The sequence below is a fragment of the Stegodyphus dumicola genome, chromosome 1 (assembly GCF_044657685.1).
Source record: "Stegodyphus dumicola isolate Sdum_Otavi_A_Nest chromosome 1, ASM4465768v1".
NCBI classification, from domain to species: Eukaryota; Metazoa; Arthropoda; class Arachnida; order Araneae; family Eresidae; genus Stegodyphus; species Stegodyphus dumicola.
Window position 1 is genome coordinate 174,267,739 of NC_140768.1, and position 144,179 is coordinate 174,411,917.

Below are 144,179 nucleotides of genomic sequence, written 5' to 3' on the forward strand. Positions count from 1 at the left end.
TTGAATTTGTTAATCAAGAACTCGTTAAAGTTTTACAAAATATGAAATTTGATAATAAAACAAGTTCCAAATTTTAAATTTGAGCTTCCAGATACCCATATTCGCAGTAGGATTACGTCATTCAAAATTGGATGGCTCTAGGTTACCGTTGTTTTATCACAATGCAAGAAACATGTATACATTTATGCAGATTCTTCGTTATTTAATTTCTTTGAATATAATACAGTGCGATAATATTAGGTGGCAACAATTTAAAAAGTGATACAGCCTTTTAAAGCTTTCAACGCAAAATGCCAAAACACAAATAATAATCCTTCAGGGCAAATTGCTCCTTTGGAATAAAAAAAAAGAAAAAAAAATTCAATAAAAATATATTATATATAAAGCATATTACAATGAAAAAAATCTGAAATGTTTCAGATTTTAAATTAAGTCCAAAGGGGCATTTTTTTAACGTTTTGTGTGTTAACTTTATTCATGAAATGTCATGTTTTTCGCTCTTAAATCATAAAATTCCGTTCAAGAGCAATATCGCAAAATGATTTTAAAATGCGCCAATCTTTAGAATTTCCAATACACAGTCTCACGCGCTGAAGACAAAAAAGTTTTTTCTGTACAACGTTGCCATTGCTTGCTTAGAAATCCTTGAGTTAATGAAAAATTTGATCAATTTTACAAAATATGAAATCGATAATAAAACAAATTCCATATTCCAAATTTAGGCTTCCAGCTGCCCATATTCGCAGTGGAATGACGTTATTCAAAATTTCATGGCTTTATGTTACAATTGTTTTATTACAATGCAAGAAACAGAAATACATTCATGCAGATTCTTCGTTATTTAATTTAATTAAATGTGATACAGTAGTGAATCAACGCGAAATGCCAAAAGGAAATTGATAGTCCTTCTGGGCAAATTGCTTCTTTGGACTAATAAGCAATATCCCTTAATGCAAATATTAATTATCGTAATAAATAAATTAACCAACTTTTGCAAGATCTTACGAATTCAAATGGTATAGGAACTAAGAAAAACAAATTAAGAACTTTGTTTTCTAAAACAAAAATCCTCCACAACTTTTCAATATCTTAAAAACAATGCAATAAGCAATAATTAACATGAAAGAAAACCAAAAATGCAAATAGTTCTAAAAAGGAAAATATAATTAGTAACATTTTTTCTCATATTTTCAAGAGAAAACAGTCAGCAGCACAGTATACAAAGTATAGCGAGAACGTCTGGGTGTTTGTTCGGTAATAACTTAATCATTGCTACAGCTATCGTCATCGAACTTTTTATAATTTCTAGTTCACTTCCCCCTCAAAAAACAAATTAGCAAAAATCAAAGATATTTAAAAAAATCTTAGTCGAATGTTGAAAAAAAGTCGTTTTTAGGTGCACTGGCTCATGTCTAGATGCAACACCAAATTTCACAGCCCTAGGTCTATTAGCTTACGCGCAGCACGTACGAAAGACACACAGACTCTTCGTTTTATTATTTATATGTAGAGAATAGTAGCTACGCGGCCAGCCTTCGTCCGGCTTTTAAATGTAACTGAAAAATGCCTGAAGGGAACACCAAACATTAAATTAAAAAACTGCCTAGAATTTTTCTCTGCAGAACAACTTCATAAAAAAAACTATCACATATAATAAAATTACTTTGAAATAAGCAATATTCCTCAATACAAATATTAATTATCCTAATAAATAAATCCTGTTGCCTTCCGTCAACAAACTTCCAGTATCCAAGAGAAACATTAAATTTAAAAACTGCACAGAATGATCGTCCTCATTTTTCCAAGAGGCAACAGTGCTGATTTTCAACAATCAGCAGTCCAGTATATAATTGAATGATGAATTGTTGCCCAAACCACATTTCTAAAAGAATGAAACTATTCAAAAATGATGCGATAAAATCGAAAAGATAAAATTAAAAAAAAAGAATCTGATTCGAATTTTGAAAACATAGCTTCGAGGTGCACTAGCTCCTGTCTAGATGCACCTATGTACCAAATTTCGTAGCGCTGGCTCTATTAGCTTACGCGCAGCACGAACGAAAGACATACAGATTCTTTCTCTTATTATATGTGGAGATAGAGATTTACTCTTTTTAATAATATTACTGTGTGTTTCGTTCCTTTATTTTATTCCAGCACTGTAACCGTTTATTTTTTATATTATGTTTTTTGTTTATAATGTTATATATTATTATTTCGATGTTCTTGTAATTAATAATTGATTATAATATTTGTTCCTTTATTTAATGCTTGTAGGTAACAAAATGATTTATGTTTTTGTAGTTTATACATTCCTTGTATAAAAAAAAAAACATTTATGTACTTGTTGTTTTGAAACATTCTGGTATAACGCTTAAAAATGTACGGAATACCGGTAATATATTTTTGCTCCGGTATTTCATCAGTCGCTAATCATTGTTAGATATTGCGAACTTTTCATAGATGTAAAATTAATGGATGCCTGTAAAACAAAATTAATTATTATTCTTTATCACATATTCTCGTATGATAGCAATTTTCATTCTTTACTTAACCTTTCTTTCGGAAAGATCTCTATTTTCTGATTCTTGTACAAATTTACTGTCAGATCGAGAATTGTTTTAGTTCACGTTTAATTTCAGGTGCTACTTACACGTTGATGACTTTTATTTCCATTCTGTCAACAAAGCTGCAGCCAGACAGTCAGAAAACAGACTCAGTCGATATTGAATAGAAAACAGGCACATTTATAAATAAAAATTAAATAAAAAATAAAAGAACTTCTACAAAACTGAACATCGCCCAACATCCTTTCAACCAACTCTAAGCTTCCAGTAACTATTTAATCCCACCTGTCGTAGTTCCACTGACAATGGCAAGTAGGATTTGATTGAAAAGATGTCAGATGAAGTTTGGTTCTGTTGCGCAAGTCCATCCTAGTTAAAGCTATTAAGCGAGAGTGAAAAACTCCGTTAAATAACCTTTTCATTTATCATCAAAGTCCGCGTTCCTATCCAAGTAGAAGATGGGTCTATAATTTAGAAGCGGAGGTCGTTTATTTATCTGGGTACAACTGATGCGAAACTGGCCTCTATCACAAGTAAGAATGAATGACGGTTTGTGGCAAGAGTGGTTCGGTTCTGATAAATTGAACGAGATTTGTGCCTATTCGTGAATTCCATTCTCTCCCTCCCCTATATACAAGATGATTGTCAGCTTTTAAAAACATTCATAAAAAAGATAATTTGATTGCTCGTTCAGATTATCTTTTTTCAAAATAAAGTGATTATACATCTAAATTGGATAATCGTCTTTGAATGTTAAAAAATCTGTATCAAGATTTACATGAAATGAAAGTTAATAAAATTTATAAATTTAGTTAATAAAACAACATTTCTCTTTCAATACTAGAAATATGCCGAAAAGTTTAAATAAGTGCATTTGATAAAAAGCAAGCTTTTTATAAACATTACGAAAATACACCACCGGGTAGGCTTTCGTACTTAGACTTCAGAGAGAATTTATGATAACAGTGTAGAGACATTGGGTTATTTTTAAAGCAGAAGTGAGGAAAAATGACCAACGCATTCGGCAGGAATCGAACCACGGACCTCTGGAATACGCGTCCAGCGTGCAGATCACCCCACCACGAAGACACGCTAACAAGACGGGAGAAACACCTCATATACTCCCCCTTTTAAAGGGCGACTGGGGTTTTTAGGGGACCCAATCGCGAAATCCTCGGTGTGGAGATTCATCATCCACCACCCTTTTAGTACGGGGCCACTATAGAGACATTAGGTTATTTCGAAGCAGGAGAGAGGAAAAAGGAATTGAACCGCGGACCAGGTCATTCTCCAGGAATTGAACCGCGAAAGTCTGGAATACGCCCCCAGCGTGCAGATCACTACACCACGAAGGCGGGAGAAATACCTTAAAACAGAACTTCTTTGGAGTAGCAATACATAAAATCCATCGATCCGAAATACTTGAAGAGTTTGAGACAAGTAAAGACTTGTATGAGAGTCTCAAATTAAATCCTGTGGGGCTACTTTCAGTCAAAAAGCGAAAGGAACGTATGCACGCAATTGTGTATGTTTGGATCTCTTATAATAATCCAATACACTATTTGAAATTATAAAATGTTTATATGCATGAATGTATGGTAGAGACCTCAAACTAAATTAGTTTTTAAAAGTCACTGTTCGAATCATTTCTGTTATATTCCCATCCCCAATGCGTTCTAATAAAATATTTCGTTTTGATATTGATGAAAATGTCATAACTATTAATTTCTCTCAGCGCACGTTTTTTCTTTTTCTTTCCATTTCCTTATATAATATTTCCATTTTGTGAATGGAAAATGTATTTTTATTTACAAACACATATATTTTATTTAAGAATGTTGGCATTAACTTTAATTTCATTGAATGAAAATTTCAAGATTAAAAGCATTAACAAGCAAGTTTAATTTGATTTTCCGCTTTCATTGCCGATGAATTTAGCAACGAATTTATATTTGTATTACAGTAACAATTACTGTACATTTTATTATCTACATAAGTTGAAAAGATGTCAGTAAAAGACAAAAATATGAATGCGTCTTGCGAATGAAAGTGTCAGATTCCTTATTCCAAAAGCAATTATGTGAAATCATCAGTTACGAAATTTTTTATTTTTTTAGATCTTCATGTGACATATATTATTTTCATGGTAATTTTTTTTTTTTTTTTTTGTTACTGCGAAAAATTATTATATGAGAAAGTCCAGTTCATAATCTGTATAAAGCTTGGCAAACGTTGGAGGCAAGAGACATCTTAATAAAACCACAGCAAAATTCCGTTAATTAAAAAGAGAAAAATAATGCTTTAATGAATTTGATTAACAAGCTCAATTCTTGAATTTGTTCAGTTTTAGTTAAAAAATATTTTTAACTCTAAAATTTCTTCAGTGTGCATATTTATAGCTTTTTAGAAAGCGCATTTATATCATGAATAGTAAAAGCGTAGACTAATTGATTTCGCTATTTTGGTGCTAATTATTCGTGATATAAAACTGTAATGAATTTTGTAAAGAAAATTATTTAATCCCATTAAACTATGTGATAAATTATTTTTCTCCTTTTAGTTCATTAATGGTTTTATGCGTTTTAAATGAATACTTACTTTATAAAAATGTTTTATACTTCTTTAGTCTCAATGAAACGTTATCGATCATATTATTGAAATAAAAAAATATTTTTCAACAATGAATAAGCATTCTTTTACTTCTATTAATTCTGCTACGTAAAATGGGCAAGAACTCCAGCGATTTGGATAAACAAAAATCAGAAATTAAGTGAAAATCTCATACAAACTTCAGATAAGAGATCTTTTTTTCTGATAAATCCAATGGTGCGAAAAGTAAAATTCTGAGAGTTTTAATTTTTTAATTAAACGAATACATGTTCAAACATTATTTCATCATTAAATTAAAAAAAACTGATGTGTACACCAGATGACTTCCTTGTACGGAATATTAAATTATACGCATTTTCCTTGCATTTCATTTAAACTTATTGAATTGAAATAAATCTACTTCGTCCATAGCGCATAGACCGCAATAGAATAAATGCACTCTTTAAAATTCGCTATATTTGTTTACCACTTAACAGCGTTCTGTTTCGATCATATTACAACACAGAATGCACAAAATTTATATAATTTGAAGAATTATCAAATCGTTGCCACATGTTCTATTCAAATACTATAATAAATCTAGAACGATGTATAAAAGAAATTAAGCAAACAAAACAAAAAAAAAAAAAAAAAAAAAAAAAGAGCAGGTTTTCAATACGATTAAGTATTTCTCATTCAATTAATTCGGTTCTCACTTCGCGACAAGGCAAAAGTACATAAAAACTCAAAATATTTATATTAAAAATTGCGAAGTAAATCTTAAACACTTATTTCCTCGAATAAATTCCAGAAAGGATTAAGCATGATTTAATTCGCAATAATAACAGAAGACGTTATCTTTGTTCTTGCGTAGCTTAGTCTCTCTAGATTGGCAACAAATCTACTATTCTGCTGTTTCAAATGTAAACAAATATGTCCGCTATGTTATTTAAAAATTAGGCTTAACCCCACTTAAACAGCTTATACATTGTTGATAATTGTACAAATATTGCTTGCAAATTTATTAAAGGCAAAAAAATCTTAACTAGAAGATAAAAACAATGCAATTCAATCATTTTTAAAGCGAAAAATGCACAATTTACAAACATATAAGAGTAAAGAAACTGAGATCACTGAGCCGGGTAAGAGAGTGGATATATATATATATGTAAATATATTTATATACGTTTGGTGTGGCCAATTGCAACCAAAATACGAGGTGCACATGCTATAGCAGTCCTATATACAAAATTTCAACGTTCTGAGTTTACACTCTTTTTTGAGTTACGCGAGATACGTACATACGTACATAGGTACAGATGCTACGAAAAATTCTGTTCGGAATTCATTTTAAAGCAGTTTTATAATTTTTTTGGGGGGGGGGGAGGAAAAGATTCATTTATTCTGTCTTTACGTACAGATGTCACGCAAAAACATCGTTAAATTGGATTCGATAGTGGTCAAAATGGATATTTTCGTTGAAATATGCTGCCCGAAACTTTTCGCGATTACAATACTTCCTTTTTACTTCGTACAAGGAAGTAAAAAAATCTAAATCGAATTCGCTTCGTCACATTGTATAGTGACCCACAAACATTTTCTGTACACATTTTTAACACGAAACATCTTTAACATCTTATAATAAAGCATATCAGGAAAGAGTTTAATACTCGATGACAAGTTTTTGACCATAACGACAATCATCATGATTGTGCTAAAATAAAAAAAGATTGTTCTTTTTTACATTACATTTATATAGGAAATATAAAACTGTTTATAATGAGAACAAGAAGTTTGTGCTTTACTGATGAGAAAATTCAAATAAAACTCAAATATTCCTCAAAATAGGTCCTTGTTTATATTACATTTTGTAAATTCTAGAGATAACCTTTCTTTTTAACTCTTAAATGAAATCTTACATTTTTTTTTTTGGAAGACCGTAGCAGTATTTCACGTTAAGAGGTATACTATATATAATGGCTGTTTTTGTTAACATAACTAAAAAAAAAAAAAAAAAAAAAAAAAAAAAAAAAAAAAAAAAAAGTAGTTGAAAGAATACATTAAACGACGTTTTCACGTGATTCGAATATTATTTGCATTTTTTCTTTCCTAAGTACTATAAATTTGGACATTTGTATCTGAAGCACTTAAAGAAAAATCTTCTGTTCCACTTTTGCATACAACTATTCTACTTATGCATAAGAATTTTTTTTCGACTGTACGCTTTCCATTCTTATGGATCTCAGGATTAACACACAATGGAACAGCATCTTTAAAGAAAGGCTCTAAAACAGCGAAAAAAGGGGTGAAAACGCAGTTTTGATGAAGCGGAGTGGAGATGTCTTCACAAAGCAGTTTCAGATAATATTTCTCAAGGAATATGTATAATTTTCTTCATTCAGGCAACTTTATTACCTCAAAAATTTATATAGTTTTCACGTTTTTAATATCATGCATACAAAATATACTCAGAATCGTTTTGTTCAAAAAATAAATTAGACCCCTTTTATTAAATAAAGTATTTGGTACTATTAATATGAAATATTATTAAACAAATCAAAGTATTTGTATTTTTATTAAAAAGGTAACAATATTGTTACGTTATTTACCTCCTTCACGTTCGTACGGGGTTCGTGTGGATTAGGAGTGAATTACGACTATTCTTGATGAAATATTGAAACACACTTTATTTACTAGTATTAATCAGGACAGCTCCAAAACACTTTTAAAGTCGTCGAAGATCTACTATAAACACGCTGGAACAATCAGCGACACAGCCTTCCCACTGTCAGGCAATAACGGTGGAGACAGCTTCATTGCAAGGTACCAGACTGCAGTTATCGACTCTGGTGCATTGCAATGAAAGATGCTTGGTCGTTCTCGGAACTCCCCGTACTTTCGAGACTGTCCACGCTACAACCCGCGATGCACTCGACGACATACAGAGCACAGCTCCCAACTCTTCAGTTCAGTCGTTCCCGGAGCTTAACACACTCTCTCGACGATGCACTAACCGCGATACACTAAGAGACTCTTCGATGCACTCGACGACGCACTAGGCACTCGCTAGCCGGCTGTCATCTCGTTCCTCTCCGCACGGACTAACTAGATGAGACACACTAACTCGCACTGCGGACCAGCAGGTATTATATAACTTTCGGCTTATGTTCGAGAATATTCTGAGTTAAACCGATAAGAATTCGTTCCAGAAGGTTCTCCATCCGTCCATGGCATCTTAAATTTTGTCGCCAAATATGGCAACTTTGCCTTCCCTTTCCATTTTATGGCAACACTAAAACTTGTTTTGCGGGGAAGCCATCTTACCGTGCCTCTACATTTCGTAACAATATTAATATTTAAAAAACACCCCTTTTTGCACTATGCATAATGCACATTTTTATTACTGCTGTAAAATTTATAAGCATTTGGCTGTAAAAAATAGTAAAACTTAAAAAAAAAATAGAATTGTGTTAAAAACCAGTTGAGATTTAAAGCAATTTATCTTCAGCTTAACGAAAATATTAATAGCAGATTTATTTCGGACGCGAAGAAGTCAGGCCTGAAGAAAACACATAAGATATGTATGACAAACGAAATACTTTTTACATAAAATACTTAAATTTTCATATTGCAAATTTTAGTTTGTCTCTGTGTCAAACTTATGGTACAGTTCTTTAGAATATTATTTGCAAATATTTTTTAATTGCGAGTTAACCATTATTTTGACCTATGTTCTTTTTAATTCGTGATTACTTCAAGGAAATTATAGTTTTTATATTCAATTCGTAAATATCATTTTCTATTAAAATAAAAAATATTGTCATTTAAGGTAAATTTCTTTTGCAAGTCTTGTGCGCAAGCGATGCAATGAAACAAATGCGTCTAGCTACTTTTGAATACTTTTTTTGTATTTTTTAAATTAATAAATAAATTTCTGCTTGACGGGTCTGTCCTATAGACGCTATGTACCACTGACCACCACTTTTTGGACTTTTTTTATGTATTCCAAGCGAGCAATCTGCTGCGCAGAGTTTTGGCAGTCTTGATAAGACACTCTGTATAATTACATAATAAAACAAAAAATAAACTTTGGAAAATACTCAAGCTGCTTCAAAAACGTTATTAGAAGGAATTCCAAATACGCCTGAGGTACGGATGCTATCATCAGATTCACTACACATATTAATGTGATAATCATTACTTTGTTCATGGATTAAGAAAAGAACTTAAACACTACCTAAATTTCTTTCGAAAGTCTTCATCTCAGACAGAGTTTTATAAATGGATTCATAAATTTTTTATAATCAGTCTCAGCTACCAATTTTCTAATTTAACCTTTCGTTCGATATAAAAGTGTAATGTGAAAGAAACTCTAATGACAATATCAACCGTGTCGCTATTAGAAACAGTAGTACTTGTAGGGTATGGGCTTCATGCATTACTATAAAGTAATCCTACGTGGAATCGTAGTTTTTGTCAAGTAATTGCACAAGACAGAACTATACAAAAGAAGGTTTTCAGTCATCCGCGATCCAACATGAAACTCCTTAGTTTTGAAGGAAAAAATATCTATTGTCAAGGTTTAGAAAGTTGTTAATTAAGGAAGATCATCACTTTTCTTTGGTGGTCGGCGACTTCACTGCCAGAAACTTTATTTGAATTGTGTTACGATTACTGTTGATATGCTATCCTGAACACTATTAATTATCATTCTGTACTTTGTGAAGGTCTGTTTTCTCCTAACGTTTGCTATCTAAGTCTGTTTATACTATTTCAGTAGCGTCAGTTATCATCGTGAGCGATAAGATAGTTTTCTTACTAAATCATTGGAAGCAGTCGAAGAATTCACATCGAAGGAGCATGAATATTGCATATCCATCAATATGCGAGTGCCGCCTAACGAAACACGAACTTGTGCACCATGTAATATTTTATGTAACGTAAGAGTGCGTAACCTGTAATGTTTGAAGTTGCTTCAGTGAATGCATGTCTACTGATCGCTCTTTTTTTAGCGCAGCGGACGATTTTTCCATAAGGGAGATTCATTTCATTTTGGCATTTTACTTCGTCTACTTTCAATTTTCAAATTGTTACTGCCAAATATTATATTTAAAGAAGTTAAATAATAAAGAATCTGCATGAATGTATGTATGTTTCTCTCATTGTAAGAAAACAACGGTAACTAGAGACATCAAATTCTGAATAACGTAGTCCTCCACTCGAATATGGGCATCAGGAAGGCCAAATTTGGAATTTGTTTTATGACCGGTTTGTATTTTGTAAAACGTTAATGGGTTTTCGCAACGAATTCAAAACGAGCTATGGCGACACTGTAAAGAATTTTTTTTTTATCTCTAGGACGCTGAGTATCGGAAATTCTAAAGGTATGCTCATTTGAAATCTTTTGAGATATAGCTCTTGAATTGGATTTTTTAGTTTAAGTGCTAAGAACTTGATATCTATTAAATAAAGGTAAAACATGAAACGTTAAACGTCCCTTTAGGCATAATAGAAATAGCTGTACAAGACAGAACAAGTAGATGCTCACAATGACAGCCTAGGATGCTGAACATTTTACGTCATTATTCATTAAACTATTTTTGAATTTCCTTTAAGCTTAAAAATCATTGCTTTATTGCGTGTAATTCAATTAGGAATTAGTTTGCAACAATAAATTTGGGGCAATTTGAGTTCCAAGTAATACATTTGTTAAACAAGTATCTGAATTTCTTAAAACTGCATGCATAAAATGTAGATTGTAATTGTTAAGTTAAGTAATATTTTAATTCTTCAGAATTTTCTTACAAGTAATTGTATTGCACATTGTAAAATGCTTCACTTGGTTATAGTATAACAAAATAACTGTATTTTATTTTAAATCTTAATCGTCACCTACGCTGGAAGTTCCGCTGTTCTCTAACAATAACTTATGAGTGGTTAAACAAAGAGAAAAAACACAATACGGATTTCAAAACTAAGAGCTGCCATACGTAAAACTAGAGTATTTGCGTTTCAAGCATAAAAATGGGAAAAAATGCTCGAATAAATAAACAAGAACACGAGAAAACATACAAAACTTTACGAAATTCATGTTTGGTTTCGAAAACTAACAGAAATGACACGTTTCGGAAGCATGAAACTGCATATAAGTCTTCTTTTTCACGGAAAATTTGCTTGCAGAAAAAATTTTGGGAGAAGAAAACTCATAATTTAGAAATGCGGAGAATTTACGGGTGGAAGCGAAATTTACGGCAAGTAAAATGCGTTTAGAAAACAATGGGAAGGTATACCAGAGGCCATTTAACAGTGGTAAAAAGGAACCAAAGGAACCTTAAAGTCAAAAGACCGAGGGATCAGATACAAATAAAATTATTATAAATGAAGCTCTTATCACTTTCCATTTACCTGTTATTGAAGTTCTACACAGTATTTTCTTTTCTTTTCTTTTTTTTTCTTCCCCCCTTTTTTTTTACTTACTCATAATTAAATTTTATATTACAGCAAAATTTTTATCAGCATTAAATGTATTAAAGAATGAAAATGAACTGCATATTATAATTTTGAAACTATCTTTGATGAGGAAAACTTAGTAATAAACAGTTATTAAATTTATTCATAATTAAATTGCATTTAAATTTTGCTTTGAAGTCTTCATTACTATCAACGCATAAAGTCCTTCGAAATGAAGCTCGAAATGTTTCATAAAAACATAACGCTCTCTTTCTCTTCCTTTTTTTCTCTCTCCATATGCTTCTTCTTCGTTTTTTTTAGGAAGAAAACATTATTAACATTAAACATTCTAAACATTAAACATTCCATAAATAGCATATGAATACTTGTAATTTTTCCAGCATCCTGTTTTCCAATTGTTTGGGATAATTTCACAAATGTATTAAACGTTTCATCTGGATTATGCTAAGTTATCTTGGTTGAATCCTTTTCCTTATTACTATCCATTGCATTTCTATAGCATTTATTTTGCTTCCCTGGATTCAACACACCTTACACTATGAAGACGTCACTTAACGTTATTGGAGAATTGCTGAAATCGCATGTTTCTCTTTTATTTCCTTAGTAACATCTGCACCAAGTTTTGAGAATATCGAAATAAAGAAAGTAAAGTATGCATATATCTGAATTTTATACAAAAACCTTGTCGAAAAGAGCACAAACATGCCATGCAACCGCCGAGCCTTTCCGAATATTGCCGACGAATAGAATGTCGGTGAAAGGGACGCTGAACCGAATAACTGGATGCCTGAACTTTGGATTTTTTAGAGAACAAACTATGATGGGTTCGAAGAGCTTGGGAAACTGTGTAAATAGTTGATAAGAAGTGTACCTCTGATTGTCAAAAACTCGCTTTTAGAATTATTGAGTTGCATTTCTGTCTGCGTATCTTTCTTTAACTCTACTATGCAGTTTGGCATCATATTGGTAAAAATCATTAATTTATAACCATAATCTTGTTATCACAAATTTAAAATGAATAAAATGACAATAAATAGACTGAAAAGCATTTTGCGATTCCCTGAGATTTTGTTCAAAATGGGGCGGGACGGGGAAGAAAGGTACAGTACAGAAATCAAATAGGCAGTTTTTCTGCCTATTTGCAAATTTCTGCAGAACTAATTATAAATATTTCTTAAAAAATTCAAAAAAGTTATTTAATACAACTTTATGCAATGAATTTCGTAATTCAAATCCAAATTCATCAAATGCAATGTTGAATTTTATTTGTGTTTCTCCAACTTGCATTGACTTGCATAATTTGGGCATTTATTTGAAATTGATTCGTAGATATATATTCTGAATATATTTCACTCCAGAAATTTATTAATGATAGCCCTAACTATAATATATATTTTCAAAAATTAGAAGTAAGTGAAAGTAAAACTTTTTTTGACTATAAAATATTATTATTTAAATATCTATTTTATCGTAAAAGGATAATTTTTAATTATATTTCTTTCAAAATATAATGAGCTTTATTTGAGAATGATTATATATTACTAAGACTAGAGGTCAGTAGTTAGGAAACAATTTCGTTTTCAGTTCGTTCATGTAAAACAGCCATAAATAATTTAAAGTTCTTTGTTGACAACAGTAATTAGCTTAATGCATGACTAATTTTTTTAAAAAAAATTCCATGGGTTATTACAGTTGAATTAATTAACATTACATTAAAAATAACTATTTCATAGTAGCTTCAGTTAACCCTTTCCGGTACGCTACCTTTCAAAGTCGGAGTTTTGATAAAAAAAAAAAAAAAGGTAGGCAGTCTAATTAAGGCTAGAGGAGTACACAAGTAAAATCCTGAAATGAGCCATTGTTTTCAATGAACTGACTGATGAGATTCGGAGAAGCAAAGAATACAGACTCTCAGTTGTCCTAGATTATCGGTGAGCCTGGTCTGGGCACACCTAGGGTTCGCCGTTTGATTTTAGGCAAGATTTTAAGATAAAAATTTAAAACTAATATAGAATAAGGAGATTAGCATACAGCCAAAAACATATCATAGAAATTTCTTTTCAAACAATTTCTTTTATACCCTAAAAAAATCTGGAATATTTCTTTGAAAAATGAGGGTCTTAAAAAACAAAACATGGCTAAAATTTATGGACTGGTTTGTGTTAAGCTGCCATTCGAGCAACTTATTTTAAATACGAGATGTTATCTTTAACAGCTTTAAATTTTGTGGGAATAATTCTTCAAATTGTAAGCATACAGTAAAAATCCGGCTTTAAAGTGTTTCAGATGTTTAAACTGTAATCTACTGTAACATACAGAGGTCAGATTACAATTTCCTTTTAGTCTCCTAAATTTATATTTTTATATTCTTTTAAACATTATAATTATTTAATGCTAAACTCTTTTAAGTTTTAGACTGTAATCTAAAAGTTTCAGATTTAAATTTTTTCTGCTATTTTTACTCACATATCGAAAGGCAATGATGGCTGGAACATGATGTTGTCAGATCCCAGAAAGTATTCCTATACAAATTATTAAATGCAAATACGGTATTTGCCGGCGTCTCCGTCCTATAAGACGCACCCCTTTTTTATACACATTTTGAACGATAAAACGTTATTGCTGATCATTATAATGAATTTATAGTATTTTAAATGTAATGCAAATACAAAGTAATGCTTTCTGCGAATACTCAATCTATCTGGAAAAGAACATTTTTTAATCTTCTTCGTCAAAATCCAGACAGTCATCTCCAGAGCTAACTAAAAAGTGAGTCACTTGAAATCTCTTATAAATCAGCATCTGATTCAACTGTCCTCTGTACTATTCAGTGTTTCCATGTTCTTTAGCATAGGCAATCACACTTAGCTTGTATGCTGTGTTATAGCAATGCCGACGTTGTTTTTGAGCCATAACATGCCAAAAAATTTAAGAAAATTGAACAGTAGAAATTTCACGCATTTAAAAGTCGTTCACAAAAACTGGAAAGTTTAAACAAACCCAGCTGTGATCATCGATTACAGTGCATGCGCATTCACTGAACTCCGAATAGAGGAAATTTCCGAATAGAGAAGTGAAATGGTTGAACTTAGAAGCGGTGTAATACCAGGATGCCTGGGTCAAGGATCCTACCCCTTGTCGAACATCTAGGTTATTTCGAATGCTGTCATGATAGCTAACATAAGATAGAATATTTTTTTAACAAATTATGATCATAGTTTTGAGTAAAGTGTGCGTCGAGTTCCAATAAAGACCTGAAAATGCCATCATCTGGAAGAGCTGAGAAAAGGGAAAAGAGCTGGCTTTACCTGAGTCCTAGAGATACATATAATACATACAATACAGATAGTGTGAGTCAACTAGTGCACTTAAATCATAGCATAAGTCATAAAGTACAGTATAGGTAAAGTAAGTCAAATTAAACAATATGAGTACTGAGCATGGCCATAGGCCGTTTACAATTATTTGTGTCATTTACATCATAATCGTAGACCCTTATAACAGGGATGTTGATACTTGCGAGGTTAGCATAAAAATTTCGAGCAAGCCGGCAATAAAAATATTTCGGTTCTTCAATGCCTGATTCATCATGAAGTTTTTGATTTCGAACGTACCAGGGTGAGTTGCTGATCTGTCTTAGGACAACATTTTGTGCCTGCTGTAACTTTTTCCTATATGATTTGCATGAATATGCCCGAATCGGGCAGGCATAACATAGTATGGACGCAATACGGTTTTATAAATAAGCCACTTGTTATCTATTGAAAGTACACTGTTTCGAGAAATAAAGGGGGGAAGTGTAGCTTTACTAACTCGAAACGTTTTAAGGATATATGTTATGTGTGGGTACCATGAGGGAGTTTTACTGAGAATCACCCCAAGATAAAGGACTTGCTTGGCCAATGGGATATCTTCTCCGTGAATTTGCACGTTTTTATTGAATTTGTTCTTCTTGGTAAGACGCAGTATCGACGTATAAGACGCACCCCTTTTTTCAAACCGATTTTCAAAGAAAAAAGTGCGTCTTGTTGTTTGAATTGTTCATTCAATGATAATATATTCCTTGTTATACTTACAAGTATTTTGATTTTACCTTCAAAAGTCTATCTGATATATAATACTGCCTGATGTATGAAAATTTGAACTTGCTTGTTCGTCATGTAGCTTACAGGTTCGTTACAAATAGCTGTAGCGGTTTTCACATTTAGCAGGCTTTATAGAATATACGCTTCATAATTTATGTATAGATGACGAACATCATCATTTTCATTACCTAAAATGATACAGCGTCGGTTTTACGAAAGTTTCACGCATTTTTATAGGTTTTGTGCTTATTATAAAAGGGGTGACAGCACTATCTTTTAATTCTTTACTTGTTTGGTATCCTAGAAGTGATAAATGCTGTCTAATACTGTCACTTAGAGCATTTTTACACGATGCTCAGGTCGAAACTTAGAACATACTTTTCAACCAGTGCTAACAGATATGCCTATTCACCTATCGGGAGAATTCTTTGGCATTGATAACATCCTGAATGAACGGTCCATCTCTTGACACCAGCAGTTGGATAGAATAATTCAGTCTTTGGGGTTTTGGAATAAACCATTCTCGGAAGACAGTAAGACGTTGATTGACTGCACCACAAAGGAATAAAAAACAAATGAAATAAGGTCTTCCCGTAAAGAGAATCTTCAGAAATACAAATAATGGCTCTGAAATGAAATGAAGAGAACAAATCAGCATCTGTGTAAAGAGCATGGATGAGGTAACAAGACTTTCGAATCACCCTTCATACAACAGAAAGTTGCGTTTATTGTTGAAAATATTTGACCACATTCCTGTTATTCACAACTTTCATCATGCTCTAAATTTTCAAAATTTGGCCAAACATTCAGCAGCCTATGCTAGATTAGCTTACATTCACGGTTACATTATTTTATCTAATAACATTTACAGCCGCAATACTTACATTTTCTTGTCAAACATATTTAAGTGTCATACAGTAGTAAAAACTCTAAACTAAATCTGCCATACAGTAGTAAAAGATCGTTTTCTATCATTCCGGCTTAATATTTTTCCTCTATATACTAAAAATCGTCGCACAATACTTAAAGGACAACTACTTAGATCGCATATCTTTTGCTGATGATTTTCTAAAGAGATTGAATAACACCATACATCGGATAATTTAACAAAATTTCACACAGCCAGTTTGCCTCACCGAGAGTCAAGCTAAAAGCACTTTAAAAGGTCTATTAAATGGCTTTAACCACTTGATATCACTATTGTAGGTAGTTATTAGCACAGCTTGACAAAAAAACATAATTTGTGGCTTAGATTACAGGCCTGTGCCTATATTATTTAGGAGCCCTGATTCAAAAAATTCCATTGGAGGCATGAATTGCATCAGCTGTATGTTCTGATATACAATTTAATTTATAAAATTTTAGTGCGCTCTTTAAAAGATCTCTTCTACAAAATCGGGATGTTATGAAAGTTGTTCTTATTTCAATACGAAATTTAACCTTTTAAATTCCCCAAATGTTTTTGGGTATAATATCTTTTGTCTGTATGTTTGTTTTCTTTTTGTAAAACAGATTTTCATAAAAAGAATAAACTTCATATGACAAAACAGCATTGTTTTCTGTAATATGACATAATTATACGATCATTTCTGATGGCAAGTAATGATTTTCATAATCGATATAAATATAAATTGCAAGGTTTCCGAATATGCACTCCTAATTATCTATTTAAAACTTTTGCTTATAAATTAAAATTTAATTTGTTTATAGATTGTAGATTTAAATTGTAACATGTTATCCAATTTGCTGTTTTTTTATCTGACTTTTGTTCTGGCATATACAACATAGAGGTATTTATGTATTTTAAACCATAGTTTTACGTAAAAAATAGTGCGTTCTAATTAGGTTGGTAGCTTAATAATAGTTGTGATCGGTTAAAAGGTGTGTGTGTGTGTAATCGGCTGGAGGACAAGATGTAATCAATGGGCTTTTGGTAGTAAGAGATATTGCATAGGAAGTCAGACATGATGTCGCTGAATGTAAAGCTACGCCTGAATAAATGGTTTACAAGACGGTGAAAGAAGTCGAATACGTTCTGCATAAGTAACGTGGGTAGGTATTTTCGATGGTGCGCAGACACTGCTCCGATGATGCGCATACATTCTTAGATGCCAGATATTTATAAATTGTTATTACTGTATAAGGTATTTACCCGTTTTCTTAACATGCCTTTGTGGTGTAGTTGTCAGCACGCTTGACGCGTATTCGAGAGGTCCATGGTTCGAGTTCCGGTGAGGGCATTGCTCATTTTTCATCTCTCCTGCTTCAAAAAATCCTAATCCTATCCTGTGGCGCCCGAACTAAAAGGGTGGTGTATCTCCACCACCATGATTTGGCGATTGGGTCCCCTAATCCCCAGTCGCCCTTTAAAAGGGAGAGTATATAAGATATTTCTTCCGGTGTATATGGTATCTTCATCTTAGCATGCCTTCGTAGTGTTGTGGTCAGCACGTTCGAAGCGTATTTAAGAGGTCCGTTGTTAGAGTAAAGGCAAAGGCGTTGCTCATTTTTCATCTCTCCTGCTTCAAAAAAATCCAAATGTCTCTACAACCGAATGAAATTAAATTATCTGTATAATCTTCATTTGTTCTTATAAAAGTTTTTCTAGACAACCAAAATGCAAATATTATCCATAATACAGGATATGCTCTTTCATTTCAACAGGATTGACTGTAACAGGACTTTATATTCACTAGCTGCATAATCAGATGCTTTCAAGATAACTTTTATGACTTAAACGAAGAGCCAGATGGATGTTTCATAGAAACACAAAAAACATTAATATCAGATGCCAAGGAATTTGGGATGGACACATGATAGCGGATTATTTTTGGAATTTATCAGGGTTTGCCCTCACAGATTCCCTTATAAGGGTGTAGAGACATTAGGTACTTTTTTGAAGCAGGCAAGATGAAAAATGAGCAATCGACTTCGCTGGGAATCGAACCCCGAATCTCTGGAATACCTGCCCAACGTGCAGAACCACTACACCACGAAGACACGCTAAGAAGGCGGGAGAAATGCCTTATAAGGGGTTCTACAAATGTAACTTCTTATGGAAGGTTTGTATTATAAAACAGTAGTTTTGGTATAAAATAAATAGATTTCATATAGCATACTTATTATTTAATTCATAGTATATTTCGCTCATGTTTAAAAGATCTCAAAAACAATGCATGTCAAAAATCGACTCACCCTCGCCAGGACTCGAACCACGAAGCTTGCAATTGCTAGTTGAACACTCTATTTACACCACTGCATTACGCATGGGGAATTTAATACTAAACACTAAAATTTGCGTTGCTAAGTGTAATGAACTAAATTTATTGAAAAAAAAATTAGTTCATTACACTTAGCAACGCAAATAGGAATTATATGCAAAATAGGAACACTCATGTCCATAAATTAAGGATAATGCAAAATCAGGCAAAGGAAGAGTTAGAAGCAAAACAAATTTAACTTATTTGTAAAGCCTATTTATTAAATATAAGGTAAAGAGCAAAAAAAAAGATGCTATATGTTTGATATTATTAAAAAAATTAGCGATTTTTTCTCCCTGGAGCAAATTACAAAAAACACCTGTTTAGAAAAAAACAATATTACATGGTTGGTATGATTGTTAATACATTTTATGTCTCCCAGACGATGCAATACAGTCCGTACAACGCCTAGGCATGCTGAGTATCAAATTATCGATCTGATCTTGGAAAATATTACACCACTCAAAAAGCTATGCTTTCCGAAGTTCCGGTAGACATGTAGGAGGAGGTTGACGGGCTGCAACTCGTCGGCCAAGCATGTCCCACACGTGCTCTACTGGATTCAAGTCCGGTGAGAATGCTGGTCAGTCCATACGGGTGATATCCTCTGATTGAAGGCATTCGCTTACGATGTTTGCACGGTGAGGACGGGCGTTGTCATCCATAAACACAAATTGTGCGCCCATGGCGCCCCGAAACAAACGTACATGTTGTTACAGAATGACGTCCCGATAGATTTGGCTTGTCATGGTTCCAACTTGAACATGCAGGTCAGTTCTGGAACCCAGAATAATTTCACCCCAAACGAGCACTCCTGCACCACCGTAACGGTGTCGTTCAATGATGTTTTCTTGGTGGTAACGGGTACTTGGAGCTCTCCATATGAAAGTCCGGCGAGAATCAGACGGCAAGCTAAACCTGGACTCGTCGGAAAACATCACACAAGTCCACTGTTGCGGTGTCCACAATGCATGCTCTCTACTCCAGGCTAACCGCAGGCGACAGTGAGTTGCAGTAAGTGGAACGCATCTGACAGGTCTACGAGCATATAGACCAATCTGCCCTAAGCGTCTGTACACGGTCTGCCTTGAAATTGTCGTACCAGTGGCTGAAGAGAGCTGACGAGACAGGTCTGAGGCTGTGCTCCGCCTGATTCTTTTGGCAGTAACTGCCAAATACCGGTCCTCATTCGGCGTTGTAACTCTGGGGCGACCTGTGCTGTAACGTCTACTCACATTACCATCATCTTGAAATCGTTGCCAAAGCCTGAAGATGACACTCTGGGCAATTCCAAGTTCGTCTGATACTTCCAGTTGTGTACGCCCACATTCCAGACGGCCGATAATTCTACCACATAAAAAATCATCCAAATGCGTCCTTTGTGTCATAACTATTCGGTTATTGCACTGAAATGCTTATAAAGCGCCTGAGAACAATTTTACTTCTTTGCCTGTATTCCTTATATATCACTCTCTTACACTCTCGTCATTGTGACGTACCATCGGTGTCATCTGGTTACTTCCTGAAATTTGCATATGATTCTTGAAGATGTGTGTAGTGATTTTACAGATGATATATTTATTTTAGAGTTCGATTTTCGCGTGACTCCCAATTATCCTTAATTTATGGACATGAGTGTATATGCAAAAAAGAGGATGAGAAATTCTTTAAAGAATTTTCGTCCGAATTTATACTGTCTGACAGTTTTCCGTATTTTTTAATTTAAAATTGTAATTTTATCACAATTTAATGCAGTTTTACTCTAACTACACTGCACTGTTAAAGACCATTTGAAATTTAATTTTCTTCGACTCAACAATGCATAACTCATTTCTGATGTTATGGATTATATAGATACATATATTTCCATTTATATTTATTATTTCCATTATATATATATAGATATTTATATTATATATATATATATATATTATTCCATTCCAATTATATAGATATATTTTATTTTTGAATGTACTCCTTTTATATTGCTACTGTTATTGAGGACGAATTAGTTAGTACCTTCATAGAGAAGAAATTATAATCTATCATATTGTATCGACTTTTCCTTTTAATTTTCTTAATTAGAAATATATATAATTTAATACATGTATATAACATATATATATATATACATACATTGCTATGAATTTAAACTTCAATATCAATTTAGTTACATTAATATACAAATTTAACAGTTAGTGGTATTAACCATGTTGCATCCATTTTTCATTTTGAGTGAAAGCATTCCAATTTCATCAAAATTTGAGCGAATTTCTGGGTATAAAGACATATTTTTAAATGTGCCTTCTTTAGTGAATTAAAAATTTCTTTTCACATTAGTTGAATCGTGAGTAATTTCATGAAAGATTTTTTTTTTTTTTTTGCATAAAAATTGACTCCAGTACCATTGAAAAAAACTTTAAATATCATTAAGGAATTCTTTGGTCGCAAGCGATATATTAGTAAATTACATAGATCAGTAATAATGATCTTTCCTACTGTTCACAAATAGGAAAAGAGGAAAGAAGGACATTTTATTGCAAAATCTGTACGCCATCCGAGGGGATTCAAAATTCGGGAGAGAAATTTTGTGTAATTAAAGCTCACTAGTCAAACACACTAAAATTTTATATTTGAATGAATGACTCATTTTATAGCTATTTTAATTTAATTCAGAGGTTTAATTTTTTTTTTTTTTTTTTTTTTTTTTGTCCATAGCAGTTTTAAAGGGAAATATTAAAAGCTCGGTCACGTAGAGGGCCCTGTTAAATCGTCATGAAGAAAAGAAAAGAAGGAAAATGCAAGTTCCTAAAAGAAATAAAGAAAATTATAGCTCCCTCAAAGAAGGGCGGTTTTGATGTAATCAGGCATCAAGTGGCCATGAAGTCTTCCAAAACTGTGATGACCATAATGAATTCCCGTACCACGCAGTGCATCTCAAGAAGCAACTTTTATTCGACCCCTCCTTTCGAACGAACCTACACGGAAGGTAAAATTGTTCAACCTTGAGCTGATGGCCTTATTGGTTAAACTCAAAGAACACTTCTAGAGACATCTCGAGTTTTCTCAACTGCAGTGTCCCTCTTTTCATCCAACAGCAACCAAAAAAAAAAAAAAAAAAAAAAAAAATCTACCAAACGTCCTTCGTGATTTTTATCGTACCCGCTCAAACCACACCCCTGGCACAATTCAAAAAGAAATCAAGAAAAACAAAACTCAAGAAAACAATTGTCTCGAAAGTAAGAATTTTTCAACAGGGAGGGGTTTGGGAGCCATCCTATATTTGGGAAATACCTCTCACCTACGACGTTTCATGTGGGCATCTTAACGGATATGTGACCATGGATTTCGGGTATATAAACTCCGTCGGCTGTTGCAGTAGACATACTTTCAGTCTAGCTTCAGACAAGCAAACGTACAACAATTCGAAATGGCAAAGCTCGTAAGTATGAATATTGCATTCTTCACTTATCTGGAAAAAGTCCGCTTTGATGAGCTAAATTCTTCATTACTTATATAATTCAATAATCGCATTCAATAATTACTGCTAATGTTTATTTTGAATCCTAAGTGAGAATAATAGCTTTAACAAGGTCTTATATTGAATAAAATGAAAATTAATTGGAAAGATAAAATGTTACTTATTTTTAATATACCTTAGTTAAAATTATAAAAAAATATTTTATAATTTTGAGTTTTCTAAGATATTAAAGTGATTATGTTCTTTTTTCTCAGTCTTATGGAATAGCAAATTTATAATTTTATTTCTAGTATTTCTAATTTATTTATTTTTAACATGAAAAGAGATTGACCAGCGGATGAAAGTCGGTTAACAGTTCGAATCACGACGGACTGGTTGCATGGGCGTTTTCGTTGTTTCCCCCCTTGCGTAACATGTATAAGGGCCAGCTTGCCTTAGAAAGTTCTCCACGAAGACATCCCTCCCCTTTTGACAGATAGCTCTCGAGTGCTTTATCATAATTAAATATACCATCCAGTATCGCAAGAGGTACTTATTATAATAATCGTCATTTTTAGATTTCTGGAAGTTACGATTGTAATACAAAATAGAAAATTTTTAAATTTCAGTAGTGCATGTTTCTTCTTAAAAAATAAATTTAATATTTAATGACATCATTTCTTAAGCTAGAGAAAAGGAGCATAAAAAATCTACTTATTTTTTACTTCGATATTTTGAATTAATTTTAGCATGTTAATTTGTTCTACGTTTCTAAATTCTTCTGATGACTACTGGAACTACTAAAACGACTGAGCACTGGTAGTTCTTTCCTGATTTGGTTTTCTAATGTGGATATTCATGACATTTTTAACTTAATTGTAAAGGCAATATGAGACAGTACTCTTAGAATGGTAGTCTAAAAAGTACTTAGAATAGTATTATTTAAATTCACTTTATTCTTAAAAATACCTTAGAATCGAATACTTATAACATTCTCAAGACAAAGCTTACGCAGAGCACTTAGATATGTAGCATTCTTATTAGTGCTTAGTACTCTTAGAAAGTATTCCATAAGGTGTCCTTCCTGAGGGCAGAATTCTTTACTTTTTTTTTTTTTTTTTTTTTTTTGCTGTATAATTAACTTCCTATTTTCATTAACCATACCTTAAATCAATAAAACTATGTTTGAATTAAATTATATGTAATTTAATATTAAAAATGACAATGACTACTTAAATTATGTGCACGTTAAAAATTTTTAATTAACTTTTTAATCAATTAATCATGATATAACTGCTACTTTAAATAGAGGAATTACAGTGATATTAATTTATTCATTTCAATATATAATTTGAATAAAAAACCTTAAAAAACCTGCTGGTTCGATATTAAAATCTGAATTATTTTCGAATTTATTTTTTTTTCCTTTTGCATTGTTTTATTTGTGTAATGTTTTCATACATAAAATTACCATAATTTTCTTCAATTCTTTGTGTAGTGTAATTACCTGATTGATAAATGGAAAGGTTTTTCATTATTTCAGAACTGAAAAATATAATTTGTTTGATATAAATTTAACAGAATTTCGCATGAAAATATGTTTAGGACTCCAGGGAAAGATAAGTTTATTTTAAAATGTTAATTAAAAAATGCAGATTTTATTTTCACAAAAACATGCAATCGTAAATAAATGTTAAAATAATGTTGAAAAGTTTCCTTTAAAAAATGGAGCGGTAAGCTTGTCAATAATTTTAACGATATCTCTGCAAATGAGTCTATAAGGTTCTAAAATATTTCCACAAGATAATTGAAATTGCCAATGAAAAATAAAAAAAAACTGAAAGATAATAACAGTCAAATTCCAAATATTTCAGAAATTTGAAATTCTGATTGTCCGAATAGAGTAGTGTTTTTCGCATTTCCCTAGGCTAGGCGAACTTTATTGTTAATTTGCTTGAATATTTTTAACATTTTGATTGACTTGATTAGTAAAAAAATAATACTGTAAAGTATACATTTTCCTTTAGCCTTTAATATAATGTAAATGTTTCACACAAATACAAAGTAATGTCATTTCTTTATTTTAGGATAACACAAATAAAAACTCTATTATGTTTAGTTTTAGGTGCAATATAAATAAACATTTCATTACTTTACATTAGTCTATGTAAAAAAAGAAATTGACTTTGTAGGTAAATAAAAGAATACTTCCTTTTGTTAATTAAAAGCAGATTTTCGTTTTACAAAAGAAAACTACCGATAAACGAAACAAAACTTCCTCAGTTTCTTTTCACATTACATATGTGTTTGGAGAGCAGAAAAACATCAACATTGTTTTCGATTTTTCATACATTCATATTTTCTGTAGTTGCCTTTCATGTAAAAAACGTGATTTTACATGAAAGGACACATGCATTTTCCCCATTATGTCTAATAGCAAATATTGTATAGAAATAAAAGACGTTAATTCCAAAGCAAAAAATGACAAATAGTATACGGTAAAATACACATTTATTATACATTCTTTAAATTATTCTCCATTGCAACGTTGCATATGTTAAGAATAGAGTGCTGAATGGAGTAATGGCAGATTTTATCTCATGTGCGTAAAAGGTATCTATATCAGCTTGTTTTCCCCTTTCCTGAAAAAACAAAAATTGAATGTTATAAATATATAAAATTAATTAACGTCAAACACAGTTATTTGCAAAACATAATTAGTAAAATTTAGTTTTCATAAAATCCAATGCAAATTTAATTCATTTGAGTGCTGCTACGAGAAAAGTTGGCAACAAATAAATTTAATAAGTATAGCTTTTGAAGATTATTCATCAGCTTCGCACAAGAGTAGATGCATGAAACATGGACAGGTTTGATACATCGCATTGTTTTTGTGTTTATAATTTCATTAGAAAACTTGGCGAATTCATAAAGTGTAATGTTTTCATTTTTTTCATTCTAGGTAATGATCGCTGTCTTGGTTGCCTTCGTGGCCGTTGCCTCAGCCGCCAGTTTCGGTGGTTTGAAAGACCTAGCTGGAAACTACTATGACTTCTCCACTGGTCAATACTCCAGCGCTCTGACTGGCAAAGTTTACAATACTGCACCTATCGCCTACGTTCCTCCTGTTGCTCCAGTTGCCCCAGTTGTGGCACCAGCTTCTCCTTACTACTATGCGGCCGCTCCTTACCCTTACAGCGCTGCCTACGTTGCCCCAGTCTGGAAATAGGTAAATATATTGTACACGTTTTCTAAAGTGATTATCTCTCTAATCGAATAAAAAGTAATATATTCTATTAGAAATCTACTTAGTCACTGCAAACGCTACCCGAGTCATTCGATCTTTGCGTTATACGTTATTAACCATTAATTTATGCTAGCTATATTCCAGTATTTTAAATCTTTTTTTATAGAATTTTTTTAAAAAATAAGAATTATATTATCTCAAAACCAATGCATGTTTTGATTTAAATTAAATGAATACTTTTAATAGTTGCCTTTAACTGGTAATTTTGCTGCAAAATTTCTCTTTAAAACAGAGTGCCAATTAGGGAAAATTAAAGAACGATAATGCAAAACTTGTAATTCTTATTTATGACTCAAAATCCTTGCATTGCTCTTCTCTGCAAAAAGGTCTTGCCTTTCCTGTAGATAAAGGATCTTTTGAAGTGAAACTCCGTGCATAATATTAAACAAGGCAATACGTATAAAATGGGTTGATTAATTTATATTCCTTCACAGTTTAGTTGTAGTTTCTATATTTCAGTAAAAGAGTCTTTGTAAACTGAAAAATTTCAGCTGATGCTGAACAATATTTTTCATTTAAGGATTTAATGTCAAACTCAACGAATTCTCTTCAGTATAGAATACTTTTAAGAGAACAAGTTTGTTACAAGAAATATTTCATTAGGTACATCTTTTGAATAACTCTTTCCTCAGCAAAATATATCGTTTCTAATTTAACTCAATAGTTGCAGTAAATAATTTCTATTCCAGAATTTTTTAATTTTTTATTTGGGAAAATACTTATACTATTCTGATATAGCATAGAAAGACTTGTTTCATTTAGACTAGTTTCAAATTAAATATGATTTCTAGTTTAAGATGCAAATAGCATTATATAACTTCTTCGATTGATGAAAATTCTTCGTTACTTAACTACTGATTGTAAACAAAATAAATTGCCTTCGTTTATTTATTGTGAAAGCTAATTTTGCAGTATTATGTTCAACTTTGATTAAATTTAAACAAATACCAAAAGTATGATAGTAAAGCAATTACGTTTATGAATACTATATGAGAAAATACATAATTCGTTTTTTAATCACAATTTATTTCGAATAATAGAGTTGGTAGGATGAAAAAAAAAAAACATCAATGCTCTTAGTTTTTGAGATATTCAGTTAGTATTACTCCATAACATAAATTTCTATAAATCAAAGGCCGCAACAGCGGCCGAATGGTAGAGCCACTGAACACTGGTAGTTCGATCCGAGGTTCGAATCCTGCGATTTGGGCTGGCTGCATGGGCGTTTCCGTGTTTTTCCCCATGTGTAACGTGTATACCAGCCAGTTTCGGCCAGGACATCCCTTCCCTTAGGCAGATAGCCCTAGTGTGCTTTGCCGTAATTAAGTAAATCAAACCAGATCTATAATTCTAAATTTAAAAGTTTGAAAATTTAAAAGCAATAATTCAAAAAGGTAATTTAAATAATTAATGGTTTAAGTTTTAATTTCTGAAGTATCCAATCAGCGTCACTCTATAATATAAATTTCTGTAAATCTAAATATTATGACCCAAGTAGTTTAAAGCAGTAATTTAAAAAACACAATTAAGCAATGTTCAAGTTTTTCTTAAATCAAAAAATAACATTCTTAGTAATTTCAATGATTTTCCAAATTTAAATTAGTACATTCATCAGAATCATTTTAAATCTAAGATAATCATGTAGAATTCACTTACTTAATTAACTTAATGACAATTATACGTAAGCCTTTCAATAATTTTTTTTTTCTTCTTGTTTCTAGGTACTTGGTAAAAGGTACTACCGTTTTTCCGGGGATGACTCATCTGGTTGTAGACGTTATTTAATTTCATCCGAGCCAAACTTTTTTACCTAATTTAATTTCTCAAGACAAAATACCAAAATATATTGGTTGCCATAATTGTGTATATTTTGTATACGCAGAAAAATAAACTGAATATTTTGGTTCCAAGTGTAATGTTTATTTTTTAAATATATTTGTTTCAACAAACATAGAAGGGTGTAGTAAATGCAAATTAAAATTGTTGTAAAAAACATAACCTGCAATTAAAATCATAGTAGTAAAAATGTAATTGAAACAGTTTTTAGAAAGTAGAGAGAAAAAATAAGTAGAGATAGAAAAGTCTTATTTTTAATTAAGAGGAAAGTTAAGTATGTAATGTTTTACAAAAGTGATTTTCTATGTTACTTCTGTTTAGTAAAACAAATAGAATTCATTTACATGCCATTCACATTCATTTACAATCATCTATTAATCACAACAACGTTGGAAATTCCTTCGAAATTCCTATCTATTATGCATAAAAATAATGACTTAAATATTCAATTCTTCAAAGACAAAAGACTGCATTTATATAAGAAAAGTTCCTACTTAATTGCTCATTTTGCATGTAAGAAGTATTATCATAAGTACAAGGGTGTGGTGTGTTGTGTGGTGGTGTATTTAATTATGGCAAAGCACACGAGGGCTATCTGCCTAAAGGGAGGGATGCCTTTCGTGGAGGACTTTCTAAGGGAAACTGGCTCGTATACACGTTACACATGGGGAAAACCACGAAAACGCCCATGCAGCCAGCCCGTTCGCGGGATTCGAACCTCAGACCGAACTACCAGTATTCAGCGTCTTTACCGCTCGGCCGCTGGTGGGCCATAAGTACAAGGGAGTTGAAACTTATATTAATAAGTAAGTAGTTTCAATAACATTTATTAATCAATTAATTAAAATAATAAAAATGCCATGATCGTTCTTTTATAGGTGTCAAATTAACATTTAGTTCTCCGTCTTAAAATTACTAACTTAACTCTAAATGGAAGATGAAATTTTATTTTATCTGATCATTATTTATAATTAATTGATAAATATAATCTATAGATTTTAATATAAAAATTTTAATTTCTTATTGATGAGAAATAAGTAGCGTATAAAAATATTTTCTAAATCTCCTTTGGTGTGTCTCAAAACATAATAACGAAATTTCATGAAAGATGTCTGATATCAACATCACATCAAAGATATCTTAAGGGCTTAAAAAATTGAAAGGTAAATCAGGAATGTTTAATTTAACTACAGAATCTTACAGCTTTTAAGAAATTCCGCAGAAAGTGTAAAGGAAATATACATTTTTACGGGTCCTTAATGTGTACAGATTACTTTTATTAGTTTCTAAATTTTGGTGCTATGACTTTAATAAAAGGAATTAAAATTGATGTTAAAATTCTTAAAAAGCAATATGTATTAAATGTTCCATTTGTGCTCATATAAAGTCACTAAAGAAAAATATTAATTGTTATTTCATTGTAAGAATGAAATCACAGTTTTTGAGAAGTAAAATTTTAACACTAATCATTAGATAATGCTGCGGGATTCATTAAAACGTTAATAATCTTACAGTGCTACAAAGTTTATGTATTTATACAGCTGCTGTCTGCCTTGAAAATTGACTGGAATCATAACTTTAAACTGATAAATATACAGAGGTTGCTTACATATTCATGGAATGATTTTGCTAAAGAATTTTAAAAAGGCAAATGCTTTGGAATAAAAATTTCTGTCAAGAGATGAGAAATATTATCTGCTACATTTAAATTTATTTTTTTTTTAAATGTCACAAGTAAAGAAGCTGTGGCGTGAAGGATTTGTTTTTGCGCTTTCCCCAAAAAGTATTCCTGTTCCGTAATTCAAAAACGTTAGGAAATCCATGGAATTAAAATTCCTAAGAACAAAATAAGCAGTATTTTATTAATTGGAAAGGGGGGAAACTGTCAGTCATCGTTTCTACATGGAAAGAAGACTCCAAACGAATACCCGAAAAAGATACGTATTATTTCCAATGACTCTAAAGTTAAATCTTTGGCAACAAAAGAACATTTACCGACACAGAATGAATTTCAGATTATTTAAATACATCTGAAGCAACAATAAATAAAGTAATAAACTATATTTTCTAACTTAAAAAACTAAAAACATAATATTCACAAGTTTGTAAAGCGCGTGTCTCAACGCAAAACGATTTGTGCAACATCTATGAAAACTATTGTATAAGGGATAGGTAGAATTACATTGCGACCCTTGATGAAGCATGGATTTAGCTAAATGGCTGCAACAAAAAATGGTCTATTTTTTATCGAATACGAAGAGAACAAAAATTTACAAATCTGGGTTCAATCAATGCCCGAAGAAAGTTCCAGTAAGGTGTTTATTGGAGGATTCTTTTACAGTAGGAAATTCAAAATAAGGAAAGTACGGAAAAATAGTATAATAAACTCCACGTGCTGTCAAGAGAAAGTTCGGTGTCTGATATTTGCAAAAGAAATTCCATTTCTTTATCCCAGTGACTATTTAAGAGATAAACTTCATCAAGACAAGGAAACAAGTCAGGCTTCAGAAATTATCCCTGCATACCTTGAAAATATGAAGATTGTTACGGGTATTGCATATATTCCATTTCAACGTATTCATGCAAAGTTCCCTGAAGTTTCATCTATGGAATATTGTAGCTTCGGTCTTTTGAAATGAGCTCTTTTTTAAGCGCAAATCCATTACGATTCTTAGACAAAAGCGTTGAAAGAGAAATAGGGACCAATATTCCTGGAAAAATTACGAAAACCATTATAATGAAATTCACCATATAGACATATAGTCTGGGAAAAGGTCTATCTCAGGCTCAGGGATGGGCAAATGTTTTCGGTCGCGGACCAAAAATCGAAAGCGAAAGGTTTAGAGGTCCAAGATAAATTCTTATAAAATTTTAAAAGCAACATACAAGTATTACCATTTAAATATGTTAATAAGATGAATTAAATTGCGATTTCATTTTTAAAAGTTCTTTATACTGAGGTTCGAAGTGTGATGTACGGATTCTAAGGAACGAGGCTAAATGCTCATCTGGTCAGTCTACTTTTGCAATAATCCTTTCTAACGTTTACAGTTGAAGGACACTTGTTCACATATATAAGATGAAGCAAACATACCACTGATTTTCTGGGCGTGAGATATTAAATTTGGGAAACTTTCGTTCGATAATGATTTCTTAAACTCTAACATTGGCATATTTAGAAAAAAACTACTTGAGACGATTGTTAGATTGCAACTCAATTAATTCAAGCTGCAAATCTGACCTCCCAGCTTCACAATTTACGTTGAAAGGCATGGTAAAATTATTGAATGCTTTTTGAATGGCACTGAAGTCTTGAAATCTTCGTTCGAACTCAAAACAAAGTTTTTTTCTGCCATCTCCATAATTCGTAAGCTTCTCTTCATTTACTGAGGGTATTGAATTTAACCTCGGGAAATGCGACAAGTCGTTCTTAGCTAGCTCCCCAGAAAACAGATTAAGTTTTCTTATTAAGTTAAAATAATTAAGTAAAGATTAAGTTTTTTTCTAAAAGGTCTAATTCACCTATATTGGATTCCCATACGTCTGCTCCCCGAGAAAGAGATAACGCTTGTTAGCTCCAATCTAAAGCTGTAACTAACAAAGAACTTCCGCTTTTAACACTTTGCGAACTGAAAGCTGTCTGTGCTTGCTATTTCCGTCAATTTATATTTTTATAGAAAAACAGAGAAAGTAAAAAGACCATCAAACTTTCATAGAAAGTAAGAAAATATTGAAACAAAGTAGAAAAGGAGATACGTATTTCTTTTAATTTATCTCGGACCGGCAAATTAAAATTCTATCCACGGGCCCGATAGAAGCTTCTGGAGGGCAGGGGTTGGGCCGCGGGCCGTAGTTTGCCCATCTCTGGTCTATCTGATTGAACATTTAAATGATACTCTTTGCATTTTAATCATTTATTAAACGGCCCCGAAATCATTCTAAAAATAGGTAAACACTTTCTGTATTGGTAGAAGAAATCAATAAAATAAGGTACTATATTAAAAAAAGCAGCTATACAAAATCTTATTCTAACCAACAGGATACTTATGCGGAGAAAACCATATATCAGCGCGTGACATCATGCTGCACAATACGATACGAGGGTTGAATACGTGCAGGTTCTGCGGCAGCATTCGTCGGCGATACCTCTGCGACGAATTTCATGTTCATCACTTGCTTCACTTCTGGCAAAGAACCATGTTAATGCTGGATCTATTTAGTGGAAAAAAACGAGTTAAGTTATATAAATAAAGTTATGATATATTTAAATGCAATAATAGTTTCAGTACGCATTAAAGAAAATGAAGCTTGAGGAAAGTATAATAACTCTAGTTGAACGTAATTAACCCTAAGATAGGATTAATGTTATCAGATAAATGTTATTTCGGCAGCTAAATGAAGGTTATCTTTCACTCAAGTCAGCTATGTAGTATTTAAAAATGAACATTTCCAAAAAGTTTTATGTATTAGTTTTGTAGACTACTTGATACGTTATGTTAAACATATACTGCTGGCCACCCAAACTGCAACACCAAGAAAGACAAGAGATATCACAACAAAATTTATCTAGTAGATAACATGTTGACCAAGTATCAAATGATTAAATTTATAGACTTCTGTGAAGTGTGGTTTGTTCCAGAATCAGTAGCCAGAGTAGCCGCCATTGTTGGAGATCATCGCTGCCACACGCCTCGGCATTGGTTCAAAGAGACTTTGGATGTGTTCTTGGGGTACAGCAGACCAATCAGCTTCCTCACGTTTCAAAGTTGATCTGGTGTCGCAGCTTGGGATGTCATCTGCGTCAATCGTTCAGCAACCATGGACCACACGTTTTCTATCAGCGAAAGATCCGGAGGGCGAGCCGGCCAGGAAAGCAATTCAATCTGGCGATTGACGAAGAACACTTGGACAATGCGTGCCACGTGTGGTCGCGCATTATCGTGTGGAAATATGGCTTGTGGGCAAGCCCTGAAGGTAAGGAAGGACAACTGGCTCCAACACCTCGGAGATGTAGCGCTGGCTGTTTAAAGTACCCGCAATGCGTATTAGAAGAGTGCGAGAGTAATATCCAATACCGCCCCATAACCATAATACCCAGTGCAGGACCAGTGGGGCGGTGCATAACGCAGCTGTTCAGCATCCTCTCTCCACGGTGTCTCCAGACTCGAATCCGACCAACGTGGTTTTGTTTTGTTTTTTTGTTTTTGCTAGAATGCCCCAACCAGCCTGATCACAAAGTGATCTTATGGTCCAAAAAGGGGGCGTCCCATTCACACCACATTCCGAGTAACTAAAAATGTTAGTATAATCAACTAAAGAAAATAATAATTATACATCCAGCAAGGTTGCCATACGACTATATATATATATTTTTATTTATTATTTATTATTATTATTATTATTATTGTTATTATTATTATTTTTTTAAATGGCTGGATTAACGACACAAAGGAAAGAAGAAAACCAAAAATAACTAAATCAAGAAAACTGTATTAGTAAAAATGATAGCATAAAATAAGGAAGGAAAACACACATAAAACACACAACGAAAATATGACATACAGTCACACATATCATCAAAACACGACGAAAAAGACATCCTAAAATAAACACATTGAAAATAAAATGAACTCAGTTAAAAACCCCAATCGCCTATTGCCATTAATAAAGGCCATCAATTCTCTTGCATATAATTTCAAATGTTTAAAATCAAAATTCAATAAATCAAAATGTATATCACAAAAACTTCGTCTAATAAAATCAGTCAATTGGCAGTTCACCACGAAGTGTTTGGCATCACCCAAAACATTAAAATTTGGACATAGATCATTATCTTGTACATGAAATCTTTTTAAATAATGAGGAAACCTACCATGTCCGGTGATAATCTGATTCATATCAATATCATCATAGATTAAAACTTTATCTGTAATTTCAATATTAATCAACAAATTGTTTTTCCTTGCAGAACTTTTCCACACATCTTTCCATATATTTATGTAATATTTCTTCATATTCGTAATGGCAATTTGTCTAGAACCAGAAATTTCCACAATGGGTGCATTATTTGAAATACATGCCTCCTTGGCCAGACTGTCAGCCCTCTCATTACCAAAAAACCCCACATGGGCTTTAATCTAATGAAACGAAATCGTAGAACTGATAGATTGCAAAAGAAATTTAATATCCATAATAATACAGTTAACATTATCGGGGCAAGAGAGCGACTGGAGCAAAGAAAGACAATCAGTATACAAATTTATAGTAACACATGTTTTAATATTCATTTTAATGCATTTCAAGGCCTTCAAAACAGCAATACATTCCGCTTGAAATACTGAATTATAAGAATTCAATCTATATAAACCATAATCAATTTCAACATCATAGAAATATACAACAAAAGCAGCTCCAGTACACCCTCCTAACCCCGAACCATCCGTATAAATATCATATATTCCAATTTTTGGAATTTCTCTATCAAACCCATAATTGATTCCATTTACAGGGTGTAATAAATGTACATTAAATTTTTCAAAAACATATTTAGTAATAATATTAGAATCAAAACAAATCATATCAATATTTCCAGAACGTAAAAGATATTTCTTGTAATAAAATTCGTAATAAACTGAGAGCGGAGGCAGTCCGGCCAATACACAAACCACCTCCGTGGGGACTGTCCTAAAACAGCGAGTAATTGCAAGACCCCAAGCTCTCTGTATAGAATCCAACTTCATCCGGAGCCTCACCAGCTCCCCCGCTCTGGAACCCCAGGCGCCAATTCCATACATCACAATAGGCAATACAACGGCTTTATATAGAACCAATAGTATACCAGATCTCTTAGCAAAAATATCGCCCGCAAAGTTCCTTCTGTAGGCAAGTAAAAGCTGATCTGTTCTTCGCTGCACGTTCTTAAAGTGTTCAACAAAAGTGAGCCTACAGTCCAACACAACACCTAAATATTTCATATTTTCTGTAAATCTAATTCTCCTATTATGATACCGAATTCGAGGAGGTCTCACCACACGTCCTCCCCTCGGGAAAAACATAGCTTGTGTCTTATCCATATTAAAATTCAATTTTTCCCCATTACTCCAATTATCAAAAATTGCACAGATCTCATCAAACAATTTTTCCAGTTTTTCAAGTGAGTCCCCCCTAAAAAATGCAACAACGTCATCAGCATGAGCAACAAGTTCCACATTGCCAGAAAATTCACATTGAAGGAATTTATTCATAAGCACGTTCCAGAACAGAGGAGCGCTGCAGGAACCCTGCGGGCAGCCTTTACCAATTTTAAAATTGGACCCATATTTACTTTCCGAAAAGCAATTAAAATACACTCTTCTACTCTTAAAATAATCCAAAATCAAATAAAAAATATTTCTGGGTATATACAAATCTTGAAGAGTCCCCAATAAAGAGACCCAATCCACGTTATCAAATGCAGAAGCGATGTCAAAAGAGACAAGAAGAACGTGCTGGTTAACCCTATGTTCTCTAATATATGAGATAACTCGAAAAAGAGCATCATCGGTACTTCGACCAGGAACAAAACCATATTGACTATCATGGAAAGGATTATATTTAAAAATATAATGCATCATCCTATTAGTTATCAATTTATCAAGAACCTTTCCAAATATCTTTAATAAAGCAATTGGCCTTGATTTTCCTTCGGTCTTAGGAATCAATATGATTTTACTTATCTTCCATGTGCCTGGAAATATGGCATATTTTAAACATGCATTATACAAACTATTAAAAAAATCAGGATATAAATCAAATAAAGTCTTAACAATCACAGAATGAATGTCGTCAATTCCAGGTGCAGCTTTGTCTCTAAGACGTCGAATCACTCCAACAATTTCATCACGAGTAAAACAAAAATCATCATCTTTTAACTTGGAATCATCAATATTCGAAATATCAAACAAAAATCATAATCTAAATCAAAATAAACTTTAGCATAAGCTTTATTCACTTCTTCAAAATTTCCAGCAACGCCCTCCGGTCTCTTGACAATAACTTTATGTCTACTCTTTCCAGCTGCAGTGTTATAGAAACCATCAAAGTGATTCACACAATCCAAAAAATATTTAATCTTACTATTCTTTCATGCTTCTCTAATAGAACGTTTATAAATAGCTAGTTCTTTCTTATATCTAATTTTCCTTCTTAATCTAGTAACATCATCAATATTCTTTACCTGAAAACTCTTCCTAAAAGCCCGTACTCTTCTCGTTTGTCTTTCAAGACCAACGTTTCACCAAATAATTTTATTACCATCTTTTCTTTTAACCCTTAATTTAGTAACAATCTTTTTAACCAAATAAGTCTCAATTTCAGAGACTATACAATCAATTTCTTCGTAACACCCAGCATTTCTTATTTTCTGAAAAAAATCATCAATGACAACATTTACTATTTTACACAATTTGTAAACTTTAGGAACACTTCTACTTATAAATTTTCCACTCCCATGCTGGAGACAAACACCTTCCATGTCAAAGAGAATATATCTGTGGTCGCTGAGAGATTCTTCTTGACAAACCTCATAATTATTAATATCCAATGATCTTGAACCTAACACAAGGTCAACCCAACCCTGTCCAACTGAAGATGAAAAAGTTGGGGTAAAATCTTGAATATTAAAAAGCACCAAATTCTTAGATGTAATAAAATCAAATAATAAAATCCCACGTGCATCTGTATAACCAGCCTCCCAACTAAAATGCTTACAATTAAAATCACCAAAAACTAAAAATTTATCATAAGTATCTAAAATATTTTCCAATTTATACAAATTAATAGAAATATCTTCAGCTGGAGAGAAATAAATAGACACCAATCCATATTCTTGATCACCCAGCACAGCAGAAATACTGGTAACAACGTCAGTTTCGAAATCTACAACAAAATCTATATCTTGTTTGACGACAATAATGGCAGTCCTTCCCCCATAACAAGCAACGACTCTCCAATTTTTATTAACATAGGCCACTCTACCCCTAATTAAATATGGCTCCTGCAGCAAGATGACATCAGGCAAGACTTCCACAACTTCCTGGATAACAGAGAGCTGGGCAGCAGCGATGGCACAATGATTCAAATTAATACTAATCACATGCATTAAGATAAATGCTTCAATAAACAATTTCAGTATAAAAATTATAAATATTAAAAGCAACAGATAAGACACACAAAGACAAAAACAGAACCGCAAATCACAAGATAAAATAAGCGTATTTACAAAAACGCATAAATCCAAGTTAAAAACAATTTAAAATCAAATATAATTACTATAATCAATATCCAAATGATTCTTAATAAAGTTCATTTCTCTGATATATGTTGGACAGTTTTTATCCATTGCATGATGCGAGACATTAAGATCTAAACCAAATTTTTTATTACAAGAAAAACAGTTAATACATTTGAATCCCTCACTCTTTCTATCACAAGAAGCTGCTAAATGATTTCCAGTGCATAATGCACAGCATACTTTCGAGTTACAAAACTTTCTTGAATGACCATAGGATAAACACAAAGAACATTGTCTAGGTCGCAAAAATAATTAGTAATTAAAAGAGTACGATTTCCAACCCAAAGAAAGTCTCTGTTCCTCCAAAAATTCTCCCTGACACAACGAATTGATGGAGAAAACTCTATGTGAAGATCCCTTAGATCCTTTAACAGGAATATCAAATAAAGACTTAACACATTCATTATTACAATTACAACCGCGTTTAAAAGCATCTATTATACTTTCATTCGTTACCGAAGAGCCAACACCATAAACAATTACGCGTGGTTTAATAAAAAGTCTACGTCTCGGCTTAATAAATTTTCTAAGACTCTCTTTTTTTCTCAATAGCATACTCCTCTGCACCTCTTCACGACTACCCAATTTAAGTAAAAAATCACCATTTTCTCTCCTGATAGACTTTTTAATCTTGATTTTAAGATCTTACGGTCTAATCATACTGCTAATTTCGTTGAAGGCATCAATGTTTTCATCAATTGGTTTTAAAATAATTTCATCCAGACCATCAACTTTCGCAATCGGTTCCGTAACACGATCAGAGACAACATTATTTCTATTACAGCAAGATCTTTTCACAATCATATCTTTAAGATCAGAAATTTCCTTTCTAACGTACTTAAGTTCTTGTCTGTTATTACGAAGAGCATCAGCCTCGACTAAATGAACCGCCTGAGCAGATGCAAACAAAAGAATCATGTCTAACCCGGCAGTAAGTCTATCAGGCAACGTAACCGCGATCTTCTTTTGACTTCTAATTTTATCCACTATTCCATGTAACTCTCTCACAATAGTCATAATATCATTGGCTCCATCTATAACAATTTCTGATACATCCTCTTCCCGAGGATGAGCACCAACAGAACTAGGAACAGATTCTGATTCATGCATCCTACAACGGTATCAATTCTTTAACATACAAACAAAATTCCTTCCAAAACAATTCACCAAATATACCAGAGTTATAATACTTACAAAATTATCCAAAATACATTAAAATATCAATACATGCGGTCTGTTTTCATACAAATACTTAATTACACATAATAAGAACACAAAATATTTACAATAAAATATCTTAAAATTCAATAAGAACAGTTAAAACAGATATTTACAAAATTTCTGCACAATACCAGCAAAATAAAATTAGAAGTCACCCCAAATATTTTCAAAAATTTCTATAAAATCAAATAAACACAATATCACAAAACAAGCCAGCCAAATAGTCTTAAAAATGCTTTAAATAATTTTTAAAGTTTTTCCCACAATTTTATCTGGACCTTTGAAGGAAGGTGTATCTGCACTCGATGTACTGGAGAACTTACTGGCCCCTGAATTCCTTGGGGTTCATCTACGTAAGAGATTTGTTAGAAGAAATGGTGATGTACTAAGATTAGGCTCCAGCGAAGAAGTTTCAAGGCTGGATGTACAAATCAGCTCTCGAAAAGAATGTAATGAGATCATTCGTACAAGAAGAAGAAGATTTATTACTCCTAAGATTATCATCTATAATGTGCCTAAGCATCTTTCAAACGATGATTTAGTAAAAGCCCTAAAGGGTAACTGCAAATGTGGTACTGAGAAATGTGCACGTTTTCTTTTTGAAATTCGGAACAGGAGAGACAATGATTTGAGCCACAGGATTTTTGAGATTTTGCCTTTATGCCAAGTTGATTTCGTGGATCACCGAAGTATCTCCATTGGATGGCGCACCTATGATGTTAATCTTTTTATAAGACCTAAACAGTGCCTAAACTGTCAGGAATATAGTCATGTTGCCAAATTCTGTCCAAATGCTTCAGTCTGTCGTTGGTGCGCTGGCACACACAGTTCGAGAGAATGCCAAAATAAGAATCAACACTGTTGTATTAATTGTATTACGGCTAATAATGTGACTCGCATTCATTCTGATACTGCTCATTATGCCAATTCAAAGGAATGTCCTATCTATAAAAGGGAGTTAAATTTCATTAAGGCACACCCGAATTTTGACACAGGATTTTTAAGTGTGTAATGAACTTTTTATAAGTTCATTTTCTATAACTCTCTGGTATATTTGTTTTCAATAATTTGTATGTTTAAATTTCAAATTAATTATTATTATTAAATATTTTAATGAGTTAGGGATTATTTATATTTTAAACTAATATAACATGGTTTTATTTTTTTATGAGTGGATGGACTCCCTCATTTTAATTTAATTGATGTATATTCTTAACATTAATCTTAACCACTGTAGAACCGCTGTGTGTCAGCTCCCGATGGTCGAAAATTTAATTCAAAGAAAGATTGATATTTTATTAATCCAGGAGCCTTATTTGGTTCGGGGCATCCCTGCTTTTCTACCGGAAAACTGGAGAGCAGTTATCAAGGAGGGGGGAAGAGCCGCCATTCTTTTTCCAAATAGCTCTATTAATTTTTTGTTAGCCCATGTGGAGGATACTATAGTGGCAGTACGTATTTACGGCGAGGGGATTGATCTTGGCGTAATTTCGGTCTACTTCTCGCCCGCCGAGGACCTTAACCCACACTTATTGAAACTGGAAGGGATTGTTAGTCTTTTTGATAATTTTATAATTTGTGGTGATTTTAATGCAAAACATGTTATATGGGGGGCTAAATTGAACGATTCCAGGGGACTGTTAACTCTTAATTTTATAACTCAAATGAACTTGATTCTTTTAAATGAGTCGGATTCCCCTCCTACATTTGTTTCCTCGGTTGGGCAGGGGTGGACCGATCTTGTAATCGGATCCTTCTCCTTGAATCAGTTTGATATTCAGCTTGATATTCTTGATGAAGAATCACACAGCGATCATCGTTTTATTTTGATTGATATTAGAAAAATTGAAATTTTGAGTTCTGATGACTTATGTTATTTCGGCTGATAGCAGGCGAATTCGCTCCTTTTGTAATAAACAAAAAAAAAAAAAAAAAAAAAAAAAAAAAAAAAAAAAAAGAAATTAGGAAATTTGAATATCTTCTGGGAAATATTGACTCTAAAAAAGACTTAAATAACTTTGTTTTTGATCTGGAAGAGTTTTTGACTTCAAATATGAAAAAACTTTTAAAATGTAGGAAGAAAAATAAATCTTTAGCCACTTGGTGGAATGACGGACTGGCTCGTACTCGTAGGAGAGTCCGTGCTCTGAGGTCCAGATCTCAGGTCAGGGACCTTAATTGCGATGAAAGAATTAAGAGAAAAATTGAATACAAAAGAGAACTTGCATTATACAGAAAACTAATTCGTAAATCTAAACGTGAATTTAAATACATTCAATTTCAAAAAATTAAAAATTATTATGACAAACCTTTTAAAAATGCTACTAATAAGAGTAAAAAAAATATTTCTTACTCGGCAAGTGATTTATTGAATCCTCAACATTATTACGAAAATTTATTGGATAATGCTCTTGATTTTGGTTTTTGTGATGACACAATTTGCTTTGGTGATTATGCTGGCTATGAGGAAAAACAGTTCACCAGGTCCGAACTCGTTTCTGTTATTTCCGCGATTCGATTAAGGAGTGCACCCGGTCTCGACGGGATCACCCCGACTTTTATTAAAATATTTTTTGATTTCTTTCCTGGTTTTTTTTAACACTGTTTAATAAATGTTTAGAATTACACACATTTCCTAACGCTTGGAAAATGGCTAAGATTATTTTGATACCGAGGGAAGAGAATCGTTTTCGACCGATTTGTTTACTGAAAGTTTTTGCTAAAACTCTTGATAAGTTGATTACGAAAAGGATTTATCACCATTTATTTATTAATAACTTAATTTCACAAAGACAGTTTTTTTTTGTCCCTGGTAGGTCAACAGAGGGCGCTCTCTACCGGGTGGTTGATTTTACAAGATATAATAAACCTAATTTGCACGTCGCGGTGGTCTCCGTCGATATTTCCGGTGCCTTTGACGCCGTTTCTTGGCCTTCTCTTGTTTCCTCCTTGTGTAATATTGGTATTAGCTCAAATAGTTTCGGACTCATTAGGGGCTTTTTCAATGATAGCATTCTAATCTATAAACCGAATAACATGATTGAAATTAAAAGAAGTATCTTCAAAGGCTGTCCACAAGGATCTTGTAGTGCTCCGCTGTTCTGGGGCCTCATAGTCGATAAATTTTTAAAGACAGAATTTGATTCGGGGGTCGTTGTGGTTGCTTATGCGGACGATTTGGTTTTCCTAATTACAGCTGAAGCATTAGAAAAAGTTGAAAATAAATTTAATAACATTATGAAAATTTTTAATCAATGGTGTTCTGAGGAGCAAATGAAATCAAATGCTGCCAAAACTAAATTTTTGCTTTTTCCTAAGTTCGGTCGCCACACTCGGCCCCCTAGATTAAGATTTAACCGTGAAATTCTGAAAATCAATCAAGAATTTAAATATTTAGGTGTTTATTTGGATTCAAAACTTAATTTTAATTATCATCTTAATTATATTCAAAACCGAACTGATTTAATTTTAAATTTTTACAAAAGAAATTACCCATCCAATATCTTGAATAAAAGAAACGATATCTTAAGACTTCTTTATAATAATGTTTTTATACCCATTGTTATGTATGGAATTACGGCTTGGGGTCGCAGGGCAGGGGAGTTACTACACTTACGTACGAAACTCAATTCCATTCAGCGGAGCTGGCTTCTCGCGCTCACCCGTTGTTTCCACACAGTCTCGAGAGAGGTGCTTTGCGTCCTGGCGGGCACTCCGCCTCTCTCGATAATCTACAAGTTTTATTATGATAAAACTATATTAAGAAATAATATTTCGGACTTATTTAACTATGATGAAATCCCAGTTTTTGCTGACTCATTTTCTGTCTTTAATTTACATGTGATCCATCCGGCAAACCGTATTTCTATCAATTATAATATTTATGATCCTTGCTTAACGGAATACCAAATTTTTACTGATGGATCGGGTTATGAGGTCGGGGTGGGTTCGGCTTTTGTTGTATATTATTTTGATACTGAGATTTATCACTATAAATTGGGCCTTGAAAAATATAACTCTGTTTATCAAGCCGAGCTCATCGCCGTCCTCTATGCCCTTAAATGGATATTGAAAAGTAATTTTGCAAGAAATTCTAACTTCCATATTTTTACAGATTGCACGGTGGTTGTAGTGCGTTGAATAGTCAAGAATGATACCGTTGGAGGGGGGTTCGGACCTGGCGAACAATTATCTTATCTTGCCTCACATTTGTGCTTCTTTGCCTTCTAGAGCCTTCATTTCTTCAGCAATTTCCTTGTAGCAACAATCGCCGCCAACATCATTGCGCAGCAGCGTCTGTACGCTGCAGGTGGCGGCCTATTGCTCGGTATGAGCACCCAGCTTCATGCCACCAGTGTGCCCACGTTCGAAGTCGTTTAGTTGTCTGTAAGTCTTCGATATCGTCGTAATAACATCTTTAGTTGCTTCTTTACGGAATTACAATGGCGTCAACAAAAAAGATAAATTTTCCGCCTCTGGTACTGGTTTTATACTTTGCGAATTGCGCACTAGAAATGCGCACTATGATCGTAATTCCTGTTCATTTGCCTTGAAACTTTGATCATTTGCATGTTCGATCAAGATGTTTCTGCATTCCGAATTTCATCACAATCGCAAAAGTACTCTTTGGTGCTTCGATTGTCTTGCAAAAGAGTGTATTTGGTGGCAAGAATTTGAAAAGTGAAACAAACGCTTATCGTGAATCAACGCAAAATGCAAAAACGAAATTAATAGTCATTCTGGGCAAATTGCCCCATTAGACTAATAATAAAATATTTCCAAATAATTTCGCTTTTGCATTAGCATTCGTCCGTTCTCGAACATGTTCTTTCATATTGGTAGGAGCTTCCAAGTCCAGATATGAATCCCTGTGTATAAGATTTTAACTGATTATATTTCCCAAGGATATTTACAGAATTAGGTTAGATTCATTTCTTTTAATGTAATTTTTTATATAAAATCATTATACAGATCAATTACTCGCAGCTGAAGGTCTGACGAAGCTTCTCTACTGCACAATCAAATAGTTTTGAAATATGAAAATGTCTTTCGCACTTATTTAAAATTTATCTGTGCAAATCCTCTTGAATCAATAGAAGTTGCTTCTTGAGCGGAGAAGCCGATACTCTGATTTATATGTTTCTCGAGCTATTGTTCTGTTTCCTATCTCGTATTCAGATATAAAAAAGAGATACTAACCTATATTATTCATCTGGCTTGCTATAAAGCGCTTCCGTTCTTCGGGTGCTGGTGTATTATACCTTCCTCTGCAAACGATACCCAGAGCGTCTGAGAGCATGGAGCCACAAAGGCGAATATTTCCGCGTTTTTCTGGGGGAGTTGCTTGAATCCATGGCATAAGTGACATTAAAATCATGCTCACGAAGAAAGCTGATTTGATTATTACCTGAAATGTAACAGAAAACAATCAGTGAAAGACTTTTAATGCATCTCTTATTAAATTCTTATCTTATAAGCAATTTCATTGAATTTTAGCCCTCGTATTTTAAGAAAGTTAACATTTAATGTCTTTTGCTTTTTCTGCTGTGTAAGATGTTTGAAAACGAACTTATGATTAAACAATATTCGGACATTATGTATTAGACTCATATTAGTAATTCTGTAAATATGATTCTCCATGCAAATTCAGCTGCAAAATTCACTAATATAAACATTTGGTTATAATCAAAATCGTAAAAACAACCTTGTATTTAGCGTAAGTATATTGAAACACTCAATCGATTTCATCGATTTCAAGGGCAGCTAAAGGTCCCTCCTGATCAGGAGAAAGAAATAACTAGAAAGAAGAAAAATAAAGGGGAAGGAGTCTCAGAAACACGTGGTCCTTATCAGCACTGCACGTGGTTATAACCGGATTTTTAATCAGAGTTACACTGGCCACCTACTTTTACTGAGCCAGGCTATCTGATCAAACATGTAACACAAAGGACAAGAAAATTGGCGAAGTTAAAAATAGGGAGCGAGGGGCAACGGCACCTTCACGCTCAAAATCTGAACTTCGAATAATGGAAAGCAACACTGAAAGGATTTTTATACCCTCTGGTAGTACCAAACGCGAGGAGGTAACGCCATCTATCGGCAAAAATAGTAACTGAATTAAGATAGTAGAATTTTAAAGGCATTAGGAAGGACTGGATTGGACTTAAAATCATTAATTAAACATGCTAAATCTTTGTGAATATGAAAAGCTTCAAGAAAATCCAATTCACCTATGGAAGAAGCCTTTTGGATAAATGCCTTTAAAATTCTACTATCTTAATTCAGTTACTATTTTTTCCGATAGATGGCGTTACTTCCTCGCGTTTGGTACTACCAGAGGATATAAAAATCCGTTCAGTGTTGTTTTCCATTATTCGAAGTTCAGATTTTGAGCGTGAAGGTGCCGTTGCCCCTCGCTCCCTATTTTTAACTTCGCCAATTTTCTTGTCCTTTGTGTTACATGTTTGATCAGATAGCCTGGCTCAGTAAAAGTAGGTGGCCAGTGTAACTCTGATTAAAAATCCGGTTATAACCACGTGCAGTGCTGATAAGGACCACGTGTTTCTGAGACTCCTTCCCCTTTATTTTTCTTCTTTCTAGTTATTTCTTTCTCCTGATCAGGAGGGACCTTTAGCTGCCCTTGAAATCGATTGAGTGTTTCAATATACTTACGCTAAATACAAGGTTGTTTTTACGATTTTGATTATAACCAAATGTTTATATTAGTGAATTTTGCAGCTGAATTTGCATGGAGAAAACATTGCAAAATGACGATTTTTGCCAACATCTAATATTTCAGTGACGAAACGACATTTCATGTATATATCGAATGGTAAACCGTCTGAATATTCTATTAAAGGATATGGAAATTTAGGTTAGGATAGGTTATTTGACTTTTGGAAAAACACTTGAGAGTTATCCGCGTAAGGGTAGAAGCGCCTTTGGGAAGGACTTCTAAAAGAAACTGGCACGTAGTCATATTACTTAAAGAGAAATCTACATAAACTAACCTTGCAGCCAGGCCGTTCGTGGGTTCAAACTTAGGATGCACAACCAGTATTCAGTAGTCTTTAACTCTTTGACGTTGATAGAGTTGGCATGGAAAATAATCAGGCTGTCGTTGAAAAGAAATAGAATTCACAAAAGCTGTACATCCTCTAAGCAATCTCACAAGCAATGTATACGTATTTTTTTTCCTTGTCCGAGTATAATTTGATGGGTATGGTGTATCAAAATACATTGCAGTTAAGATTTATTTTGAACGATAAATCTTTCAAAATTTTCAATTCTCGCAGTATTGGGCTGTATCTCATTGATACAGTGACGTATGTTGCTCATGTATAATGAAATATCATGCCGCTGGCTTAGTCGGCATTGTTTAGGTAACCGACTTGTAAGGTCGCCATACTTTACGTCTAGGTTTTGGGAGTACACGGAAAATAGTGTTTCTTTGTCCCTACCGATAACAACATCAAAGAATCAACAGATCATGGGTGATGCAAAACATAATGGGAGACTAGTTGATTGCCCTTGATGAAACAAGGTCTAGAGAAAATAGGAAGATTCTACTTTTCTTGACAATTCGCCAAACCACTCATCAAATGTAAAACTGAAATCAGTGAAAATGGGTGTTTTTACCTTTAATGCGACATCATTATTTTCAGAAATCTATTTCTACGGCATGCTCTTGTCAAGCTGCTTGCAGAAAATGCGATCGGATTGCAGAATGTGTCAATGTATTGAATGCCGTAACAGTAAAGGCTGTTAAATCTGTACCACAAAAATGTATTCAATGGTGTTCTAAGAAAGCAGGCTTTGAAATTCCAATTTCGAATACCCTCCGTGCAAATGCTACTGATGAAATTGAATTGCTGGAACTTATCAGAACAAGGGGAAGAGGTCATATACAATATTTAGATATTAGAGAAAGAAAGAAGAAGGAATAGAAAATTTTTAGAAATCAATAAGAACCTGCCTACTCAAGTCACCGATGACGAAATAAAATCTTATATTTTAACTGTAGCTGATGATGTGAGCTTTAACAAAAATAACCTGGAAAGGAAATTTGGATAATTAGCTCAAAAGTTATAAGTTTTAATCACCAATTTATTGGATCCACACGGAAAAGACCTAAGAAAAAAAATCCCTAATGTCGCTATTGAGTCACATTCAAATTAGAATTCAGATTCATTCAAAATCAGATTTTTTAATTAATATCTCAGCTGATTATAAGTCGTACGAAGATGAGAATGGTATCGATGGATTCCGACGAAATTTTAGAATCAGGGAATATGGGTCTCGAAATTCAACTAACCGCCGTTCCATAGATATTTGTAAAAATATAAATTGGCGGGTAACCAAATCTTTTTAATAAGAAAAAACCCAACAAAGTAAGTGAAAAATATAGGGGGAATTACTTTTTAATTAATATCTCGGCTAATTAAAGTCGTTCGAAGACATTTTATAGCTTATAACATTTTCTAATATATCAGAAATATTTCTTGAAAATTTCATGATGATCGGTTAAATAATTAAGGCGTGAAAGCGTAACAAACAAACAAACACACTCACATTCGCATTCATAATATCAGTAAGGATGGTGGTTCGCCTCCCTGACGATAGTAAAAGAACATCGGAGATTTTTTGCAATTAAAAGTGACTAGTGAAAAAATTCAAACACAGTCAGTTTGGATATTGGCCTACGTTTTTGCTAAGATAATTGTCTAAACCTTTATACGCAAAGTTTAAAAATAGATTAGATGTTTTGATCTAACTTATAGTACTCGAAAACTTATAAAAACTGTAGTGGACTTTGCTTTAATGAAGTTCAGCTACTATTAAACCCTATTTTAGAACATACTGTAAGTAATGATAAATGAACCGAAATTTTAAAATAAGCAACTACTTGCCTTTCTTACTACGATTTAATAGAAATTATCGGAATAATACATAAAGATGGTTTGGTTTGGTTTTTTTAGATTACGGCAAAGCACTCGAGGACTATCTGCCTTAAGGGAGAGATGCCAGTGTTCAGCGACGTTACCGCTCGGCCGCTGGTGGGCTACATAAAGATGATCTATGCTTATTCGAGTAGTTACATATAAGAACATCGAATCCAAAAATTATCTAAATAAGATCAAATTCATTCTACTGTTTTCACGCGGAAGTACATGTTGGGTAACTAAGCCATTGTAATGCATTCTGCAACTCTTGTGAATCCAATATAGTGATTGATAGCATAATTCATAACCGCAGCAATACACTCAGATTTATGAAAATTTCTTTAAATTAATAATGAAGATAGAAATAGGCATTACAGTTACGAGTTAGATTTTAAATCTGTATGGATTCTGTTTATAAATGAAAAAGGCCATAAGCACGAATAGTCACTGAGAATGAAAAACAGCTTTGGAAAATGGGGCACACAGCATTGAAATATCAATGAATTTCATTTATCTATTTCCTCATATCTTTTACCACTATATACTTTACAATAACACTAAGCTTTTTAGAATCATTTAAAACATACCGAATGCATTGCACTTTCTTCTGTGATTGGTATCATTTTAAATCTTATCTTTGTAATTGGTGTAGTGTAGTTTTGGAATTTTACTTAAATGTGAATATAAATTTTTAGTATCACCCCTTTTATCTAATAAACAGAAATGTATTTTACCTTAAATTCCAATAAAATCATGAGTAACATGAAATTAAATGGTGCTGTTATAAGAAAAATACTTACTTTTAACGCCATGACAGCAAAAGCAAGAAGCCAACCTCTATGAAGCTTGATTCTTGGCGAACTCACTGATTATGTCTTGTCCCTTTTATAGGAAATTAGTAAACATTCAAAGCGTACTGTATGACAGAAATTCCTGGAAGGGGGAGGGGAAACCACGAGACGAAGACCAAATCCAGACAACCCACTTCTTAAGACATATATAAGTAATTGCAATTTTATATTAAGATCATAGAATGATTAAAAGCTATTAAATCGTTGACACTGCTTGAACGAAATCTTTATAACAGCTGTCATTTAAACATAGATTAGAAAATTTCATTCATGAGGAGAGAAGATCAGACGGATTATATTAATTTAGATCAAAGCATAAAGAGTAGTAAGGCAGAGAAAAGCAGATGTATTAACACTTGGATTGAATATTAGCAGTGAATGATCTTCCAGTTATCGCATTCGAAGGACGAAAATTCTGATTGCACAACAGTATACCATTTTCAGAACATAAATTCTTGACAGGGAAACTGAAGTATTAAGGGCATTTGCTATAAGGATTCTAGGCAAAATATTCATTGAGACTTCCGCAAGACTAGTACTTAAATGTCTAAGACGTATTTTAAATGTCTTGAAAATTGTGTGTGTAGCTTCTTTCAGATCTGATTATGTAAAATGAGAGCAACAGACTTCCATAATTTTTTCTGACTAGAAGGTAGATTATTTATCATGAAGCCTCTTATCCGAATTCAGGATAATGACTGAAAAGGTTGCTTGCTTGGGACTTCATAGTTTTCTTCCTTTGTCAGATGACTTTAAGAAAGTTTCTCTTCAAAGTAAGTCTTAATTTCCATTATAAAGTCGTCTATGAAATCACCTCTCACAATGCAGTCTTGAATGCTTGGCTGTTTAAATAACTCTGTGTTTTCATTCACATTCCCAGTAAATTTATAAAATTCCTGCTTACATTACATCAATTTATTGCTAAAAAATACTAAAATATCTTGAATCATGTGCATATTTTAAAATTAAAAAAAGAATTCTCTAATTTCATACTTGTGATTAAATTATTAGTTAAATTGAAGAATTACTTCCACTTATTAACATTGCAGTTATGTTAATTTACTTTTGTGCCGTCTTTGCAAAATATAACTTCATCTTCTAAATCTGATCGATAAAATATACTTCAAACGGAAAATCTTTATGAAAAGGAACTTAGCCTCAAAAATGGATTTTTAAATTAAAATTATTCGAAAACAATCTCTAAAACTATGATAAATTGCTTTTGATTTGAAATTAGAAACCTTATTAAAATTAGCTATTTCAACATTTAAGTCTTTTAATTATAACTAAGTTGGCCACTAGTGGGAGTGCGGCAAGGTGGTTCAACCAGGGTTCACATTTTAGCGCTGAACACTGGTAGTTCATTCCAGGTTCAAGTCCTTACAAACGGGCTAGCATAAGTGTAACGTGAATACATGTCAGCTTTTCTTAAAACATCCCTTCCGTGTAGACCTTCTTGTCCTTAGGCAAATAGCCCTCGTGTGCTTTGCTTTACTAAATTAAGGTACGCTAAACTATGTTTACGTTGTGATTTTATAAATTATACTAATACTGTATTCTGATATTTATTATGTGGTGCAATTATCTTATTGAAACGTGCAAAGATTAACTTGTGTTTATTTGAGATAATTAATATAAAAATTTAGATTTGCATTTATAAAAGTTTGCGATTACAAATAAACGATAGCTAATACTGACGAGTATTTTGTGAATGTAAGAAGTTATTCACAAAATAACTTCTTACAAATTTTATTTCTGCAAACGAGGATATGAAAAGTCTAAAACATTGTTGCTGCGAAATGTCCAGCAGCTTATTTTACCTTGACGCGGGAAAGTTGTCAACTTTCCCGCAAAGCAGGCGTTGCCAAAAAGTGGCAGGAAAATGCACGGTTGCCAGATTTGGCGACAAATTGTCCATTTGGAGATATTTCGCGACCAAATTGGCGATATGCCATAGATGGGGCGAGAACATTTTAGAAAGCATTCTTAGCGGTGTTTTCGGGAATATTTTCTAAGGTAGGTTAAAGCTATATAGCCCCTCTCTGTATTAGGATTAAGTAGTGTCTTGAGCTAAGAGATTAGCTTGAGAGCGATCGATCGAGTCGGGAGCTGTACTTTACTACTTTGTTTCGAAGCTGTCTTCATCTTTGAACCTTGAAGGCTGTGTTGCTCATTGTTTCAAAGTGTTTGTCGTGGTTTTTTTGACAAGTGTAAACGTGTCTTTGGAACTGTCCTGTGTATCAGTACTTACTGGAGAATAAACTGTGTTTTCTTTCTTCATCAAGTGTCGTCATCAATGACTCAAATCCACGAACCCGTAGAACGCAGCAATATGTTCCCAAGATGTTTAAGGAATTTTCTAATGACTAATAGAAATCTAAAAGGTAATATACATTCGAATTCTAGTCATTCGAAGTCCAGATATTCTGAACTCTGATTACTGCAAGAACCGCTTGTATTGTTTCCTAAGCTAAGTAAATTTAAATTTACTGTTAATTTACTCACATATTTTAACATTTTCGCCATTATAAATATATGTATTATAACGAATCAGGATTTTTTTTCTAATAAGGTATTAAATCAGCTTTAATGTTTCCCGTAAGTAAAAATTAGTTTCTGTGTTTAGTTTTAATGCAATAAACATTAAAACGAAAATGCATTTAGTGTTAGGACCTACATAAATAAAAATTAATTCCTTATTTCATTTTTGTTAAAGTGGAAACACGATGTGATTTTCGGATGAATATTTGTTGTAAAAACTTTGTAAAGACGCTGTAAAAATTGCCAAGACTTTGTTTTTAATAGTGTATGATGAACAAAAAAATGGTACAGAAAAGAACAAAATTCCATTGTTACATAGGAATAAATAAATGCATATTTATATTACAGGAAAAATGCCATCCAGTTAAAGAATATACCAGTTAAAGGATAAGGAAGTTTTCGAATATTGACCCCAGTTAATCCAAAAAGTTATGATTCATCTGCGCTACCATTTGTTCAGCGAAAATAACTTGATAAATTCACGAAGGAAGAACAGTAGTTGTTTCATAAAATTTCTTATTAAACAAACTGTATAGATAGGTTTTACATTGTTTTCCTTGTACTGAGTTTCATAGATGAATATTGCATGATAATAAAAAAAAAATCGAAAAACAAGAAACTATAGACAATATAATATTTATTTATTTAATTTTTTTTTATTCTTCTTCATTATAATGTATTTGGACATGTTAAAATCTACTCTGAATAATCCCAGTGCTTAATTTTCTTTCATGCTTATACTAGGTCTGGGTATCAGTTTTCTAATTAAGTAAGTGGGTTTCCTAATTAAATAAGTGTTATAAACATATCTTAACTGAAATTTAACATAAAATGTAGTTAAAAGTAAAATAAAAATAGCAGCATCTAATTTTTAAAAACTACAATACGATTTCAAAATATGTCATGTTATTGTAAGAAGATTTAAAAGTAAATTAATCAAACAGGGGCTATTTTGGACCTTATTTGTTCACAACCTGTCTGATATTCTTTGATTTGTTTCTTGTTTATAATTTTAACAGAAACTCGGAAGAATTCATAAAGCTCTTACGTTTGAATTTTTTTATTTTAGCAGTGATATTTGTCTTCGCTGAATTTCTGACGAGCAGCGTGGGTATTTTGAAATATCTGTCCAGAAATTGCTTTGATTTCGGCTGGGATCTATGAGTGTCCTCATTAGCTATGCTAACAATACTGCATTTATCAGCGAAATATACAAAAGGAAAAACTTATATGTTCTTCTTTGTTGTCTCAGAACCAGACTCTTCTTGTTCTAACGGTGCCGTTTCTTACGTTGCTGCTTGTATTTGACCACTTTCTTAAAACTGAGGACTATATTGGTGCTTTTAATTGTAAAATGACTCAGTAAGATTAAATTGTAAAGTACATTTTATGTTAATTAACCTATATTCTTATGATCTGGAGTTTTACTCTCACTTCCCCTTTTCATTAGTTCTCACTAGGATGCAAATGAGTTAAGTGTATTTAAGTTGGATTTTTGAAAATTTTAGGCAGTAAGCTTTTGACAGCGGGCTTCTTTGTTTACTATTACCTTGCTCAGCTTTGCTATATTAGTTATATTGTATTTGCCAGTTTGCTAGCCGAATTTAATCCCTCAGCAATTTAATTTAAACTGTACATTAACATTTTGCACAAATCATATATTTTGTTCAATATAAAGCTTCTAACAAAAACGTCTGGGACGATAACTCACCTGTATGTCTTAATAGGGTTGAAGAACGTTAGTTAATTTCACAAAGTAACCCAACAGAGATACCAATGCGTGTTTCTAGAAATCGAAAAATCTCCACAGTTATTATTCTAGTGTTTATACATAAATATTGTAAATGATTACTTTGTGCTAACTAAGGTCGAATGCTTTTAATAGCTTTTGCAGATATTTTAAGCAAGATAGGAGTTAGGTCTGCTGCAGAGCCAATCTTCGTTGTAATTTGTATTAAGTTATATTAATATAATGTGTATTTGAAATTGTATATTGTATATTTTAGTATATTTGAAAATTTTTTAATTTGTAACTGTACAGATAAATCATAATTTGGCTACTGTGGAGAGAAACGTTTTTCGTTGCTACGTTACGAAATATATATTCAGCCAGAAATGTAAAAGTCCCCGCATTTAAATGATCTTCGCTTGGAGATGCATTAAATATATTCGCCCTGGAAAGTTTTTAGTTTCTGTAAGTTTGAAAAATAAAAAGTTTGACGTTCGACGAAAATTTTGAATTTATTTTAAACACTTCAACACAAGAATTATAATTTTTTAACTCGAATCTATGGAGCTCTTTCTGTCACTTATTTTTTATTTCTGACTACTGAATATTTTTAAATTGGCTTATTTTTAAACGGTTAAATGATGAACTTCTTTTTACATTACGTTTAAGAGTACTTTGAAGTTTCAGCTGTTCTTGGAGAATCGTTTTCATTGCTGGTGCGCTATGTCGAAGTTGAGAGCGATGCCTAGAGTGTGCAATTCTCTGATTTTTTTAACGAAGCTAGATCGCTGTGTACATAGGGAAACCAAACGTAATGTATTGTATATTATGCGTAAAACTTAAGGTATTATAATTAAGATACAGTAACACGCCGAACAAATATTAATTTAAAGTCAAACAGCAAAAGTCAGTGTTATATTTTAAAATTTTCACAAGCCTAGTTTGGATGGTTTTACAGAACCATCATCCTCAGCTGCAAAAGATGTTAATTCCAATTCATCTTTGCTTTCAACCTTTAAAGAAATTATATTTTAGTTCTGGTTTCATCAACAGATGGCGCCAGAAGTGTATCTCCTGTCCAGGCCAACGACTTCATATAACAGGCTACCAGTATACTATCTCGTTGGTCCAGGCTTTCTTATCTTATCTGTTCATTATATCCTAGTTCGTTCATTTGCACTTTTGCAGATGAGGCTGGTGGCTCGGTAAAACCATCAAAACTAATCCTGTGAAAATTTGAATATATAACGCTGATTTTTTATGTTTGACTTCTAAATTAATGTATCATATTTGTATTTTAATTTGTAATATTGTATTTTTTAATCGTTATTTTTGTATTTTAAATCAGATTTCTCGTTTTATTTCTTTTTTGAGTCTTGATGAGGTTTTCCGACTTATAATGAACATCGGCAATTTAATGATATTTAAAGAGTCGCAAAATCTTGTACCCGAAAAGTAACTTTTGCGTTATTATTTTAATGTATAGTGTTTGCTAATGTAATTGCACTTGGCATTATAGTTTCTACTTGAAACATTGCGTAGTGTTACAAATTTGTGGTTTTTATATTAATATATTATTTTCTTTATTTTGAGAAATTGGATATTTGCTTACTATTGATATATGGAATATATCAATAGTAAGCATATCAATAACTACATGGAAATAAAATCTGTGTATGATTTTTATTTGCCATAAAAAATTTTCTTTTTTTTTTTTTTTTTTTCATTAATACTTTTCTTTCGTAAAATTGTTAAAAAATGAGGAAGGTTTAGATAACAGTGCATGAGGGATTGTAACATTGTGTAGCAATTATTTATGAAAACGGTAGATTTATAAGGTTCTACGATGTTGATTTAAATTTAAAAAATAGTTCTGATTTGTATTAATTTCAAAGTTTAAAATTTTTTGAAAATGTTCAAGCAGTTTGAAACACTGCTAGACTGGACGTTGTTTATAGTTTTAATAAACAGTAGAATTGAATTATTCAGCCATGTTAATTTAAAATAAACAGTTAATAATACTTATTTCCAGTAAAACTAGCAGTTAATTGTCGGAAATGTAAATTTAAAATAAAGAATTTAATGTTAATTTTCGGTAATAAGCAACTGTTAATTCTCATTTTTAGTATAAAATATTAAATTACACGTAGTAAATGATGCGTGGAATACATTGTGACGTCATAAGCTTAGTCCCACCCAGTTATGACGTTACTAAGCTCTGCCTTTGCAGTTTTGTTTATTTGTTTATGCAGCTTATTCTGAGCTTGTGCCTAAACTTAAAACTCTCGTTGAGAGATTCAAACGAACTAATTCCCTAATCGGGAAATAACGAGTAGTCATGAAAGACATTGACTCTTTGACCAAATTCAGTTTCGAAATGTAATCAGTTATAACTGTTAATTTTCTACTTCATATATATTTTTATATTAAACTTATTTATATGAAAGGATTTTAAGTTTTACTACGTTTATTTTATTTTAAAACTTTGCTATCCTCTCTGAATTTCCATTTCCGGCCAGAATAAGCGCGAGTAGGAACCTTATGTTAATGAGTTGCAAACTGTAAAGGTATTTAACCCTTTCCGGCACACTATCTTTTAAAATCGGAGTTTTCATTAAAAAAAAAAAAAAAAAAAAAAAAAAAAAGTAGGCAGTCTAATTAGGCCTAGAGGAGTACACAAGTAAAATTTTGTGAGGATAGCACTTATCTTATTAATTCTATGGGTGTGCCCAAAGTGGGCACACTGATTGAATAGAGCTTCGAAAAGAGTGCTGAAACGAGCATTGTTGTCAATGAACTGATCGATGAGATGCGGAGAAATAAAGAATGCAGACTCTCAGTTGTGCTAGATTATCGGTGAGCCCGGTCTGGGCACACCTAGGATTCGCCGTTTGATTTTAGGCAAGATTTCAAGGTAAAAATTTAAAACTAATTATAGAATAAGGAGAATTGCATACAGCCAAAAAATAACATAGAAATTTCTTTTCAAGCAATTCCTTTTATACCCTAAAAAAATCTGGAAGATTTCTTTGAAAAATGAGGGTCTTAAAAAACCAAACATGGCTAAAATATATGGACTGGTTTGTGTTGAGCTGCCGTCTACTATAAATAAAGAAGGTTCAGAGTAACCTCTAGTAACCTATAAATCCTTTTTCATTCAATGTTTCTGTGCTTACAGAAGGAATGTTTTAGATATGTCCAGACCGGAGACGCTGTGCCGCAAAGGGTTAAGAAGTGGCTTTTAGCCAAAAGTAGAAAGAGACTTCTTGCTGCCTTACCACGCGCGTGCGTTTCAGAATGTTCACGTCTGCCTTTAAGGCCAGAACTTAGTTCCCGCTGATATTTGAAGATGTGTTGTAGCATTTGCATTTCGCTCATTACATACGTAGTGTCAGAAGGCCAATTTTCGCATTAATAGTCTCTGTAAATCATTTAAGTTTAGTTCTAATTTAGTTAAGTTAGTTTATTTCTTATTTTCTACGTTTTAGACCATAAGTGCTGGTCTCTATATCCTGAAGTGCGAGAGCGGCTATACGCTGTGGGAAGTAAAGGGTAAAGTTAACATATTTATTGGTGTTGTCTCTTCTACGCACACACGAACATAGTTTGAGTAAGAGTAAGCTCCCTGTCCCTACTCTGGACTCCAGTAATGTTTTTCAAGGCAATTGGAAGGAATAGCAGTCCTCACAAACTATGCTTTATTTTTTGTATTCATCCTGATTCAACGAACTTTCCCTGACTTACAAAGCACGGTCTGTATTTTCCACAGTGTGTATTGTGAATCGTTTAGAAGAGCCATTTCAAGATAGTGTTATATAGTTACAGGCGCACGTCGATTGGCGTCACTTATTCTATAGGCCAGGTTGGCAGCTCCCCTACATCGGCGATACTTTCGCATGATTTCTGTCATAAATTTCTGTCATAAAATTCTGTCATTTTCTATCGTTCTGTCATAAACGATATGGCCTTAAAGCAAGATTCTTTAAAAGCGTGAGTAACAAGTCCACTGCACTACATGTTGAAATTCAAAGTGAATGTATGGAACCAGCCGTATATATTTTAAACTGGTTTGAAATTCAAGGGTTGAAAATATTCCTTTGCACTCTTTTATTCCCATTCTTTTCAGATTACGTTCAAATAATTGACTCTTCAGTTAATATCGGGTCAGTCCATAAGTTCGTGCGCATTAAGAGTATGCGTGGAATTCACTATGGCGCATTTACTAAAACAATACAATTTTGAACCTAATCAAACTTGTCATCGTTTGACTAACATATTATTCAGTTCATCATCAACTTTCGTAAATATCGAACACATTTTAGTACGCATAGAAGATGAATATAAATAATCAGTACAAACGTGCTGTGCTACATTTTTTTTATTTTCATTTGGTGAATCTGCCAGGTTTGCAGCGATAAAAATTAATAGTGTACATGATGAACACACTATTAGTGTAAGGACTGCCCAGAAATGGTTTAAAAAATTTAAAGTTGGAAAAAGCAGCATGGATGATGAATCCCGTTCAGGACGTTATGAACTGTTAGAACAAAATCAAACGATTCATTCAGAAGTTTATAGTGAACAAGTTTTGGCGTCTAAACTCAGAATGGACCAAAAATCACCCATGGCTCGTGAATATCAAGAAAGTGTTGTTTTATCATGATAACGCTAGACCGCATACGTCTCGAACGACACTGCAAAAAATGAGTGAATTTAATTGGAGGAGCTTTTACCACGTCCTGCTTACTCCCCAGATATTGCTCCAAGTGATTTTCACTTATTTCCTGCCTTACAAAATTTTTTACTGGGAAAAAATTAAATTATAAACAGGATGTACACAATCAAATTTCAAGTTTTTTGCATCAAACCAGAGTCTTTCTACAGCAATGGAATAAAAAAGCTGCCTGTAAGATGGCGAGTCATTGTAGATAATGGAGGAAAATATATAATTGATTGAAATGCTAAATTGTGTTTTTTTATATTATTTTAAAATTTACCAAAAAATGCACACGAATTTATGGATTGACCCAATAGTTATCCCATTGTGTAAGGTGCAAATAAAAGTTCACCTTTCAAACTGCATTCCTAAGTTCTTCACTCGTCTTTTGTTTCAGGATAATCAAACTGCAATTCATTAAAATTATATCAGTGATCATTAACGTTTTAAATGCTAATATTTCATCGACGCTGGTGCGCTTTATTTCAAGATCGAGGGATAGGTTTTCATATGTATTTTTGAAATTAATCAATAAACAGTCGTGAGTGCGATTCAGTACAGAGTGATATAGCGTGATGCATAATCTCAGAAATTTGAACTTTCGATTCCTAACGATATTTGATTCGCAGTGACGTTCGGTTTCATTCTTAAAATACGTAAGTTAAATCTAGCTTGTGAAATTGCTTATTTTCATTTAAAATGTTTTTCGAGTTCTAGCTTCGATGAGTCAAAATTATAAATAAAAATTGTTAGGGCTGTGAACCATGAAACGGTGCTTTTAGGGGGTTGCTCTGTGTGCAGGCAAGGCTCCACATTTAATCAACATCAAGTCTGTTCACTGCGACCGCTCAATGACAGAGCGAAATTGATGGCTACAACCGGTTTCTCCCCCTTCTGCTGCTGGGCTCCGAAGGTGTAGGACGGTCTTCTGGCTGTCCTCACCCAGGATGACGCGTGAGCCATTTTTGTTCTTTTTCATTCCTTTTTTTTGACTGCCATCTCCATATTGTATGTAGAGCAATTCTCCTAGTAAAGAAATTGATTCAGAAGATTCAACTAAAATAATGTAGATGCTAACTACTGCTGTAAATTAACGATGTTGTACAATTAAAAAATCCTCGAAAGGACTTATGATGATATGAGTATTCGCCTTGTGATTCTTCAAAAATATATTGGAACTCAACCAGTCAACTCAATTTCCGCCGTCATAAAATTTGATTTTTTTATCACAAAACTTTGCTTGACGTTGATGGAATAAGATCTCCTTGGATTGGAATATTACGCATTTCTCGTACGAAAGGTTAGGATTCAAAAATAGTAGGACTGAGACTTTCGGCCACTATACGATCATGATTGATAATATTCTGTCTGCCGATATTTACTTGATTTATGCTGGTTTTGATTCAAAATTTAATGATTTCAAGATGTAATAAATATTACTTAATTTACATTATTTTAATTGATATCCTTTGGGGATAAGTTACTTTTAATTTCATATTTCTTTCAGATCACACAACTCATTTTTTTTTTTTCTCTTACACTCTGCAAATCTTGCAGTCCAGCTTTCACGAGCTCTAGTTCCAGATGGTGGTAATATATCTAACTCAAATATCAGTTTATCCGAAAAACAGATTCCCTTTCTTGGGTTCTGAATAAAAATTTAAACATTTAGATTAATGTGTGTGTGTGTGTGTGTGATTATGGCAAAGCCTCGAGGGCTAATTGCCTAAGGGGAGGGATGCCTTCGTGGAGGACTTTCTAAGGGAAACTGGCTCGTATACAAGTTACACATGGGGAAAACCACGAAAACGCCCATGCAGCCAGCCCGTTCGCGGGATTCGAACCTCGGACCGAACTACCAGTGTTCAGCGACTTTACCGCTCGGCCGCTGGTGGGCCATTTAGATTAATGAATGAAGCTCAAAGAGGAATTTCAACTTCTTTCATATTAAATAAAGAGTTCTTTTTGAAGTCTCGGAGAAATCGAAAGAGTTATGTTTTGATTCAGTAAATTAATTTGATTAATTTGAAATTTTTTAACATAATTTTTAAAATTTTCTTAAATTTAATGTAAAATTTACGTAATTCCTACAAAATAAATTCATTTCGCTTTTCTTAGCAAGACTTCTGCTTGACAGTTGATCGTGTAAAGTGCCTTCTTATGACTAAAACAATTGCTATTGAAGGGTGTAAAGCATGAAACACAATTTGTCACACATTTTTCTGAACACAGCTTACTGTTATTTTAATTTCAGTCCAGTGTTAGTAAATGCAATTTTATTGCTGCAGCTTTTTAAAACAGAAACAAACTGCTTGCAATAGCATTAAGATGAAACTGGATAAGCATTTTTCTTCAAGATGCCTAAGGGATATTCTTTTAATATTTCCACTTGAAAATTTTACATCTGAAACTTGCAGCGAACTTTAGCATGAAAATTTAAATTCCCAAATGAAAATGTCCATACTATGGTACACTTGCTAATAAAATGTCTTCCCATATAAATTGTACGTATTAACAGGGTCAGCATATTAATGAGCGTATCTAAGTACGATTTATGTACTTAGATACGCTTATATTTACTATATATGTACGGGAGAGTTTTTAAAGTTTTAACCATTTTTTAATTTTAAACATCAGTTACATTGAAAAAATATTTATATCACAATGGCAGTTTCTTATTAGTCCAAAGGGATTTGAGTCCTGAAGGACTATTACTTTCGTTTTGGCATTTTGAGTCAGACTCCCATAAATGTCGGTTCACTTTTCAAACTGTTGTCACAAAATGTTAGAGTCCTGCATTATATTTGAAGAAATTAAATAATGAAGAATCTGCATAAATGTATGTATATTTCTCGCATTGTGATGAAACAACGGTATCTAGAGCCATCCAATTTTGAATGACGTAATCCTACTGCGAATAGGGGCATCTGAAATCCCAAACTGAAATTTGTTTCATTATCGGTTTCATATTTCGTAAAACTTTAACGAGTTTTTGATTAACAAACTCAAGGATTCCTAAGCGAGCAATGGCAACGTTGTACAGAAAAAACATTTTTATCTCCAGCGCGTGAGACTGTGTATCGGACATTCTAAAGACATGCTCATTTTAAAATTTTTTTTCGACATTGCTATTGAACTAAATTTTATGGTTTAAGCGCAAAGAACATGATATTTATTAAATAAATTTTAACACACAAAATGTAAAAAAAAAAAAAAAGCCCCTTTGGACGTAATTAAAAATCTGAAACATTTTAAATCCCTGCTAAAAATGCCCCAATAGAAACCAGTAAAACTTTTTATGGGTTTCTATTGACTTTTACGGGTTTCTGTTGGTCTCTGTGGGTTTTTCTTACTGGTTTCAAAATGACCCATATAAACCAGTAAAACTTTCTACTGGTACCTATAGAATTTTTGATAGTCTCTACTGAGTTTTACTGGTTTCTATTGATTTCTGTGGGTTTTTCTTACTGGTATCAATTGACACCCATACAACCAACATTTCAATGGCAGAACTTTGTACTGGTTTGTATAGGTTTAAATTGACTTTTACTGGTTTTCTTACTGGTATCAATATAATAATAAATCTTCTGTTGGTTTATATGGGTTTATGCTATTTTTTTATCTGACGTTAATAAACTTCTTGTAAACAATAAAATTAACAGAATGAAAATAAAATATGATCTCTTTAAGATCAAAAGAGTTACCTGGAAACGCAGGTGGTCGTTTTAGAGAGGATTTTTACTAAATATGCTTATTTATTTGATTTAAAAATTATTTTTCGGAAACAATAATAGTAATCATATACACCACACACAACGAGGGCTTTCTAAGGCGACCAGCCGCAAATAAAAATTCCTCTTTGCAAGTGGTCGCTTTCGAGAGGTGATGCTCAATACCAGTATATACTCACGTTCTCAGAGATACGTTTATCTTTTAGAGGTGGTCGTCTTAGGGATATTCCACCTACGGAAAGAATCTCTCTATGGCGACCAGCCACACTTGCAGAATTTTCTTTGTGAATAGTCACCTTACAGAGGGAATATTCAATACCAGAGTATACTTATGTTTTCAGAAATACTGGTTTCTTTCAGAGGCGGTCGTCTTAGGAAGGTGGTTTTTGCTACGAGTTGGTTCTCTGAATACACACACATAAGCACCTACATTTCTGATATTACAAATAAACACCCGCATCAACCAACATCTCTTTAACGCTAACAAGTTCATTCGGCAATCGCAAAACTTTTCTCCCTGTTAACGCTTACGTGAGGAAAAAAAATCTTCCTCCCTCCCATGCTCAGAAGTTTCCCAAACAAGCAATATGGAGCCGGTCTAGTTATTGTTGTGCGATGGTGGTGTTATTTTCTTCATGGTTGTAGTAATGCAATATATTATTTACTATGATTTACTGTATTACTAATTTTACTATGTTTTACTGTTTAGAAATTAGTAATTAAATAATAAAATACCAGCACTGACTATGAATATATTATCAGGTTCTGTGTTCCTCCTTACTTGCTTTGGGAACATTAAATGTCCTGACTCGGAACAGGGAGCTTACTAAAGCTATGTTCAATAAATTTGGGAAGTAGACAATACACACAGGAAGGGTATACGAAACCCTTTATTTTTCTCTCTTTACAATGATTTCCGGACTTCGGAATACAGAGACCAACCACTTGTGGTCTGAACGTAAGAATATAAAAATGTTAACTAAACTCTAACTAAACTTAACTTTGGATTAATCAAACAAGTGCCTACTCCAAGATTGGCCGTATATTAGCAAAAAGCCGTATGTAGTACAGAGAACTGTTAACACTACGATACGTTTAAAATTATCAAGTGGATTAAACCTCTGGCCTTGAAGGCAACCAGCAACCGAGTAAAACTACTGTGGCAAGCGGCCTGCTTCTAATAGCTCCTTCCTCTCTCTTGCTTGGCAAAAAGCCACAACTTAAGTACTTGGCGTTCGTAAGACAAATTTGCATAAATAAGTTAAAGCTTTTAATTCTGGCCGGAAGTAGAAAATAAGAAGTGATAGTAAAGATTTAAAATAAAATAAACGTTAGTAAAACTTAAGATCCTTACAATACCACTAAAGCCATGCACGTGTAATCGTGTTTAATGTTTGAGAGAACGTTGCTGATAACTGACTAGTTGTGAAATGGAGTTTCTGAGCGTGAAATTGATTTTCCATCTGTACTTTTATCCTGAAAAACAATGTGCTTAAAGACTGAAAAGTGATAATTTCAGACTTGATAATTTGGTTCAGTGTGCAGATGCAGAAATATAGTTTTTGCATTCTACTGAAACTGTATTTTGGAAAAGTTAATTTTTTTATTACAGTTTAGAAATACTTTTTAAGCTTGTTCATGTAGATGCTTTATCATTTGAATATTATGTACTAATAAATTTGAGCATACCTTACTTAAAAAAGATCTTGCATGATTCAATTTTCAATTTTTCGACTAATGTGATGTGGCCGAGCAAAAAGAATGTTTTTTTTTTTTTTTTTTTTTTTTTTTTTTTTTTTTTTTTTGTGTGTGTGTGTGTGTGTGTGTTTTAAAAAATGTACCAATTATATTTCGCGAGCTAAAAAGGTAAATTTTATTAATGAAATAAACATTGAAATATTTAATGTGTTTATTACTTATCGAATGGGGTAGACAAGACATACAAGCTTACGAAATCTTTTTTCCACTACTAAAATTATGTGAAAATTTAGATGATCATAGTAGCTTACATTGTTTTTTCTTTTTGGTCTATTTTTCTTTACAAGTATGAGACTAGAACCACATTTTTACATTAAGTATTTTGTGCTATTTTGTTAAAACGCATATAATCATTTTTATGCATACTTTAATTTTCATTATTATTAGTTTGATGAAGAAAATTTCAAATGTGTTTTTCATAAATTGCTTTTGAAATAGAAATAGATTTGTGAATAAGATTTATGTAATATTAAATGTACTAGTCTTGGGAGTATAAAAACTGAATTATTTATTTGAAAAAAATTACATTAAGTTGAAACCTCATATAGTGGTTATTTTCTTAAATGTTGTTGTTGTTGTGTGTGTGATTATGGCAAAGCCTCGAGGACTATCTGCCTAAGGTGAGGGATGCCTTCGTGGAGGACTTTCTAAGGGAAACTGGCTCGTATACACGTTACACATGGGGAAAACCACAAAAACGCCCATGCAGCCAGCCCGTTCGCGGGATTCGAACCTCGGGCCGAACTACCAGTGTTCAGCGACTTTACCGCTCGGCCGCTGGTGGGCCTATTTTCTTAAATGACCACCTCTGATAATGGCACATTTATCAGGACAATAATTAAATAACAGGACTTAAAAAATCACTCATAGTTTTGTCAGGCTACAGGAAACTGGCATTATCTTGAATTGTGGAGTTGATTGTTTTGCTGTATAATCAATTGACTTCGGTGTAGTAAGTTTTACGTGGGTATGAATTTTGCAGAAGTAATTAAAAGTTTTTACGAGACAATTAAAATCAAAGCTTTTCGTATCATAAGAACACTGTTATAGCATTGCTTTCAAATATAGTTAGAGTAATATTTAAACATTATTTTCGGTTGTTCTCTGTGGATGAAAACCCATATAAATAAATCTTCTGTACAGCCTTATACAAATGCAGTTAAAATTACTGTCATTACAATTAAGCGAATATAGCTACATTTGTTTACAACAAATTATTATTGTTAAATACTGCACTATATAAATTTCATTTGGCGGAACAGCTTTAGTATTGGTTCTTTTGGCGATTTTTTGATTTGGCGACAAACGTCGGTCGCCAAGGTAGACCCGGCTTTGAAAATCGGTAAAAAATGGCGGATTGTCAACAAAACCCGATCTAGACTAAATAACAATCTTAAAAAATAAGCTCTTAATTAGCATAAACATTCTCTAATTTTCAACATTTCTAGTACTGCTATGATAAATTTTTGAAACACTACCGTAAATGTATTTATGCAGTGATTATTTTATGAGTAATGAAATTTACAAAGGTTAATATTTTAAATTACAAAATATAATAATTATGTATTAAATATTAATTTTTAAGTAATTAGTTAATATTTATATTATATTAGTATTTAGCTAATATTTTTAATTTACAAAAGGTTAATTTTTATAATTAAGACACAATAACACACCGAATAAATACTAATTCAGAAGTCAAACAACAAAAAGTGTTCTCATCTGAACACACTAAAAGCCACACTCTTATTTTAGGAGATTATAAAAATTCTGTTGTCATTCCCTTCTTTCCATCAATTAGCTATAAAGTTGCACATATTTTGCAGAAATTTAACATTCGGGTTGTTTATTCTCCCATCAATAAAATTCCAACTTCTATACTCAAGGACCCCATTCCGGATATGAATTCCTGGGGGTATTTATAGGATTCCTTGCCAGTGTGGTTTAATTTACATTGGCCAAACTAAGAGAGCCTTAAAATTTCGCGTCAAAGAACATGAGGCATATGTTAGGAAAAAGGAAACACAGAAGTCTTCTGTTGCTCAACATTGTTGGTCCGAAAATCACACTTTCAATTTTTCTGCTGCCAAAATTATTCAAAAAACATCTTCCATTGGAGAACTGGATTTTCTAGAGGCATTTCACATTCATAAAAATCTTTCTGTTCTAGTTAACGATCCTAATTCCAATCCAAATTTGCCTTCGGCTTTTAGAGAAATTATGTTTTAGTTCTGGTTTCGCCAACAGATGGCGCCACTTGCTTATTCTTGTCCAGGCTTTCTTATCTTATCTAATCATTATTTCCTATCTTGTTCATTTGCGGTTTTGCAGCTGAAGATGATGGTTCGGTAAAACCATCGAAACTAGTCCTGTGAAAATTTTGTAGGTATAACGCTGATTTTTGTTGTTTGACTTCTGAATTAGTTAATTTTTATGTTATGAATAATGAAATTTACAGAAGGTTAATAAATGCATTTCAAACTCGTATATGTTATTTTAGTTTCTTAGATTCTGTTATTAAAAGAAAATAAAAAAAATATTTCAAAATCAAATTAAATTATAACGAGTAAGTTTTGCACCAGTATTAGAAATACTTTAAGATTAAGTTTTGTAAATGGTAAAAATATTAAGAAGTGTGTATTTTTTAATCACTCAATTTATTACAAGTAATTTATGATTATAATTTAAATGCTAAAATTAAATTATCATAATGAGTAAATTTTGTACCAATGGTAATCATACACAACAACAATCATCATAACTGATGATTTCTGTGAAAGATAGGAACAGTCATTGGAATCCACTAGAGGTGGAGTGATAAGCCACTGAACAGTGGTAGTTCAGGCTGGTTATTTGGGAGTTTTTGTGGTTTTCTGTACATGCAATGTGAATCTGAGCCAATTTCTCTTAAAATGTTCTTTATGAAGGCACCCTTCTGCTAGCCAGCATATATATTTATTTTTTATTCATAAATACTGTTCTCTCTTCTTATTTCTTAATTCTAATTCTTACTTCTGAAGTGTTGCATCTATAGGTCGAAAAATATAGTCAATATGCTTGCAAAATCCTGTTCAGTTTTGGACAGCATTTAAATAAAATAAATAATTTGTATATGATGCAAAGAAAAATGCATTACACTATTTCATGTAGTGAATAATTAATCAGGGAACAAAGTAAAATGTAACGTTCTTTTATTTTGTAACCAGAGTTTTTTTATGTTTGTGATCAATTTCCGCATCCGTTTTCCCACCAAAATCCAAATGAAGGTTTTAGTTTGTAAAACAAACCGTGTTTTCCCTTTAGAGGCCATGTTACTAGGTTGCTAGATTAGATAAGATTTGTAGTCTTCAGTCCTGCTTTATAATTGCTGATAGTTGAATTCCATGCTGGTTAAGTTTTGAACCAACTTTGCATTAAATTTATTTGTGTAGTCTTTGGCTACAAATTTACTTGAATTTAAATTTTACATTTGAACTATAAGTCATTGTTACCATAAGTTGTTACCATAAGTTATCTTGCCACAAGTGGTTGACTAAAGTCTTAAGCACAAAGTGTGCCTTCTGTTCAGTACATTTAAATTTTTTTAATAGAATAAGAGCATATCTTAACCTAATAAAAGTATATCTAAACTTAATAATTACATTTAAAGACATTGAAATCAGTATCTAATTGCTTGCCATGTAGTCAAATTTTTATATGTAAATTTCACTCTTACTTTTATTATAGAATTTTTATTACAAAAAAATCAGATTTCTGTTAGATTAAATGTTTAAGTAATGTAGAAAATTTGCATAAAATTTAAAATAAAAAGTTGAATGTTATGTCAACATACTATTAATAAAAGTAATAATACTCAGTGAAGATTATTCATATGTAGCTATTAGACTGTGAGATTTATAAAATTTCAGAACTGTAAATTATAAGCAGTGTATTCCATAATCTAAGCAACATTATATTTTTTATAGTCAGACAAATTATAAAAATGTTATAAAAGCAATAATGAAACCTAATTTTGGTCTATGAATTCATGCAATTACACATCCCTATAGTTCTAATTTAAGAAATGAGGCAAAAAAGTATTTTTAGACTACGGTAATTTTGATCATTGCCCATTTTAAGAAACATCTAAAAAGTCTAAATTTGCATGTGGTTCCTTAGCAAAGGAAACACCAAGAGTTTACCTCATGTTACTAAAAATGTGGTTTTTCTTTCTTTGGGGGGGAGATGGAATTTATAATATGCAGAGTTGACATATGAAAAATTGTCAAGACTCATGTGATGTAATATTAAAATTGATGCTTTTAATATTACATCACATGAGTCTTTCATGTGATGTAATATTCACATTCAGTTTTAACTATCAAATTTTGGCTTTTTTAAAAATATTTTAAATGTTGTGCTTTACTAACATGAAAGTAACTAAGAAAAACATGCAATTTATCTCTCCTGCCATCAAAGCTCTGACCAAATTCGTTAAAGTTACGTGGACAGAAATGGCGGCACGTTTATCAGCTCAGTATTTAGGGTTACCATAAATAACAAGGTTATCATAATCTTTCATTATCGCGCCAAAATGTCGCCAAAAAGGACTAATACTAAAGCTGTGCCCATTTGGCATTGTAATTTCAGAAAATGCTCAGCATGGGGTATTTTTATATTATGTAATCTACTGTCAAAAACAATAGCTACCTTTTCAGTACTTTAAATTTTACTATTTAGAATTTTTATGGTTCAAAATAATATTTCTATACATTTTCTAAAGTATTCTTTCTACAATAGAAATCTAAATAACTTACACCTAACACTGACTCAAATTTAATGTATCGTTTTAATTAAATTTATGTTTCTTTGAGGTGATATATGAAAAACCTTGTGTAATAATAAATTATTAATATATATAGGTAAATGGTATTTTGACATATTTTTTCGGGTAAAGTGCAGAATCGCCCACTTTATTTGGCACTTTTTACGAAAGTAAAAAGAATTGGATTTTTGTCAATTTTCTTTTGACTTTTTAAGTGAAAGTAGGTCGATGTGTACATGGATAAAGTCAAAGGAGTGCGCAATGACATTTTTGTGGAATTCTGGGATGTTTTTTGAAGTGAAAATAGGCCGATGTGTACATGGATACCGAGTATGTGCAATTCTTAAAAACACGCCAAGCAGTGGACGATTCTACACTTTCCCCATTTTTCTATAGGAATTTAGTTTCATTAAATTAGTTATTTCGTATAATTATGTGTATGCGAGTATATTCATACTTATTCACATAGAGGGAATTTTTACAGTACGAAAGTTTATCTTTTTTACATCAAGAACTACATATACTATAAATACCCATTATGTTATAGATTTTATTTATATAAAATCTGTGGAAGATTATATAGCACTAAAAGTGAGATACGGAATAAAACATTATACGCTATGAGATATTTCCTTAGTTCCCGAACTGTGCGTTGAGAATTGGTATTTGTTGAGACTTGTAAATTTTTTTAAATTCATTTTGTTACAATATAATTTATTGTATTTTGGGTATTATTAAGTTTATTATATGTTATCTTCATGTTTTATTTATCTTTTGAGAGATGCAGGTAAAATTCAAAGTATTGTAATAAGGGGTCGACACAGTTTTTGTATACTATTATTTCTTCACTACATTATATTCTAGGATTCATCCTTTCTTCCACCCAAAACATCTATGTGTATGTGTGTCAGAATAAGCTGCAGGGTGTTACTATCAGTGGTAAGCAAGCTTTAAGGGGATAGCAAGTATGCTAAATTTTAACTCTATGTTAAGTTTCTAATTTGCAAGTCCCGTATCTTTTTGCTTGCTTGTTAATAATGTTTCTCTTCCTGAAAATTTGGGTTTCTTCTAGTTTTGTTTTTTAATTTGGTTTAGTGCATTGTAGGTAACTTAATATTTAAGCAGATGCTAGAAAGTACCATCTTTTGGCAATACATTTCTCATTAGGTATCAAATTGTTAAACAAGCTGATGTGATTAAATACAATTGTTTAATTTCCCAATTAAAGAACTGAAATATAAATATATGCAGTGAGATACAGTACTACAGTCAAAAGCCGTTAATTCGGACACCCATAATCCGGAATGATCTATAATCCGGACCTCAAAGCTAAAAACTTTCTGCGCATGCGTCGCGTTAACGCTTGCGCATAGGCGTTTACGCGTGCGCGTAAGACCTTTACGGCTGCTAATATACGTGTGCGCATGCGCATAATACGTTTACGCATGCGCGTTTAATGTATAACGGACGTTAGTAATGTTGCAGATTGCGTTGTTCATTAATCTTCGAATTGGATCCGGCTTATTATCTTTTGCAGACTGTTAGAGCAATTTTATAAAAGTAAGCTTGAACTTTCGATTATGCCAAATAGAATTTCCGATATATATTTACTAATCTACAAGCGAAAGGATCTACAAAGCGAAAGTATGTTTCGAAGTCCATTAAACAGAAAGTGGAATTGCTGCAAAAAATGGATAAAGGTATATCCTTTGATTATCTAATCATTCCGAAATATGTTTATCAATTTCACGCTGCTCTGCGGGGGGGGGAGGAAAACGACGCGTCGCGCAATTAATTGGAAGTTAATCTGTCAGCACTATCCTTATCTTCAGGGCAGATGTTTTTATTTTATTTGGCTTATAATTATTTACTAAATGTAGTATTTCATCTCGATGTACTCGGTCTTTGATATGATTTAAATCAAGTTACTCGTCATTATAATTCGCTTCCGATAGTAAAGAAAGTGACACAGAAATATTGAAAACGAAAAAATTTCGATTGACAAATTAGTCGGTATTCTCGACACAGCAATTAGGACTTGAACAGCGGAACTTTGTAACTATACAAGAAATTATGTCTGTTTAATAGAATTAAAGAGAAAGTATTATCACATGAAACGAAGCAACTTAAACAACTTACATTGAAAGAAATGTTTAATAAAGTAAACAAATAAATATTTAGCTTTTTCTTTTTTGTAAATTTTGATACCCTTTAGATCATAATTGCTCTTTACGATTACATATTTTTAATTTTATAATTTCTGCATGCCATCTTACCAGATTTAAACTGATGATCTATAATCCGGAAAAATCGATAATCCGGAATCGCCGAAGTCCCGAAGAGTCCGGATTAACGACTTTTGACTGTATATGTATATATTTATAATGAAATCAATAATATATATACAGTCAAAGTAATGATTCGCAACTATCAAATATGTAATAGATTCTGTAGTCGAATACAAGCAACTGAATCCGTTATGAACAGCAAGAATTTTGATGGCTTAGAGATGTTGAAACTCCAATCCACAATTGAATAAGAAATTTGGCAGTCGAGGTAGATTTAATTCAACTTTTCTTTCAGCAAATATGTTGCAGCCACAAACAAGTTGGCACATTATTTATGCCTATTCCAAAAACTAACATTTTTGATAAATGTGTAGTAAGAAACAAGGAGCAAACAGACTGCAATCCAGCTAGGCCAAAGAGTGAAAAGCAAATGCGTTATGTTAAGGGGACTCATACACCTTAAAACCCATAAGATGTTCGAATAGGTGACTGTTGCAAGAATTAGGATAAATTATTTATTTTAAAAGCAATTAATACCAACATTTTACAGCTGACTACATAATATAGCTGCTTTCCGAAATAGCAATCAGAAAGTTTGTGTTGCCACAAATATTTTTATAATTTAATCCGCTTTGTGACAACATTTTTCGTCATGTTTCCAACTTGTGCGCACAGTTTAAAACATTCTGTTTCATAATTTAATTCCATATTTAATATAAAGCTTTTATAACATTTAGAAACTACTGTGAACCTAAAATTCTAAAAATTTCATGTTAAATTTTTATTTTATCTTGAGTTGAGTTTATAAAATGTATTTTATTAACAAAATTTTTAATGTTTTCGTCCATAAAATTTTTCAATATTAAAATATTCATCAGATTGTTGGTTCATGCCAATTGGTACTGCCCATATAAAGAATTCCATCAAATTTCAAGTATGTACCATTAGCCATTTTTAAAATATCATGCGCGCAAGGTGGAAACATGGCGAAATATTTTTTCACAAAGAGGATTAAATTACGAAAATATTTGTGGCAACACAAACTTTCTGGTTACTATTTTCCAAAGCAGCTATATTATGTAGTCAGCTGTAAAAAGTTGGAAGTAATTGCTTTTAAAATAAATAAAATATCCCAATTCTTGCAAGTCACATATTCGAAGATCACAAGGGGTTTAAGGTGTATGAGTCCCCTTAAGAGCGAAATCTTAATTCAGACCGAGTTAATTTTGGTTCTCGATGCATTTTTACTTGTATTTGATAGTTAATACTGCTGTAAAATTACTATTGGCTGTTGGAGTTTTAGTTCCTTTTACAACATCAAATTATGTAAGAGTCTTATGACATGAATTAATTTCGAAATGATGCAGTACAGAAAGATTACTTTTTTAGAATAGAGAAGGAAAATTAATTTTATGCTGCTAATTTAATCTTTTGCATATTCCTTATTTTTCTTACATACATATATGTACATATATCATTCGATGGTTGTGAATCATGACTTTGGTTATTATCTTTCTATTCATTATATTTTCAAAATTACATAAAGGTAGTTTAAAATTTTGTAAAGAGAATTTATACAAATATTTTGTAATATGTTTATAGATATTGACGTGCATTAAGAAGGACAGGGGCTCATAGGCTTCTAGATATTTTAAAGTTTTTATTTATTCGCATTGAATTTTATTTAAAATTACTTTACATGCTTTCTTCGCCATTTAGTTCTGTACATTTCATCAGTGCTAATTATGTACTTCTGCTGGTTTATGTTTTTATGGAAATTTGATTTACAGTTCTATTTTTGTGTATTGTTTTTTATAGGGATTCTGTAATATGGATACCCGTTCTATGTACGATTCTATGTATGGATATTCCACTATGGTATAATGCTATTGGTTCTGTTTAAGGGTTTTTGTTTACTGTTTTGTGCAGCGATTTTTCCAAGAGGTACCTTGTAAGGATTATGTTAATTTTATTAACAATTAAATTTTAAGTTAAAGTTCCTTTCCTGTCAAATTCTTAACTTACCCTTACTACTTCCGGCCAGAACGTACTTTTGGAATTTGATGAATATTTAATGAGAAGGAGCGGTATTTAAACCACGAAGTTACTTACTGAGACAGAGAGAGAATCAGAGTTTCTGAACTACGCGCGTCTGCCATTTTCGCCGCACTCTCTCTCAAAGCTGTTTTTACTCTCGGCCGTACTCAGGCCCTTGCTAAGCTTCGTAGTAAAATAAGTTAAGGGGCCAACTCTAATTGAACCTTGATAGCTTTGGCTATACTTATTTAGTTAATCTTAGTTTTAGTTTAATTCTTAGTCTTTTAAGTTCAAGTCCAAAGTGCGGGCTTTACTTGTACACTCCCAGGCGGAGTTTCGTTAAATCTTATCGAAATAATAAAGGGTTAGTTACCCTTCTCTCTTGTTGTTTCCGGTCATCGAACTCTAGCGATTATTCGCTTATCAGTTCTTAGGTTCCTCACTTCCAAGATTAACTTAGAATTCCAAAGTGAGGTACCTTACAACCTTTATTGGTCTGTGGATTTTTGTGTAGTGGTTTTTACAGGATTTGGCGTATGGGTGCCTGTATAGGTGTACATGCTTTTGTCTACTGGTTTTTACAAGGCATAGACCTACGGAATATCTATTTTTTAATGAAAATTTGGCCAATGGATATGCATATAGAGTTCTTATTTTTGGCTATGGGTTTTTACTGGGATTTAGTTTATAGTGCCTACAGTTCTACAGGTTTCTACAGAGATTTGGCCTACTCGTATCCGTACAGTTGTACAGGTTTCTGTTTACAGGTTTTTTTCGGGTATTTCGCCTACAGGTACCCGTACAGCCGTGCAGATTTCTTTCTACGGGATTTTAAGGGTATTTGGCCTATGGGTACCCGTACAATCGTACGGGTTTCTTTTTATGGGTTTTTACGGATATTTGGCCTACGGGTACCCGTATAACCGCACGGGTTTCTTCCTATGCGTTTTTACGGGCATTTGGCCTGTACGGGTTTCTGTCTGTGGGTTTTTACGGGGATTTGGCCTACGGGTTCCCGCAGAGCTCTATGGGTAGCCGTAGGCCAATTCCCCGTAAAAAAATTTTATGGGTTTCTACGGGGCATTTTTAGCAGGGATTTTTTTTTTTTTTTTTGTGTTCAGTTAATTAAAATATTTTTAATATAGTATATACATTCTATTGAAATGTCCTGTGTCAAGTTTTAAATGCTTTAGTTACCCTGCATGTTGTAGTAATTAATTCCATTACCATCAGAGAGCATTAATTCCAGAGGTAAGTGATAATCCGCTTCATTATTAATACACACACGTTTTATTTACAATATAATACATTGGTTACAAGCATTATTATTAGGCAAATTATTCATCATTATTAGGCTTAACATCTTCGATCTCCCATCAAACTCAAATTAAGTTACAGAACATCAGGAGAGACAAGACGTTCGGAGCGCCACCTAACGGCTCGAGCAATCAATTTATAACACATGTTTAACAAATTAGCTCATATGGGAAATGTGTTCGTGCTTTCAGTGTGAGAACTTGATCTAGAGTTTCATGTGAGTTTTTATATTCTTATGTCAATGTTTGCCAAAGGATTCAATGAAATATATGTATTTTACAATAATCTGTAATGTATGTATTTTACAATAGTGTATGTATGTATTTTACATGTAATATACGTACAAGCATTTTACATGTAGTATACATTTAGCATACATACAATTATATGTGTGTATGTATGTATACTAAATGTATGTATGTATGTATACTGAATGTATGTATGTATGTATACTAAATGTATGTATGTATGTATACTGAATGTATGTATGTATGTATACTAAATGTATGTATGTATACTGAATGTATGTATGTCTGTATACTAAATGTATGTATGTATGTATACTGAATGCATGTATGTATGTATACTAAATGTATGTATGTATGTATACTAAATATATGCATTTTACAATAATCTCTAATCGTATTACAATAATCTATAATAATTTTATGAACTCAAAGGAAAAATTACTCACCAACGGAATTAAACATAAAGAACTGCAACACTTTCAGCCCATTTCTTATTAAATGAATTGCACAGGAACGTTTCATATAGGAATTTTTAAATAGTTTAAGTTCTACTGTGTTTTGAGCATGAGCATTAGGCAGTGATATTGTAAATAAACTGAAAAAAGAAATAAAGACAAACTCTACATAGTACAGTATTAATTTATTTAACTTTTTAAAATTCTTCACCTTTTTAATGCGCATTTTCGTGTTACGGATTTTGTTGTTTGGTGCAGTGAATGGTTTCACACCACGCCTTGGGCGATGTCTCTGTATCAACTTCCCTAAACTTTCGTATTTCCTAATGAAATAAAATATTATAAACATGTAAATATAATTCTTTTAACAATTAAAATAAAAATAAGACATAGTTCTAACAAGACAAAAATAAGACATAGGATCCAATTAAAATTTTTAAATTTAAAATCATACCAAATTTGTTAAAGATCTTCGTTGCGATTACTTAAATTCTAAGGGGAAAAGTTATAAAATTCCTTTATGTCAATTAACCAGTTATTTTATGTTTTGGATCGTTGCTGACAATTCTCCCTTCCGCTTTACCGCAATGGTGCAAATTAAGTCGCGTATATTTACGGTGAGGTTTTAGACCATGTTACTAAAATTGATAGTTAAGATGTGATATATAGTCTTCAGATTTGCATTATAATTGACGATAGCTGAATTTCACGTTGTTAAGTTCTGAGAAAACTTCGCATTAAACTGATCTGTCTGATCTCATTAAACTGATCTGTATAGCCTTTGGCTATTAGCTTATTAGAGTTAAAATTTTATATTCGAATTACTGTTACTTGCCACACGTCACAAGTGGTTATCTGAGTTCTAAGTACAAAGTGTGCCTTCCTTAAATATAGGGTCTTTTTGAATGTTTCTCATGTTTCAGTTGTTACTTATGCATAGCGATAATTCGCTGAACTTCTAAGAGTCTGGGCACTGGATGATTACAAATCACACCAGATGCTACAAACTGTATTTTGAAATCAATAACATTCGAATGATAATAAGTCAGAATATTAAAGAAATTTTATTACAATGAGTTTCTTAGATTTTGAAATGTGTAACCAATCCTTTAACATAAATTGTTGGACTAAATGTGAGAACAAGGCTGCCCTCTGGTGAGTAACCAGAGAAGGACTTAGTAAAAGCCAAGTGTCTAACTTGATAGGTTGTATCAGACTCTTGCTCTGTAATTTTCTTAAAGTTAAATGTAATGTCCGTGTGTAACTTAAAACTGTTAATAAATACTTGTTACACTATACCGGACTCTTCTACCACCCTATCTAAAACGACCCCCTCACAAATGTTATTATTATATCAAGCCTGTTTGTATACATATAAATGCTATTCTCTAAACAATTTTGAAATTTTTTTAAAGAAAAGCACTTTTAAATGTGAGATTAAATTTATAATAAACTTCTTCATAACAGAACAAGATATATTACGTTTTCAATAAAACTTAATTCATACTTTTGTCCTTTTCAGGTATTTATTAAAAGCAAAGGCCATTTGCGTTTCACCGGGAATTTTAGATGGTATTTGAATTCTTTCGACATAAGCAACTGAATTAACATAACTTTACAGTAAGCAAGTAACCATAGTCTACTATTTCCCTCTATCTAGTATGATTTTCATACAGCGAAATACTGGCTCTATATGTGACGTCTATAATATTTAAATTTAATCATTTAAACAAACAGAGTATAGTATAGTATTTTAAATATAACTTACGATGCCTATTGCGGTGTAATCTTATAATTCAAAGGAATGAAAATAATAAATGTTATACTTAAGATAAATAATAATGAGTAAGTGCTGGGGCAGGAAATTTTAATTTTTAGTATAATGAAAGGTAAATATGTATTTTCCTACAAAATCCTTTTCATATGCTCGCTGTATATTAAGAAAACAAACAGAATAAATATGCACATTATTTGTCATGCACTTGACCCTGAAAATCCTTAAAGCCATCTTGTCTATCGTACATGGAAATATAAACTGAACTATTCAGTTGCTTTATTTTATTTGGAATATATTTATTGCGAAGCATGATTATTTCAGTATGGATTCCAGATTTATTTGCATAAATGCAAAAGTGTTAAAATTTTATAGTGTGTAGTTACAAAAAATATTCAATAAAATTGGAATTATAAAAATGAAAAAAGTAATGGGTATACTTTTATACGTTCATGTTTAATAATTAGCTTTCTTTCTAAAAATAACATATGCATTTTAAATAGAAAATTAATGGGTATTCTTACAAAATATTTTTAAAATATACAGGTAGAATTTTGTGATAGATAATGAAGTAGTGTTGAAAATGAAAGTAAGCAATGGAAAGAAATCAATTTAACTTTTATTTCAGTGAAATACAGAACACAATAAGGTAAATTCAGTTATTATTTCTGATTATCAGCATCATATTACATATGTCTTAAGAATTAATATTTAAAATATTTTGAATAAGAAATTAATCACGTATTTTTGAACTCCGCAACTGAATTTAATTTCTTCCTGAAATATGTATATTTTACAAATTTTAATGAAAGTGCAAAATAAACATATTTTTGTTGTACATGAATACAATTTTTTTTGTATTATTTGGTAAGTAATTGTAAACTATAAATTCACCTCCCTTTTATATATATTTTGTTTGGATAACATTATTTAAGAAAATGTCGCAAATGAAATCATTAAATTATTTTAATGTTAGAAGGAAACTACATTTTCTAACATCAAAATTTTAATACGAATTATTAAATGCTATTGCAGTACTTAGTAAAACATTTAGCAGGTACTGAATGCTATTTAGTCTGTGGATTTGTACATCGTTGCCTTTCAGGCAATTGATGAAATTATATATATATATATATATATATACTATATATATATACTGTAAAAATGCTTGTGGAATAAATACGCGAATAAAAGCCTATTTTTACAGAAATAAAGCCCCCAAATCATTCACCACTGGAATGGATATTTATTTATGCAGAAGATACCTACTATCAGTTGCAGAATCCGTAGGCGGGCAATAGCTGAGAAGAGTTTCATATGTGCAAGTTTTGTCACAACATTCGTCGGCAACATCCCTGCTCCGAATCTTGTGTTCTTCACTAGGTTCACTTCTGCCGAAGAACCATGCCAACCCTGGATCTGTTTCATAAAAAAAAAAAAAAAAAAAAAAAAAAAAAAAAATCAGTGCTTAGTTTTATGAATTAAATTACAGGATAAAGAATTGCAACATAGATAAGTTGAATCAAGCTTGAAAAAACAGTGTCAAAATTAGAAAACGAATTAAAGCACATAAATAATTAAAGGAAATTATTCAGAGAATTATACAGGTATTTTAACGGATAGATTTTATTTTAACATCTCAAAGCTTGCCATCTGATAACTAAAAAAGGTGTATTTGGGGGGGGGGTTAAGAAAAAACCTGATAGACGTTCTCCTACATTCTGCTAAATGCATACTCATTTTAAGATTTGATAAAATATCTTAAGCGTTTCAGTTTCTCCATGATTCAAGAAATTTTAATCTTACAGTATACTCATTAAGCAATAGCAGCATTTCGTTAAAATTATGTTATGATGATAAAAATGATATTTCAATCTATTTTGTTTAAACTTATTAGCTTTATGAGTGATTTAACGTAAATAATTCTCCAGTTTCAAACAAAAAGTTAAAAATTATGTAATTAATTAGAAACATTATGTATCTCATTTAAACAAACATGTATTTAAAGAAATAGTTAAAAAACTGTTTAATAAGTCCCTCGTACATATGTCTTAAGAAGAAAAATGTACTTAGTTAAAGTAATTAAAAAGACATAAAACTGATGTAATGTGCATATTAACTTAAAAGTTATAAAAACATATTTTACCATATTCCTCATTAAATCAGAAAATGAATGATTTGCATAATGAAAGTGCATAGTGAAGGTTTGTGACAAGGTCTTACGGTGACAAGGCTTTGTATCTTTCGATGAGTTGTGTATCTAAACTCAGTATGGTTAACATCCCGGTCGGAGATCAAATCGAGCGTTGACCAGTATTTTGTGAAAGACTGAAAGCCAGTATTATATTAACCGAACCAATTATTGTTTTCTTCTTCTACCGTACCAAGTTTCTTGTTAATTTATAATGATGTTAGCACATATTTTAAATATCTCATACCTTTAAACAGTCCAAAGAATCAAAAACATTTTTTTTTTTTTTGCTTCTATTCATTAAAACTCAACTTTTTACAAGGATTTTAAGCACACACCTTACGTGAAACATCGCTCAAACACCAAAATCAAGGTAAAAAATAATTTAGCTTTTACTATTTAAAAGTCCGTATGGTTTGCTTATCAACGAACGACAACGGCTTAAAAATAGTAATTAAATTTTCTGCTCAAGAACGTATTGTGCCACATTATTATTTTAATACTTTCCTTTTGTATTAAAATGTCATATAGCTTAGTCAATGTCATACGTGACTAGAAATTATTGAATATTCGTGTTTAATTCCCTAACTTACACACATGATGTCATTTAGGAATTTATACAAATATATTGTTGTTATTGATATAAAAGTTAATTTACTAGCATAACTACCTATAAATTTTTAATTACAAAAAGTGATGTGCTTACTTCGTGATACTTTTGTTTTTAAAATTAAATATTTAAAAATAAATAATTTTACTACTTGTGTGTATTATTTCTCTGTGGCAGATTACAATTTCAAAACATTCCTTTAATTGTGTAAACGCTACATCAGTAGAAAATGAACAATTAATGCGCTTCTGACATAACAACTTTCATTACATGTTAAAAAAAGTCAATTTTGCAGGCCTAAATAAATAAGTAAAGAAGTAAATAAAAATAACAGAATATTAACCTTTTCTTTTAATGTAGTTCATTTGAATAACATGATCGTTTTTCTTTTAATTTGAAAAGAATCAGCTATACACTGCGATTTGTTTATACATGATGCTGTTTCCAGTGCTTCCTACAGTTTGACGTCGATGACGAACAACGTATCTTATTTTTATTTATTATCATCTGAAACATTAGGTAAAAGCAGCAAATGCGAATCAAATTTTTAGAACACCGAAATAAGTACACAAAATATCACGCTCATAAATCAGTAATTTCTAAATTAGTTAGTTCTCAGTTACTTCTAGCATTGAGTTTTAAACTGTATTATATTTTTGGCATTCCTTGACATTTTAAAGATCGTAACCTCAAAATGTTTCGGTAATTTAAATAATTTAAGATAAGCTTATATTAAATGTTCGGCAAACATATAGCTTACAAAGCAATTATTTAATAGGCTTAATACTTCTTGCTTACTACAAGATTCTTTGTTTAGATCAAGAATGGGCAAACTCCGGACCGCCGGAAAATTCTATCAGGCCCGTGGATAGAATTTTAATTTGCCGGTCCGAGGCAAATTAAAAGAAATATATATTTATATATTATATATCCATCTCCTTTTCTAATTTGTTTAAATACTATTTTTTTCTTCCTTTTTTTCAAAGCACTGATGATCTATTTACTTTCTCTAGCTTTGTTCTACAAAACATAAAGCGACAATTAAGACAGCTTTCAATCGCTAAAGTGTTCAAATCGGAAGTTCTTTGTTAGTTATAGTTGTAAATTGGCACTAACAAACGTTATCTCTTTCTCTGGAAGCAGACATATGGGAATCCGATATAGTTGAATTAGACCTCACATGTGGCAGACTGCGCATTTTTAAGCTCCGGGCAGTAACTTTTTCTTTTGGCGCGAGTTCTAATATTATTGATTGCTTATGGAAAAATTGAGGACATATAGCATCATTGTGAATAGCGGTGAAATTAATTAAAAGTATAGCCTAGCTAGTGCTTGTTTGAGTTATTCGTAAAATATTTCATCCCCAAAATGGCTACTAAAAAACGTAAAACTGATTCAGAGTGCCGTGTGTTTAATGATGAATGGACCTGGAAATATATTTTTACAATTGTAAAAGATAAACCAATGTGTCTCATCTGCAATGAAGCTGTAGCAGTCTTCAAAGAATGTAACATTCCCCGTCATTTCACATCTAAGTATAAGAATTCCAATTACGAAGCAATGTCCGAATATAAGAGAAAACAAAATGCCAAAAAAGTATTTAAAAGTCTTTGTAAAAAATTATCAGGTCGACAAAATTTTTTCAAGAAGGTAAACAATATCCAAGAAGCAGCTACACATGCAAGTTACGTTGTAGCATACAATATTGCTAAAATAATAAAGTTCTCAGTGATGGGGAGTTCGTTAAACAATGCATGCTCCAAATTTGTGATGTTTTATGTCCAGATAAGAAAAATAATTTTGAGACCGTAAGCGTATTTCGAAAACCGATTTTTTCTAGATTCGAAGACGTCGATAAAAATTTAACATCACAATTAGAGCCAAAGACTGGCAAGTTTAAATTTTGCTCCATACCTATATAACTTTGAAATTGCCGAGGATCTGGCGTGATGCGTTCTTTAAAGGAACTACAACGGGATATGATATTTTTCGTGAATTTCAGGAAGAGCTTTTAACTTTGAAAGTGCTTATAACATATATATGTAATATTACGACTGATGGAGCACCAAATATGACAGGAAAAATCTGGATTTCTTGGATTCTTTAATGAAAACTATCCCGGGAACAATTTTGTTTTTCTACATTGTGTTATACATCAAGATGCTCTTTGTAAATCTGCATTGAATATGAATCCCGTGCTTGATGCAGTCGTGAAGCTTGTAAATGCTGTTCGATCTCGTGGACTTACTCAAGGCGATTTTGAGATTTTCTTCAGTCCGTATTCATTCTGAATACTCTGATGTACTAGACGAAAGGAAGATGGCTTAGTGCATGATGTGCTTTCGAGCGAATTTGGAAGCTGAAAGACGTCAATGTGTTTTTCTTCGATGAGAAACAGTGTTCTGCGGAGTGCGAAATGTTAAAAGAAAATACAGAATGGCTTTCGGGCTTTGCATTTTTCACAGATCTTCTTTGTCATATGAGCAACCTGAATGCCAAGATGCAAGGGAAAAATCAATTTATCTACGACATATCTGGGCCCATCTCAAAGCTTTTAAACTAAAACTGAATCTGTTTCCTGGGCAGCTAAGAACGACTTGTCTCATTTCTCGAGGTTAAATTCAGTACCCTCAGTAAACTAAGAGAAGCTTAAGAATTATGAAGATGGCCTGAAAAAAACTGCATATTGAGTTCGAACGCAGATTTCAAGTGCCATTCAACAGAAATCGATATTTTTACCATGCCTTTCAACACAAATTGTGAAGCAGTGAGGTCAGATTTGCAGCTTGAATTAATTGAGTTGCAATCTAACAATCGTCTCAAGCAGGTTTTTTCTAAATATGCTAAAGTTAGAGTTTTATAAATCATTATCGAAAGAAAGTTTCCCAGATTTAATATCTCAAGCTCAGAAAATCAGTGCTATGTTTGCTTCATCTTATATATGTGAACAAGTTTGTTTTTAACTATGAACCTTAAAAAGAATTATTTCAGAAGTATGTAAAGATCCTAAGTTTTACAAACGTTTATTTTATTTTAAAACTGTACTATCACTTCTTATTTTCTACTTCCGGCCAAATATAAACGCTTTAACTTATTTATGCAAATTGTCTTGCTAATGCCAAGTACTGGTGATACAAGTGATAAGTTGTGGCTTTTTGCCAAGCAAGGGAGAGGAAGGAGTTATTGGAAGCAAGCCGCTTCTCATTGTAGTTTTACGAGTTTTCACTCTGTTGCTGGTTGCCTTCAAGGCCAGAGGTTTAGACCTCTTGATAATTGCAGACGTATCGTAGTTTTAGCAGCTCGGCGTACTACATACGTACCTTTCTTTAAATAAAGGCCAATCTTAGTGTTAGCCACTTGTATACTAATTCAAAGTTAGTTTTAGTTAGAGTTTTAGTTAGTACTTTTTATATTCTTACGTTCAGACCACAAGTGGTTGGTATCTGTATTCCGAAGTTTCGGAAATTCCTGTAAAGTATAGAAAATAAAGGGTTTCGTATACCCTTCCTGCTTGCATTGTCTCCTTCACACATTCTTGAACATAGCTTGAGTAAGCTCCCTGTTCCGAGTCAGGACCATTCATGTTTCCAAAGCAAGTCAAAAGAAACACTAGTCCTGATAAGTAGACTGACAGATGAGTATTTAGCATCGTTCTTTAGAATCACGACATCTCACTTCGAACCTCAATATAAGGAATTTATCTAAATGAAATCGCAATTTCATTCATCTTATTAACATATTTAAATTGTAATACTTGTATATTGTTTTTAAAATTTTAGAAAAATTTATCTTGGTCCGCCAAACTTTTTTTTTCGATTTTTGGCCTTCGACCGAAAACGTTCGCTGGAAACATTTGTAATATTAATACATGAAATGAGATTTGATATGTAAACTGTAACGAAAAACGTTCATCAATGCAAATGTTTTGAAAGTGGAGATCTTATACACAGATTCTTATAGAATTCGTATTCTAGAAAACTACGACAATCTTCAAATACCGGTACATACTAATTCACAAGTAATATTATTTGGATAGCTTAAAAATGCAAGGTATTTTAATCAAATGGAATTTTTTTTATGATTATTAGATTACGATAGCAAAATAACAAATTGCTTGTGAATATTGTTGCCGTAATTTTTAGCCTTCCAAATGTAACAAAATTATAAATTAATAAATGTTAAAAAACTATTAAATCACAAAGGAATCTTTGAATAATACGATCATATGAAAAAAAAAAAATTAGAGTTGAATTATTTCAATTTATAGTTAACTGCCCCTCGAGAATTGCGTACATTTGATTTCCTCGTAGTGTGATATTTATAAAAACCTCTTAATTTCAAAGTTATTTTTTAGAACACATCACCTTTTATTAAATGTATCAATGTGGATCAGAAGGCCGTATAAAAAGTTAGATGTCCCAATTTTCATAAAACATTTTTTAAGGGTACCATAACATGAATATTTCCATCATTTAAAACATTTTTTTTAAGTTTAAGGGTACCATAACATGAATATTTCCATCATTTAAAACATTTTGTAACTAGAAATATATATCAAGCACCATCGGATATGGAAATAATGGCAAATAAGGATTTTTATTGATACGATTCCTAAGTGCGTTAACCCTTTCCAGCACGCTACTCTTTAAAGTTGGAGTTTTGAATTAAAAAAAAGGTAGGCTGTCTAATTAGGTCTAGAAGAGTACACAAGTAAAATTTTGTGAAGATAGCACGTATCGTTTAATTCTGTGGGTGTGCCCAAAGTGGGCATACTTCGAAAAGAGTGCTGAAACGAGCATTGCTGTCAATGAACTGACCGATGAGATGCGGAGAAACAAAGAATACAGACCCTCAGTTGTCCTAGATTATCGGTGAGCCCGGTCTGGGCACACCTAAAGTTCGCTGTTTGATTTTAGGCAAGATTTCAAGGTTAAAATTTAAAACTAATATAGAATTAGGATATTAGCATACAGCCAAAAAATAACATAGAAATTTCTTTTCAAACAATTCCTTTTATACAATAAAAAAATCTGGAAGATTTCTTTGAAAAATGAGGGTCTTAAAAAACTAAACATGGTTAAAATATATGGACTGGTTTGCGTTGAGCTGCCATCTGCTATAAATAAAGAAGGTTCAGAGTAACCTCTAGTAACCTATAAATCTTTTTCATTCAATTTTTCTGTGCGTACAGAAGGAAATTTTTAGGTGTGTCCAGACCGGACACACTGTGCCGCAAAGGGTTAAGTAGTGAAACAGAAATACTTCCAAGTAAACGACGTTAATTTTTTTTTACAAAGGAATCATTTCCAAATGTAAAAGAAAATTTTAAAGGTTTAAAAAAAAGGAGCAAACCTATATTATTCATCCATTCTGGCAGAAAGCGCTCCTGTTCATTCGCTTCAAATGCTTCATTATTCTCTTCGTTCGCAATAGGTGTATCAGCGCTTTGCCTGCAAATGGCGCTCAAAACATGTGGCATCCATCTCCGACATTCGGTGATGTTTTGAGGATGTTGTCCGTCAGTCCAGGGCACAAGTGACATTAAAACCATACTGATCATGAAAACTGATTTTAATGATACCTGAAATGTAACCGAAAAAGTTTAGTATAATTAATTTATACTTCAAAGGGGCAATTAGCCCAGAAGAACTATTAATTTTGTTCTGGCATTTTGCGTTGCTTCACTATAAGTCGATTTACTTTTCAAACTGTTCCCACCAAATATTAGAGCCCTATATTATATTTAAAGAAATTAAATAATGAAGAATCTGCATAAATATATATATGTTTCTCGCATTGTGATAAAAAACGGTACCTAGAGCCATCCAATTTTGAATAATCTGCGTTTCTACCTGAATATGGACATCTGGAAGCCCCAATTTGGGATCTGGAATTTGTTTTATGAACTATTTCATATTTTCTAAAACTTAACGAGCTTTTGATTAACAAACTCAACAATTTTAACGCGAGCAATGGCAACACCGTACGGGGGGAAATTTATCTCCAGCGCGCGAGGCTGCGTATCGGAAATTCTAAAGATAAGCTCATTTTAAAATTATTTAGCGATATTGCTGTTGAACTAAATTTTATGGTTTAAGATCCTATCTATGTTGGCAGATGAGAATATTAGGAATTAGGGATTAGAATATTAGAAATTTTTGTAAGCGCAAGAGGAGGTATGTTATAAACTAACGCACATTTTCACTAAACTCGTCCATTGAAGAGCCATTACGTTGAAAAACTGGCCAGCTTTGGATTAAATGTTATCATCTTGAGCATGTGTAAGATAATATTGTCACGTATTTTGTATACATTAGATAGATGATTTTACTGCAATTATATGTGAAACTGTTGTATTTTTCTGTGTAATGTAACGCAAAAAATCTCAAGAGAGAAGGTATGCCGGAAAGGTAAGCATACAGGGGCATGTGTATTTAACATTGAGTAAATGGGTATCGCGGTAATTTGGCGAGAAATGGCCAAAAGCCGCCAAACTTGGCTTCTTATTTGTCCGGTCCCTGTATCACCGTAATAAGTATTGCAATTGAATAAATGTAATTGATCCCTGTAATAGCTGCAACCTTAATCTGACCCTCATATTGCTTTTCAGTAATTTCGACAAGCAGAAAGTACTAGAAATATCTCGGCGGCCAGTTGAAAACTATATGAGGACGGAGAGAGCTTCTGCTCTCTGTAGTTATTGTTAGTTCAGAGATATTTCCAGGTTCCCCTCCGGGGTCGACGTAGAGAACTCTGCGATGCTACTGGCTAGGATCTGTACCTATGCAGTCTCGGCCACGGGGATATAAAATTTATGAGCTTGGTGGTTCTGAGAAAGGTAACTTATTGGCCGGCTTCGAGGTCTGGCAAGTCCTAGCACGGCGTGGTGCTAGTAGCCTGGGGGTAACTCCCCTGGTTCGTTGGGTAATGTCTCGCTGCGACGGGCAGCCCGAGTGACTGGTAGGTAGCAAATAACGACTAGTGCCGTCCAGGAGACTTCCTGGGCGGTGCGCCTTTCTCGCTGAGGGACCAGAGCGGAGGTTCAACCTCCGCGCCTGCTTCTAAGGAGTGAGGGGCCTGTAGTGCGATTAAGTTCGCGAATCAAGGAAGCCCATATTGTGTTATATTTCCAGGTTTGCCTTTTTAGATGCATTTTGCATTGAGATGTGTTAATGTTCTTAGTGGTTTGAAGCGTAACTACTTATTGTACTCTGTGATACTGTGAACATCGATACGAATATTTCTGCGGAAAATCCCAGAACGTTGAAGTATTTCAGTTGATAAAATAAATTTTATTGACCTATCATCGGACCTGTGTGCATTCAATCTATTACGAACCCTACGCACGCAGCAATATAGATCATAAAAGTGCATTTTTCGTTTTCGTACTTCTAATATAAAGTAAATATATAAAGTACATTCGTGTCTATAAGAATGAGGATTCTTCGAATATGTTAATGCTATGTAGATAAACAACTTTATCAAAGAATAAAAATCTATCATTCCGTAAGACAAATTTGAAAAATTTGAAGATTTTTGTCTTCAAATTTAATTTGCTGTTAGTAGCTGCTAATAGATCTGCTAATAGAAATGTGGTTAAAATTTAAGATATGTAAAATAAGACTACGACGATTTTAATTAAGCTGCCAAGGTATTTCTAATTAATACAAAACCTCTTGCAGTGCAAATATTTTCAACGGTGAAGGTGGAAAATTATCTGCCATACAAAGGCAGCCTGAGAAACAAACACAATCAGTTTTTCATGATTTAACTCACATCTGACCGCAAACGATGACTTCGGGATAGTATTAAAATTTGAACTAATGAATGAAAAAGTTACTGCTAAGAAACATTGTTACATAAAGTAGTATTGGCCCCACTGCGGCGGCGGAAGTGACGTCATGGAAAAGGGGCGTGGCCAGTATCCAGAGGGGCCTGGAATCGGAAGTGCCGACACCAGCGCCAGTATTGGCCCCACTGCGGCGGCGGAAGTGACGTCATGGAAAAGGGGCGTGGCCAGTATCCAGAGGGGCCTGGAACCGGAAGTGCCGACACCAGCGCCATCTTGTATCACGTGATGGAATGACATCATCAAACTTTCGTTTTTATTCTGTGGCAACGATTTTATGTTTTCAAAGTTTTTATTTTTTGTGGCAACGAGCTCTGGAGACACGTGTTTGGCATGATATCATTTTTAATTTATTATTTTTAATTATTTAACACGTGATTAATTATTTAATACGCCATTAATCTTTAATTATTTACTCTTTTTAATAAGCATTTTAATTATTTAGTACGTCATTATTTTAATTATTACCTTTAATTAATTTTATGGAATTTAATATTATTTTCCCTGAATTTTAAAAATAACTCTACGGCTAACATTCGAACCCGCCATCTCTGAGGTTAAAAACTTGAACGTTACCATACGGCTACTCCGTCGTCTTATCAGATTTGTTATTTGAAGCTCTCTTTGTCCCTTATTTGCACCATTAATGTCATGAGGCTGAAAGTCTGCGCATGCGCTTTGACATGAAAACCGCGTCGCACATTTGTTTTTACACGACGGCTAGGATTACTTTTGGCTTCTTAATCATTGCTTTATTCATTGCTGTTTTAAATGTAAGATTTTCCCACAGTTTATTAAGATATTTTTAATTGTTTTCTTTTTTCTTCTCATTCTAACTAAATTTATCAATTTTTCATTCCCCTTCTTTTTTTTTTTTTTTCTTTCCCAAACATAAATTTTATTTTTAACTTTCGCAAATTGACGTTTACTTCCACAAAAGTGACTTTACATTTTCTTTTTACTTTTTATTTTGCAAAATTTTTTTTTTTCAAATTTATTACTTTTTGTATTTTTACCTTATTTTTTTATATTTAATTTTCTTTTTTTTTTTTTTTTTTTTTTTTTTTTTGGTTTTATAAAAGTAATATTTTATTTTTACTAATTTATTTTTTTCCTTTTCACTTTTTTATTTTGCAATTCTTTTTTTCAAATTTATTCCTTTTCGTATTTTTACTTTACTTTATTTTAATTTTTTGTTTAAAGTGTTTTTGATTTTACAAAAGTAATATTTATTTTTTAAAATTTAATTTTTCCTTTCCGCTTCTTATTTTAAAAAAAGGTGTTACTACATTTTTAACTTTATATTTTACAAAAGTAATATTTAGTTTTCCCTTATGCATTTTACTTCCAAAAGTAAATTTTATTTTTTTCCTCTTCCTTTAATTTTTTTTGTTACATTTTTATTTTACCCTTAACTTTTTCCCATTGTTTTAATACAACATCATGTTACACTTCCATTTCTCCAAAAGTAAACTTACATTAGTTACCTACCTACATTTCTACATTAAAGTTACCTACATTTCTCCGTCTTTGAAATTTTAAGTTGGAATTTACATGCATATAACTTCACTAGATAATATTTTCTGTAACTTTAAACCAATATACACAATGCTCATTCTATATAGTTTAATTGGAATACTACATTTCTTACTTTTTTACTACTAAGTGGGAGATACTAAGAACTTTTCCTTCTAATGTATTGTACTAACTATTAATGACTGTATTAACGTTTTGGCCAACTATACAAAACTTTGTTGATTCCCTTTTACACGTCTTACTTTTATTCAAAGGATTCACCAAACTATGTCTGACAAATATAATTTTTACACTTTCCATTTACACATTTACCCTTATATTTAACTTCTAAAACAAATTCATACTGTATTTCTGATTCCTTTTCCCCAAAAAATTAAATATAGACTTATACAAATTTCTTTATTGTAAGACCTACTGACTTTAAACAAATCTTAAAAGGAGCAATAAATGTTCATGATATGAAGTCCACTCAGACCAATGCAAGGAGCATTTCTACCCAGTTAGATACGTACCAATAGTACTTCATTTCTTCTTATTTTATTCTACAGACATTTATACATATATATTCAGAACACTCCCTTTTATTCAGTAAGATTCATTTATACTACTGACACAAATTTTACTAACTCTTTGAAATATTTTACAAAAATATCTTGTATTTTCTTGCACACATCCTACTTAAATCACCAAACATACACTGAACCTTGATATTCCTTCATGTGAAAACGTCACTCGGATTCTTAATTTGATTCCACCATTTACCGCAAAACTTTATAAACACTACTATATTTGAACTTATCACAGCCTTACTCTCTTAACAAGGTACAGAAGATTGAATTATATTTTAACTACGGAGAAGAATATCCACATTGTAACGAATTACTTTAAATTTGAATTATAGTCCCATTTTATCGAGGAGAACTTAAAGTCTATAATACACATGGAATTAATATTCATCCATGAAAATGAAACTTTATCGCCTTTTACCCAACTTGGAATATAAAAATTTGTTAACTTGGAATATTTTTAACGTATTCATCGTAACTTAACTGAAAGGTACCCATATTTTACATTGTCAATAATTTAGTTAGCACTGAACTCTTACAGCCTTTTGAGAACGAAATTTAATTTATCATACCTGACAAATGACGCCTACATTGTTATGATACATTGCACGAAATATTGAGTAGAGTTCCAAATAATGATCTATCATAGTAATTAACATTAAAAACCTAACACATATAATTTTAAGATAGAAATTTCAAACTGACATTCCTTAATAAGGAACTTTTACAGCATTTTTGACATTTAACTTCTCATATATAGTAAATAAAATTACACACACATAATTATACAAAATAGGTAATAATGACAGAAGTTCATATAATGATCTACTATAGTCACCAACTTAAAAAATTTTAACGCATTTTTAATATGTCATAAGAAAGACCACACTTTTTTGAAAAGCATTATTTTAATTAAACATTGGAACCACGCAGTCCTGCGCACATGTATAATATTTTTATTTATGATGAGCATGACACATAATAAGTAAATAAAATTTTCACAAAGTACGAAACACATTTCTCTTTTAACTGAACTGTACTCTTAAGAAAAATGCAGTATGGAATGCTTAGAACACTCAGTGCCACAGTTCCTCATTTCCCCACGCATTTATCAAAAATATACATGTACTTTAAAATCAGTTAAACAAATTCAAATGTTAGTATTCAAACAGGAATACTTCACAAATTAGATAAAAGAGAGGTACACAATGAACTTGAGTGATAAATACAGAAAAGCATGTAAGGACAGAGAAAAAGGTGTATTCGTGGAGGACTTTTTAAGATATATTTGCTCTATTTTTGCACATGGGTTACATTTTGCATTTCAGATTAAGGAAACATTCAAGATAATTCCTGTATAACTAGGGATTTTATTCACACTTGTTAGTAATGTAATTTATTAGAACAGTCGCAGATATATAGGACAAGTATGCCATTTCCAAGGAAAACAATTTTTCCAAGCCAGACTAAGACTGGAATAAGAAAATCCCATATTTCCAACAAAATTAGTATCTGAATATGCAAAAACATGAACAAGAAACGAATATTTTTTCTGAAAATGTTCCGAATGGGATAAGTCAGGACTAGTTTCATGAACAGAGCATGAAAAATAATGATGAATTTTTAATTTTATTTTGTCTGCAGTACATTTACTTATGCTAAAATCTTTCATTTGATTGACTGTACATTTAGGCACACGTTGATAAATCACAGTGATTTTGTGTTTTAAAGCTTCAAATTCAGAAATACTACAACTCAAAAGCAAAAAGATTAAAACGACAAGAGAATGTACTGTAAGCAAGCAAACGTGATAAATGACTTTTTTTCGCTGATTTCCATGAATTCACAGATCGGTAGCAAAGTTGTAATGCACTGTATATGAACTATTTTTTTCAAATATATTACGATCACTGTTTTTCATTTACATAGACGTTAAGGAAACATTTCATGTTAATTTACCTTTATTCGTGAGATTTGTCTACGTATATACTTAATTTTTGCATTTTGTTTACAATTATAATACCGAAAGAACATAAGAAAATATTTTTCTTGAAAATTTCCATATTTTTTTTCCCAAACGTTATTTCTTTCATAGCTTTGAAGTAACCTATTAAACACATAGTTATCTTGTACTACCCAGACAACCGTTGGTCTTGCCAATGTCTGAGTCACAAAGCTAGAGAATTTAAGTGTTTTATCATTGCGGAGAACTTCTTACTGCGTTTTTGATGAAAATTGGCCGAATTTAGTAGTTCATTACCGATCTAGGAGCCTTTAACTATTTCTATTAAAAAACAAACACACTTAGAAATTATCATAAAGATTTTCCATACAGATATATTTGTCTAATTTTCATGCCATTGCATTTCCAATAAAATGATTATTCATTGCCAGATAATTAAATGTTTGTTATTTTTCTCGCATCCGAATGCTCATTACATATTATTTAACAGAATTGCAAACAAGTTAAATGAATATTTCATGAAATACTGAACATTTCATTTCGCAAAGTTTGCATGAGTATTTTCATTTTGAATCGTTTAATATTTCTTTTCCTGCATCCCAAGCAAATTTTGAACATAAAATTTTCAGTTTTGAGGAGAAAGTTAATTGCGGATGGCTGTGATGTCATCGTGTTTTCATAAACGGTTTTTGTGAAGTACCTTTTCGATAACCTATTGAACACTTTGAAGATTACAACTTTTACATTACTGCCACTGCAAATCATTGAGTTTTCAAATATTTCCCTATTTATCGTTTACAACGCTTCGTAAAGACTTGGGAACCAATTTTTACTAAATAGTTATATTATTTGATTTAATAATTGTGTTACACATTTAGAAGATTTAACAACACTACTACGCTGAACCAGAAATTAAGAAAAAAAATGGAATTTTTATCTTAGTATACTATAGGAATAGATTAACTTTCTCTGACTTAGATGTATTCGAATGTAGATTATGGATACTTTTAACTCAGCTCATACATACTTATCTCTAAGTAGAGTTAGAATATTTTCTCTAAGTCACATCAATCACTGACTTGCATTGTCATAGATTTTTCTCGTAAAGACTATTTTTTAAAAGAAGTTTATATACTAATTTCATTAGAAACATGTCTAAAAAATATCTCATCTTCATAAGAAACATCAACGCTTTGATGTGAATTAATAGGAACCATTGTTTTGTAAACATGGTTCCTCTCTGACTCTGTCTTATTCGAAAGGTTCTGCGCTGTCTTATTCGAAATAAATAATTAACCGTACATACCTAATATATTGCATTGAGGAGTTATATATTAACTTACTGCATTACATTTCAAGTGAATGTGTTCATTGCGAATCTTTTAATAAAATCTTAAAGGCTGAAATGAGTGTTTCATTACCAAATTTGTACTTTCTAACTTCATTCTACTGAAACGAAAACATTCATAACTTATTGCGAAGAAACATGTTTACGTGTTATACTTTTTGATTAATTTTCATATCACAGTATCATCTTTGAAAATTTGTTTCCTAGTTCACTGCTAATATATTACTAATTTTCGCTCTTTCAATACATTTCGTACGTGACAAAAAACTCAGTTTAGAAAATTTTTTTATTTAATAGCTTGTAATGCATTGCTGAACCGGAGCCATGCTTTCATTTTTATTACATATCATGCGAATATTTTTAAAAAGGCATTTTTTTCCCCTTCTGTTAGCACACTTTTCCATGACGTCACTTCCTCCGCCGCAGTGGGGCCAATACTACTTACATAAGTCGAACTTAATGAAACAAACAGAGCTTGCCTATAAAACATAGTGTCTAAACTGTCGTATTTCTGAGTGGAAGTGTTCTAGGTAGCTAAATTTGAATTGGATACTTTATGTAAACAAACGCAGTCTATAATCCAAAGTTACATTTATATCATATCTCTAAGCATATCTCTAAGCTCTGCAAACGGTATCGAACAAGAAAGAAAAGTAATTGGTATATGAGTCAAATCCTGTCCTGCACAAATATCCATTTCTTCTGCGGTATTGGACCCCCCCTTCGGTACCGCAGTAGGCTTCCCTAACCACTATGCTGTCTGGGCGGCAGAAATATTTTATACACCTTAATTGGAGTTTGGTATTCTTTGAAAAAATTTTTCTTCAAAGTTGACAATATTGTGCCCTCCCAGTAGTAAACGCCCTACTCTTAGCATAGGCAAGCAATCTTAGCATAATTTTTTCAGTTCATTAAGAGAATACTGTAAATGTTTAAGTAGCCCATTTAATTGTACGAAAATTATAGAAAATTAGAATGCTCCATACCTATGGCAGTAGACTTGTACTGTGCTCTGGTACAAATCTACTGCTACTGCTATCTAAATATCATAATGAATTTGAAATTAAACGTGCCTTGTAATATATCAGTAATTGTATTATATATTGGTCATTATATTTTGGAAATTGCACATTAGTATTGGCATTTGTAAGGGTCTTTTAACATTTTAGCTATTACATAAGTAATTATTTAGTAGTTTTTTGCATTAGTTCGAGGTTGCGTTATAAGGTACAATAACTGTTTAAGTATTAGCAATTGTATAATTGCATAATGTACAGGATTTGTTATAATTGTATAATGTACTCAATTTTGTAAGATGGAATATGTATTTGCGTTTCAGTTTATGCCAAAGAAAGTGGTAACTGAACAAAATATTAGTATGTAATCAGGATCGTATCTATTTAATTTATATGCTGATGAAATATTGTGCATAGTAATTTTATAATGTAATAGCGATTTTAATATGTACTAGATGTTGTAAAATGGAATTATCTAGTAATGTATGAGTAATTAATTAATAAGTGGATAATAAATGTCATAACTCTATTTTTAATTAATGCACTTCTGTCATTTATTCGTAAATGTACCAATTGTAATATACTTGCAATTGTATTAAATATTGGTAACTATGTAATGTACAGGTACAATGTATTTGAAGAATGTACTGTATTATAAATGAACTTGGAAGGTTTTTTTTGTTTCTGTTTTGTATTATGCGCAGTAATATTATAAAGTATAGTAGATTCGATAAAGTACTATATGCTGTAAGGTAAATTTACTTGTGTGTAATGTATCAGTACTTGAAACAGGTTTTAGCATTTACCTAAGAACGCAAAAAAAAATACTCCTTAAGAAGTAGATTGATAAAACACTGTACTTGTACCTGTTGATAATGCATTACTAAGTAAAAATACTCGTGAAGAAGTAGATTGGTAATATATTGTATTTGTACATACTGTATAATGCATTTCTGTAATAATATAATTATGTAATAATTATGTAATCTGTATAAATGCATGTATGTTTCTCGCATTGTGATAAAACAACGGTACCTAGAGCCATCCTATTTTGAATGACGTAATCCTACTGTGAATATGAGCATCTGAAAGCCCAAATTTGAAATTTGGATTTTGTTTTATTATCGATTTACTATTTTGTATTGCTTTACGAATTTTACGTACTTTAACGAATTTTTATAACAAACTCAAGGATTTCAAAGCGAGCCATGGCAACGTTGTATCGAAAAAAAAAAAAAAATTATCTCCAGTGCGTTTGACTGTGTATCGGAAATTCTAAAGATATGCTCAATTTAAAATTATTTTGCGATATTGCTCTTGAACTGAATTTTATGGTTTAAGTGTGAACAACATGATATTTAATAAATAAAGGTAACACACAAAATGTAAAAGAAAACGCCCCTTTGGACGTATTTTAAAATTTGAAATATTTCAGATTTTTTTTTCTCTTTTTCTAATCCTATGTAATATGACTCTATCCAAGCAAGAAGTACAAGGTTGCGGCTATCATTGTCAATAGTTTTAGACACTATATAGGTGATAGTACGACTTTAGCCAGTTTCATCCCAATTTTTACTGTGAGCAACCTGGCAGGCGGTCTGATGGTTTCCTGCCCTTCTTCCGCTACCACTAAACCACACGAGAGGACTTTTAGTTCGCCACATATTTAGAGTACCCTCATGTCTTGAAGACACTATACATGTGAAATACCTATACCGTCTCTGAAATTCGAATCTGAGTCCTTTGGTACGGAAGTCAGAGTCTTTACCTACTAACCCGTTGACAGTTAAAAATGCTTTAATGCTAGGTCATTGTTTTACAAAATGTGCAAATCGATAGATGTCTAATCGTTAATTGTAATCGATTTGGTCAATTAATTTCAGACTCGAATCCAAATCAGAATTGAATTTTTATGCTAAATCATTTAAAATCAAATATTATATAAGTAGAAAAGACTTATTTCAATGGCCCTTTTCTTTAAGCGTGTGTAAATCAAATTGAAAAATTCATGGCAAAATAATTTTAAATGCTAATAATTAAGCTAATAGGTTTATTTCAAATGCGAATTTATAACAGAGATTAGCCATCAATGGATTTTCATCTTTGTCTCAGTTGCAGGGAGATAATTTCTAGAAAACTGATTTCCAAAATATCAGTCATGATTCAGCAAGAAGCTAAATCTCAACAGATAATGATAGGTTTGGGAAGATTGTTTCTTCTTTTGTGATTTTATATATAAGAATATAATAAATGCATTTATAATAAATAGTTATTTATCTATAATTATATTTATTTATTTTTTATTATTTCCTTTAGAGCAATTGAACGCCGATGAGTGGTTATAAAATGTACTTTTTAAAATTCAGTCTATTTACTGAAAAGGATCTCAAGCAATTTTCAAGATTACTGGCATCTTAAGTTGAAATATTCTTATGTAACATATCTATTCTAAGTGAATGACTGCATTTCATTTAGTTGCATGTGCTTCTGTAACAGATCAGAATTACTTTCTATAATTCTGTAACTGTTATTTCTATAAATGTATTCTGTAACTGTTAACTGTTCTGCAATTCTGTAATAGTTACTGTTTCTAAGATCTGACTTTTTGTAACAGATCTTTCTAAGATCTGCTACAAAAAAATTAAAGATCTAAGATTTCTAAGATACTTCTTAGATCTGTTACAAAAAATCAGCTTAGTCTTAAATAGTATCCGATACCAAAGGAAATGTGAGCAACACTTGCGCTTTCAGCTGTAATAACTGCAATGTTTTAATATGTAATCGAAGAGCACATTAAAAGTGCTGTTCCATGGGAATTGAATTCTTAATTACTAGCACTTGTGAGCATCGAATTCTTAATTACTATCTATCCTAATTACTATCCCTTAATTCCTAATTACTATCCATGAATTAATTCTTGAATAATGAATCTATGAGCATTGAATTCCTAATTACTAGCAGTCAGTCAAATAGTTTAAAGAAGCTTATGCTTTGATCTGCGAACACTGGATGGAAAAACACTTGCGCCAAAATATCAAACTATTCAAACTCCAAATCTAAGTATTTTAGTTATTTTAAATAGCTTTCCTTACTCCGAATAATTGCCTGTATGTATTTAGATTTTTCTGCATATTTGTACTAATACAACTCTATTCAGTAACAGAAACTTTAATTAGCTAATGTGTTGTCAAATATAAAGTGCATAGCAAGAGAATTCCAATCTTTGCATGCATATATGACAATATAAGTGCACATTAACTATCACAGGGCATTCAGTTCTTATTAGGAAATTTTAATTGTTTCGTGTGGTATTATATAGCAATGAAAATATTGTGAAATTTTATGCTATTTCGCTTTTTAAAGACAAAAATAATGGCTGAACAGAAATAAGCATCAGTATTGAACATTACTTTTGGGGTAATGATGGAGCACTGCGCTGACGGGAGACTCCATATAAGGATTGCCAACTGGATGGTTGCATTCGGTTAAGTTGCACGTTACTTACTGCATATGGAGCTAAAACACATTTATTATATATCTAATAATTCAATAACAACAGCTGACAATTAATATCAAAGCCCTGAGAGCAATTATTTGTAAGTAAAGTTATTATCCTCATTGTGATGTGAAGACACCGCTGGCAGCAAGTGTCTTACTAGTGGAAAGTTTAGGAGCATTCTGACGTCGTGTTCTGTCTGGAGCAATCTGCAGACTGAATAATTCATGTCGTCTGATTTGTTATAGTCGAAGACGATATTAGAAGACCTACAACCTCATTGGTCCGTCAATTTTGAAAAGGACTGTCAAAAGAATTTTGAAATCGGAAGACTTTGATGGCAGACCCAATGCAACTCACTAAAATCTCCTGACATCGGCAGTAAAATTGTGGCTTTGATAATGTCAAGTAGATGCGTTTATGAACAAGTTATTCCTTCGGCAATCTCAATGTATGTCGCCCCACACCTCGGGATAGCTAGAAGACTGCGACTTGCAAGAAGACCGAGCATATGAATCTCTTATCTTTGTGTGTTCCGCCACGCTTTCTAAGATTGCGTCCTTAACAGTAACCTCACCATCTTGGAAAGTAGGGGGTCATCTTTGAGAGGACTTATTGGATATCTAATATTTCTGATAATAACTTTCGCCATAGAGAATGAGATTTAAATCACTGTTTGGAGTCTCACACAGTGGCGTAAATAAGGGTATGCAAGGAATGCCATCGCATAGGGGCCCGAAGGCTTATTGGCACATGAATGTCCTGCTGAATTACATTTACATGTTTAAACTTAAAAACACTTAAAAAAAATCATGTATTCGAGTAGTTTAGTGTACCAAAATGTTTTCTAAAACGAAAGGAGGAAAAACACTTTACCATACATATATTCTACAAACACTGTATGTTCAAATAGTTTTCTTTATGAAATTTATGATAAGTGTGTTTTATATTAACAAATGTATCATTTACATTATAAAAGTTCTTATTTATGACTTGTATATTATTGCATGAGTCATGTTCGTAACCTGAGTTGATCACAGAGAGCTATATATTAGTGTAATTACTTTTTTGTACGTTTACATATCATGTTGTCTATCAGTTTATAACATAACCGTTATTTACTAACTTGCTAAATTAATCGGGAAAAAAAAAAAAAAAAAAAACTTGGGGCAGATTTTATATAGAAACTCAAAATATATTTGCATGTAAAACGTACTGGATTTTTATTTAAAAATCTCCGAAAATCTAGATTTTCTCCCCCTCCCCCTTTTTTGAGCACAGTAAATTTATTGGGAAGGGGAGAAAAAATTTTTGCATAGGGGCCCAAGAGTTCTAGCTACGCCACTAGTCTCACAATTAACGTTATATAAAATAACAACAATAAAAAAGTGACTTATCTCCCGCTATTCCCAAATGTTTATGATTTTCCATGATTCATTCATTTATCTTCAATGTCTTAAATATTATCACAATAGGTTACATTTATTGTGTCATCAAATAATAAACTGTGGTTATCTGTATAAGCAAAAAGAAGTGTAATATCTTGAAGCTGTATCTTGTTTCATGGTTAACTAAATTTTTCTCGTGTAATTTAAATCCCAAGCATAATATATTAAGCACATTTTTGAATTTATTATTTCCCTACATCTGTCGTTTTCTTCATATGTTACATCGACGCAAAATTATCCTCATGTTTTCATTCTATCTTTTTCCAAACGATGGCGCCACCATGCATGTGGAATTAAAATCAATTCATTTAAAAAAAAAAAAAACTCAAATTGACACGTACTTTATAGCACGCCCTTACAAATTTTCATAAAATTATTGCCTACATTTTAAACATAAAATAAAAATATATTTTTAAAGAAAATGTGTAAATTATTATTATTTGAAGTAATGTACAAGAATCTAGAGTTTGTTCGATTGCTTTGTTTTTTATTAATTAGTCAATTCTGGAAATGTTTGCAAAATCATGCTTTTCCATTATATATCAAATGTTATAAACATTTAAGTGGATGTTAATTAACAATCGTAAATTATCAAGAACATGTCCGGCTTCGAGAATTAACAAATAAAATTGCTACTGGCCACTATATATATTTACTGCCAGAGTGTTTGCTCACCATTCATTATAATATATTTTATAAGAAAATAAAATTTAAATAAATTTCAAACATATGTCTAAAAATATGTTCGGTATAGAACTGGCAACGGTTTCAATTTGGAAAGCAGACTGATTTTAACAATAAAAATTTTAATTAAAATTAACATTATGTATGTTTCAATTTATTTATTTAGCAATTATTTTTTATTGTTATATTCAGATTGACCAATCTGAAAAAAATACTTATATACACTTTTGCAAGAAAAACGTATTATATTAAACGTATTATTTATTTTTCCCCTCTTTACGATATTTTGCATTATAGTTACCTAATCATTACGGATGAATTCAAGCTAAACTTCTAAAGTAACACAAGGTTCAAAACTATGAACAGAAAAACATCAGAATGCATTTAATTTTTATTAGCTATGAATTTAATATGTTTAATGATCTAATTTTTGTAGTTACACATATATGCTTCCGTTATTTGATTTACAATTTGGGGAAAAATGTTTCATTTACTATATATACATTAATATGTAATTACATAGATTCTTGCTAATAAGGGAAAAAAGCGGAAGCATTTATAATTATTTTATGCAGATTTGCTAAGGAAACAAACTCTTAAATAATAAAAGTTCTGTGATTGAGCGACTGGTTTAATTTTTCATTTTGCAGAAGCAGTCGTTTTTCAAAGATATTTGCAGTTTGTAGGTGATTTTTTATTTTATTTTTTCTCACTGTGGCTGCTAGAAATAATCTTCCATTTGCCTCTGATGAACGAGAAAGACATACTAATACAATTTTCACTAATCTTGTGTCATCAGAAAACATTTGTTCGCTTACATTTTCCTTTAAAAGTATTATAAAATGAAACTGATTTTTGACCTTTTTTTAATTCTCAATGGATGAAATTTCTCAGTGAAGATATTCATAGTTATTTTCTTTATTAATGTTTAGAAAAGTCAGAGAGTAAAATGTAAAATCAGTTTGATTTAGCAGATCTCACGACCATCCGCGAAAGGAGATTCGATTGCAATATTATTATTTTTGCCATGTGCACTCATTCAGCAAAATACTTTACAGGCAGTAATTATTACATAATTTTATAACTATTATACAACCTTAATGTTTTTGGAAAATTATGCAGTTTGATATGAAAGAGTAAGAAAAACCAATTACAGCATTTAGAAAATCATCATCACGAATAGTTATTATCTCATCAAAATAATTAACAGTTCTTATGTCTGCTGTCAGTGTAAGCGTGAATATAAATTGATTTAAGGGAAAGTACAGTTTGAATTTGAGTATTTCAAGCTAAGACATCAGCATAAATTAAATCCAACTGTACAAATATTTTTATTGGAGATATAAAATCAATACATATCATGTTATATTTAAAGTAAACTGCATTTCCAACTGAGTGTTTTAGATGTACTTATTTAACGAAAGTTTAGAAATTTCGTTCTTAGAAATAAAACAACTGCTTCTATGGTCTTTGTTATTTTAAACAAAATGTATAAAATACAGAGTATTCTTTTCTAAATTTTAAAAGAACTTTTACGAAACTTTAAAAACATATCCAAGATATATCTACAGGTTTCATTAGCTGGATGTATATCCGATTTTTTTTTCTAATGATAAAGAACATCACATACCGTTCCAAAAGAAACGAAATTGCAGGTAGAATAAACATTTCGATGATTAATTAACTAAATTAATATCAGATAGGTCAGTTCTTGATGAATAATTAGCCAAATGAAAATTTAAATTGTGACACAGAAAGGTGAAATATTGCGGTAAATATTCATGCCATTTGGAATTGAAAATAGTTCTTATAAAATGACTTACAAAATGAAAAAAAAAATAATCAAATGTACGTAGTGGTTATATCAATTTTCAGAAACATTTGAAGTATAATTTGCGATGAAAAGCCGAATTCTTGAGTTAGATATTCATCATAGATATACTGCACAGTTTAATGTGAATGAGTAAGGTTAACACAATGATGCGCAAAATTAAAAGAAAACTTAGAAAACGCATGAACTGTCTAACTACAAAAAGAAAAGCTCAGATGCTTTTAATAAAGTTGATACAGAAATAATACTCTACATATTTGCTGCAAAGTTAAAGCAACTAATTAATTGTAGAGTAAATACACACATGAGTGTGAAAAAACAAGTTTTAAGATCTCCAATGTCCTCGTCAGAAACCGCTCATAAGTCCTGCTAATTAAGTAAAGTGATACACAGGCGCCGTGCGTTTTTTCCGAAGAATTCAACAATTGCCACAATGTGTTAATTATGTGTATCTCTCTGAATTTATCTCTTAAAGGTACGATATGCTTTGTATTTTATTAGCGCATAATGAATATTACTAGATGTAAAATTTGCTCTGCTGGACCTATTTAATAATTATATTTGTAATTATAAAACCATTCTAAAGTACAGCTGAAACGATTTTTATGAAATTTCCTTTTTTAGTTTGAATTTCATGATTGGACGTGTATGATTGTAAAAAACTAATAATATAAAGCTTGTGGCTAAGTTTTCTTAAATAATTTCTTTAGTATGAAACCCTGTTATTAATATTTTAACATTCCTAATAGTTCAATATTTCCTCATAACGTAAAAATAAGTATACAAATGACATTATCTTAATTTTACATTTCATACTGTTTTCCAAAAATAAATACAAGATGTTTCAAAAGTACGCAAACATAAAAATAGACAAATCCTTAATTTCCTAGCACTCGATTCCGAATTCTAAATAGTTCTCGAATTCCTGAAATCTTCCGAATTCCCAATTTCTCTAATCTTTAATATAAGAATCATCTTGTGATGAAAAAGAAAATAAACTTGCGTATAATACAGAAAGTTTGCAATTAAAGCAAAATGTGAAATATAAGTTTAATGGAAATCAAATTTAAGAAAAAAATAAAAAATATAACAGTATTTACTCAAAAGATATAAATGCAATATTGTGAAAGAAATAAATAATTTAAACTTGGTTATTAAATTTATGTAAAGTTAAATTTTGAAGTTCCTTTCACAATATTTCTTTATAAAATACATTTTTGCAATAGTTCAAATTGTTTATATTTTTCCACAATTGTTTTAATCCAGGCAAGTGAAAAGGGCAGGAGGTTAAAGTGTAAGCATAGATGAACACGTAAATTACAACACACATTTCTCCGAAGAAAATAAGAAAAATGAAAATAAATGTTTATTTTAACATTTCATTAAAGAATTAAACATTAAACTCTTTAATGTTACTCTATGATATTGTTGATCCATGTCCACTGAAGTTCCAGTAACTGATTAGTACGTAGGTAGATTTCTTTTAGGTTGTTTTACGTAATCAAATCAGAATTAAAATATTTAGCGATTTTTAATTTGAGATCCGAAAGATTTGAATTACAAAAACATCATGAAGCTTCAAATTTCCCAATCTCCAATGTTTTTTTTACGGTTCGTGGAATTAAAATGTGTAGGCTCCAGCGAAAAACTATAAAAAGTCATAAGAAAAGAACAATTTATCGGAGCAAAGCAAATTTGCGGGGATATTATCTCGAAGCAGGTATATTTTAAGGACAACAAAAATTAGCACGAAAACTCACCCATAGATGCTCCTCACGCAAACTCATTTTGTTGCTTTATGGAAATGAGACTTAAGATATAAGATCTGGCTACTGCTAGAGCATTTGAGAAGATTCTAACTTCTGCTTTGTTGACAGATATTTAAAAGTACTGTGTATACGAATCAGGGTCTTCCTCGTTGCCATATCGGAAAAAGCCATTCAACACGTGGTGCATTCCTTGTATACTGATACGCGTGTTGCATTCAGTTGTCAGTGAGTCAAAGTTCGTTTGAGTTATGTCACATATTGAGGCAAAAAACAAGTTGAATATCTCTGCTAAAATGAACAATATGCATTTGTTTTCTTCCTGAATGTTTGAATGGGGCAAATGTTGATAGGCAATAAGTAAGATCTGTAAATGCATTTATACGTAATTAGATATATACGAGAAAAAGCAGACACACTTAGTCATTGAGATATGTACTAGGATTCTTTCTTATGCAGCCTTTGCTTTTATAAAAGCATGCATATACTAAGTGTAAATATATTAGTTTTGTCAGTACTTAAAAGCTGTCAGTTTTATTTATACGTACGCAAATGGAACGATTTGTAATTTGAACTATGTGCGTGTAATAATCAAATTTATATGTGTATAAATAGTAATAGCTTGTATATTGCTTATTGTGTAAAGTGTTGAACACACGTCTAGTTATACTAACTAATGTATTATTGAAATTTGTTCATTGTTTATTACATTATAAGGTATTTCTCCCACCTTCTTGGCGTGTCTTCGTGGTGTAGTGGCTAGTAAGTATATAGTTTTCTAAGCTTCAACGCAGACGATAGGCACTTTCTTCCGTGTGATAAAAAAGCTATCAAATGCTTTGGCAAGTGAGCTATCCTATAGAGAATGCCAAATGTTAAACATCTATAAGTGGGTTTTATATCATTTTTATAACTATGCTGTCTCTAGTTTATGAATATGTTATCTTCAGTGAAAAACTGAAAAAAGTCACAAAAAAGAACAATTTATGGAATCATAGAAAAATTGCAACTCACCCATAGTTGCTGTTCACGCAAGTTCATTTAACTTTTATGGAAATGGAACTTACAATACAAGATCTTACTGTTGTTATGGCCTTTGAGCAGATTCTAACTTTTGCTTCGTTGGGTATATTTAAAGGCGCCGTGTATAAGTATTCATAGAAAGATCTCCAAAACTAAGTAATATCTCCAAAATAAATATATAAGATAGATAAATAAAATCTCCAAAATATATAAAAAAATAATAAAATATCTCCGAAACTAACTAATATCTCCAAAATAAATATATAAGATAGATAAATAAAATCTCCAAAATATATATAAAAAAAATCTGCAGGTTTCAGATTTTGAATTACGTCGAAAGGCGCGTTTTTTTAACTTTTTGTGTGTTACCTTTATATTTATAAACTGGAGATAGGAAATAAATAATCTCCAGTTTATAAATATCATGTTCTTTGCACTTAAACCATAAAACTCAGTTCAATAGCAATGTCGCAAAATAACCTTTAGAATTTCCGACACACAGTTCCGCGTGCTGGAGATAAAAAGGTTTCCCCCCACAACCATTGTTACCATTGCTCTCTTTGAAATCCTAGAGTTTGTTACTCAAAAATTCATTAAAGTTTTTAAAAATAGGAAATCGATCATAAAACAATTTCCAAATTTCAAATTTGGTCTTCCACATGCCCATATTCGCAGCAGGATTACGTCATTCAAAATTCGATGGCTCTATTTACCGTTGTTTTATCACAACGCGAGAAATATACATACATTTATGCAGATTTTTCATTATTTAATTTCTTCAAATATAATACAGGAATATAATACTATATATTCCTGTAATTACACCCAATGTTAGAGCATTCAAATATAATACTCTAACATTGGGTGGCAACAGTTTGAAAAGGGAAACGGACATTTATAGTGATTCAACGCAAAATCACAAAACGAAAACAATAGTCCTTCAGGGACAAAATCCCCTTTGGACTAATAATAAAATATCTCCAAAAATAGAAAGATATTTATAAAAAATAAAAATATCTTTATCTTTTGGAGATCTTTATAAAAGATTTCCAATATTAACAATAATGTTAGTGCAAATCACAATCTCCTCTAAATACTTTTTTTTCTTTTTCTAGGACACTTTAATATACCTTTTGCATACATTCTCATAATCTCTATAAGAATAACAATCAAATCATTGACATTTATAAGAAAACTGAAAATTTAAAATATTTATTAACTTCATCAGTTAATTATATTGTTAAATAATGTTCAGAAAATAATATTTCTCAAAATGCTTTTGGTTAAAAAATGTATTTATTAAAAATCTTCTTATGCACATTTCGTCTTATCTTATTCATACATTTCACGTATGCTATCTTTGAAGAAGAGTTCTGTAATATAGTTGTGAGTAGTCAGTTGAATGTAATAATTTCTCTATGGCAGCTCTATACAAAGGGTTTGCGCAATGGGAAAATCTTTCTACGGCAACAAGGTATATAAGCTCCATGCTACAATGAAATGATTATAATACAGCAGCAAAATATTTCAGCTAACGAGAATAGTACCTTGCATAGGCGAAAAGAGTTTATGATTAGTATCGTAAAATATTTACTGTGCATTACGTAGTCTGAGGAAATAAACAATCGTTTAATCAACGAAGTTTGTGCCATATCTACGATAGAAGTATTCTCTGTATCTATTATATTCATCTTCGTGTTCATCTTTGGTATTTCTAGAGGGAACAACTGGCAATCTTCTGGAAAAGAAGAACTCCGGCCGAAGATACTCATCTTGATAAATGTTACTTGGCTGGATCTGTTGGAAAACTTCCTCAAGAGGGCCATTATAGTTGACAGCGTCCCAGAACTGCTGCCACAAATAATCTGGATGGGATGATACATAGTCAGGTGACCGTTGTGGCGAGCTATAAGATATATTTTCATCTATATACGGTCGTCTTCGTGGATAATATTCTTTTGAATAAGGAGGTCGTCGATATCCGAGTCCAGTGACGTCACACAAAAGGAGCACCAAAGTACAAAAGCATAAATTCTGGAAAGAAAGTCACATAAGTATCAACAAATGGTATTTGTCGTAAGATTTTAAACACAAAATCAGATACATTAATGTTTACTAAAATAAGCATTAATTGCTTATAAATACATTAAAACATGTAACAAAGACAGTTTTTGTCTAGTTTATAAAATACTGCATTGATAGCAATGAACATCAAACACCATTTTAAAATCATATCATTAAATAAGCCTTTCTTAAATTATATTCTTCTTTGACTTCCATATTTCACTTTATTAAGATAAAGATAAAAATTAAGGTAATAAGAATTGCAGAGAAGTTAAGAGGTTTTAACTTTCGTTTTAATATCCACAAGATTTCAAATCAAGTTTCCTAAAATTACGGCGCATTGCATAATTAAAGAAGATAGCTATCATACGCATTCTTGTTTTGCTGTTCTTCTTATTGTAACACAGTGCTGTAAGGTTACTTTGCAAAAGTGGAAAGGAAAGAAATAATTTGATTGTATCAAATTCTGAAGAAGAGATGAGATGGATGTTAAACTTTTTTGAATTCAGATAAAAGTTCCAAAATATTTTCAAATTTCTCAAAATCTCCTGAATCATGATTGTTTCAAAATCTCTGCAGAAAAATAATGAAGAAACTAACTTTATTCGACATTGAAAGTGTCTCATTCGTAAACTTCGGAGTTTTAATTAGAATTTAATTAAAAAAGGTTTAAACAGTATAAAAAGTATTTTACCCCTCCTTTGCGCATGTCTTCGTGGTGTAACGGTTAACACACTCGGCGCGTATTCGAGATATCCCGGCGAGGACATTGCTCATTTTTAACGTCTCTAGCATCAAAATAAACCTAATAGCTCTACAAGTATATTGTTTAAAAGTGCGTATATAATTGAGCAATATATAAATGAAATTAATTATAATTAAAACTCGTAAATCTTAAAGTTCATTGCCTCAACATAATTTTAAAAGATAGCTATTTGAGTAACAGACGAAATTTTTTAAGAATTCTTTTAGATCTGGGTGAGGACTAACTCAACATCAAAATGGAAAATGAAATTTCCTTCAGAACATTATCAGAAAAATCAATATTCAGAAAAATCAGTAAGTTCACTTTAACAGTGCATCAAAACCCTTAATGCTGAATACGTTTAGGAAACAAGATAACATTGGAAATCCAGAAACATTAAAATTTTTGTATTATTATTATATATAATTTCTAATAGTTATATTTTTAATAATTAATATATAATTAATTTTTATATGAACGTTTTTAATGAACTTTTGCGTCTCTTTCTAGAATTTCGAGATAAAACATTCATCAAATTTTTAGCTTAGTTAAGACCTGAACGATTCGAATGAAGAAAACAGCTCAAACATTCGATGTTTCGCATTTCTTTTAGAGGTTTATTATATTCGAAGGTAACATTCTTAGGTTATAAAGTATTTCTCTCGCCTTCTTAACATGCTTTCGCAGTGTAGTGGTCAGCACTCTGGGTGCGTAATAAAGAGATCCGTGGTTCGATTCCTGGCAATCTCTCCTGCTTTCAAAAAATACTTAATGTCTCTACACTGGCGCCCGAATTTAAAGGTTGGTGGATGATGGTTCTCCATACCTAGGATTTGGAGATTGGGTTCTCTAAACGGCAGTCGCCATTTAAAAGGGGAAGTATATAAGCGAGTTTCCCCGCTTTCTTGGAGTGCCTTCGTGGTGTAGTGGTCAGCAGTCTGAGCACGTATTCCAGAGCTCAATGTTCAATTCCCGGAGAAGACGTTGCTCATTTTTCCTCTATCCTGCTTCCAAAAAGCACCTAATGTCTCTACAAGGTGTCCACCGAAAATATCGCGGAAGGAAAAGAAAACAACGCGAAAGTAAAAGAAAACAACGTGGAAGAAAAAGAAAACAACGCAAGGTGAAAACGTCGTCGAATGAAATATCGTGGGAGGAAGGAAAGTAAGGAGAAAACATCGTGCTCTTAATCATCGTGATACAAAATATCAAAAATCAGTTCTAAAACATCATAAAATATCGTCGTTGAAACTTAAGCGGTTTCAAAACTCCGCATTTTAAAAACATCGTCGTCGAAAACATCGTGGTAAAAAATAAAACACCTACAAATCATCGCGTGATAATAGCATTGCAGACATGCGCGTTTTTCAGAATTTAAAAATTGTAACTGCGCATTCACATAATGATTTGTGAGAGCAAAGGGGAATGAGGAATCTTTTTAAATTCGATTCTTCCCAACGACTGATGTAAAAGCGGACATGTTTCCGTTAATGTTCTCTTGTGGAACTGGCCAGAAGCAGTGATCGAACGGTAAAATCACGAAACACTGGTAGTTCGCTAAGGCGGATGAGCTGGCTTAATGAGATTTTTGTGGTTTTCTTAATGTATAACTTCGAAACAAGCCAGTTCCTGAGAAAGTCCTCCACAAAGGCACGCCTTTCCTTAAGCAGGTAGCACTAGCGCACTTTGCCATCATTTAATAAATCGAAATCCCTTACTTGAAAATTATGGCTGATATGTTTCGTCTTAACTAGTAAATCAGCATCCAAATTATTAAATGCACGCTGCACATAAAAATGTTTTATGATACTTTAAGAAGACGAATAAACCGAAACAAAACAAGACTTAATTTTCACTGAAAATATATCAGATTAACAAAGGTGAAAGAAAATAATATGTTAATTTGATAATTAATTAAACAATTATAGCAGAGGCAATCTCAAGGACTTACTCATCTTCCATTCCCTAACCTTTTATCAGCTTTTAGTTTTTCCTGAAAAATTACCAATAAATAATTATAAAAGATTTTAGTTAATTTAACGACCTTTATTACGTAACTTCGTAAGATCACAATTCTATTGATCGTTAAAAGCAAATTTTATTTTCTACTAATTTTCAGTTTTTGGTTTCTGAAGTTTCCTTCGTACTTTTTCAGAAAACATTTATTAGTTAATTCAAAGATATGAAATAGAAAAGTAAAAAATGTTGCTCCTTCTTTTTTGCTCACAAATAATTATGCGAATTTACAACTTTAGAAGCCTGCAAAACGCATTCCTGCCAAGTTATCGTCAGTAATTATTTGCAAGTGCTTCATGTTTTTTTCAGGATATTTTCGAAGACGATGTTTTTAAACCGCGAAGTTTTTGAACCGCATTAATTTTTATCCCATGACGTTTTAGAACTGCGATGTTTTCTCCTTTGTTTCTCTTCTCCCACGATGGTTTGTCTGATGATATTTTCGCCTTGCTTTGCTTTCTCCGCGACGTTTCCATCCGCGATTTTTTTGTTTGTAACCTTTCAATCTTAAGTATAAAATCATTTTAATAATGTCGCAGAAAATCTATATAAGAAGCTTTTCGAAAGGAATTTGCTTTAATGATACGTAATTGCATGTATTGCAAAAACCATGTTTCGCAATTTTATCCTAAACAATGCTCGGTTTTATGCAGTGCCCACATCAAGATTATTCTGAAGATTTTAGTACTGTATAGTATATAAAGCCTCCATAAGCATATACCTCCATAAGCATATAAAGAATATTTCTCTACGCTATAGAATTTCTAGGTGATTCGTAAAACATTATACTTTCAAAAATAATCCTTTACTCTTGCAGGTTAGTAATTAACACTGCTCTAGCAACAAAGAGCATCTTCCAAACTTAAGCTTTCATAGTTTCTGAAAAATACAGTCATTACACAATTACAATCATTTGCTTTGCTATGATGGAAATATATTACATTCAATTTTTTCCCCTTTTATTGCTGCTAAATAGAAATTAAACTACTAGATTTAAATAATAAACGAAATTAACGGAAAAATTCCAACCTCTCTTTTTCTTACTTTTTTGTTCCCCCTCCCTAAAATTTCCATCACACATTAAAATCCCTGAGGAATTCAAGAAATTACCTTTTAAATGTGCTAATTGATTTGATGTTTAATATCAAGCAATCTAAAGGGATATTATTATTTTGGAATTCCTGTACAATCTCATTCTGCTTAGCAGCCTTTTGGGATTCAAAATGGTTTCTCGAAGATGTGTCTTTCATGACTTAAAAAATTTTATTAAAATGCTAAACTTTCAGATATTTTCCTGGAAAGAATTTTGCAAAATAGAGATGATTAGTCCAAAGGGGCTTCGTCCCTGAAGGACAGTCGTTTTCGTTTTGCGATTTTGCGTTGGTTCACTATAAATGTCCGTTTCACTTTTCAAACTGTTGCCATCCAATGTTAGAGTCCTGCATTATATTTGAAAAAATTAAATAATGAAAAATACGCATTAAATATATGTATATTTCTCGCATTGTGATAATCAACGGTACATAGAGCCATCGAATTTTGAGTGACGTAATCCTGCTACGAATATGGGCATGTGGAAACCCAAATTTGAAATTTGGAATTTGTTTTATTATCCATTTCATATTTTGTAAATCTTTAACGAATTTTCAGTTAACAAACTCTAGGATTTCAAAGCGAGCAATGGCAACGTTGTACAGAAAAATCATTTTTATCTCCAGCGCGTGAGATTGCGTAAAATTCTAAAGGATATGCTCAATTTAAAACTATTTTGTGATATTGCTCTTGAATTGAATTTTATGGTTTAAGTGCGAGGAACGTGATATTTAATAAATAAATGTAACACACAAAATGTTAAAAAAATCCCCCTTTGGAAGTGATTTAAAATCTGAAAACTTTCAGATTTTTTAAAAAAATATTTTAATTACAGTATAGTGATTATGAACATTGTTTCATTTTACTACCTTTTTAGAACAGAATCAAACTGTTTACAGTAACTTTATAGGACTCAACAGCACGTGTATCTTTCATGAAGATCTTGAAGGGAAGCTCTTTGATTACATACATTTACTTCAAAATTTTAAATCTAAAACTTGCAAAAATATCCTTAGATTCCTAAAATCCCAAATATAAGTCTTCATTTTATACACACGTACTAATAATACTTCTTTTCATAAAACATTGCCTAGCACAGTAGAGCCAAATTATGTAAAATATATCTACTTACATAAATCTAACATGCAACTTTTATTTATATTATATAATAATAAATTAAGACTGGAACTATTGACCAGGCTTTTAAAGAGTTTATAATTAAGAACATGGAAATTATAAATTGTCAGATATAGTTCTATTTGAGCAGAATCTCTTCAAAAGTGTATTTTTATCTGCAACCAAAAATTACCAGAGTGCACTTGTTACTTATCACGTAATTAACTAAAACATTGCATTTTTTTAATTCAGAGACATTAGGTTATTTAGAAGCTAAAATTATTGAAAAATGGGCAACACCTTCGCCGGGAATCGAACCACGCACCTCTGGAAAAAGCCCAGCATACAGACCACTACACCAGGAAGGCACTCTAGGAAGGAGGGAGAAATACCTTATAAACTTGTGTAGAAATTATGCTTCTTTGCTAGCTAAATGTTTTTATAAAAGATGAAAATATTATAGCAACAGTGCTTTAGTTCATGGCAAACGTCAATTAGAAAGAGGGACGTAACGCAGAAAAAGTATTTTTATCCCTAAGAAAGCTTCTTAGCATCTAATTTACGTTAAACGGAAATATTTTCATACATAATTTTCTATTTTGCTTTATTATGTTTCCTGAATCAAGCATTAAAAGTTTTGGCTACCATTCAAGGTCATATGGCAATAACTTCACGCTTTCGGAATTAGAACCTCATTAAAATTTCGTATGAATTTTATAGCGATGTACGCAAATATAATTGTATGAATGTTTCCCTAGATATACTGAGAAAATTCATGCATTTAAATGTCATGCAAAATATTACTATACTAAGTCCCAATAAACAAAAACCATTTTATAAAAATTAAAAGCATTGAAAATATTGAACTGAAATATTATTGGAAGTATTTTTCTGTCTAGAGCTAACAATAACGTGAAAGTGAAGAAACATGCAGACGGCTTCTTAACTTAAAAAGAGTCTCTGGAAAATGTTTTAAAAATAGTTCTGATTTACATTTCGGCAGTTGCTTCAAAATCTTTTTATGCCTGCATACAGGAATAAATATTAAGGATTCTGAGCTAAGATATGGACTGCGTTGAGAGTTAAAATGTGGTGTTTTGGACAACACAACTTTAGAAATAACCAGTTAAGTGAAACAAGGAAGCCAAAACAAACATTTGGTGAGTTTATGTTCTGATGAATATCATGTGACAGCAACGTCAGTTACGATTTTGAGCTTATTGCTACTTCGTATTTTACGTAACTGTTCATCACTTCATTCCAGATGCGTTCCAGATGGATTTCCAGTTCTCTGATGAGACAGCAAATGTTAGCTAGAATTCATAGGTATCATGTGTGGAAGAAGATGGTTGTAAAGTATGACGCTTTACTAAAGATAATCGTAGATGAAACATAGATCCGTCATTTTGATATCCGAGCCAAATTTTTGGAGGTAACGGTTTGGTTTTAACGAGTTGGTTTTAGAAGCGATGTGGTAAAGAAAAATTGTGATATTTTTTAGGGGGATAATGAAAATGTTCTCTATCAGCATAACGGTCAAAGTGATGTGAATTGATAATGAAGCGTTGAGGTAGCTTACACCACGATAAAGTTTGTTTAGCAGTTTTTCACATACGTGTAGTTCTCGTCTGAAGTTTCAGCGGTCGATACGTCTATTCTTACGTAAGTGGGTGGGTGGGGGGTAGATTGGTCTTAAATACATATGATAAAATTCTTAAAAATTAGACTTTTATTTAAAATAATTTAGTTTTAAGAATCATTAAAATTGATTTATATGCATTTATTTATGCAGTACATAGATAAATATATGATAAAATTAACACATACTCTTCCTTTAAATCTGTTTAACATGAACAAAATTGTATATAGATGTTTTTAATAAAAAATAGCATGTGAGTAAATTTTTTACTCATTTGTATGATTCTTTATAAGCGGGAGCAATTTCTTTACTCAGAAAAATCTTCGAATATTACTCGGTTGTTTTTTCTTTTATAAATCTTGCGATAATATGCGACTAATTCTCGAATTTACTTTTTAACTTTGCGAATGATCAACCTTTTAATTCACATTTTTCTCAAAAGTCACGTAGCGCATTTTGAAGGCCCAGCAACATTATAACAGACATGCTACGTACAAAACCAATGCCTCTATACAGTAAGACCCCGCTTAACGCGGGGGATCCGTTCCATCAAAGTAGAGCGTAATGCGAAACAGCGTTAAACGAGGCTATCTTAACATGTAAATAATGGAGTTAGGGGAAGATGGATAGAAAATTTTTTAGGTATTAAATTTAATAATGTTTTTTTAATAAAAATAAAACCAAACATTTATTTCTTACAAAAATAAAAACAATATAAACGAATATATTTATAAAAACAAATAAAATTCCAAGCCAGTCAGATCATTCAGTTTATTCTGCGTTTCCAATTTTCTGAATTTTTTTTTTTTTTTTTTCAAGAAGACATTATGATAGATTGGCTTAATGGCATATTGCTTTCAATTTCGTCGTCAATCCATATAGACAGTCGTTTTTCCACTTCCTCTATAATGTTATTTCTAGAACGGGTAATTCTAGTTGCAGAACGTGACGTAGTTGCAATTGCCGATGACAGTATTTTTTCTTTATTCTTAAGAATTGTCCTTATTGTTGAAGTTGCCAAATTCAATGCAGCACTAATTTGAGATTGACTCTCACCAGAATCTAATCTTTAATCACTTGCTTTTTAGTTTCCAGTGAAATTTTTTTTCTGGTTGCTTTCTTTTCTTGTTTTTTATTATCACCCGTGATAAAAACTAAAGATCATAATATTTGTCACTGTATTAATCGTTATAGTATTATGTAAATTTATACTTACAATAATGTCAACAAATGTTTCAAATGATAAAAATGCTTCCGTACCGCACCAAACAAGAAACATAACTACAAAGTTTCGGATATGTTATTTGGAAACCTATCGCTGCGCACAATTTCGAGGAATCCCCGTAGTTCATGCTGCGAGCAATTTCGGGGAATCCCGAGGTTGAAATAAAAGAGCGCTAAACAGAAACAGCGTTAAACGAAACAGCGTTAAGCGAGGTCTTACTGTATATCGCTTGCTTACACGTATGTAGGTGGGTAGACATACAATAATATATGTTGTATATGCACATGTTCATAAACAATATGTATGCGTATTACGAAATAAATATCTGTATGCTGCCGCTAAACATCAGTTAGAGGATTTTTAATCTTAAATGCTGGCCAGCATTGCAGAATTTATGTATAAGCTGCATAAGCTATAGCTTAGGGTCCCCGCAAAAATACCCTTTAGATATCCAAAAATCATATTTGGCACTGACAATATAATGTCTGCACTTATTAAGGGCCCCATATCTCAAATAGCTCAGGGCCTTATCAAGTTTAAAGCCGGCCCTGCTGGCCAGTGTAAAGCAAGTTCTTGTAAATTTGATCTGCTGTAAGCTGAAAGCTATACTATACTGAAAATACGTCATAGTTTTCTTATAGTCTTGAACTTGCTCCCCAGTTGTTTGTGTTTGTTCACTATACTGTCGCAGAAGCTTATGGAAGGAAATTGGTATCAGAAAGTGATTGTAAGTTGTATATCGTTCATTGAGCAGGTTTTACAAAATGTGTTAGCCAAATGCTTTGTAAAGTGGACTGAGTTATAAGACAATATCATCTGAAGAAAGATATTTTGAAAACGTATGAGGTGTATTTTACTGTACTTTTGTTTACTGATTTTTAAATCTTGCGATAATATCCGACTAATTCTCGAATTTACTTTTTAACTTTCCGAACGATCAACCTTTTAATTCTATGATACAATAATATTACAGAGTTGGAGGAAGAGTTTGAATCATTTTCAATGATTCAATTTTTAAGGAATGTCTGACGAATTTTTACCCTGAAATTTGTGTTGTTTCTGCCTCGAAAGGTGCTATGCCAGATAGCAGACATCTGTGGGAATATTTATTCGGTTCTTTCCTCTTTTAAATATTTTTCTAGTTGCCACTGAACTATTAATTCATTTTATTTACATATAAATGATAATTTAATACATTGTTTTATGTTAATTGTTTCCTTCATCTTCTCCTTTTTTAATCATCCTTCATTAGAATGTAACTTTTTTTATCAGCTAATGAAATTGTAATTTAAAGGAAGTATTGTGGCAACCATATCAGTGTATAGCGCATTAATCTAAAAAGACAAGACACACAACTAGCCGAATTGTTAACATGCGAAGGAAATTTGTATTTGTTAAACGTTAGAGTTTAATATTAAAATACTGTTACGAAATGTCCAGGCGTGGTAAGATGGCTTCCCCGCAAAGAAGTTTTAGGATTGCCATACAATGGCACGGGAAGGCCGGGTTGTCACAATTGGCGAGAAATCGCCCATTTGGCAACATTTGGCGACAAAATTGGCATAATGCCATGGACGGATGAAGAACCTTCTGGAACGAATTCTTACCGGTTTAGCCCAGAATGTTCTCGAACCTGAACCGAAGAGTCGGTAGCCGTGCTCTGTGTGTCGTCGAGTTCATCGCCGCGAGTTATAGCGTGGAGAGTCTCGAGCGTACATGGAGTTCCGAGAACGACCAAGCATGAGTCGGGAGCTGTACTCTGGTGCTTTGCAGTGAAGCTGTCTTCACAGTGATAGCCTGACAGTGTGAAGGCTGTGTCACTGATCGTTCCAGCATATTTATGGTAGATCTTCGACGGTTGTAAAAGTGTTTTGGAGCTGTCCTGATTAATACTGGTCATTAAAGTGTGTTTTTATGCTGCACCAAGTAGTGTCGTCGTTATTCACTCCAAATCGACACGAACGTGAAAGAAGAAAATAACGCAACAACTGGTGTCAGAAGAAAAAAAAATCGTAACAATACTCTTTGGAGCGGAGTTATTGAGATGAAAATTTAATTTTGTGGGAGTAGAGTTCCCGAACTACCGTAAATGATGGTGGCTATCGTTTATTAGTTTTAAGATGAAAGCAAATACAAATATTCTCATAAGCTTTATAATATAGTTTTACTTCTTGTCTGTGCTGCCAAAGTTGCGTTAGATTTGTGTTTATTTATGAAAATGGCTCTTCGTTGGAAGAAGAGAACTAAACAAATGCAGCTAATTGATTAATCAAGTTTTAATAAAGTTTATCCGTATACAAAATTGTCAACAAGGGAAGCAATGTTTAATCTAAATTTTATTCTTTTTCTAGAAGGAGAAAAAAAGTAAAGTCTGTTTTATTAAGCAGGGTTTGCTATTTCCACTGCTTGTAAATAAACATCATAATTTACTACGGCACACTTATTAAACTATGCGGTAATTTTCATATTGGAATTTATTCTTTGGTGTAATTTTGATGTTCGAAAATTTATCTTAATTAGACTTCTTGCAAATATTCTCCGTTTCCGAAAAAAAAAAAAAAAAAAAAAAAAAAAAAAAAAACTTCATGATGCTTCTGCGTATGGAGGAGCAATCTGTAAAATAAATAAATAGTCTGTTAATAAAATAGACTGTTCTGTAAACTAGAGTCAGTAATCATGTTTATAGGCAATAGAAAGTTTCAGTATTACTGCTTTCTTATAATGGAATCGAAGTTTCTTGGTGCACGTCCAAATGGAGTCCGTTTGTGGGCGAAAATAGACAATTTCAGTTTAGAACTGGCAACACCGAGAAAAATATTAAAATTTATTTTGTCAATGATCTATATTTCAGGCTTAACGTAGACAAATTTCGGAAAAACAAGTAATATATATATAAAAAAAAATTTAAATTGGTTCCTACTTAGGCCAACAAAGAAAAATCTTATTTTAGTTACTTTTATTAACATTTTTCGTTTCTAATTTATTGGCTCTTTCGAATGTAGCGATTTGTGCATTTACTCTTCTCAGTGTTTGTGAAAGCTGAATATGTTGTCTTTCTTGGCAAGTTTCGCGATGTTCTTGAGTTTCATTTGCTATTGTTAGTGCGTGGCTACGACGTAGATCTTGTAATCATAATTTGCGTTGTCCTTGAGTTTAATTTTTTAGTAGTAGCTACGCGGTCAGCCCTCGTTTGGCTTTTAAATGTACCGAAAAAATGCCTGAAGGGAACACCAAACGTTAAATTTAAAATCTGCGCCGAATTTTACTCTGCAAATAACTTAATAAAAAATTTTTTAAATGCATTACATGTAAGAAAATTGCAATGAAATAAGCAATATCCTTTAATACAAATATTAATTATCCTAATAAATAAATTAACTAACTTCTCGTTGCTTTCTCTCAGCAAACGTCCAGTATCCAAGAGAAACATTAAATTAAAAACCTTCATAGAATTATCGCCCTCATTTTTTCCAAGTGGCAGCAGTGCTGATTTTCAACAATCAGCGGTCCAGTATACAAATAGTAACAATACTCTATATAGTTCCTATACAAATTTCTATAGTTCCAGTATACAAATGAATGATAAATTGTTACCAAAACCACACTTCTAAAAGAATGAAACTATTCAAAATGATGCGATAAAATCGTAAAGATAAAATTTAAAAAAAATCTGATTCGAATTTTGAAAAAGATCGCTGCGAAGTGCACTAGCTCTTGTCTAGATGCCCCTATAAACCAAATTTCGTAGCCCTGGGTCTATTAGCTTACTCGCTGCATGAACGAAAAGACACGCAGGCTCTTTCTTTTATTATACGTAGAGATTGTTAGTGCATGTCTTTGACGATCAGCTAATAATCGAGTTTCGCGCTACTCTTGAAGCGCATCCTGTAATCTTTGATTTCGTTTATCTAAGCGTTGGCGCTTTTCTTCTTTTGTTTTATTTGCAAGCTTTTATGGGCGCTTATGTTTTTCTTTTTCTAATCATCGCTTGCGATGTGTTGTAGTTACTTTTCGTATTCTACGTTTGTGAAGCAAGGGACATTTTTGACAAGCAAGTGTTATATTTTAAACATATATTATTATCACGTTAACATAGAAATACGGGAGTATTTTCGCTAGATAATGAGACATCACGTCCTCTTCCTCCAACTCTGTAAAACTACAATGAAATACATTCCGATGACCTCAGAGATCACGTGACTTATGTATAGCTTTTTTAACCAAACAATGCAGATGACCTCAGAGATCACGTGTGTTATGTACAGCTAATGTAAACAAACAAGATCATTTTTCCTCTTCTTCTCCTGCGTAATGTGTCTCATTTATTCTCTCATACCGTACATTTTAAAAATCTTTAATCATGTACTACTTTTCATATGTTGTTATAAAATTAATTTTTACAGCACATGAGAATTCCTAATAAACGGTCATTATAATATCTTTAAAATCACATATCTTTAGTTCCAGTAAATAAGTAGGAATTCACTTTAATTTGTGAAAAAACTGTACTTACATCAAGTGTCATCCACTACAAGTTCAAAAAATTTATTTGAACTTGAGTGGATGAATAAAAAGTATTTTATTAACGACTGAAAGTTTGAACAAGATATAGGAAGAGTGTGAGCTAATAGTAGGAGTTTAAAAATCCCATAAAACTATGTTTGACAAATTATGTGCAATATACCTGGACAAAATTTTACATTAATTAGGAAAGTAAACATCGCGAGTTGAAGGCTGTGCGTCAAGTAAACAAAAATTAGAGATCACTACACTACATAATAATTCTTTTCAATGTTTGTATACATAACTCAGTAAAGAGGATTCTAATATTTCAAAGCAAATTGAAATTATCTTTCATCTGTGTAGAAAACTTAACATTGTGAAAGCATAATTTATTTGACTTTTTTGCGAAATTCACTAGTAAATTCCTTTGCATCTCAGAAATGTTTTATCACAGGAAATTCTATATAAAACTCTACATCACCGTAAGGTACCGAGGACAGTAAGTTTACAACAAACATTTTAATTCAAATGTTATTAAAATATGCTATCAAAAACCTTCGAAGCAAATTTTAAACTAAAGCAGTTCACTAAAAGAATTTGCGCAATTTTTCCCAGTAGGTTTTAGCAAAAAATATGAACAAAAGATAATATCTAGTGTTTTGTAGAAGTTTAAAAATCAGTTTTATAAAAATATTTGATCTCAGATAAAATTAAGCTTTTTATAAAGTGTTCTAAGATATGCACTTAAAATGAAGTTTTGTAAAGAACAAGGCTTAGCAACTTTTTAAGATTTGCAAACATTCAAAATAAATCTTCTTTTTATAGCTCAGTAGGTTACTTTTTTTGAATATTCCCTATAAATAGGGAAAATCTACAATAAAGCTGTTTTCCTATAATTTACGTTAGCTACTTAGGAAAAAATCCCGTTATGACAGAAAAGATAAATACAAGCCCCTTCAAAAGATATTTATCTTTCTAAGTTTTGAGCTTTTATTTTTTTATAACTTTCATTTACACAGAAAGTACTTTAAAATTTTCATGAATTTTTAAATTCACAAATATGGTTTGTTTAGTTATACGAAATAATTTTTTAGTTGCATATATTATTTCTTCATACTTTTCATCCTATAAAATGACAAGCCGACCAATTATTCCTTAATTAAAATTAGTATTAAATTAATTATTACCTAAAATTTGTATTAATTAGCATTAACTTTATTACTAATTACCTAAAATCAATAATAAATTCATTACCTATTCTGTACTTCAAATTAGCATTAAATTAGTTATAACAACCAGTTATTTTTAAAATGTTTTCTAGCAAATTATATTGAGAATAGCTTTCGAATAATCGCAAACTGGATGAAAAAACATGTAACAAGTTAACAATTAAAGGTAAAAGAGGCTATTAACAATTTTGGATTAACGTATTCGTGCAAAAATAAACTAGTTAAGATAATTATTTTGTAATAACGAAATTAGTTTTCTAATAACAGGAAATGGAAAGGTAAAAACATATTACAGTTTGGAAATTAAAGGGAAATATCAGTAAAAATTAACAAAATAATTAAACAGTAATTTTTCTTCAAAATTAATAATACTTAATATTTATGTCAACAAGAATTTCAAGATAAACATCTACATTGGAAAAAACAGAGGAAAACTTCTCTTTATGATAATATTCTTACTAATTTTAATTATGCAGAATTTATTTTTGCAGTTTCACGTAATAAATGCTACATTACAAAAAAAGAGCACTCTGATTGGAAATATAAAGCAAAATTCAGCTATATACTGCTGTTATTTATGTGTAAATACTATGCATTTAGAAGGAAACTGATACGAAACACTTCTTTAAAATACTTGTAGCGAAGTAACGGAATACTTTCGTTTTTGAAGGAAACTATTTCCAAAAAGAAATCATTTTAGAGTACTGTAGGTTATTTCGAAGCAGGAAAGATGAAAAATGAGCAATGCCCTGGCCGGGACTCGAACCACGGACCTCTCGAATTCGCGTCGAGCATGCTGACTACGACACCACGAAAGCATGCTAAGAAGGCGGGAGAAATACCTTATAGTTTTCCATTAGAAAGAGGAACATGTTAATTTTTCTTGAAAAATCATAGAGTTTCATAGAGTTCCTTCAAACATCAGTTTTTGGTAGAATTTTATTATTATAAATTGAATGGGAAAATTTTTTTAGGTTTTGATTTTAAATGCACCATTTTGATTTCAGACATTGTAATTAATAGATTTTATCTATAATTTTTCTGTCTTAAAAATCTAGCGAATGCTCTCCTTTTACTAAATACTGCCAATCAACAAATTTTGATTATGATTAGACGCCAATGGATTAAATATTTTATAAGGCATTCTATAAATAAGGGGTCACTGTTAAAAGACAAGTTACTCACCATCCAATGGTAATCCATGATTGAAAATCAGTACATAATACAAACTAACTTTCTGCAGACAAAGGGAATGCTCTCATCAACAAGTGACACGGTTTTGACAAAGTTTTCCCAAACCCTTCACTCATATAGCCCACATATTCATCCAGTCATTTTCAGTAGAGTCAAGGTGAGGGGTTGGGGTCGGTCCGTAAACAATGGGTAATCAACTGCTTATTCATTGGGAGGGAACATAGAAAGAAATCTGTTCTTTGGACTTAAGAGCAGGAACTCAGCAAGGTGAGGTGACACAGCGACATCGTTTTGTAACGGATATTCACAAATAGTTCTCTCTGCGTCGGGTCGCTGGTAATGACTGAAAGTGTTGCGTAAAATAATTTTCCCTGTTTGTTAAAAAAGGCCTTCATTTGATTGTCTTCCGTCATTTCCTAAGTTTCTTGGGCGGAGGGCACTAACATCCGGTCTGTAATAATTCAGTAGTCATAATGTCAACATGTTACAAAATTTATTGTCTGTTTACTATATTTTGTCATTATGTGTTCATAATAAGCAAACGACATGGTAACATAAGTTCTGTGAGAGTCATTAACAGAATTCAGTTTGAAACAAGCTGTTCTAGCAGTTTTTGTTTGCAAAGACGAAATGGATTTGCAAGCATCCAACTGTTACGGTATTTTTGAAGTTGAATATTTGACTACAATAATTACATGATCGCGGAAAAATCTTTGCGAAAATATAATAAATAAATTAACTAGTTAAATTTAGTTTTGTCATTCTAAGCCAAAGGGGCAATTTGCTCTGAAGGACTATTATTTTCATTCTGGCATTTTGCGTTGCTTCACTATAAATGTCCGATTTACTTTTCAAATTGTTGAAACGAAATATTATCGCCTTGTATTATATTAAAAGAAATTAAATAATGAAGAATCTGCATAAATGTATGTACGTCTCTCGCATTATGAAAAAAGAACGGTACATAGAGCTATCAAAGTTTTAATATTGAACGTTTCCATCCGAATATTGGCATCTGGAAGCCCAAATTTGAAATTTGGAATTTGTTTTGTTATCGATTTCATATTTTGTAGAAGTTTAAAGAATTTTAGATTAACAAACTCAAGAGTTACAAAGCGAGCCATGGCAACTTTGTACAGAAAAAACATTTTTATGTCCAGTCCGCGAGACTGTGTATCGGGAATTCTAAAAATATGCTCATTTTAAAATTGTTTTGCGATATTACTGTTGAACAGAATTTTATGGTTTAAGTGCGAAGAACATAATACGTAATAAATAAAGGTAACACACAAAATGTTAAAAAAAACCGCCTCTTTGAACGTAATTTAAAATTTGAAACTTTTCAGAGTTTTATTTATTAGTTCAAAGAGGTTTTTGTCTTTGAAGGAGTATTGTTTTCGTTTTGCGATTTTGCGCCGATTCATTACAAACGGCGAATCGCTTTTAAAACTGTTGCCACAAAGTATTATCGTTTTGCGTTATATTTAAAGAAATTAAATAATGAAAAATCTACATAAATGTATGTATATTTTTCACATTGTGATAAAACAACGGTAGATAGAGCCATCAAATTTTGAATGACGTAATCCTCCTGCAAATAGGGGTATGTAGAAGACCAAATTTGAAATTCGGAATTTCTTTTATTATCGATTTCCTATTTTGTAAAACTTTAACGAATTTTGGATTAACAAACTCAAGAATTTCAAAGCGAGCAATGGCAACGCTGTACAGAAAAAACATTTTTATCTCCAGCGCGTGAGTCTCTGTATCGGAAATTCTAAAGATATCCTCATTTTAAAACTATTTTGCGATATTGCTGTTGAACGGAATTTTATGGTTTAAATGCGAAGAACATGATATTTAATAAATAAAGGTACACAAAATGCTAAAAAAACGCCCCTTTGGACGTAATTTAAAATTTGAAACATTTCAGATTTATTATTATTATTATTATTATTATTAATATTTTATCCTTGCTTTGTAATGATTCATCTTATAATCTATTTTAATCGTGACTGCTTCGCGGGTTAAACATTATGAAAAGCTTATCAAGAAGCATATTTTTGCTTCTTATATAAACATACAATATTTACTCACATATTTCTTTCCTTGCGTAATTTCTACCCCTGGCGTTTTCAGCATGTAATATAGAAATTTTGGTTTGTGGTGTTAATATAAAATGTATGGAGGAATTGGAAAGTAATTTCTATAAGTAGAAAGAATATTATTACTGAAATTGATTAGCTCTTTGAAATGCATAATGTAATAACATTAGTGTGTCATTATATGTACTTTTTAATGTGCTATGTTTATCATTAAACCTGTTTCTTCAAAAATAGTATACCTCCACCGCATTTAACTTCACCACTCCCAGTTTTCGAGCGGTAGAATCACTAAGAAAAGGAGGAAATCTATGCGAGTGAGTATGATATGTATATCGTCTTTAGTTAACATGTAGACAATAAATCCAAAACATTTTATTCGAATTAGTTTTCAGGGTGTTTCAAACTGTTTTTACTATTAAGTAAATCGAAACTGCAGTAGGATATATACACAGGATCTTTCTATAGTTAGAACTAAATCACAAGAAATAATTCAAAAATATCCTTTCAAATATTAAAGGGGATTTGAGGATAATACTAATTTTTAGAGTAATATTATTTTTATATCTAATTTTAGTAGAGATAATATCTTTTTGTTAAAGTCTACATTCTTTACGTATGTGTTTGCAATCATTTTTTCCACTTGGTATCCACGCTTTGAATTTTTAATAAGCATACATATCACACTTTAACTAAATGATGTCAAATCCAAAGTGTGCTTAAGTGTTTAATTAACATTTAACATTTGTTATAATTATTATATGCTTCTTCTTTCTGACAGAAGCATTTACAGATCTGTTTCTGCACATTTGTCCAAATTCTGTCTTGCATGCATAACGCAAAATAATAAAATTAATTTGAAGCAGAATATTTTATTTACAAAAGTGGCAGGAAATATAAAGTCCTTAAATTAATTAAATTAAATGTAACCAACATTATACATTAAATTTCAAATTTATACAAATTTTATGGCAAGAACTTCCATCTTCATCACCCAGCAGTCCAAATAAATTCTTAACCTGTAAAATTATACATTTTCTTATTCTTATTTCTTATTTTATTATTTTCTTTAGTGATACAAATTTTAATTTCTTTCATAGAAAAGAAAAAGCTAGTATAAGACATTCAAAACAAAATTTTATTATGAACTCAAACTGAGCACTTTCTCAGAATTTCTGACTATATGACTTACATATCTAACAGTTAATTAAAAATCTGTAGCTGGAAATAAAAACAAAGATTGCAATCATCTTTTCCACTTGGTATTCACGCTTTGAATTTTTAATAAGCATAGATATCACTATTTAACTAACTGATATCAAATCCAAAGTGTGCTTAAGTAACCAGCGCTCTACTTTCTATCGCACATGAGTGACCGAACGTATAACATCAGTCAACATGGTAGTTTGACACAGATTCAGTTCTCAACAGCCCACCAGTTTCCGAATGGTAAAGTAGCTGAATACTGGTAGCTCGGTCCGGGGTTCGAATTCCGGCGAATTGGCCGGTTGCATGGGCGTTTTCGTGGTTGTGTTAATTCAAATTTGGTTCATTTACATGTAATGTATATACTAGCCAGCCCCTTAGAAAGTCCTCCAAGAAAGCATTGGGCAAATAGCCCCCTTGGGCAAGTAGCCCTCGAGTGCATTACCATAACCAAATAAACCAAACCAGTTCTCAGCAAACAAACTACATATATGGGTATTTTTAGTATTTTTCTCTATGTGTAATGCGAATATGAGTTAATTTCCTTTAGGAAGTTCCTCAACGAAATTATCTCTTTCTTTAAGAAGATAACTTTAGTGAGTTGCGACTTAATATTACAGTCTACGTATAAAAAATAAATCGAAAATATATATAGCATATAGAAAATATATATAATATCAGTACATGGACAAAATCATCTACTCTTTATCATTAGAGTTTACTTTTGTATAACAATTTGAGCTCTATGCAGTTTTACTAAGAAGGCAGTTAAATCAAACTTGCAATATTTATCATTTTAATGCTTACCATGCTAAAATGCTCTTAGTGTTAATGTAACAAATTTCGCCTTATTACTGTTCAAATTAAATAAAACATTAGCTTTCTTTGAAAGCATTTACTTAGTATTTTTTCCTAGAATAATAAAACAAGCATTCGCAAATTAATAGAATTTTTTTATGTTGTAATATTTTTAACTAATAACGGAACATAGTTGCTGCAAAGTTTCAATTTATGAGCAGTTTATAATTTTGAAAAGATTTACGTAATATTTAAGGATACTCAGAAATTTTTCATTTAAATGTAAAAAAATTCCCAATAACTAATGCTGTATTTTCTTCACTTTCTTGACTTGGCATTAAGTAATAAATTTTTAAGCAATTAATCTTTATTATTTAAGTCAGAGTTTCCTCTAAAAGTTTTCACAAGGTTAGGATTTCGAGCTCAGAGAAAAGTTTTGGAAAATTTTTAACATTTTCAAAAAATCTTTCAAAATTTCTTTAATTTTTGATAGAAAAATTCTGAAAAAGAAAGAAAATACTTATAATAATCACTTTGATTTTAGAATGGCTATTTAATAGCTTAAATCAAAATTACATTTCAGTAATCACACAGGAAAAATTTAAAACAATTAAATAAAAACTTAGTCTTCAAAACTGTTTTAAAGGCTATCTCGAGGAAGTTCCAAAATTCATTTAAACAAATTTTACAGTGTTATACCATGGGCTTCATTAATAGATTAGCTTTCTGACATAACAATTGGTAAATTGTATAATTTATAAATTTTCTTTTTTTATGTAAACTTGCATCTGACTCCAATATAAAATTTAACAGTTTTAACGAAATTTTACTGAAACATATATATTATAAAGTTTTGTATATATTTCTGTTCTTTCGTTTTTTCAGTTTTTAATAGTATATTAAAATATTTTGATAGGGTTTCTTTTTATAGCATTTTACTCTCAAAATAGAAATGTAGAAACAAACGCCTTAACTTTAAACACTATTATTTTGTTTTCAGCCGAGTATTAGTTTCATTCAAAAATTTAGACTTATCAGTTGACAAACAGATATTTATTTAAGAAAAGAAACGAAGTATTTGCTTTCTTTTAATTGCATTTTTTTAGTTGTTAATCGTCAATTCGGAGAATGAGGTTGGCGGTATTTGTTGAGATATGTATTTGGCGACAATTATAAATACGATAATCTATTGAATGTGCTAGTTTGATTCAATATGAAAAAAGGAATTAGTCTCCAGCAATGGCGAAAGCCACCTTTTTATCCCAATCTGTATATTAACCAAATTTGTTAACAGTTTAATAGTGGACTCTTTGTCGAGGTGTTAGACTATACATCAGTTTTGTACACCTTTTTCCTTCGTTTTTGGTTGTTTGCAGGCTTTTCCAGTTTTACTTATTTTTATTCCATCATTCTGTAAGAATTTACACTAGTTACTAAGTAAAAGAAGGTATGGAGGTCAAAAGTGGCCCAGAAATAACTTATTTATTAGTAGCAAGAATAACAGAGACTTTAGTACACACAAGTAGGCTTTCAATGTATCATTGACAGTGTTATAGATTTATTAGTTTGTAGCTTCTACAGCTTATCTAGAGGACTGTTATTTCTCTGGAGTAAATCTTCATTAAAATCAATTAAATTATTTAAGTTAGGATTATACGAGAGGCAAGCTAGACATTTTAGTACATTTATTTAAATTTTGTAAAATAGTGTATGTAATTATGTGAAGCTACATATTGAGCTGCCTATGTGTGAATTAGGCAGTTAATTTACTGTAAATTTAGTTTATAAAACCTTCATGGTTGTGTTAATTCAAGTTTGGTTTATTTACATTAGTTGGTCTATTCAATGATTTTATATTTTAGATCAACTGGAAACTATAACTCTCCAATGTACAGAAGAGAGAAAAAGTTAATTAATGAAAGCCAACTAAATCTCATACATTCGGTACACATTTAAATTTATTATTTGTTTATAACAAAAACTACAGCTTCAGAATTTATCTCGACAATTACATTTACGGTCATTATAACTAATTTACTTACTTCTAGTTTTCAATAAATGTGTCCTCCTTCACCATGATAACCTCCATCTGAAACGTATTGATAAATCACATCATTACTGTGTATTACTTCTGGGATTTTGTGGTGGTACCTCCTGTCATATCTCACACTAGTCGCAAATCCATGATCTCCATAACCATGATGGCTATGACCGTGCGTTGGATGAATCTGAATGTCGTAGTCATGTTCCAAATATTCTGACGCTAGAACTGCAGCCAGGAAACAACTGATGACAACGAAGAGAACCTAAAATTAAGATTTATGAGTTATTTTAAGAGCATTTTATGAGGGATTCCATGAACTCTTATAATATTTTCATTGACACTTATTAACCTTTTCATGTTATGTGCTACAAAATCCATTACCACCACCATTAAATTATTTCTCGCGAGTTCTTTTATTTTGGGAGAAACTGCCTTTATTGATGAGAGATAAAATAAAAGTCACCTGTATGTCTCCTTAATTTTATATTTTAAAATTTTAGTGATATAGAATACGAAGTGCAGAATAGTTGGATTTTAGCGAATTTTCTGAGCAACACAAAATTAGTTAGATACATTTGCCTGTGTTGGTATATTTGTCTAGTCTACTGTTGATGGTATATAAGTTATTTATATTTGTCTGCGTCAAATATGTCTTTTACTTTAGGACTGTGGTATTTCAGAAAACGTTTCATAGAAGTATTGGCTTGTATCTACCTTGCGTATGAGTAAAACAATAAAACAATGAAATCTTCCATGTGTAATTCGTCCTACAAAGAATGGATCCTTGAAAGAATTATTAAAACTCAGCTGTTCATTAAGCTTTTAAAAGATTTAAAGAAAGTGTTTATCAGATTTCATCGTATGATAAAACTCTAAATGAATAATGGTATCCGATCTAAAAGGTACTTTAATAAATACTTGTAGTTTCCAGATTTTAAATTTTAACGTAATGTCATTTTACTGAATTATATTATTCTGAGTACTTTTTAAAGTTCCTTCTTCTTCGACTTCATTTATTTAACTTTTAGATCTTTTCTTTTTCTTTTTTTTTTTTTTTCAAAATTTTCATTCTTTAGTTAATTTCAAGTTTCACACATTTATAAATTTTAGACCACTACTGTTCAATATTAAGTCTTTCTAAAGCTATTCACCGTTACCTGCACTCAATTATGAACTACAAAACTATATTTTCCTGACTACTTATAGATTTATCAAGAATTTTAAACCACAAAATTCATCATCACTGATTTTAGCATATTCCTTTCATTTCAAAATATAATTAGAAAGGTTACTTTATTGTAGATTTGATAACTGTTTGTGAATTGTTTTGAAATAAATACTGTGTCTTTGTAGTATAATATTGTAATTAAATTACTGAATGATGAAAAATTTCTTAAACGAATTATCTGAATCCATATTTTTTAAATCATGCAAGATATTTTGAGAGTAAAAATTTATAAGCTTCTTTTGATTTAAATAATCAACCCCATTTATTTATGCTATTATTATAAATATATTTAAATTTAATATGATCATAATTTATTTAAATTAGAATGATGTTGTACAATAATACTTAGGGACCAAAAAATTTATTCATGTTAGTTATTTTAGTGTTATAAACTCTCTACTTTATAATTTAAACTATCTCATAAAAAAATCTGACAGCTTTAAGAAGAGCGAATATTATAACAAATCCTAATATTCTCTTTAAAATATTTATTATTGATTTAATTTATATAATACTACATATATTTCGATTTCAAAACTAAAATAAATAAATAGAGTAACAGAAAAAGTGTTTTTTTCCTAAACTATAACTAAGTAACAACAGTTGTAAAACTCAGGTAATAAATACAAAAAGATTGGTGCTGGTCGTTACTTGAGTGGCCTACATAATTAGCGATATAAAACGATAAATATGTAACTCCGCTTAAAATAATAACAATAACAGTAACAAAGCTAAAACACTAATATTTTACCAACCTTGAACTTTTGAACTTATGTACATGTAAGATAAAAATATGTAAAGCAAATTTCTAATTTTAATTGGTAATAGTCTCTTTTATTCTTCATTTTAATTTGTGTACTTCCCTTTTCTCTCCTGAAAGTAGCAGCTGTTAAATCCGAAACGAAAATATAAAGTAATAAACTCCGAATGAAAATATTAAGTGAATATTCTCGGAACGAAAATAGCTATATTTGCTGAACTAAATAAAAATATTAGATAGAAAATCGTAAGAAAATTCTGATTTGCGTATCAAACACGCATGCAGCAATAGTTTGCTCTTACATAAGCATATATAAGTAACGAATGGGTAGTCTAAGTGCAAACATCTAACTTAATTACAAAATTGCACATGTGATGAAATATCAAGAAAGCCATTTAGAAATTCGAATTGCAGTGAAATTCCTTATATCGACTAGAAAATACTAAATTGAAGCAGTACATAAGCAATATATAAAACTGTTGTTCATTTAAAAACTATGTTTGAAAAATAAGCTCCAAAATCGATATAAATTAATGGCTGGAAACCAGGTATTTATTAATTATACTTTTTGACAAAATCATATTTTGATGACTTTCAGAAATCGTAAAATGCTGCCGCATTTTGTCAGAAAGGCCACCTTTGGCAATCTTTATTCATATCTAATGTTTTTCTGCCTTTGGCACCTAGAAATTAATTTTAACTGATTTCATTCTTTATGCTTGTTTGAAGCCTTATTAACATGTTTTCCAAAATAGTACGGAATTCAATCATCACAAATTTTCTATACAATAATTAATTTTTAAGATACTTCTCTATAAGTGTATATTGTTTCCTTTTTTATGTCAGAGAGAGAATTTGTTTAATACTCTAGTGAATTTTACTTATTTGAAGTGAATTCAGGGATGGTATGTACCACTTCTTGTTGCCAACAAGTCTGCCGGTGGGATAACTGAATAGTTAGGTCTATCAGCTTTATGTATTTTGTATTTCATTATAATAAATTATTTTAATTAAATTTTAAACGGTGGTACGTTTTTTAGTTATGTTGTTAATTGTTTAGTACCTACATTATCATAAAAACATTCAGAGGAAAACATCCTAAAAGGCCTGATTGAATACAGTCCTCCATACTGAACTTGAATATCTTCGTTGTTACTATTAGTAGTATAACATTTCTAGGTAGATCTGAGTTTCAAGAGCTGGTGCATGTTTTTCTCTACATTTAAAATTATATGTATGCACAACAGTATGAAACGTCCAAAAGTCAGAAATTGTAATGTCTTTTTTTCCTAGATTTAATAGCAATAAAATTCTTATTTCTGATTGATCCCAAGATTTATACAACTTCAAAACTAAAGCACAGCATTTTTCAACCTGGAAAACTATAAAAGTTTTCTCCCATACATATGTTTTTGCGGCGTAATAGTCGGAATATAAATGCGCTATACTGAGGATCCAAGTTTATTTCTCGAAGAAGAGAGAGTATATGTTTCAAGTAATAGCTTGTTGTCCCAACAAGCTTTTACAAGTGAGTGCCTTTTATCATCACATTTGGTACACAATACAATTTTGCCACACTAATTAATTTAACTATACTGTAGTTTAATTAATTGTTGAAATTAATATAATTAATTATGAAGTCAGAATATATTTGCTGAAATTTATAAGTAATTATATTTTGTGAGTGATAATTCTTTTCTTTTCCTTTCATAGAGAAACAAATTTTATTATTTACCATTTGGACTGGTGTATACTAGCCAGTTTCCCTTAGAAAGTCCTCCACGAAGGCTCCCTCCCGTTAGGCAGATAGCCCTAGTGTGCTTTGCCATAATTAAATACACCACACTACCATTTAGACTGTACGATACAGTTGTTAACTAAGAAATTTGGGTAGTATTTTATAATACTAAGATTTGACAGAAATGAACAAAACATGAGCTGCCATTGAAGCCTTATTAGTTATTAATTACAGCCTTTGAATGTCTTTAAAAATTTATGCCCTTGATGCAACCATTTAAATAGCGAGAAAAATAAAATAAATAAATGATAAAGCCAAATAAGGATTTTCAACAAAAAGGGTGATTGATAAAATTTTAAAAGTCTGCATCTGGACTAAAATTCGTAGAAAACTCTAAAAAAGGTCTTTAAAAAATACAATATAAATATTGATTTGGATAAATCTAAACAGGATTTAGTTTTTGAAGAGAGAGAATTAGGTAAGTATCGACAACAAGAAGAGGAAATAAGAAGTAAATGCTGTTAATGCGAATTACGGTAGGAAAATTTGTAAGTATCTTTGGATGATAAAATATTATTTTCCAAAGTATTCTCTCATAAATTGGAATGGAATCGTATTGTCATAAAATACAGGAATCATTGATTTTTAATATAGGTTAAGCGTGTAACGTACACAAATCACATGAAAATGGGTTAAGCGTGTAACGTACACAAATCACATGAAAATGGGCTAGTTCCTTTCCACCTCATACAATTTTGCAGTCAGAAAGCTTACATATAAAATCTAAATAATATAGTTTTTTTGTGTCAAAACACCAATGTTTTCTACTTCGTAATTCAAGCATATTATTGTAAAGATTATATTATTATAATAGATAAAATTATTATAATAGGCATATTATTATAATAGACAAAATACCTCATTATTTTTCTAAAGGGATAAACAGTGCAATTAAAATCATTCCTAAACACTGAATGAGCAATAATTTGTTTTTAATTTCATAAATTTTAATTAGTTTATTGTGTTTATGAATAAAATTTACAGAAATGTACTTTGTGCACATTTTGCATTTCAAATTTATGTTTGTTAGAAAAAAACTTTAATATAATATAATAATACATATTTGGACTCGATGAATTTAAACAAGTAGTAAAAAAAATTATTATTTTAAATCTTCGTTCCAAGCATTAAGTAATATGAAACTGCTCTTACCAGGTTTTTGTTCATATTGAAGGAAAGCTCTACTGCCCGCGTAGATGATTTTTATAATGTCCAGTTATGTGAGTTTCTTTTATGGCACATCTTAATCCCCGCGAGTCTTTTATATCGTGAGAGGCTATTGGATGCAAAATCACGATCCACTTTCTTCAAAACAATATTCCTTCCCCCCCCCCCATCCTACCGTCTCGGCCAATGATTGATACTTCCGAAGACAAAAATGAGGTTAGGTGTTCAGGATCAACGAAACTGTTTTCGATTCGCAATGCTTGTCTATTACGGTTAGTATCACAAAAAGGAACCAAGTAAGCAGGTAAACAGAGTTTCCTTCACCAGTTTTAATTTCTCCATAGATTGAAAGACTCGCATTCTTACTTAACGCGAAACATACAATGTCCCCGGTTAAAAACGTTTAGTGATATCTTAATCTCACTTCCTTCTTCCAATTATGTATTTTTTATAATGATTATGTCAATACGTTGTGAAGTCACAAGTCTGAATTTTCAGAAATATTTCATTTGTACTAAATTTTAACCCTTTGTTGCATACAAATAATCTAGAGACGTTAAACGAAAATGTTTGTATTTTTTCTACTTAAAACAACCTTAGTAATAATAAAAAAAATAATTTTATTCAAATTTCGTTTTAAATAATTGCTACAGTTTTTTCACTACAGTGGACAGCATGCCTATACGTACTTGCATACAAATCTCTTCCCAACGATTTAAGGTCATTGCATTTTAAATAATTTCCTGCCTTGTTTGCAGCGATCATTACCATCTTCTATATAGTAAATCTACAACTGATATGTACATACAGATCCCCCAAAATACCTTCATTTCGTCGATTGTGATTGATTCATTTTGCGTCGACTTTGTACCTATTGGACTCAAATGTCAAATGCTCTAGATAAATTCATTGCCAAACATAAACGTTTCCAGAGGTGTTTTATCTAAGCAGTACATTTGGGTTTCAATTCACTCTTTTCGGTATATCTTTATCTACCCACTCCCCAATTTTCTCAAACTGAAATTTAAAATAAAATGTCTAAAATTACTAATTATGAATATGGCAGTATAAGAAAATGTAAGCAATCTTATATAATGTTTATTATGAAAAATTGTACTGTTACGAAATGTACAGGAGTGGTAAGATGGCTTCCCAGCAAAGCAGTTTTAGGGTTGCCATAAAATAGCAAGGGAAGGCATGTTTGCCACATTTGGTGTGAAATCGTCCATTTGGCGGCATTTGGCGACAAAATTGACGATATGCCATGCTATATAAACCCGGCTATATAAAATATATATATATATAGTCGAAAGCTATATAAACCCGGCTGGTCCGCAGTCAGTTAGTGTGTGCTTCATCGAGAGGGCGATTCAGAGTGCCTCGTCTGGAGTGCGAGTTAGTATCGAGTGTGCTTCATCGAGAGGGCGAGTGTGTGTGCCTCGACTAGCGAGCTCATAGTCAGTCATTGAGCGAGTGTCTCGAAGGTCTAGTGCCGAGTTGGTCGTCGAGTGCATCGAGAGAGTCTTTTAGTGCATCTCCGAGTTTTGTCTCAAACTGTGCTGAGTCGAGAGCTATACTCTTGTGTATCGTCGAGTGCATCGGGAGTTGTAGCGTGGAGAGTCTCGAGAGTACGTGGAGTTCCGAGAACGACCAAGTAGAGTCGAGAGCTGTACTCTAGTGCTTTGCCGTGAAGCTGTCTCCACCGTGATAGCCTGATAACCTGAAGGCTGTGTCGCTGATCGTGTCAGCGTGTTTATAGTAGCTCATCGACGACTGTAAACCGTGTTTTGGAGCTGTCCTGACAATACTGGTAAATGAAGTGTTTTCGATACTTCATCAAATGTCGTTGTTATTCACTCCAAATCTACGAACCCCGTACGAGCGTGAAGGAGGAAAATAACGTAACAACGGGTGACAGAAAAGAAGAGAAAAACGCAACAGTACTAACTTGGAAAAAGAAGTAGCAGCCATGTTCCAAATGGCAAAGCTTTACTTAGTGATGCTATACAGCCATCTATGATCGACAGTTGAAATTTCTAATAACATAGAGTGAATAAACACAGGAATGGAATCTGTTAAGGCATTTACAGAAGAATAAACAAATATAAACTTTTGTCTATTAGAGTGGACATGATGCAACAAAGGGTTAATAGTTTATTACAGCAAGTTAGGTAATGTTCATCGTGTTTTCTACAGCTTGGGATGAAATGAAGTACATATACTGCGCAATATCTGCATGGAACCAGTACTTAAAACAATTGTTTGTCATGGGATGAACTCCAAATAGCCAAGCTGAATTTTGAAGTACATCCCGTCTGTAACGCGATCTTTCAGAGTAATTAATGACTAAAGAAGAGCAAGCTAGATTATTTGCTCATTTGAAAGTAAGGTTACTTCGATGTAAAATATGCAATGCCTTCGTCGGGATTCGGCACCGATTGCTATCCGGACGTATTATCCAATTACACTCCGAAGACACTCAGAAAGGAGGTAGAATATGCCTCATAAAATTATTAAAACGGTTTTTTTGAATTAGATGCCTTTTGAAAATAGATTCTCTCTGTGGTGTAATGTTACGAATTTTGTATTTAGTTAGCAATTTTTAGTAGAATTGTAATTAAAATTGTTTTACTTTCCCGTGCTGTGTAGCATGTGACGAGTTCTAAGAGAAAGCTACGTCCGAAAAAGTAAAAATATAGAAGCACGCTCATTTAATATATAGGTATCTCGTAATTTATATTTAAATTGAATAAATGCAATTCTGCGTTACCGTAACTGTAAATCTACTCTCTTTAGCTTTCCAGAAACTTCGAGAAAATAAATTTAACAGAATGTTCATATGCACGATTAAAATGTTTTAAAAATCCTGAGGAAAACATCTCAGTTCAGTTGTTTATTACTTGTGTTGTTTACATTAGCTGCGATAAATTTTGTTGAACGGATTAGCTTTCTATCGGCTTTGGATTGTGTTCTATTAGTATTTTAAAATATAACTACTGATTATATTGCGTGATATTGTGATATTGTACGAATATGTGTAAGGAAACGTTTCAGCATTTTGTTTTATTTCTTGTGATAAGAATAAATTTTATTAACTTTTAATCGGACTTGTGCATTCAATCAATTATGAACACGCACGCAAGCAACAATAAATTAACTGTATAGCAGTATTGGTGGAAATTTAATTCTCAAGTTCCTTGCATTACGAGATATAACAACAAACAGAATTAGAAGGGAGCTTTACTTTAGCAGCATATGTTTGGACTGTTACTCATTAAGCTGTGAGTGTTCTTGAGGCAGCTTAAGATAGAAAAACGTAGATAAATGTATGTGTATGTATAATGTTTTAGATGTGCATTAATTATTACAATAGGTACAAATTGTTTAAAATGTTTACCCTCATCTGACGAATGAAACAGGGCTTAAACATTTATAACACTTAGAGAAAAGGATGTAAAAATTAGCGTATTTTATTTTATAAAGCACTGAAATTACTAGTCATCATAAAATTAGCTGATGTGTTTAAATTTTGATGATTTGTCGTTTGCAAAAAGCAGCAAAACTTAATCCATAAATTAAAAAACAGAAAGCGTAAGGAAAACTTTTGGCTTTTAACACTAGAGTAAATATCTTTCGTTGTCTCTTCATTGACAGGAATATTCTGTGCATGTGCTGTTGGACTATTACCTTAGAGGATGAGGAAAAATATGATGAATACAAAACGCTTGAGCAAAACAGAAGCAGAGAAAGCAAGAAAATGATTTTACGAAATAAGAGATTTTTAACTTAAAAGAAAAGGGCATTTAGAATAAAATCTAAACGTATTAAATTTATCAGATTATGAGAAATATTAAAGACATTAAAAGAAGATAGTTCCCTGTGTTAAACAGCACTTTTGCTAGATTTAGTTGAAATGAGTTGAACAAAATTTTGAGGAACAGATGAAAGACAGGTAAGGAACACTGATTTTTTCTTCTGAGGTTTAATTAATAACAACTTTAAAATAGATTTTAGTATGATTGGTACATTAAACATTATATAGGAATAAAATATGTTAAAAATTCCCTAAGAATTCAAAGTTTCTGAATGGTGTTTCAAGATATGAATCACTACTTTTGTTAACAAGGAGAACAACGAGAAAAAAAACCTAAATTACTTCGGTTCAGGAAAAAAACTGAAATTTTACTTGCATGGATTAGAATATGTTAAATGTGGATATTCCAGACAGTTTTGTAATAAATAGAAAAATTTCTAATATGCCCAGCACACAACCTCCCGCCAACTCCATCTATAGCAGTAAAAGTAAAATATCACTTAAAGTTGATCATTTGTAAACAAAATATAATTTATTGTCCCAATAAAGAGAAAGATCCGAAATACACTCGGAATATTCCTATATGTCCAGCAAATTTTGGAACATATTTTATGAGATATAATTGACCATGAATAAAAGCTAGTTTCTCTAAATTGATATCAATATAATTAAATGTTTGTTCCTTCATTGCTAAATACCAAGTAGTTCGTTTTTTATTAACGAAAATTTTATCTGTTTATAATAGATGTAAAACATATGCTTCGAAACGAACACCGTAATTTTTTTCTACGTTATTTCTATAACATCAACAAGTCTAAATTCATTTTGATCTGCACGAATATTTCCGAGATATTTAGTTATCAGTAAAAATTGTTCGTTAGTTCCTGGAATAAAAACTGAATAGTACTAATTACTGCGCGTTCATCAGTAAGAAGTAAAGCAAAAGATGCTTTGACTCCGTTGTTAGTCCGTGACTCGTCATCATCAACAAACATGCCTGCATTACAAGAGCTTTGAAGTTCAGTAAATGAAACGCTGTTATGAAAATCCTTCTGTTCTACAGCTTCATAAAAATAAATATCATATCCAAGTATAATGGAAATAGACTTAGTATGTTTTGCATTATTTTACATTAAACTCTTATTATAGTAGTTATTCTAGTTTATTTTTTTTACGAAAATCTGTTAGGATTTCGAAGTTCCATTTCCGGTTTATCATATATAGTTAAATCTAATATATAGTTTTTAATCATGATTGTTTATGCATATGCGGTTTTAAATATAAACTGAGACAAACATATTTTTATAATATTTTTTCACAAAAATATCACATTTCTGATTTATCTTATCTAGTCAAATTTCCGATTTCGAAGTCCCATTTGCGGTTTATCATATATAGTCAAAATCTAAAATGTTATTTTCAATCATGATTGTTTATACATATGCGATTTTAAATATCAACTCAGAGACACATATATTTTTATAATATTTTTTCCACAAGAAAGTCCCAATTCCGGTTTATCATATATAGTCAAATTTCCAATTTCGAAGTCCCATTCATTATCATATAAAAAAGTCAAAATCTAATATATTGCTTTCAATTATGATTGTTTATGCATATGCGGTTTTTAACTATCATCTCTGAGACATTTTGTATTATATCATAATATATTTTTACACAAAAGCAACTTACGTAACGTAGTCTACGTTATCTGAGCTTCAAGAGAAAAATATCACTTTCGATTTATCAGTTTTAGCCAAAACCCAAAACTTCATTTCCCAGTGATATAAAAATCTTAAATATTAAAATTGGAAAGTTCTCGATTATACTTTAATGCAATTTTTCAATAAATACTCTAATCAGCTTCAATTAAAGCAAAAATTCCCAGTTATCTCTTAAAAACTGTTATGTGCTTCAAAGTAATGTATCACTTCTGGTAATCCGATTTTAGCCAAAATCTAATCAACTTCTTGTATTAATGCAGAAGCTTAAAAACGGAAAACAGAAATTTTTGAAAGCCTGATATAAGAATTATAGTGGACGAAAACATCATCACACATAGACAGACAACATCGTAAAAATAGTAAAACGTGTTATGGGGACCCTCGTTTGTACAAATTCACTGTAAACTTTAATATATCCCAGTTAAGGACATAGTAAAGAAGACTGACAAATACTGTAATTAATAGAAAAGTACTATTAAGAATTTATCAGTAATTTGATATCGTCATATAGTAACATTAGACTGAAAAGTACTGTAATTAATAGAAATGTACTATTAAGATTTATCAGTAATTTGATAACCTTGCGAATAAGTTCATTTGGTTAAACAATGTAAATTAGTATTCAGAAGAAAAAGAAACACTTTAAATAGCGAAATAACACAGTTCATTAGATATGAAGAAACCAAAACATAAACGGCATTAAAAAGGAATGCTTGTTAGAGAACTTGAAAAATATCACCGAGTTCAGGTTTGGGTCAAAAAGCAGGTTAAAACTTTATGGGATATTTTTAGTTTGACCGGCTGAGTCGTATATGGCTTGGAATATTTTTTAATGCGTTTAGAAAGTATATATACGTGGATCTTGAAATATGTCAAGAAATTAAGCCAAGATATTAAAAGTACGTATATCTAGGTATAAAGTGGCCGTTATATATTGCATTAAAATCAAGAAAACACCTCGTTCTCATGGTAGTTAGGGAAATTTGGGCCTTTTAGCAAACCCCCATGCCAATCAAATAATTATAGATTCATTCTCTTGTTGAATGTGTTGTTATCAATCATATATCTATTTTAAACAAATCTAAGATGTTTTGAATTATATATTTTTTCATGAAAATCTTTTAAAAGCTTCAAGTAAAATATTCTTCCTATTCATCAACTTTAGCCAAAGTCTAATGTGTTGTTCCCACACATATAAAAGTTTTAAAAGCTAAAACTGAAACGTTTCGGAATATATTTCGATATAGGTTTTGCTAAAACCTGTTATGTTACTTCAAATAACTGCAAGTAAAGTACTACTTCCGGTTATCCATTAAAGACTATTATGGTCTTCCTGTAATGTCCTACTTCCGGTTGTTCACTTTTACTCAAAATCTAATAAACTATTTATGTGAATATAGAAAGTTTAAATACCGAAAATATAAACTTTTGGAGATATCCTGGAAGAAAAAGTCATCACACGAAGAGAGACACATAGACAAACAGACAATATTGTAAAAATGGTAAAAACTTATTGTGGGGACACTAATGCATAATTATTGAGTGAAAAATCCGAATTTTCGGGCAATAAAGGCACTTAATTATAAATTACCGTCAAATAAAGTACTTAATACAGAATAACAATTTTACATCGTTCTGTATTTGATTCTCAAAGTGTAATATAATAATAATAATAATTTCATGTATTTTTCAGTTCTTATCTTCATGACTGCGAATAAAACGCAAAATATAACTAAAATTCTTAACTTTTTGTCTCTTTTGAGCATTGAGCTTGACGTTCGTCATCAATTTATTTTAAGATCTTAATCCTTATTGTCAATGCAGCCTTCAAAGTGCAATAGAATGATCTTGTAAATTATTGCAAAGGGAGATATATTGTTTGTCATTTTAATGCACTATTACAATATTTAAATGAAATATTTTTAAAGTTTTCCTGAACTAAAGTTTATATGGATTTCATTAGACGTTCAGAAAGCTTTTTATCACAAAGGAGCAAAATTAAGGATGTCTTGTGATACATTTTGTGATGACAGATGCTTGTGGATAGTTATTTCATTTGGAGAGAAAATATTGTTTAGTTTAGCATAATTTATCAAAACTAACTTGGATGATATTTTCGATAGTTTAATATCTTATATTATTGAAAGGAAATACACTCATGAATTTCTGAATTTTCACTTATCATTTTCTGGCAAATGTTTTAATCCTGTTGTCCTAAGCAGAAATATGTGCCTACAAAATTTGAACTTTGTTTAACTTAAATTTATACTAACCTAAATTTTCTTTATTCTAATATGTTTTTTTCAGAGCACTTACCTGCTTTCCACACTATTTTACTACAGGACTTCGAAAAAAATTGTGGGAATATTAGAAGCTAATAACGTGTGTTATATCGCATTCTATTCTAAATGATTTAATTAAAAATTATGCTAGAAGTATTACTTTACAGTAATAGTAAAAACCTATTAATTTAGACAATTAATAGACATTTAAATTAATGTTAATATAACTGTTAGTTTAAACAATAAAAGTAATATAACTATTAAATTAAAATAACATCAGTTATGCTAGAACTAATAAATATAATTTTTTTTTACATATATTAAAGAAAAGATATATTTTATAGTTTTTCTATAACTATTTTAATGGGATATTTTTGGCAGTGAATGCTGGGAAAATGAAACAGCTAAAGTTAGAATGATTACTAATACGCTGAAATTGCGAATGCGCCAGAATTTCTAATTCCAGTTTTAATTTTGCGGAACTATGTGTCTCTTCCAATGTTATTCTATGCACTTATGTTACCATGCTTATAGCTCATCTTTTGTAGTGTACAAAATTTTATAGACTGATGATTTTTCCTTGTCCATTGGGCAATTAATCTACTATTTTAGAAACTAAATGTGATAATAAGTCTGTTAGATTTAATAGCTGTTACGTTCTGATTAGAATTCTCTATTTCTTTTCAGCCTTTTGTTTCGGATCGTTTTCAGGAAGTTCTGTTAAAAGTTGCGTGTGTTCTACACATTTAAGTGGGTGCTAAGTTTCACATCGACTTTTACTCATTTCTGTGTATGTGAGGGGAAATGTTCCGCTTCAGCGGCGATATCTCTTGATAGAAACCACCTATGTAAGATCGATCTTCCACGCTATTTCGTGCTCAGAACCTGTCTGTAAACACTGCTCAAGAAATGAAGCAATGCACAAAGAGAACGAAACACGTGTGATTGTCAAAGTTTGCGTGAAATAAAGCGTGAAGTATTTAGGAATTTATTGACTGCGTTACCTGCTGCGGAATCTTGCAAAACTGTGGAAAATATGTATGAAAATTACGAAAATTAGCAATACTTAAAAGCTTATTATCTGTCAGTTTATTTTCCTTTAAGAAAAAAAGTGAACGAAATTACTAATTCTGTTGGTATTCGTGAAAATTAAAAATGAAAAATCTTTCTTTTAACTGCTTTCATTTGAAAGAAAGCCTGAAAATCTCCCTATTCCTATACTGAAATGTTTCTGAAAAATCGCTAATTCTTCTACCCACATTAACAATGTTGAATATAAAAATTAAAACGAAATATATTCTAGTAATGTATAATTTTGAAGTTTCGAGTTTTTATTTGGAATGTTTTTTTTATTTTTATATGCTTTTTTTCACTTCATTTCTGTGTTTTTGGACCTAATCTTGAAATTAAATCTTGACTCTCTTCTACAGATAAAATTTTATGAAATACAGTAACTCATACAGCTTCTTAACCGGAAGCAACGGGATATCATTGATTCCGGATGATGAGACTTTCTGGAGTCCCATTGTTGTAGATTTTGATGTATCGGTCACTATTAAATAAATAATAGCAAAAATAATGCAGATTATTTAAACTTAAAAGGCGTATGCATGATTTATTTTTCAGAAAACTAAAATTAAAAAACATCTGAGCAGAATATGTGGTGCACTCTGGGACACATATTTTTAGACATATTCAATAAACTCAAATCTTATCTCATAACCCTAAAATAAATAGATTTATATCCTGGAAATTATGATCTGATCTCATTGAGAAAAATTCAAACAAAATATGGAGATTCTTTCATTGTTAAATTATACATAAATATGAACATAAAAAATATTTCCTTGCTAAAAATATGGAGAACTCTCTGGTAAAGCCATAAATGAAATTAGTAATGGAAACTATGTATTCCACTGTAAAGGGAAGAAAATGGACAATGTGTATATAAATTCAAAGAAATAGAATAATTTCTTAATTTTTTTAAAAAATTTATACTTTAATTAAATAATGATACATTTTCAGGGAAAGGAACATTTCTTCACTTGGATTTTATTTTATTTTTTATATTTTCTTAAAATCCAGGAGTCTAAACTCTAGGGCCTTTAGATTTTAATAAAGTTAAAGATCAGAGTTGATGACTCTCGACCCTGTAAAAATCATTGTTTTTTAATGCTTTTGGTCTCATTTAGGTTTTTTTTTTTTTTTTTTTTTTTTTTTTTTTTTTTTTTTCAAATTAAGGGTGTGTGAAAAAATGCAAAAACACTTGCTTTTATTACTATTTTTATACATTTTTGTTCTTTTTTCAAGTCTTTTATACACTTTTTTTTATTAAAATTAAAGAAATTTTAGTCTCAAATTTTGGGCGTCTTCAGAAAATGATAAAAATTATGTAAAAATGAAACATATGTCCTTAACTCTTGAAAACGATCATTCTTTTATGAAAATATAGGTCATTTGGTGCATTTTGATATAACAAAATTGAAAAGATGTCCTAAAATATGTGTTCAAGAGTGTACCACATTACGCTGCTCATTTGGTATTCTTCTGTTATCAAGACCGGATTGAGAAATTTATGTATGTGTGTGCGTATAAGTATGTGTGTACACATATACATATGTACACTGCTAAAAAAAATGGGACAGTCCTATATCTTGACAAAATTCAAATTGCGTTCTTCATGTCTCGAAAGCGCGACTTAGGATATATATTGCATTTATATATAGCACTATTCTAACATAGGTATTTTGACACAAAATCGGACTTTTTCTGAAATAACATACCAATGTTTTTACATATTTCGATTCTACGACTCAAATTACGCCTAAATATGAAATTTTGTAAAATGTGGAGCGAAATTTACGGAGAAATTCACAAATTTATGTTGGCACTTTTTTTGTTAGTTTGCGCCAAGAATACTTCACTTGGCGAACTTCTTAATATATGGCAACCTAGTTTCCTTTTCCGTGAGAGGAAAAAAAGTCACCATCGTTCCTTTTTTCCAAATAATATTCTTTATATTTTTAATTATAACTTATTATTTTAAGTAATTTTTTCTTTTTTCAATTTCATTTTAATTGTTTAAGTTGCACATTTTTTTTTTCGAATAACTGTTTTAAAAATTTCTATTTACCTATTCGAACTGCGTAAATAAAGGTGCAGTGTTTATTTTTTTTTTTCAAATAGTTTTCTTTATGTATACAATTTTTCGTCATAGTTATTATTTTAGGTAATTTTTAAATTTTTATACTTTTATTTTAATTGCTTGTGTTGCATCTCTTCAGATAATTGTTTTAAAATTTTCTATTTATTCCTTCGAACTGAGCATTTTAAATATATTTATTAATATCAATTTTCCAGAATTTGATTTTATTTATTTGAACTGCGTTTCTTTCGGAAGAATACTTTGTAACCCAGACTACGATGCGTTTGAAAACTGCATACTATATTAAAAGAGAAAATACAGTAAAGCACAGTTTTACACGCCTTTCAATGTTCCGTTCAGAAAAGATGTATATAAATAAGAGAGATGTGTAACCGACATTTTAACTTAGGATGACTTGCATACACTGCTTTAAACAGTTTTATCATTGTGCCCATTGCTTTACACAATTTTATCCTACATTTGGTTTCTTAAAATGTTATTCATATTTTAGTCAAATATTTTATTTTTGAAATTGCAAGAATCAAATATCATAAGATTGAAAAGTTTTAAATTAAAAAAAATACAAATACTAAATTTTACGAAAAAATTTATTTTTCTTCTCTTTTTCTTTAAGCATTCTGAAAGTATATTAAAAAGTATCCAACTTTTCGAAACATTTTGGTATTTCTGACAATCATTTTAAATAAAGTTATCGCCTTCCATTTCATAAAGGCCCACAAACGGCCGAGCGGTAAAGTCGCTGAACACTGGTAGTTCAATCCGAGGTTCGAACCCCGGTAAACGGGCTGGTTGCATGGGCGTTTTCGTGGATTTTCTCATGTGTACCGCGTATGACAGCTGGTTTCCCTTAGAAAGTTCTTCACGAAGTATTTCGTCAGAGCCTTTATCAGTCTTTAGAGGCTGAACATTTTGAAGGTATGAGATGAAAGGAAAGACTGGTTTCATCAAAAGGTTTTGGTTTATTTAATTATGACAAAGCACACTACGGCTATCTGCCTAAGAGGAGGGATGCCTTCGTGGAGAACTTTCTGAGGGAAACTGGCTCGCATACACGTTACACATGGGGAAAACCACGAAAACGCCCATGCAGCCAGCCCGTTCGAGAGATTCGAACCTCGGACTGAACTACCAGTGTTCAGCGACTTTACCGCTCGGCCGCTGTTTCATCAGAAGGGGGGGAAAACATCTTTAGGTGACATCCACATACGTCACTGGATAAACTCCTGAATCTTCAAATAATTCGACTGAGAAAATCATGGGATTCTCCATTTATGATACCATATGATGTTCTATAACGTAATTTACACAACCATATAGTTTAAAACCAGTCATTCTTCACTTTAATCTGCAACGATATCGTTTTTGTCTTTTCTGTTAACACAAGCTCAGTTGATGGTATTTGCTGGTGTACACTTCCAAGTGTTTTCTCTTTGAACACCTAAATTCTTTGAAATATCCTGAAAGTATATTTGAAAGCGTCCAACTTTTTGAAACATCTTGGTATGTCTGATAGCCAAATTTCCATGCATATTTTTGCTTACTTTTCTCCCTAATTTTCTTCTTTCCTTCTACAGTTATTTTCAGTGCTCACACAAGAAAATTAAGATTTTTCGACTGCTAGACTTCCATAAATTTTGCATTCTTGTCAATTTTTTAAAATATCAATTATATGAATTGCGTTTCAGCTAAAGACAGCTTTTCATTTTCTAGTCATTTTAACTATAAATAAAGTTTAAAGCGAAGTCCAAAGGATAAATATTTTAATTAAAAGATTTTTGCTAAATGAAAACGAAATAAAACAGTCCAGCAGTTTATTCTGTACCACCGAGTGACCCGATTCTTATATCGGCTGAAACAATCTAAATCCTATTAAAGATCATGTTTTTTTTATACAATCTATAACGCGAGAAAAAAATTAAGAGGATTAATATAAAAGATTATATTTATATATATATTTTTAAAGCTGGGACATGAACCAAACTCTCAAACTTTTAAATTTACATGGTGGTTATAATTAAAATTCCAATTTGAAATGGTCATAAAAGGAAAACTACCGGACCAAATGTTATCAAACTTGGGAATCGTGTAAAGGAGGTTATGGAAATTTATTTTTCGCGAAAAAAAAAAGACTTCAAAAAGTCACCACCAGGGCGAAAATGGCGCTGTATACAATATTGTTAAATGAAATAAGACATGAAAACATCTGTTTAAAATGTGTTTAATAGTTTCCGAAACGTGTTACAAAGCATGTTCAATGTAGCGTCCAGCATTTTCCGAAAGCAAGTTAAATCATGTTACTGCATTCTCAACAGCAGCTCTTAGCATATCAGAAGGAATGTTACGGACATGTCAGTGCATCATATTTTTCATTTCTTCCAAATTGTTTAGATTATCACCATAAACAGTGCTTTTGAGATAGCCCCATAGCCAAAAAGTCACAGAGTATGAGGTCTGGTGGGAAGAGGGGAAGTGTCGGCCTATAAGACGTTCATTCGTGAAATGTTGCCTAAGTAACTGTACGATACATGTGAGGTGGGGCCCAGCCCTGCATAGAAATCCTAGTATCTAAAATGCCACGTTAGTGCAGTCCGTGTATCACGAAACATTTTAACATTGACTCT

The 144,179-nt window shown here is 31.6% G+C and overlaps 3 protein-coding genes and 1 long non-coding RNA gene across 6 annotated transcripts; 1 reads left to right on the forward strand and 3 right to left on the reverse strand.

Annotated features, from left to right (window-relative positions):
• Positions 1-22,258: 22,258 nt before the first annotated feature.
• LOC118196163 (uncharacterized) lies at positions 22,259-27,644 on the forward strand. The gene is made up of 3 exons (XM_085823091.1): positions 22,259-22,414; positions 25,395-25,661; positions 27,461-27,644. The coding sequence occupies exons 1-2, from the start codon at positions 22,403-22,405 to the stop codon at positions 25,659-25,661; spliced, it is 279 nt and encodes a 92-aa protein (XP_085679217.1). The 5' UTR covers positions 22,259-22,402; the 3' UTR covers positions 27,461-27,644.
• Positions 24,727-47,998, reverse strand: LOC118196172 (insulin-like). Its single transcript, XM_085823090.1, has 4 exons — positions 47,870-47,998; positions 43,327-43,534; positions 31,609-31,787; positions 24,727-25,074 (listed from the first exon to the last, which is right to left on the reverse strand). The coding sequence occupies exons 1-3, from the start codon at positions 47,879-47,881 to the stop codon at positions 31,654-31,656; spliced, it is 354 nt and encodes a 117-aa protein (XP_085679216.1). The 5' UTR covers positions 47,882-47,998; the 3' UTR covers positions 24,727-25,074; positions 31,609-31,653.
• A 25,725-nt stretch (positions 47,999-73,723) lies between these two features.
• On the reverse strand, positions 73,724-119,791 carry LOC118185879 (bombyxin A-3-like). 3 transcript variants are annotated; one of them, XM_035355801.2, is made up of 4 exons: positions 119,461-119,791; positions 83,473-83,701; positions 76,589-76,738; positions 73,724-73,868 (listed from the first exon to the last, which is right to left on the reverse strand). In XM_035355801.2, the coding sequence occupies exons 1-4, from the start codon at positions 119,476-119,478 to the stop codon at positions 73,852-73,854; spliced, it is 414 nt and encodes a 137-aa protein (XP_035211692.1). In that variant the 5' UTR covers positions 119,479-119,791; the 3' UTR covers positions 73,724-73,851. The 3 variants fall into 3 exon arrangements, with proteins under 3 accessions (XP_035211692.1, XP_035211691.1, XP_035211690.1); XM_035355800.2 differs by lacking the exon at positions 119,461-119,791 and adding an exon at positions 101,618-101,715; XM_035355799.2 differs by lacking the exons at positions 73,724-73,868; positions 76,589-76,738; positions 83,473-83,701 and adding an exon at positions 103,758-104,680 and having other exon boundaries at positions 119,461-119,775.
• A 2,636-nt stretch (positions 119,792-122,427) lies between these two features.
• LOC118185882 (uncharacterized) lies at positions 122,428-130,708 on the reverse strand. The gene is made up of 3 exons (XR_004757679.2): positions 130,558-130,708; positions 125,618-125,881; positions 122,428-122,590 (listed from the first exon to the last, which is right to left on the reverse strand). It is a non-coding gene; the product is annotated as an uncharacterized LOC118185882 (long non-coding RNA).
• Between the last annotated feature and the right edge of the window lie 13,471 nt (positions 130,709-144,179).

Coding starts and splice junctions, on each gene's coding strand:
- LOC118196172 (XM_085823090.1), bottom strand. Junction 31,788..43,326: donor AAGCCAGATGAATAATATAG/GTTAGTATCTCT, acceptor TCCACTAAATAG/ATCCAGCATTAACATGGTTC.
- LOC118185879 (XM_035355800.2), bottom strand. CDS start 101,644: ATGAGTTTGCGTGAGGAGCATCTATGG. Junction 83,702..101,617: donor TGCGTGAGGAGCATCTATGG/GTGAGTTTTCGT, acceptor GTTACATTTCAG/GTATCATTAAAATCAGTTTT. Junction 76,739..83,472: donor AGAATGGATGAATAATATAG/GTTTGCTCCTTT, acceptor TTTATGAAACAG/ATCCAGGGTTGGCATGGTTC.